At 39.9% G+C, this 130,468-nt stretch overlaps 3 protein-coding genes across 19 annotated transcripts; 2 read left to right on the top strand and 1 right to left on the bottom strand.

Moving 5' to 3' along the window:
* The first annotated feature begins 1,109 nt into the window (after positions 1-1,109).
* Positions 1,110-44,091, top strand: AP-2alpha (adaptor protein complex 2, subunit alpha). 5 transcript variants are annotated; one of them, XM_045726919.2, is made up of 20 exons: positions 1,110-1,266; positions 6,088-6,164; positions 8,791-9,002; positions 9,408-9,601; positions 11,525-11,756; positions 16,554-16,745; positions 17,201-17,268; positions 17,445-17,613; positions 20,249-20,386; positions 20,784-20,966; positions 21,370-21,501; positions 21,718-21,915; positions 22,099-22,269; positions 27,015-27,138; positions 29,500-29,614; positions 31,654-31,783; positions 32,363-32,501; positions 34,491-34,635; positions 36,353-36,569; positions 39,749-44,091. In XM_045726919.2, the coding sequence occupies exons 2-20, from the start codon at positions 6,101-6,103 to the stop codon at positions 39,824-39,826; spliced, it is 2,901 nt and encodes a 966-aa protein (XP_045582875.1). In that variant the 5' UTR covers positions 1,110-1,266; positions 6,088-6,100; the 3' UTR covers positions 39,827-44,091. The 5 variants fall into 5 exon arrangements, with proteins under 5 accessions (XP_045582875.1, XP_045582877.1, XP_045582878.1 ...); XM_045726921.2 differs by having other exon boundaries at positions 36,353-36,557; XM_045726922.2 differs by having other exon boundaries at positions 27,060-27,138.
* A 3,930-nt stretch (positions 44,092-48,021) lies between these two features.
* LOC123745853 (eukaryotic translation initiation factor 4H) lies at positions 48,022-71,913 on the bottom strand. Of its 4 annotated transcripts, none has more exons than XM_045726932.2 (8): positions 71,514-71,913; positions 68,888-69,065; positions 66,217-66,367; positions 65,100-65,222; positions 64,211-64,510; positions 58,104-58,169; positions 55,907-56,088; positions 48,022-49,132 (listed from the first exon to the last, which is right to left on the bottom strand). In XM_045726932.2, exons 1-7 carry the CDS (start codon positions 71,528-71,530, stop codon positions 55,940-55,942), a joined length of 984 nt encoding a protein of 327 aa, XP_045582888.1. In that variant the 5' UTR covers positions 71,531-71,913; the 3' UTR covers positions 48,022-49,132; positions 55,907-55,939. The 4 variants fall into 4 exon arrangements, with proteins under 4 accessions (XP_045582888.1, XP_045582889.1, XP_069173662.1 ...); XM_069317561.1 differs by lacking the exon at positions 48,022-49,132 and adding an exon at positions 52,799-55,711; XM_045726933.2 differs by lacking the exon at positions 58,104-58,169 and having other exon boundaries at positions 71,514-71,775.
* Positions 71,914-72,104: 191 nt separating this feature from the next.
* Positions 72,105-99,570, top strand: LOC123745852 (uncharacterized). 10 transcript variants are annotated; one of them, XM_069317560.1, is made up of 14 exons: positions 72,110-72,197; positions 74,267-74,435; positions 74,672-74,848; positions 75,844-75,955; positions 77,022-77,095; positions 77,372-77,611; positions 81,679-81,870; positions 86,093-86,302; positions 86,638-86,719; positions 86,885-87,059; positions 87,864-89,166; positions 90,650-90,924; positions 96,590-96,820; positions 98,429-99,570. In XM_069317560.1, the coding sequence occupies exons 8-14, from the start codon at positions 86,152-86,154 to the stop codon at positions 98,732-98,734; spliced, it is 2,523 nt and encodes an 840-aa protein (XP_069173661.1). In that variant the 5' UTR covers positions 72,110-72,197; positions 74,267-74,435; positions 74,672-74,848; positions 75,844-75,955; positions 77,022-77,095; positions 77,372-77,611; positions 81,679-81,870; positions 86,093-86,151; the 3' UTR covers positions 98,735-99,570. The 10 variants fall into 10 exon arrangements, with proteins under 10 accessions (XP_069173655.1, XP_069173661.1, XP_069173657.1 ...); XM_069317556.1 differs by having other exon boundaries at positions 81,679-81,776; XM_069317559.1 differs by having other exon boundaries at positions 81,679-81,776; positions 90,650-90,864; positions 96,593-96,820.
* Positions 99,571-130,468: the final 30,898 nt, after the last annotated feature.

The following is a 130,468-nucleotide window of genomic DNA, read 5'->3' on the forward strand; positions in this document are numbered from 1 at the left end:
GCACCCGCGGCGTTCCCCATTATATATACTACTGTACTGATTCCGTATATCCCTTTTTATACATAATATATATGCACTAACACATTTATACTAAAGATTATACTCATGCAACATCATACACTTCCATAATAAACGTAAGTGGTTTCTACGTAATATAGATTCAAAAACACATTAACAAACAAGTCAGGTTTAATTGCTGTATTCATTACAGCTTCCAGTTTATAATTAGTCATGGGTCAATATGGGTCAACGTAGCGAGGTAATGTGGTTGTCAGGTTCAGATATGGATGATGAAACACGCTCTATGATTATCATGCAACCCAACAGGAAACAGGAAATATTTCGCCAAGTTTAATTGATTTGCCGGCATTGCAACACATATATGTATGAAGGTGTGGAAGATTAAAGCCTGCCAAACTCTTGGTGGAGACCTAGATAAGCTTAATACACACACACACACACACACACACATACACGAATCAGGTAAATATTTCTTATATTTACCTGAAGAACACGAATCTTCTAAATATTTCTTATATTTTTTCTTCACTGTCGAGGGAAGTTGAAAAATTAGCTCTCCAAAGTTCACTTTCACAATTTATTATGGTTTACATAAATTGTGAAAAAGAACTTTGATGTATTAATTAGCTATTGCACGTAATTACAGAAAGTTATTTCACTTTTCAAGAATCATATTTTAATGGATATGATGTACACGTCATATATAAGCCTTCGATTATGTTAAAACAAAATACGCGATAATTACAATTTAAGTACAAATCTCAATGAAAGAATAATAAAGAGTGTACATAATACCAGGACACATTGACTGTGACTCTAGCAACAATATATACACCCAAAACATAGTTTAATGTTGATGTATAGGCAAAAGTTGGTGTTAAGATTTTAAAGAAACGCCCACTTTGCCGGCCCCATTTTCTTTGAAGCTTATTGATTCTCCTTTACACCCCATAGAAAACCCATTAATGCTAATCTAGGGGTCATTAGTATCATATATGAATTAATCAAGAGCAGGGTATATATTGGAAAGGCGGGAGGGAGGAGAAAGAGAGGGAAAAACAGCGAGGGAAGGAAGACATATTAGGCGAGAGGGTTGGGGCGGCTGCCGCTAGATGGCTCCAGCGGCTCCCAAGTGGGTGGTGAACGGTGCAAATGGCGTGGATGCGGTAGTCGGCGGAAAACTCATCCCATTTCCCCCCTGCTTGCACGCTTTCAGCTATTGCTTTTCCCCAAGAGACCGTTGTGGTGAGTTAAAGGCTGCGGAGAGTGTGAAGTAACCGAGGGGTGGAGAGGAGAGACAGGGAGGATAGATGCGGGTTGGCCGTGGCCCCCGGATGGGTCCCGAGTTTGACAGGTCACCGCTGTTATTGGTTAGTGTGGTGGTGGTGGTTAGTGTGGTGGTTAGTGTGGTGGTGGGGGGTGTTGGGTGGTAGCGGGGCCCCGAGGCACGTCCTTTGGGAGGAGGGGGAAAGATAGAGGGGATCTTGGGAGCAGTTGGTTGGGGGAAAGTGGGATAGTATTGATGATTGTTGTGGTGTTGACCAGGTGGACTGAGTCATCCTGTGGTGATGATTGTTGCGAGGTGGTGATGAAGTCGACTATGGGGTGTGGGGATGAGGTTGAGCAGGGGGTATGGACCATAGGGAGGTTGAGAGGGAAGGGGCTGCTGCCCCCCCCTCACATTATTAGGGTGGGGGGCCCCACTGTTGACTAGTCCAGGGTACCTGAATTGTACCTGGGTGGGATTCTGGGGTTTCTTGTACTCCCCGGCCTGGCTTGGGGAATAGAGGAGAGTTTTCCAGGCTTGACTGAACAGTGTAGTGTTCTCTGGGCCGAGGCTTGCCAAATGTGAGACTCTCATCTTGTCCTCTGCTGTTGGATATCATTTGCCAGTGTTCACTTATAATTCTGTATTGAACATGCATGTTAAGTTAATAGTGCCATATATCATTGAAATGAATTAGTTGGACAAGTAGCTGGAAACTGTGATTAGTTTAAATAACCAAATGACAAGTATAGTATGAGATTGGTTGTTAAGGAGAATTTAAAGTAGTTTATTTGGTGGTACATTCAGGATAACATTCAAAATGCTAGAGGAATTTGTATTCAATGCTTGCTTTTTAATGTTTTTTTAAGTGCTAATTACTATTGTTCCTCAATGTTACGTTACATCCTCGGCTTTCTTATGGCAATTATCCTCCGAGACGGTTAATGGTAGTGTTGTTCGTGGAGTGCCATTGAAAATCTGTTGCAGGAAAGCATGAAAACTGATTCTTCTATATTTGGACTAGGTTGTACTAAATGTTAAACCCATTTAGGAGGGCGGGAATTATTAAAAATTCGTATGGTGCTTTGCCGTCCACAATAAATTAGATACTGTACATGAAATCTTGTTTTCATTTGAGGGAGAGACAACATGGGCCATCCAATCCCACACTGCTATACAGTACTGCACATGACCGAACATAACCTAATCTAATGATGCATCTGCCCTGAAAATATAAGATTTCATCTATGGTATATGGCACAGTAGACCTTCAGTTGGCTGTATTGTTTATATACAGCTGTCTTTGAAGTATTGTACACCAATTGACCAAACCACACATTAGAAGGTGAAGGGACGACGATGTTTCGGTCCGTCCTGGACCATTCTCAAGTCTCGCAATCAATTTGAGAATGGTCCAGGACGGATCGAAACGTCGTCGTCCCTTCACTTTCTAGTGTGTGGTTTGGTCAACATATTTCAGCCACGTTATTGCGACTCCTCGTCTGCGTACACCAAATTGTTTAATAAGGGAATATTTAAAAAAAAAATAAGGGGTTACCTTACGATATTTCGGTGCTTAACATCTCCGTGGCCTGGTTCACAACCTAGTCTCCTGGTTGCTGGACTGGTGAAACAGGCTGTTGGATGCGACTGCTCGCAGCCTGACGTATGAGTCACAGCCTGGTTGATCAGGTATTCCTGATTAGGGGGGAATGATTTTATGATGTTGAATCAAGGTAAACCGTGTCAAATATGGTATGATGGAACTCAAACCAGCAAACCCATTTGGACCGATATTACACTATTCGTAGACTGGACTGAACATTTGTAAAAAAAAGAACTTTTGCATTGATTTTCCATTGTTACTGGAAAGGACGCCTTTTAAAGGTTATCGAGGTCCCCCTAAGGCCATTGACTGACCCTATCTTGAGGTCATTTTGAGAAGATTTCGGGGCTTAGCATCCCCGCGGCCCGGTCCTCAACCAGGCCTCCTTTTTGTTATACTTCCCCAGGAAGCAGCCCGTAGCAGCTGTCTAACTCCCTGGTACCTATTTACTGCTAGGTAACGGACATCAGGGTGAAAGAAACTGCCCATTTGTTTCCGCCTCCACCGGGGATTGAACGCAGAACCTCATGACTACGAATCCGAGTATCAAGGTTCAAGAATGTATCAAGGTAGCCTCCCTCTAATTCATCCTACAACAGTTGGCAGATACATGGTTTACCAATTTACTGCAAAAGTGAGCAGACATATCGCCTATTGATTCCAAAGATCAACATCCCTGCGGCTCGGTCTCTGACCAGGCCTCCTGGTTACTGGTCTGATCAACGAGGCTGTTCGATGCAGCTGCTTGCAGGCTGATGTACGGGTCACAGCCTGGTTGATCGGGTATCCTTTGAAGGTGCTTGTTGAGTTCTCTTTTAAGTACTGCGAGAGGTCGGCCAGTTATGCTCTGTATGTATAGGTGAAGTGTTGAAAAGTCCTTGGCCTTTGATGTTGATACAGTAGTTCTCTCTCGGCATGACTGTTGCCCCTCTGCTTTTCAGTGGGGCTATTTTGCACATCCTGCCATGCCTTTTGATCTTGGGTGGTTTTATTTGTGTGCATATTTGGAAGCAGTCCTTATAATATTTTCCAAGTGTAAATTATGTATCTTTCCTACCCGTGCTCTAGGGAATACATATTTAACATTTTTAAGCAGTTCCAGTAATTTAGACGTTTTATTGAGTGGATTCTAGTGGTAAAAGATCTTTGCATACTCTTCAGGTCAGCATTTTCTCTTGCTTTGAATGGTGCTGTTAATGTGCAACAATATTTCTCTCTAGAGAGCACTAATGTCTTAAAAGTATCATCATTGGCATGGCACAGTATTTTCAAAATACTATATAGCACAGACTACTTAAAACAGTATTCTGATGCTCTCTAATGTTTATATGTTCCAAGGTTGCTCTAATGTGAGTTTGTGTGTGTAATCCAAGGCTGCTCTATTTGCCTAGAGCAACCTTGGAATGTGTATACAGTACTGTATATACAGTATACTCGAGTAACTTTGGAACATATAAATGTTAGAGAGCACAAAGGGCATGTGGGCCCCAGTTTGAGAACCTTTGGATTAGAGGATGAATCTTGAACATTGTATAAAAGAAAGGTTAGAGAAATGTGATACTGGTAATACCTATGGATTATTTTTTGACCATGGGAACCCTACAGTTAGTCAGCAGTTAGAAATGGCTCAAGTGCCGACAGATTTTTCTCTTACTGGAGGGGAGGTTTACAAAGTGCAAGTACAGTACTGTATTCTATAAAGTAAGGCCTTTCTAACAATGCCAGAAGGAAATTGGTCTGCTGAATGTAGAAGTATAGCAATTTTGTATACTGTATGGGAAATATACATTAATCTTTTTTTCCCCTTTTGTGAAACCAATATTTTATAAGGAAAGCAACTGAGTTTCAGTAGTGCTATTAATATTCCAAAATGTTCCAGTATTATTGTTGTTAATACTTAAGAAAATTGTAGCTTTCTTAATGTCCTCTTTCATGTTGGTGGCTGGAAGGTAATTGTGCAATAGTGTGTTGTATTACTGTATCATGCAACAGGCTCAAGGGGTGTTTGCCCTTTCTGGCCAAGTTGCAACAATCTCGCATCTGTTGACTCTTTCATCTTGCAGTTTTACTAAATACAATTTTGAAGTATTAATTTTTTTCGGTGACATTTAGGAATTTACATTTTCTTTCAGTTGGCTGTTGGTACTGTACTGTTCTGTTGATCTTCAATTATTTTTACCCCCAAAAATTATCATAAATTTTCTTTTAGATTTTTATTTCATTTTATTCTGTTGACATTTTTAATCATGGTTGCAATACTTGGTAATTGATGGATTTATTCTAGTTGAGAACTAAAATAATAATAAACTAAGGCAAATTGTCATCTTTATCAGTCTTGAAAGGGTTGGCATAAGACTAGTACAGTATAAACATAAGGCATAAGCGCAAAGACATGTACTTAAAATGCACTTGCCTGTTTATCAGCCAGTCTCTGTGGTGTGGTAATGGTGTTGAGGGTATATATATATATTTCTCTTATTACAGCCTTCATAATTGTTATTTTATGAAATGTGTGGAGTTCATGGTTGTAGAGTACAGTGAAGAAATTGTTTTAATAATTATACTGTAATTCATTGGGTTGGGGAAAGAAAGCCTGTTTGTATGTGTGTACTTTAGGCCTGTATTCAGGTTCCCCCCCCCCCCCCCCAAGAATGAACTACTTAATTCCCAATGAACAAATCCACAAGGGCCGTGACGAGGATTTGAACCTATGTCTGAGAGCATCCCAGACGCTCGTTAATTGACTGAGCTACTGACATGGTAAGAGTTGAAACCCCTTATGCCCTTGCGGATTTGTTCATTTGATGCATCACGCTATTGTGATTTCTGTGTGTACTTAATCCCCGCCCAAGGATGCAACCCTACACCAGTTGCCTAACTCCTGGGGTTACCTATTTACTGCTAGGTGTACAGAGGCATTAAGTGAAGGAAACATGTCAAACCATTTCTGTCTTGCTTGGGAATCAAACCCTGGATCCCCAATTGCGAGTTGAGAACAAAGCCAACTGTGCTAAGAGACCCCATCTTAATGTTATTGGCTTGTGTTTAATGTGTGCTTGAACCAAACGAGTGCTAATGAACTGTTTGCTCACCCATGGGTATTTATTACCCTTAACCAATGTCATCAACTTTTCAACTGTTTATATATGATCTTCACTATACAATATTTTTACTTGTTCAAATGCCGTTTCAGACCCACATCAACAATGCCAGCCGTGCGAGGAGATGGGATGCGAGGCCTTGCGGTCTTCATATCAGATATAAGAAATTGTAAGTACAGTACAGGCATAATTGTATTATTTTACATCAAGTGTGGTTACACACACAAATCAAACATTTAAATGGGGTACACTTGAAGTTCAAGGCATTTTTAAAGTCTATATTTTACCTTTGACAGTTGAATGGTTTCCCAAGCAATTAATTTCATGCAATATTTTAAGTACAGTAATAAAAACTTAGGAGTAATATAATGACTAACACTCAAGTCTTATAATTACCTAAGAATAGTTACAGAATGAAAGCTACGCTCATGGTGTCCCGTCTTCCTAGTACTGTCATATGATGCTTTGAAACTACTGATGGTTTTGGCATCCACCACCACCTTACTTTTAACTTGTTTCGACCATCTATCACTGTTTGCAAAATAGAACTTTGTGATATTTGTTCAACAGCTTCGTTTCCTTAGCTCTGGTCTATGACCTTTTGTTCTTGAAGATGCAGGTTTCAGGAATTCTCCTTTGTCAATTTTATCATATGGTCTGGGAAGGATGTGCATGATTGTTTGAATTTTATAATTAGTATAATAATTCATTGAGTTGGGCGACAGGAAGCTAAAGTTTATTTACAAGTTAGGCTTATATCAAGGTCCACCCTCAAACCCAAAGGTCAGATTACTGACCCTGCCCAGGATGCAACCCCGCAAGAAGGTGACTTAACTCCCGAGTACTGTACCTACTTACTTGCAAGGTGAATATAGGCATTGGGTGAAAGGAAATGTGCCCAACCATTTGTCCCACCTGGGATTTGACCCTGGAATTCTTGATTGTGTGTGGAGAACAAACCCGACTGTATTTTCCAGTCCCATTTTTTTTTAATTAGAAAAAATAATGAACTACAGTAATAATTATTTTTTAATTAGTGTTGGACTAGGGTATAAAAGTTAATTTTCTCAGTAAGGGGTACATACTACTTGGGTATATGGGGCTTGGTAATTATTTATAATAAATTTTAACTTTTTTTAATTGAGCACACTTAAAATATGTTGTATATAAACATGTTAAGAAAGCTCTCTCTCTCTCAGTTGAATTATAAAAGACATTATGTAAAACAGGTGAATTTGCAGCTATTGTAAAGTATGTAACAGATCTTGGTAGAGGAGAACAGAAAGGGCTGACAACAGTGTAGAGAAACTTCCAAAACAAATGTAAATTTTATTTGTAGGTGAAGTTTCACCTATAAGGGAGATTTGAAAAAAAGCTTGTACAGTCAAAATATTTAGAGATCAAATTTACTCTAGTTTGTTAAAGTTGCGGATGTTAATTGAGTATAACACGTTGGCTGTTTAATATATGCTGTCAGTGTGTGTGTGTGATCATTGAAACATCACGTATAGTATTATGGAAAACAATGACAAACAGCTTTTCATTTTTGTATTTATTGAGGATTTGGTCAAGATTTTGGTTGTAAATTAATTTTTCCAATTCAAATGAGAATACCCATTTGCAGATGCTGTTTATCTTTGGGTATTTGTAAAGTGACATGTGAAACCTTTGAACTGTGCACCACTATTTGGAGTATACATTTGTCAAAATATAAAAAGTGACTTGATAATTTCATCATGTTATTCCATACTTATGGGAGACCATTTCCTTCCAAGGTTCCCTAAATTATGCCACTATTCAAGTATATTTCTATTCAAGTACACAATAAAAATGATAGCAAAATTTAAATTCTTTGGCTTTTGGAAGGTCTTGTAAGTAGAAATGGGTATGCCTACTACCTTGGACTTAGTCCAGCTTTGGGAATGCAAATGTAAAAATACTGTACAATACTTTGCTTTGTGAATGTTCAAAATACATATTGGTGGTTCTTGTATATTGGCAATCTACTTGTGTGTTGCAGGGAAGGAATTTGTAAATATTTTGGAGATTTTTCATGTATATGGTATGATTGATATACTGTACCAATATTTTGGGCACACACAATTATCCAATTTAGATTCAGATTGAGGCTGGAAAAATGTCAAGTTATATGACAAATTGGCTAATGAGTCACTTGATGATTTCACATCATATAACTTCCCATTGTTGGGGACAGAAAGCCCATTGTCTTATCATGGTCACCCTACACCTATGACCGACCACCTTCAGGTTGCAACCAACAGCAATTGCCTAACTCCTGGATGCCTGTTTAATGCTAAGTGTAAGAAAATCTGCTCAAATGACTTCTCCTGCATAGGCATCAAACTTGTAATTGTTAGCAAAGCATGCTGACCACTGCAAATGCTTAATAAGAAAAATACAAACTATAGTGCCTATATAAATATAGTGCCATAATTTAAGGAATCTTAGAAGGAAATGGTCTCATTTCCATTTGAGAATCATAGGATATAATTATCAAGTGACTTTATATTTTCACAATGTGCATAATGTGTACACTATTATGATTTTACACAAATGCAGATGGGGGTATCCAGTAACTTGTTAACCCTATTGTTGCACACAATCAACGGTGTAAATAACGGTATAATTAATTGGGTACTTTGTAGTTTTATTTCTCTAGTTAAATTGAACGAATACTGTATCTTGAAATATATTCTTAATGTAGCATGCGAGTTCTTATTTCATTTTTTCTCTCTCTCGTCTCAAGAAACTACACTATTCTGTATAATTTTCAGGTAAAAGCAAGGAAGCAGAAGTAAAACGTATCAACAAAGAACTTGCGAACATTCGGTCCAAGTTCAAAGGTGACAAGACACTAGATGGTTACCAGAAGAAAAAGTATGTGTGTAAGCTGCTCTTCATCTTCCTGCTTGGCCATGACATTGACTTTGGCCACATGGAAGCAGTTAATCTTCTGTCTTCCAATAAATACACAGAGAAACAGATTGTAAGTCTTGGATTCATATCGCAAATATTTGATTCATAGCAGTTTTTTGTACTTACGATTATTTCCTTGATGTATTGTGAATACCAGGTTTTGAAATGGTTTATTTTATAGCTAAGCCAATATCATAACATTGTAAAAACATATATTTTTCAATAGAGTATTGGACTTTTCACACATAAGACGCTGTATTGTTAACACTTGACATGGTTATTATTTTACATAGGCTATAATGCACTGATTATGTAAATATTAATTACTGTATCTTTGTTTGCCTTATCAGCCATTGATAATTACAAAAGTCCTATCCCAGGCATATTAAAATGTTATCTTTGCTTGTATATGGCATATTTTTTATAAGATACAGTGGTATACAATAGTAATCAAGGTTTTGTTCTCATTCTCTAGGGTTATTTATTCATATCAGTGCTGGTGAACACAAACAGCGATCTCATAAAGCTGATTGTCCAGAGCATCAAGAACGACCTTGGCTCGCGTAATCCAGTACATGTTAACCTGGCCCTGCAGTGTATTGCAAACATTGGCTCGAAGGAGATGGCAGATGCGTTTGGCTCGGACATTCCAAAATTACTGGTATCAGGGTAAGTTGATGGCACTTTTGTGTTAACGGCTGTTTCTTAGCCTGTATTTCTTATAAATGCTGGTGGAATATAGGGATTCTGCAGGCGGTGAGAAAAGTCTCCAAAAGTGTTAAGAATCCACAGATGCCACAACTCCATTTGTTGCCATTAATTTAGCAGTAATTGGGAACCTAGATAGGTTGATCCTGTTTTCTTGGAAAAACAAATGAGGTTTTAAATGTTTTGGTGCGATAAGTGGGAATGCCTGTTTCATGAAAAGGTATCCTACAGTATGATGGGTAAGTTTTACCAAAGACTTATAAATAATAGTTTCAATATCTTGTAACATTTGTGCAGACATCTTTCCTTTTATAACAGGAATTTGGGCCTGGTAGCTACTCTTGTTTGGCTGAGAGAGAGAATAAAGTGTTGTTCACTTCAGAAATATGTAGTATACCCGTCAGTACACTAATATCTTTTCTCAGTTCAAGACTGTCTCCATTATAAGTGTTATTATGATTATTGGAAATATGAGGAAAGTATTGTTTTCATGTTGAAACTGGAGTTTCACACTATTCCCACATGCTTTCGGGCTCTGTCAGTCATTAGTTCTACCTCGTTTGTTTTTGTTTTTTCACATTCAGTATTTTCCCAGCCACTTTGATCAGTGCAGCAATAGCCTTGCTTCTTGTAGGTCGGTGTTTGATCCCCGATGGTTCAAGTTGTTGGGAATGGTTCCTTCTCACCATTTTATAACAGATCCTTGTCCTCATATCACTTCCAAATGCTATAAAGCCATACTTAGGCTGAACGGTAGAGTGACGGTCTCGCTTCATGCAGGGCGACGTTCAATCTCCGACTGTCCAAGTGGTTTAGCACCATTCCTTTCCCCTGTCCCATCCCAAATCGTAATCCTGATCTCTTAACAGTGCTATATAGTCGTAATGACTTGGCACTTTCCCTTGATAACTCCCTTCCTCCCTCCCTCTTCATAATTACCTTACCTTGTACAGTATTTATAAAGTTATTGTCTTGTGAACAGTTAAAGTACCAAATGTTCAAAACAGCCTGGTATTGAATATTTGGACCATATTTTCTATTAGAAAATAGAAATCGCTGGTAATTTTCAAACAATGTTTGGTAAAATGATTAAAATCAAATTAAAATTGTTAAGCCCTATTTACACTTATGGCCAAAGTGTTAAAAGGGGCTGTGGTAGGAGACAGGAAATGCCCAGCCTGCAAACATAAATTCAAATTTTTTTCTTGTACTCTCTATATTAAAAAAAAATATATATTTATATATTGTAATGAAGTATATATATATTTTATCATTTGAAGACTTTACCAAGACAAAATTCCCCCACTCAATAGTGCACAATTAGATTTATATGAAGGCCGGCTATAATGTTAAGGGATAAAGTAATAAAGCATGTGTGTACATTATTTGTGTGTGAATTGAGGTTCCCGTCAAGTTGGTCTGCGATAAGGTTGTGCAGAAGCTTCAGTTATTCCTCATGATTTACGATAGGAAGGAGGATGGTAAAACAGGTGACCTACAAAGGTCATCTATTGTCTGGGATTAGAAAACTATTGAGTTTGAGGTCACTTTATATACTATACAGCCAACGAATACCTGAGGAAATGACTTAAAAGTTCACTAACTTTTAATCGTGTATTTATTTATGGATAGATGACCAGAGGCATAATGTAAGGAAATGTGCCCTTATGTTTTGCCCTGGCTGGGAATTTAACTCTGGATCTATTAGTCTTCCCTTTCCCCTGCACACAGTTTAAAATGAGACAAATTTTGTACGAAAGGAAGAAGTCTTTGAGGGGTATACCAACAGTTTTCCTAATTGGAATTTGTCATCAGTCTAGGTTCAGTAGGAAGGAACTTATGCTTCAGGCAGTCCACATAATATGAACCATTTTGATTTTACAGTGAAACGATGGATGTAGTGAAACAATCTGCCGCTCTCTGCCTTTTGCGTTTGTTTCGAACAACTCAAGAAATTATTCCTGGTGGAGAATGGACATCTCGTATCATTCACCTGCTCAATGATCAACACATGGGTGTGGTGACGGCAGCATGCTCTCTTATTGAAGCCTTAGTTAAGAAAAATCCAGATGAATATAAGGGTTGTGTATCTCTTGCAGTTTCTAGACTTTCCAGAGTAAGTGTTTCCTAAGGCTACAAATACTTTAAATATATTTTATATGGGTAATTGTGACTTGGTTATATAGTACTGTATAATTGCAAAAATGTAAATAAATAAATACTGTATATAAATAATAATAAATACACACTCGCATACTAATTCATAGTGATGTGGAATTAAGGGTCGTTATGTATGAAAAAGGGTCACTTATTATTCGATAGATTGATATAGCGTTTTCTTGATAAGCCTTGTGACGGTATTTGAGATGGTTATGGTGAAGAGGGAGAAAGTGCTTTAATCTAAGCAAGTATTGATTTAGACATGTTTTAGAAAATTAATGTTGATTAATGTGTTGTTTACTGAACCACACAAACATTTTTTAACTGGGGAGTTGTGATCTTTTGCTAGTGTATTTAGATATTTCTTGAACATGGATATTCTACTGCTTGCTGAGGCAGTTATCTGCTGTAAATTACAAAAATCTGTGTGTCAGGCAAGAAGGCATGGCACTGGCACCATGAGGGATATGCTATCCTGTATCCCTGTATGATTGTATAAAGATGCTAAGGTATCACCAAAGTGTCACTATTCTAGAAAAACAAAACTATACTGTAATGCCAAGCTTAAACCCTACAGTCCATAGTGACATCACATGCATCTTCAGAATGGGTTTCTGGAAAAAGCCATATGCAAACAAATTTATAAATTCCAGGGGTTTATTGGCTCTACTGGCAATAATTGAAGTTCTGGTGGAGCTGTTCTGTGTGTGTGTGAATTGGAACTTACCCAGATAGTACTATTCTAACCCATAATACAAAAGTGATAATATTTATAGTATCTGTTGGTTGAACGTACAAAAATTTAACTGTTGCATCTTGAAAGTTCACGCTTTGCACTATTAATTTTGTAGAGGGCACAAGAAAAGCAACAATTCTTAACTTTCTTCGGCCTAGTACACTGCATGTATGTACTAAATTATACCTAAGATAGGTATAATAATAAGTGGAGCCGGTCGGCCGAGCGGACAGGGCACTGGACTTGTGGTCCTGGGTTCGATCCCAGGCGCCGGCGAGAAACAATGGGCAGAGTTTTTCACCCTATGCCCCTGTTACCTAGCAGTAAAATAGGTACCTGGGTGTTAGTCAGCTGTCACGGGCTGCTTCCTGGGGGTGGAGGCCTGGTCGAGGACCGGGCCGCGGGGACACTAAAAAGCCCTGAAATCATCTCGAGATAACCTCAAGATAAGATGGCAAATATTAGGTCTTGGCAGGGTAGGTTAGGTTGAATGGTTACTGTTCCACTATTTTGGCATGCCATTTAGTTTTCTTATAGTACAAAACATAAACATTAGTAATATACTACTAGTACATTGAACCAATAGTTGCTGTATTTTCCGAAAATTAATACTGTACTATCATATTCGGAGAATAGGTTACCTCTTCATAATATAGCCAAATACAGTACAGTAAAGGTATGTTTTACAGTACTGTAGGTATATCGATGAATAAATATCCTTCAGTGGAATGGGGATAAGTTTGGCTTAATGAGGGTACCAGTCATGTGGGTCTGAAAATGGCCAAGATAAGATCTCTCTAATAAATATAAAGTGAATTGGCTTCCCACAATACTGTATAACATTTTTTAGATAAGACTTGGGGTTTCAGCATGGCTAAGTTAAAAGCCTCTAAAAAGATATGATAAATATTTGCATAATGAAATTTGGCCCATATCTCCTTAAATACTGGTTTTAAGTTAATTAAAAAGTGTGATGAAGTAATTTGGGTCATGGGAAAATCAAGTTTTCTTATTTTGAAAAACAATGTATGATTTTTGATGACTAGACCACACACTAGAAGGTGAAGGGACGACGACGTTTCGGTCCGTCCTGGACCATTCTCAAGTCGATTGTCTTGAATGGTCCAGGACGGACCGAAACGTCGTCGTCCCCTTCACCTTCTAGTGTGTGGTCTGGTCAACATACTTTAGCCACGTTATTGTGACTCATCGCCTGCAATGTATGATTTGTTTTAATTTAGAGTTTCTTGTAGTATTGTTCACCAGGTTAGGTAAAGCTTTACCTTTGGATAATATGGTTGGGCTTTCACAGGGGATGAGGGTGAAATGTCAGTTTAATTAGGTTCTGGTAGATATCATATGATAGGTTGGAATTAATAACTAATAACCCATTGAGCATGCAAAATAGATGGTATCAGTGCTCTCCTTTAATGTTGCTTAGAATACATTTTTAAGGAACTTCATAGATGAATAGAGTTGGAGCCATCAAGCACACATGTATTTAGAACAAAATTCTATGGTTGGTTTTTCATACGAGTCTACTGTTTTTACTCACCATTATGCATTGACAGTTGAAAAGCCTTTATTGGCAGGTCTATGGGGAAAGTACAGAGTAGGGTGAAAAACTGTACAATCAGGTTTTACTTGCTATTCGCTGTCATGTGAGGAGTTTAAATCAAAACTTTGTGTAATTGAACATGGGGAAAAGTGCAAAAATTCAATGTTTTATCATGTTTTTTTAAGCTCTAAATGCATCATGTATACAGTATATTGTGCAAAAAAAATCACAGATCTCTTCTATCATGTTCTATAAGAATATTCTAAATATTTTGGTGATAAACAACAAATACACTAAACTCCGACTTGTAATAGATTCGGTCTAATCCATATGTACAGTACTGTACTAGAAAACAAGTTTGTGCACATTTTGTTAGCAAAATCACATGAAAATGTTTTCAAGTACTTTACCGACTCTCTTTATGAAGCTTTTTGACCTCAAATTAAATTTCAGAAAATGCATGGGCTTGCTCCTTTGAAAGACTCTTGTTATTCCATTAAAGCAATACTAGTCATTATACTGGAACAAACTCATGTTGCATCTGCATATCCTGTATACAGATTTCCATTATAGTGATAGTCCAGTGTACAGTAAAAAATGTGCAAACTATGTATACAACCAAGCTAAGGTTGTAGCAGTTGGGTCTGGTACTAGTACTGTATTCCATATATGTAAGGGTAGCCCATTGTATCATGTGCTCCTGATTTGTGTTAATCACTGCATTGGTATGATTGGGGAGAAAACTACACAAGGCTTTATTCGGTCTCCTTAAAGAAGAAACGTTTCCAAAATACAGTAGCAGTTAATTGGTTTAGTAAAGGCTTGTAGGAGCAGAGTACTGTATGATAAATTCCTGGAAGAATATGTGCAGTAGTGCATAGAGATTAGGTACACTGTACTGTTACAGGCAAGAAGTACTTAACACTTTCGCGCTTTAGATTAGAGATAACTCGTCGCCGTTTTTTTTTCTTAAGATTCCGCATAACAGCCTACTTTTCTCGTCCATCGAAAAAATATTTCTATAAATTCCATTTTTTAACCGAAATGGATGGGGATACTTTTGTTTTGTAGAGAATTTATTTGCGAATTTTTTAGTACCAGAATGAATATTATATCATATAAACTTCTATGTTTGGGGGTGTGGCGAGCGTGTGGCAGTGGGTTCCCTTTAGCCGTTGATATATCCAACACGTGGGAAATATTTGTATGTGTTATGTATATGTCTGTGTAGGGAATTTTACTGCGATCACTGTCATACAAATTATAAAATGTTTCAACAAGTATAAACATGACAAACATCAAACGAACGAAAACAATGCGTTCGTTTCTGCCGCGAACGCATACTGAGCGACGTGGTTCTATATTTGGCGCTTCTCTTACACATGCTTTGTACAAATGTTATACAGTTCATCTTATAGAAAATTTTATTGCGAACACATTGGTATAAAAAAGAAATACGTACATAGAAAAGTAGGGTCAGGAAACGTATAAACTTTCCAAGCATGATTTCCCCCCTGTGTTTTCGCTAGTGCGCTCGCGGCTAACTACTCTCCACTTCACACACTCTTGCGGGTGGGCAATTACCTATATTAAACATTCATATGCATATGTCCGTGTAGAGAATTTTATTGTGATTCCAATGATACCAAAATTAGCGATGTAGGACAACTGTAGGCTTCGCAACCATTAAGAGAGTGGAAACATTTTGTTGCTGTTTGGCGCTCTCGGCGAGTGATCTGCATAGTTTTTTATTTGGTGTTGATACTCCTTATGCTTGGGTGGCATTTTATAGGTATGCTCTTATAGACAATTTCATTGTGAACACAGTGATACCAAATTTAAATACGTGCACCTTCAATTATTGTCAGGACAGTCAAAAGAGTGTACACTTTTTCGGTCTTACCGCGTAGGCGCGAGAAGTGCCGAAAGCATCTGGGGTATTGTTTTTTTTTGAGCGCCGAGAGCGCGAAAGTGTTAATTAGCCTCTCGGGTTGGGTAGCCTTGACCCTGTGTGGTCGTCAAGCATCCAGATGTTGGGTTAATTGACAGGAGAATAAACTTCATTTAGCAATACATGTATTTGTTCCCATTTCTGTTTTTATCCGCATATGAAATTTTGCGGTCTAGACATGCTTAATTAACGTTAAATGAGTTATACGTGAGGTTGAGGCAAAGACCACAGTAGGAAGAGTATTGTAAAGATGAGTTAATGAACAGTAGATGAATACTGTAGTCACTAAGGTGTGTGGAGGTGAAATTCTTACACGAACTGCAAATTATTTCAAACCTTTTGGGCAGTGAAAGTCATTGACTTTTGACAAATTCATTTTAGACTGATTAAATTATATTTTCTGCATCTTCCTGTTTGCTTTCTTGTTGGCAAGAAAAGTCGTGTGATTAATTAATAAGCAAAAGTATCCCAAATAAACATTTACTATATTTACAACTCTTTACTGCAGATAGTAACAGCAAGCTACACAGATTTGCAAGATTATACGTACTACTTTGTTCCTGCCCCTTGGTTATCAGTGAAGCTTCTCCGGCTCCTCCAGCACTATCCACCACCAGAAGACCCAGGAGTTCGGGGTCGACTCAATGAATGCCTTGACACCATCCTCAATAAAGCTCAGGAACCACCCAAGTCTAAAAAAGTAAGAGAATAGATAGGAGAGATCATTTTCATTGGGGATCCTTGTTCATTTATGAGTTCTGTAGAGAGAATACCGTCTTGCACCTTACAGTAAACATGACCTATCTTTGTTTTTTGGCCACTTCCATTTCACCTGAAAACCATTTCATGTGGTGCCTGATTATCCATTACTTATTTTAAGTTTTAAAATACTTTAGGAATGGTTTTGTTTGAAAGACAAAATTGCATAAAGTAAATATGGCTATTAGATTAGGGTTGTATAAAACCAAATTGATTGCTATGTTTCAATGTATTTTACAGCAGGCATGTCAAACATACGGCCCATAGGTTGCATGTAGGCCCTTTGCAAGCACACAACATACGCACATATAACATATGTACTGCTAAATAAAAACAAACTATCCCCACAAAACTTAACCTCTACAAGTTTAGAATGTGCTGCTCTTATTTTCTCAGGTTCAACACTCCAATGCAAAGAATGCTGTGCTCTTTGAAGCTATAAGTATTATTATTCACTCAGACAGGTAAGCGTTTTAATCAAATATACTGTTTATTCAATATAATTAAATATCCATCACCTGACATTACTAAGAACTCTCCAACATCAAGGTCTACTCTACTGTACATATATTGGAATTTAGATTATGCAAATTTTACTCAATTTGTTTAGACTTGCTTAATTCTTTTTTTACATTAACAGTGAGCCAAACTTACTGGTGCGAGCTTGTAATCAGTTGGGTCAATTTCTCTCTCATCGTGAGACTAATCTTCGGTACCTTGCTCTGGAGACCATGTGTCTTCTGGCCACCTCTGAGTTCTCCCATGAAGCTGTCAAGAAACACCAAGAAACTGTCATCAATGCTCTCAAGGTAAGAATATTCGACTGACACATTTAGACGTGCATCTTCCATGTGATCATAAGCTTTACATTATTATTTTAAGGTGATATATGATGTACAGGGTAGCTGTATTTACAAACATTTTGAAGTGTTATATACATTAAACTAAAGTTTAATGTCTTTCCATTTAATTATTTCTAATACAAACTTTAACATTCTGTACATCAGTAAGAACAAATGTTTTTTTTAAGTAAACATAAAAATGCACATAAGGCACATTCTTAATTTTTTTCCAATCATGCAAAAGGAAGTAGCAGGTTAAAGGAGACTAAATACAATACAGGTATATTAAAAAAATGGAGGGGGATTTAAATTGTGTACGATTTGCTATACTGTACTACAATGTCTGGATGCTTGTGATGGTATTATAGACAGTGACTGGATGTATAAGAAAAAAACACTACATATTTGAAATAATTGAAATTTAAGCAGTTGTTTGAAGGATCAGTGGACCTACTGGAGCCTTTGGTGACTTCCCAATTATTCGTGCAGTTGAGATTTTCAGGTGTCAGGTTGCTGTGTATTAAGGTTCTATTGGTGTTAATATACAGTAGTGTGTAGCTCTACTGTCAAGTTGAATACATAGAGTATTGTAATATTAAAGAATTTGAAAAAATTGGGCATTAGATATACACATGGGGAGCTGGTCGGCCAAGCGGACAGCACGCGGGACTTGTGATCCTGTGGTCCTTGGTTCGATCCCAGGCACCGGCGAGAAACAATGGGCAGAGTTTCTTTAACCCTATGCCCCTGTTACCTAGCAGTAAATTAGGTACCTGGGTATTAGTCAGCTGTACACAGGCTGCTTCCTGGGGGTGGAGGCCTGGTCGAGGACTGGGCCGCGGGGACACTAAAAGCAGCCCCGAAATCATCTCAAGATAACCTCAAGATACGGTATTTAAGAAAGCTCCTGTTTCTGTTGAACAGGCAACTGCCCCCTAAGGCAAGATTCTGCTAGTCTCTTAGACAGTAAAATAGTCTTAAAACAAGTCGGTATTCCATTCTAGCACTGTAGAGATCTTCTTGAATTGAGATTAAATCCAATCTGGAATGACTTAAAGGTCCATTCAGGATGAACACACAATACATTCCAAACACTATTTTGCATAGAACTGGCAAGTAACTCACAGTACTGTAATTTGTTGTTTGGCTGTGTACTTGGATGACTGCCAGGTGACAGCAAAGACATGTAAACAGGGTTTCTCTAACTTGGTCCACCTCATATTATAGCTGACACAAACCTATAAAGCACAGCATAAGTAGGAAAGGCAGGGTGGCATTGGAAACAACAGTGTTTTCAGCTAAAAAAAAAGAGGGCTTATATTATACATTGAGTCCAAATTTTCAGCTGCACCACTTTGTTGCTGTCTTAGTCAAGAGTTGGGCTAGAAGGCTAGAAACTACAATAAACACATGAGACTACTCATCTGTGCTGCACAGAGTGGTACCTGGTGGAGCTACTGTACAAAGAACTAGAAAGGTCTAGGCAGCTTTGCTAGAGCAGCCCAATAAGGTGTGGTGGTGTTGGACTCTAGCTGTTGAGCAATGACGTGCCAAGTGAGAAAATTTATTAGAAAAGGAATAGACACAAAGGTACCTATTACTAATGCTTTTGGAGCACAAGACATGACTAGAAAGTCTGCCAGACTGCCAGATATTTCTGACAAGAGGATGCGGCTCGGTTTTGGTGACATCACTTGTTCTTTGTAAAGATGGGTGGTAGATTCCTTCTAGAAACTAGTCTCAATGAAGATAATTAGAGTTACTGGAAATGTTGATGTTACCTCCAAAGGATACCTGATCAACCAGGCTGTGACTCATACGTCAGGCTGCGAGTAGCCGCGTCCAACAGCCTGGTTGATCAGTCCAGCAACCAGGAGGCCTGGACGACGACCGGGCCGCGGGGACGCTAAGCCCCGGAAGCACCTCAAGGTAACCAAGGTATACCAATGTCCAGTCTGCTGTGTGAGGAATGTGACAGGTAAAGGGGATGCGTTGGGGTATCTGGAGAGCAGGGTTGGAAATCAGGACTGACCCAGTCACGAGGAAACTTAAGATCGTATAACCAATAGAGATCACCTGCTTGAAATGAATTGGCATTAATGGGCTTTGCAGGACAAAGTCCTCCACTGGTTGTGGTTCAGATGCAGTGCCCATGGTTTGCAACCATGGAACAGAGCCACATTTACAGGTAGCTTGTGGTTCCTCACTTTTTTTCTAAAATTGAGATGGTGCAGAATCCACAGTTCAGTTTAAAGGCATTTTCTGATTTATGCATTAGTACCTTGGTTTGTTTTATTTTATTGTGTAAAGGAAGAGTTAAGTGATTAGTGTTTAAAATGTCTTGAAGTGTACTAAAGGTGTTGACATTTCTGCAATTTTCTATAAAGCATGTATTTATACACTTGTTGCATATTAAGTTGTGTATTTTCCATTGAATGAGGAGGAAACCATTGTGTGCAGTTTGTGTAATGTTATCCGTACATGATTTTCAGAAATGATGAGGAAAATATTTATTTTATTGTATTCTTATTTTACATGCAATTGCTTGTACGTACAGTAATACAAGCTATACAGTAAGAGTTATTTTTTCTCGTCTTTCCAGACAGAGCGAGATGTAAGTGTACGTCAAAGAGCTGTGGATCTGCTATATGCCATGTGTGACAGAAGCAATGCTGAAGAGATTGTGCAAGAAATGCTCAACTATTTAGAAACTGCAGATTATTCTATTCGTGAAGAGATGGTATGTGTTTCTAGCTTCAGTGTATCTAAAACTTTTTTTTTTTTCTTTTTGCACACTGATTAGTTTTGGCTAGAGAACCACTTCTGATTTGACAGTTCATACAAAAAATACTCAATATTCACTGAATTATTTTAGTGGACTAAATGTAAATTTTGTGTTAATGTGGCAGCTGTTGATTGGAATTGTTTTCACATTTAGTGGAACTTCCTCTAAATGCTGGAAGATCACAGCAGTTTTTTCCTTCAACTAGTTCCTAACACATTGAAACTTTCTTCCCAATACAACATTCTTATTTATTTTAAAATATATTTTGGAAAAATATATGCAGTACTGTATATGTAATTTGTTATTGTTCAAATTGTTACAAATTTGTTATAAGGATGTTAACATTTCTTAGGTGCTAAAAGTGGCCATCCTGGCGGAGAAGTATGCCCAGGACTACACGTGGTATGTTGACGTCATTCTGAACCTCATTCGTATTGCGGGTGACTACGTATCGGAGGAAGTGTGGTACCGTGTCATACAGATAGTCGTCAATAGAGAGGATGTCCAAGGTTATGCTGCGAAGACTGTTTTTGAGGTAAGTGTAAATTGCTTTCACTTTGGAACTACAAAATGATATGTTAGTGAAATAATAACTGTACACCTTTGTATTCTTTTCATTCAAACCTCTGCATGTGTTTATTAATCTTGGTTATTACTGGTATCTTGGAATAATTGATCTAGAGATCTCGAATATAGATTTCCATTTATTAGGAATGGTATTCTAATGGTATCTAGTTTACATATTTTGTTAGATATTATCTATTCATGGTGATGGATGAATGAGATGAGACAGGATGATGTGTGAGAGATGGAGGCAAGAATAATTTAAAAAGCCCTACATAAGGTGCTGCTGCATGGTAGGCTCACTATTGTTGTGAATTTCTGGATGCTGTGAATATATTCCATAAACAGAATCTGATTGTTGTATTTGTTTACAGGCATTGCAAGCTCCAGCCTGTCACGAAAACATGGTCAAAGTTGGGGGTTACATCTTAGGTGAATTTGGCAATTTGATTGCTGGTGATTCTAGATCTGCCCCAGCTGTTCAGTTCCAGCTTCTACACTCTAAGGTAAAGCTCAAGACATACCTTGAGATGTTTTCGGGGCTTAGCGTCCCCGCGGCCCGGTCGTCGACCAGGCCTCCAAGGCATTGTGACTGTGACTAATAATTTGTTACCTCACTTGGTTATTGTTACAAAAAAAAGTACAATATGACTACTGCTTTATTATTTTCAATGTTATTTTGCCTAGTGCTGTTTTTTTTCATTACATTTCTTTTATTACAGTATCACCTATGTTCTGCAGCAACCCGTGCTCTACTACTCACAACGTACATAAAGTTCATCAACCTTTTCCCAGAGATCAAGTCACAAATTCAAGATGTTCTTAAGTCAAATTCTAACCTAAGGTCATCTGATGCAGAGTTGCAGCAGAGAGCATCAGAATACCTCCATCTTTCTGTGACCACCACCACTGATGTTTTGGTAAAGCATCGTCATCAGACTCTTATGAACTTATAATTTTACATCCAATAATAATTTAATATTCAAAAGTACTTTTAGAATGTTCAGTACTGTACTGTAGGTTATGGTAAATATCTTGAAAGGTATACTTAAATTTGCTACTTTGCTAAATCGCTTGACTATAAACTGCTCATTAACTCTCAGGCCACAGTATTAGAAGAGATGCCACCATTCACTGAAAAGGAGTCATCCATCTTGGCAGTATTGAAGAAGAAAAGTGGTCGGATGTCGGCTCAAGAGGCTCAGAGAGAAGCTCGGGTGCAGGCGCGGGAAGGTAATGCAGCACCAGGAACTGAAAAAGCCCAAAATGCTCAGGTACATTCTTATGACATATTTCACTATGCAGAGATTTTGAGATTTTTTTTATACATAAATTTATTTCAAATAGAAAAGTTAAGTTTATGGGGTGAAGAGTTCCACTTAACTACCCATAAGTTTTAGTACCTTGAGGAATACACTACAAATATGTGAACTAGTTGTAATGAAGGTAGAATCTCGACTGCTTAGGGTTTTTGAGAATTTCTGATTTTTCAGTAATTTTTTTTTGTACTGGAGCACAGCTGACTTGGTGTCAGCCTTGATACTTTATATATTTAAGATACATGCTCAATTGGTAAGTTGATTGATCACTACATATTTCTGTACTCCATAGCAAGAGCCATAGAACTGCATGATAAGATGTTGAACAAGTGTAACTATTTTCAGGCAGTTATTTGTCTGGCTTTCTATGAAAATTTGTTTATGGCAACTTAAAGCTGTTATTTCATAGCTTTTTTTGGGGCTGTATAAATATGGCTAACTAGCTTGCTTAAAAATTAGTCACTAAGACTAATTTTGTGATAGCTCGGCTAAGACGTTTGGAACTCGAGAACACTTCAATACTGTGTACAGTACTTTTTTGACAAAGTACTAACCCCAAGATAAGAGCGTATGTCATATGACATATTTTGCTAAAAATTTAAGGACATTGGATTTTGCTTATAATTCTTGATAATTATCAAAATTTGATGCCTCTAGATATTATTACCTAAGAAAATGATAAATTTGTGCTGTACTGTTTTCATTATATAATGATATAGATTATTGGTGTATGCAAATTTTAATTAAAATACAATTAAACTGATATTAAGTGAAGACCTACACAAATGTTTAACTTTGGTATGTTGAACAACTATAATGCATAAATATTATCAGTTTCTGGAAGGGTCCCCTCAGTTGTTCGTAGGGTTAAGCTGTGGTCCAGCCAAGCATTAGGCACAAGCACCAGGCCTCCGAGACCCACATTTACCTACCGGGAGCCAGGATCAAAATTTGCCTCTTTATAAATCGTGGTGCTTTTAGTGACGATCTGTCCGAAAACAAGGAAAACTTTCTCGACTAGCATAGCAAAACTAGCAACTGATTAAAGAAAATTAGGTACAATCAGGCACAAGCAGAGAACACTATATAAACATCAGAGCTCCACGGTTGTTCAACATCCTCCCAGCAAGCATAAGAAATATTGCCGGAACAACTGTGGACATCTTCGAGAGAAAACTAGATAATTTTCTCCAAGGAGTGCCTGACCAACCGGGCTGTGGTGGATATGTGGGCCTGCGGGCCGCTGCAAGCAACAGCCCAGTGAACCAAACTCTCACTAGTCAAACCTGGCCTCGGGCTGGGCTTGGGGAGTGGAAGAACTCCCAGAACCCCATCAAGCAGGTACCTGAAGGTAAAGTTGCAGAGGATTATTGTTGTTGTGTAGATACTGTAATTGTGATGCTCCTATCTGCTATCAAGTGGCAGCCCAGTCCATCCTGGGTTTCTGTCAGCCAGCCCCCCTCTCTCAAGTAAATACTGTAGCATCACATCATACAAGACAGTGTGTATGATGCATTCCCAGCTGGACAAACCAAGCAGCAATGACAAATAAATTCTCTTGGATTGTCATTTACTTTTGGCCAAAAAACAGTGGAGAAAGTTGAAGGCAAAGAAATCCATGATCTGGCTTGAAAACATAAAACATCTCTTCTCTCATTGGGAGTGTAGTTTCCCAGCCTAATAGCCAGAGCCAGAAGAAAAGCTGCCTTAAATAAGTGGCATCGACCAAGGAAGAAACCTGAAAGCAAGAAGATTAAGTAGGCTCGAGAAAAGTGAGAGCCTACTTCCTTCACCTACTTTGTAGGTGAAGGAAGGTATGGTAAAGACAGGTGGATGGGCTTGCCTCAAAGACCTGGTGTATTGGGTGTAAGGAGTGTGGTAACAGATAAGCTCATGGAGCTCCTGGGGGCCCCACCAGAGACTTGCATTCAATGCTTGAATTTTTTGTTATCCTCGGCTTTATAATACGATGCTTCAAATTTTATAAAATAAGACACAATTGTAGTATTGTGGCATCCTGCAGTCATGGGAGACACAATTGCTAATCTTTATTACTCGTCTTCAGTTAAAGTTTTTGTTCAACTTTTGGGGTGCCATGTTCCTTGTACAGTGTTTAATTTTTTTAATAAATTTAAGCTTTCCACTTGCTAATGGGACTTCAGGAGTGCTAAGTGAATATTGTGTGTTCCTTTTATATATTCTGGGTTCATTACCTGATTGATCTATACCTAAATCTTGGTTTATTTTGTATAATTTATAATTGTTTTCCTTAAAATTTATTGGGGGTTCATTTTTTTCTTGATGTCTTGCCTGAAATTATGTTGCCAAGTAAAGGGGTTAGTAATAAATGGTGCAAATTATTTTATTATTATTACACACATTTTTCTTGCCTCTTTGGGTTTCCTGCTTAAATCTCCAGTGTTTCTCATACCAGAATTAGTTACTGTATATTATCAACAACTGGTATCATGGTTTTCCCTGTGACTTCTTTCTTCAGGTGTTTATCTTTATTTTCTTTTTATACTGTACAGTATTTATAAGAAAATGTATTTCTTACATTTTCTTATTAATACATAGCCTTGTATATTTAAGGCCATATATTTAATGGTCCATCTTGTCTAAGTCTTTCCAAAACAGCAGTATGGATTTTTTTTTTTTTTTTTTTTTTTTTTTTTTTTTTTTTTTTTTTATGTTATGTTATGATTTGAGCCCAACAGACTAGATTTAAGGGAAGAGGTTCTTACATACTTTTACATACTGCATATTACATCCGCTCTAAAGAAGTTTATTATTGAATGTTCTTAACTGAATTGTGTACTGAAATGGGAGATGATATTTGCAATGTTTGCGAATAAAGGTTATGATAATATTAATTAATATTATAATATTAATAAAGATTATGATAGCAGTCTCCGTGGTGTAGTGGTAAGACACTCGCCTGGCGTTCCGCGAGCGCTATGTCATGGGTTCGTATCCTGGCCGGGGAGGATTTACTGGGCGCAATTCCTTAACTGTAGCCTCTGTTTAACGCAACAGTAAAGTGTGTACTTGGATGAAAAAACGATTCTTCGCGGCAGGGGATCGTATTCCAGGGACCATAGGATTAAGGACTTGCCCGAAACGCTACGCGTACTAGTGGCTGTACAAGAATGTAACAACTCTTGTATATATCTCAAAAAAATAATTCAGGTGACTCGTGATTGTCTGTAGCTCCTGTCCTGACCTCATTTATGGTGCTCTCTTATTACTTAAAATAGCCACTGCAAATATAAAATTCCATTCAGGACATCACTTTACAGTTTTTCACTTCCCAGAGTGTGTGTATTTTTGAAGGTTAGCACCCTCCCCCCTCACACCAACTTTAAAAACATGGTTTCCTGGCATGGGTGATGATTAGGAAACTCTATTTTATATTTCTATGTGCATATACATCATGCTTAAAGTGGGTGTCTTCATTTCTTTAATCACTGCTTTGTGTTTCAAATTATGTGGGCTATATTGTGCGCGCATGCTAACTCGTTTTGCTTGGGCAAGGTGTTTACTGTATGTCCTTGTCTTTACCAGTGGTGTGAGGAAAATAATAAAGGACACTAGTTACCAGCTTATTATATCACTCTTTATCATTGCCATTTGTTTGAATGTGACTGGATTTTAAGTATGGGCTCTAGTGTGAATATCGGCTATTCCTGTCGTATTGAGTCGACTCGAGGCTCCTCAAGATTAAAATTAGGAACGTAGGTGAAGGCTGTGTGAGATCAGGTGTGTGGGAGAGGGTTAGTTTGGGCGAGACTGAGGATATGGTTGATGGGGTCTGTGGATAGTTGAGTAATAGGTCAGTCAGTGACTGGTTGGGTTATTGGGCTGGGGATGGTAGGGCAGGATGTTGGGCAAGTGTATGTGGACCCGTTAAGTTTTTTGTAAATTTGAATTTACTACATAATTTTTTACCTACAAGGTAGGAAGCCACATGAAGCTAGGGTTGAGATTAATAAAGTTGTTTAAATTACAGTAAAAGAAGAATGATAAATTATTATATTAAATATGAATCTAGTTTTAATGTTTGCAGTACTGTATATTCTCTCTGTGCTTAAGTGGTGTTACAGTAAACTTCAGTTTTTTCAGAGATTTTTTGTGGTGTAAATAATAGAGAACATTAACTCGATACTTTTATTTTTTATCACTTAAAGTATTTGGTACCTATAATTGAGTTTATCTTTTTAAATTGCAATAAATTTATAATATCGAATTTCATAATTAATCATAATAAAGCTGTTTTATTGTGTAAAAGAACCTGAATATTTTACATGAAGACATTGTTTACTTAATTTGTATTGTACAGGATATTTATGAACTTTAAGATTTGACTACAGTACAGATGGTATTTATTCTAGAACACATCCCATCTTTCTCATAAGTTCCCTTAATCACTCGTTACTGCTCAGTTTCGTACTGAGGCTCAAGAAATGCATCCTCGTGCATTGACTGTTTACTGTATTTACTATACAGTATTCCAAATTTCTATATATTTTGTGCTACCACTCCTGCTGTACAAAATTTGTGTGCATTGCTTAATCTTTGTGCTTGTACATATGTGTAAGTTTATCTTTATTTCACGTACAGCTTTTTTACTTGTTTAAGAATTTTTTATTTATTTATAGCTGTTCTGTTATTCCTCATTTTGGCTTGCTTCTGTATGGTAGCTCAAGACGAAACCATCTTCCAATGCAGCCTTTCCAATTCCTCAGCTGAACAATTCTACGTCTGCGGACCTGTTGGGTCTTTCGACGCCTCCAGCCACTCAGAACAATACACAGAGCAACACAGGTTAGTGAAGTTTTGTTCATTAAGTATTAAGTTTCATGAAATAGCTATACAAAATAATTGCAGCCAAGTTATGTCAAAAGTTAAGCATCAATGCATGGTGGCTGAGGGAGATTTTCATCTTACATTTCAATTGCCATCCAAACAACATTCGAATGTTGAACCTCAGGGTTCAACAGGGCTATAGTGCTTATAGCTCTTACATTATTTGTTTTGTACTTTTCTTAAGTTTACAGCATGACCAAGTTGTATGTTGCTTCGGAGATATCTTTGACACATCACTTCTGTTGAAATGCCCAGTTATTGTATTTCATTGAATTGTTCCACTACCTTGGACTGATGCTGTCACTAGTTTTCCAGTCTCTTCTTCACACGCTTTACATGAGTGCCATAACACGAGTATATAAATAATTTGAACAGGAGAGAGACCTCTTGATGCCTTTTATAAGGCTCGGTAGCAGTATTTTAATCATACGTGGAAGAAATGTCCTTGTTTGAATTTCATGCAAATTAAGGGAGGGTTCTTATGTTGTTTGTACCCAAGCTTCAGACATCGTTTTTCTTAGTTTTCCTTCAAGGGAATAGCCAAAACAAGGAGGTTGTGACACTTGCCCCATATTTAATTTTCTTTCGTTTTCTGTGACATTGGTCGTCTTATTTCAGATTCTAAGGAGAAATAAAAATGTCCACAAAGTATGTGTCTGGGCTGAAGGACAATTTAGTGTTGATAGAAGTTAAGGGAAAATGTAGATTATTATTTATAAGGATATTTAAGAGTGCATTAATGCATCTTGTTATACAGGTATGTTTATATATTGTCATGTATATTGATGATGATATTTTCAAACCTGGAGCACATTATTTTACTGTGCAGCCATGTGCAAGGTGCAATAAAGATGCCACCTACAGTAAGGGGCCTCCTTTGTTTGCAAGGGCATTTGCCCGAGAGTCATGACCCAATATCACTCTTTGACAACTTCCAACTGCATCAGTCATAAGGAAACTGTTGCTTTGTCTATTATATTCAATGCTTGTTGATCTCGCTAGTAATACCCAGAGATCTACCCCATTGGTCAAAGGGAGCCGGTCGGCCGAGCGGACAGCACACTGGACTTGTGATCCTGTGGTCCCGGGTTCGATCCCGGGTGCCGGCGAGAAACAATGTGCAGAGTTTTTCACCCTATGCCCCTGTTACCTAGCAGTAAAATAGGTACCTGGGTGTTAGTCAGCTGTCACGGCCTGCTTCCTGGGGGTGGAGGCCTGGTCGAGGACCAGGCCGCGGGGACACTAAAGCCCCAAAATCATCTCAAGATAGCCTCAAGAATACTGGTGTCTGAACTTCTTGAGTAGGGGCCAACAGCTGGATACCTGAAACAATAAGGATTTTCTAGCATAGCTGAGATATATTAATCCATATGACAGCCTGGGGAAAATTGACCCTTTCACTGGAGTGAAGTCATTTTGTTACACATTTACAGCATTGTAGATCTTTGATGTAAAACAGTATTGTATTATTTTTTTCTGATTCAAGGTTATATTGATTTTTGATCATCTTGTATAAAATTACCTCCGATTCTCCACCTTTCAAGACTGAATCATTTGTTTCCTCAAACAGGGTTTATGAGATTTGTTGTCTGTGGTATCATCTTATTGTCAAACACGTTAAATGTCCCACTAGCCTTTCTCAAATATAGTGACCAAATCTCTGGAATATTCCAGGATAGCCTCTACAGTACTAATGAATGGTAGAGAAGGAGGACTTTCTTGTATTACAAAGTCTTTTTAGGGAAGCCTTGTATTTTTTATTGATTTTATGATGCTCGCTTACTAGTCAGTATCACTCGCAGATTTCAATGTTTAATTTTATTAGCTTTAGTGCTGATCCAATAGCTTGCACTTTTTTTTTCTTTTCCAATATGTATTACTATATACATTGATCATCATTATAACTGATCTATCATTGTTCAGACAAGATATGTAATATGCTTTAGTCTTCTAGCAGTTTACAGGGCACCTGCTAAAGCTCTATAAATTGGGGAACTTTAAAACTTGTATCAGAGTGTAACTTTACTCACAATTGTTCTACATTGTTGCCAATAATTTAAAAACACACAGATGAAACTCTCCCACTCATGGTGAACTTTTGTTAAAATTTTCTGATATTATATCACTGTATTGTATTATTCAAGAAAGAGGCACTTTTAGAATAAAGCATCGTAAACCAAAAAGTTTCATTATAAATTAAACACTGTTTAAGTTTCCAAAAATTTAGTTGTTCAATTCTGACTAACTTTTGAATCTTGAATTAGCACTTGATAAATTTGTCATAAAATGATCAGAAGAAAACAACAATGTACCCAATAGGTGTGCTTGTGGACGTGTTGGGAGATCTGTATGGGAGTGGAGGCACCAACACGCACAATGGCACCTCTACCCCGTCTTCACTATCGATGTCAGGTGCTACAGACAACATTAAGAAGTGAGTAATAGACTAACACTTGTAAATGCTGTGATGTATGGCATTTATATGTCACAGGGTTAAAAGTCTTGGGAGTGTCTGATAGAAAATCAAAGATTAGCCTTTGAGGTGTGAAAGGAGTTTGCTGAAAATTGGTTTAGTCTCCTAATATAAACTATTGAAAGAGAAATGCAGTTATAACATTATATGAGAAATGGTGGGAATAGACTGATGTCACAATGTGGTTGTGGCATCAATTGGAGCCTCCGCATTCTTCCTGTGGACTCGGTCGAGCTCCAAGTTCAATAACTTTTGTCTTGTCATAGCCAGGAGTGTTAAGGCAAGCATCTGGGAGTCACTAGAATGCTGGTTTAAATCCCCACATGGCTTCAAATGATTTTCTCATTGATATACAGTATCATGCCATTATGATTTGTGTGTGTTCTAAGGGAAAGTGTCATGTTGGAAGCAGTCTTACTCAATGAAGACTGGCATATTGAAACAATTTGAAGGGGCTTTGGTAAGAAGTGGCTACTTTATGAAAATGGGGTTCAAAATAAAATAATTACAATTTTTTTTTTTTTTTTAATAAGTGATTAAGGAAGTGAACCTAATAAATTTACTATACACTCAGGTTACATGTTTATGACAATCTCATGGGCACTGGAACAGGCAGAAGTAATTTTCTTGGACCTACTAAGGTTTAGGTGATCCCTTGATCAGAGACATTTGACAATACAGCATTACCTGGTTGTTAAACGATTTGGTGAGGTCATTTTCCAGGGAACATAGGATTAAGGACTTGCCCGAAATGCTATGCGTGCTAGTGGCTGTACAAGAATGTAAGAACTGTTGTACAGTATATATAAATAAATAAAAATAAAGTTTATTTTATGCCTAAATTAACACTAATGTAATGGAAATTTTGTTATTGGTTATCAAAAATTGTTGTTTGTGATTAGATGTATAGGATTGGAATGGTATTTTAATGAAAATGGTGGAGTGGAGATTGAAGGAGTAAAAGGGTTTGTATGATAATTACCCATGTGTAATTACCTAGTGTAGCTGCAGGATGAGCCATGCTCGTGGTGTCCTGTCTTATCAGTACAAGTATTGTCATACGACTCTTTGAAACTACTGACAGTTTGGCCTCCAGTGAGAGTCTAAAGGAGAAATTTCTACTTTGCCCAGCCCTCAAAGGGGATTTCCCAGGAAGGAGTGTCAGGGCTATTGATATATATATAGTGAATTGGTTCATTTCTGCTCAAATGTGTGTTGGTTAACACAAATCAGTTACCATAAAATCTCACACATTCCCTCTGGGGACATTACTTGATATGGTTCATGTGTGGTAACCCTCAGTACATGCAGATAGCGCTGAAAAGCTTCATTTCCTCTCCTTAGCCCCTTGATTTTTGTCCGTGATTAACTTTAAAAGTCACTACAGTATTGTAATTTACTTGTAGACTGCCTAGCTCCACATTGAAATTACCTTGCAATTTGAAATAATTGCACAACTGCAGTGATTGCACAACTGCCTCCAAAGGATACTTGATCAACCAGGCTGTGACTCGTACGTCAGGCTGCGAGCAGCCGCGTCCAACAGCCTGGTTGATCAGTCCGGCAACCAGGAGGCCTGGTCGACGACCGGGCCGCGGGGACGCTAAGCCCCGGAAGCGCCTCAAGGTAACCTCAAGGTATTACTATACAAGTCTCTTGTATTAGACTATGAAAAGCACTTAAAAATTCCATGAAATTGCTCTGGATCACGTGCTATTAATTCAGGAAAAGTAAACATTGGTGGTAAACAGCAAGGACCAGCCATAGTGTGCACTGCGTGACATTGACTGGGAAGATATAGGTAGTTTGTAATTTATGGTTTTGATTGTTCAGATTATGAGTCCTTGCACAACCCCACTTTTTTTTTTTTCATTAATTTTTAATTTTGAATACATAATTTGTCAAAGTCAAAGGGCTACACATGTAGGGCCCAATGCACAGAATGAAACATTTCACTTTTTCTTTCCAGTAGTATCATAATATTGTTTCTTTTCTTGCAGATTTGTTTGTAAAAACAATGGTGTTTTATATGAAAATGACATAATCCAAATAGGAATAAAGTCTGAATTTCGACAGAATCTTGGGAGGATAGGAGTTTTCTATGGCAACAAAACTTCCATGCCTTTGCAGGTGAGGTATTGATGTAGATAGCCGAGTGAAAGTTTAAAGTGTGTAATTTTATTAACATGTTTAATACAAAATTGTGAGATTCGAACAATAAATTATATTTATTACCATAGGGGCATATAGTACCTTAAATGATAAGGTTTTCCAGTGCTGTTTTTGCAGCGTTGCATCAGTCACGTAGTATATGTTCTGCATGCTGTGTCGCTCAACGCAGGGGTGCCAGATTTGAGTTGCCAAAAGTCGTGAGCTGAAGAACTAAATGTCACAAACTTTACAATAAAAGTAGCCAAATATTTTTTTTCCAATTGATTCGCTTTTCAGAATAAACAGCCCAGCTTATTTTAACTGTCACCGAAAAAGTAGTAAGTGGCGACATACATAGCTGACTTTTTAATTGAATACAATTATCATAATTGGTAACCCAATTGGGCTACTAGTAGCCCAATCTGGCATCCCTGTGTTGCTGTGACATTTAGTGTTCCATTTAAAACCCTGGTAATGTACTAGCTCTTATTAATGTTGTTTAACTAGAGGTGTTCTTATATTTGTAAAGGTTCTCAATGTTTAAATTGTGTTTTGTAGGCCTTCAATCCCACAGTGTCAGTGGGTCCAGTTCAACAGGGAAAGGTTACGGTGCAAGTTAAACCAGTCGAGCCCTCCATTGATGCTGGAGCGCAAGTTCAGCAGCTTGTTAACTGTGAATGTATTGAGGACTTCAATGGTAAGTGTTTGAAAGGAAATTGACTATAGTAACCTTGTGATAAAATATTAGATGTTATACTGTACTGGTACAGTTATAACAGTATTGTGTTGCTCAGAAAATTGAGTTTATATGAACTTTTGTATTTTGTATGCTTTAAAACATCAGAGAAACTGTAAGCAGTTATATCTTCCCTGATGTTTGATTTGAGGCTCAGGTGAGTGAAGATTAAGGCTGCATTTACTATCATGATGAAATTGGTGTTTAGGTGTCGTGTGCATTTTATTATGTACTAGGTTCTGTTTGGAAGACTAATTTTGTCGTGCCATTATATTGGAGTATTCCCTGTTTCTAAACAGGATCTGGCATAATGTACTGCTGTGCAATTTTTTTATGCTAAAGTGTAGCTAATGTTTTCACATGACTGACTCGGCATTCTCCCATTTTCTAGCCTCTCTTTTGTTCACCGTATCAAGAATGTTTTTTCTCTTGGTAATTGCTGTTATCTCGTTATCCCACCAAGCAGTTCCACTTATTCTCTGACCAGATTGTGAACTCGGCTCACATCCTTTCATTCTTAACATTTCTTGTATTCATCATACTGTATATAGCACTGGTTTATTTGTTCATAGCCTTTCTGTAAGATCATTATCAGTTCTCCTTTGCACGAATCTTCCATTTTTACTCTGCATTTATTAATTTTGCTTCTAATTATGAATTCCCATTAATAATAGTCTTGCACAGCAGCAACATGTGCTTGATCATTAACAAACAGGCCACATGGTATTGAACTGGACACTTTTGACATTCACATGCATAATAAGAAGTTGACTCCAGTCACTCTGTATCTCTGCAAAGAATATACATAAATGTGTGTAATATGCACAGAGTACTTTTGAGCTAAGCAAAGCAATGTGTAACTAGATTGTTTTCAGGAAGGTTGTCTATTTCCCAGATGGGGGCTCTAATATGGACGTTGGAATAACTGTTCATTTGACTTGCAACACTTAACTTTTTTGTCCTCATCCCTAAGGGCATGGAGAAACTATTTTCTTCAGACCTCAAACCTTTATTTTGGATGTGTAATATGGAAGTTAGCCAATTTTAGAACCACTGGTGACTTTGACAATGTTATCTTGATCTTCATAATGCTGTCTAATATACTAGACCTGACATAGGTCTGAGTACATCTGCATTGGCTGAGTGCCCAAGAGAGAGATGCTGCTGATGTTTTACTTGGTCCTATTTTGATTTTCAAACTCGATGAATTTTTGTGTGAAACTACACAAGCCAATAAGAAACTGTGTTCTCAATGAATGACTTTGCACACTTATAGACCTGTCTAGCAGCTGTGCTTCTGCATTGTTGCTTTAAGATAAGTATGGGTTTCTTGCTTCCCTAGGAATACCCATTCATTTAAAAAGTCGGCTATGTGACATCAGTACCAGCCATGGCTTTGTCATCTTGTGTACATTGTTTCCACATGGGCCCTGTCACCCTTAACAGGTTTAATGTAACTTATTACTATTAAGGAATCTACCAATTAACACAATAGGTAGTTTTAGGAGGTACGTTTTACCGGTAAAGGGGTTGGTTATGCAATTGCACTCGATTTTAATCGCCTCTCCTAAGTAATAGATGGTGGTAATAATTATCATATGAATTTTATTATTTTTAGGTTATGTATTAGATCTTTTATTCTTCCATTGTAATTTGTTTTTGGGGCTCCATTGCTACACATTATATCATCCCTCTGTCTATTTCAACTGTACTATTCAGATCAAACATTACAGTTCAATCGGTAACTCTTTGTTAAATCTTAGCTCATTATTTCAAATCAGTATCAGTGCAACATTGGTATCATATCAGATTCAACACATGAGGAATGTACATGGGTTATCCAAGACTAATTGGTCTGCTACAAAAATAAATTTGTTAAAGATCATTGATAGACTTGTAAAATTTAAGCATTATTATTTGTCAAATTTAAACAATGAAGTTTATCCACAGGTCTGCCTGATTTGACAGTTGGCTTCACGTATGGCAATGTTCCGCAACGCCTAGCGCTACATTTACCACTCTCATGCAACAAGTTCTTTGAGCCAACAGATATGAACGGAGAGTCCTTCTTCGCTCGTTGGAAGAACCTGAGTGGGTAAGTTAAGAAGTCGGTAATTAAGTTTTGGTGTCGGTTTGTTAAGCTAGTCTTCTTGCCCTTCATTTCTTATGTAATCATCAAGTGTGACGATGAAATAATTGTCTAGTGCAGTGGTTCTCAACCTGCGGGTCATGACCCTTTGGGGGTCTTTTGAGTATTAGAAAAGAGGGCTATTCCCAAAAAGTTGGGCACCTCTGGACTCATTATGATTGTCATTAACACAAACAAAAATCTTCATTTAATGTTTTGAATAGCACTGTAGCCCGTAAGGATCCAATAGCTCTAGTTTTGGACACTTACTGATTACTGCATTTCAGCAGTTTAATAACTCCAAATTCCTGCATTGATCAGTAAAAACATGCAATTGGAAATCACCAAGAGAGACTGCATGTATTCCACAAGTACATACAGTATGTTAATGCGATACACATAATGAAAGTTTTGAAAAATGTGTTCCCAATATATTTAACATCCAGGTATATGTCTTGAGAATAACTTGCACATGGGCCTATGAACAGCGACGCTGGATTAGAGTGTGGATGAACATCTGAAGTGGTTTTATTAAACTTCAATTGCCACTTGTGATCTTGACTATATTATAAGCATACTACACATGGTTATGGTAATGACACCTTAAAACATGGATCATACGGCCACCAACATAATCATGATGAACCGTTCAATTTTAATACCTGTAAAAGTATTCAAGATTGTTAATACTGTATTAGGCAGTGAACAAAATACCTGGTATTCAAATAGAGTATGATCCAGCATTTGAGCACCTTCATCACTAAGAAATATTACGTGACTCCAAGTATAGGTGACCTAATACTGGCATATAATGTAGTTGAATAGCATAAGGTGTTTAGCAGTGGTTTATTAAATTCCTGTTTTCACCCATAATCGGGGTTATATTGTAAACGTAAAAGGGTAATCATATTGCAGTGTAACTGTGTGATGCAAGTAAATTTGGGTGGAGTAATGCACGTTCAGTGTACATTAGTGTTATTTATGGAATGCTGCCTCTTGATTTGTACCATAACTTTTGTATTTAAATTACTGTAATTAGATTTTAGTTGACCAAAATGTTCAATAACTTTCCTGCATCTAGAGTGTTAAAAGAAAGTGGGGTGATTCTTTCATAACTCAATAAATATGGTGGAATCCTTATTAAATATTGTATCCCACACCCAGGTGCTAGCAAGATCATGATGAATCAAAACTCCCCAATACAAGTGTGGTGACTTAGCCAGCGACAACCTCAAAACCCTCAATGCTTACTAGGCTGCTGCTTGAGTTTTTTTTTTTTTTGAGATATATACAAGAGTTGTTACATTCTTGTTACATTCTTGTTGTTACATTCTTGTACTCAAAACCCTGCTGCGGCAGTTTTGTTTAGTTTTCATCAAAACTTTACACATTAAATAGGCTTGTGGAGTAATAAGAACTTCAATGTTTATTTTCTTTAAGCCTGAGTTAGTTTTTATAAAAAACTGTACTCACCTAGTTGTGCTTGCAGGGGAGGGGGGGAGTGAGCTCTGGCTCTTTGGTTCTGCCTCTCAACTGTCAATCAACTGGTGTACAGATTCCTGAGCCTACTGGGCTCTTATCATATTTACATTTGAAACAGTATATGGAGTCAGCCTCCACCACATCACTGCCTAATGCATTCCACCTGTTAACTACTGACACTGTATATCCTATTCTACTACAGGCCTCTCCAAGAGGCACAAAAGATCTTCAAAGCATCTGGGCCAATGGAAACTGCTTCCATCAAGACTAAGCTATTGGGTTTTGGAATGCAGCTACTGGAGGGCATTGATCCAAACCCTGAAAACTTTGTTTGTGCGGCAATAATCCACACACGCACACAACAAATTGGCTGCCTATTGCGTCTCGAGCCCAACCGCCAAGCCGAGGTCAGTTTTACCGTATGTACCTTAACGTTTAAAGTTCTAGTAAATAGTTTTTTATATTTTTATTATATTGTGAGTGTGTGTGTGTATGTTGTCTAGCTCCTGGGAACAGCCATCTTAAGGAGTAGTCATGATGGCAGCATATTAGCAATCCTGTCTTCTGCATGTACTCTGTGCTAGCTATATGATCTTGTGAGATGGTCATAATATTTACCATTTTTTGTTTATTTTCAGGATGTTGGTTGTCGACCCCAACTTTGCTCTCTTATATTGAACTTCACACCTTTAAATATAATTTCTAATCTTGTCAGTCATAATTCAAGCCATAATCACTCCTTATAATAACTTTTTAAACTTCTCCTAGCAGTAAATAGATACATGGGAGTTAGACTTGCTTCCTGGGGGTGTGTAACAAAAGGGGAGGCCTGGTCGAGGACCGGGCCACGGAGACGTTAAGCCCTGAAATCATCTCTCTAACCTCAAGATAACACAGTATTAGGTAGTCTAGGTTGGGTTACCTTGCATGTATCTTTTATACATGTAAGGTATAAATGCTACATGTCCCTCTCTCCCACCACCACTACTGGCAGCCCTCCCACCACTACTCTCCAACATTCTGTGCCCCCCACCACACACCTATCCACTCCTACAGGTTCTCAGTTTGTCCAGTGGTCTATTTTTTACCACTACCTCAACCAATACCCTACATGACTAACGCTGCATAACTGTAGGATGACTTTCTCTCACATTTAATCCACTGTAGTTTAATGTAAATATTTTTGTTACAAAAAATGTTGACTTATACTAGCTCTTTATAATGTATTCGTGCCATAAAAATTAATTAAAAATTACCTGAGCAAAGTACTTTTGTTTCCTGAGGCAAGGTCCTCTGGTTTGATGGACAGGATTATGCTTCTTCAGGGCAAATCAGTAATCTGCAACAGGGAACATTTTACACTCCAGTTCTACTAAATCATTCTGGTAGTAAGAAGAGAAACTAGGAAAATTAACAATCCAGCCCTGTCAGGAGAGCAGTATTTAAATGCCACTCAATTTTTTTGTTCTCATGGCTTCTACTATATGTTCTTGCACCTAACTTGCCCTTTCCTGCATACATGGGTTCCTCCTCTTTTGTTTATATATTTTTCTGCAATCTTCACAGAAAACAAATTCAGATATTTTAATCTTATTTCCTTATCTAAAATCTCCCTTAACCATCACATGTATAACTCATCAATATACCTTCCTTGGTATGCCCAACAAGCTCAATGTTGTTAAAATATCTGTATCCTTGTATATCCATAATACCTTTGCTCTTGTACAAAGGTGCTACTTCTAGTTTTCTCCAGTCATGTAGCAAATGTTTTCATCAAGTGGACACGTTTTATGTATCTCTACTGTGCGTGTGTACTGATATTTCAATTGCTCCAGACAGTTTTTTTTAATCTTAGATGTGCCTGCTTGTCTAGATCCTTTTTATTGTTATTAATCATTATATATACAGTACTAAGTACCTGTATTACATAAACAAAAGCTATTATTGGGATCATTATTAATTGTAATTGTGTACTATACATGTATTTTATTGGCAAATCTTTATTATGGTCTACAGTCCAGGGTAATCTCAACTCTGTGGCAGGTGGAGCTATGATGGCGATGGCTTGTATCCTGGGGCAGACGAGTCAGGTCTATATTGGAGGGAGTTGTACATTTGTTATGGTATTTAAAGTTCTTGACTAGTGTGGTAATCAACTGTTCATTGTTATGAAGTAGTGTTGGGGCTTTTTACAGCTCCTACAGCTGTCAACTGGAAGCAACATCTGTTATCAGTTTGAGAGATTTTGACTGCTTGGGATGCTGCAAGAGCTTGGATTCTAGTTTCTAAGTGGTTCCAAATTTGTCACTAGGTATACATTTTTAGTTTTATCAGTTTTGGTATACTTGTGATGCTACTCATTTGCTCTGTTATGTATAGCTTCCAAGATTTGATTCTTTTGGAGAGAGAGACCAGGCAAGGGGGCTGCATAGTCTACAATGGATCAGATTGCATGAGTAAAATGTTTTGAGAATGCTGTTTGGCACCAATTTTTTTCCAGATATAACTGCCATTAACTTTAGCCTGTGGGTTATTTTTTCCTACACATATCTTATTTACTTGTCAAAGGTTCTTGTCAATCATATTACTAGATATTTGTAGTCTGCTACCCATTCCAGTGCTACATTTTTGTATGGTGAGATGCTTTTGTGGGTCAGATCTTGCATAATACATGTCTTTTGATTTTTCGGTTGATATTTTAAATCCTAATTCTGTACCAACTGTACCCTATTTTGTCGAACCTGTTGTGCTTCAAGGGCATGAGCGCCACCTGCTGTGCGGGCTAGGCCATTGGTGTAGCTAATGGGATTCGTATATAGTGGCAGCCTGATCATGATGATCTTTCCCATCAAGATGGTGAATAGACTTATTCTGAGAACACCGCCTTGCAGTGTGCCAATTTCTAGTCTTGGATGGGGGGAAGTGTGCTTGGAATAGTTTTTTTTTTACTGTTATTTTAATTAATGGGGTGAGCGTGCACCCGGCTAAGTAAATTAACTCTTGCCCCATTTCCAATCAGCAAGTGCAGGATGGCATGAGGGGCTTGCTAACTCCAAAGCTTTTTCTAAGAACCTTCGCATTTCGGTGTCCAAGAACGTTTGCAAGGCATTTGGATGTTTCGATACTGTCCCTGAATCCCAGTATATTTGGAGGCAATAGACTAATTTTCAATTTGAATCTGTTGAGAATCATTCTTTATACTTTCTTGGCTGTGCAGAATGAAAGTGAAAGAGGACTGATGCTATGAGTTTTGGGATATACAGTAACCCTGGAATTGAGGGTTGACTTTGTTGAAAATAGTTTGTGTGTGATTGGGCTGAATAATATTTTTTCTTACTGTTCTGTACATTGACATTTTAACATAAGAGATTAGTAGGAATAAAATTTATAATGGAACTATTGTTCATTTTCTTTTCTTTTTTCTAGCATAAAAAGTGATCTAAATTTTGGGCTAGTTGCATGTTCAAATTTTTTGTAAAGTGAACACCTAAATAATTTACAAAAGGTAGTTATTGTTAAATAATGTTATGTTGATCTGTATTGTATTTTTTGTTTAAGTAATCTTATTTGGCAAAATGAATTTACTTGTGTCTTTCAGATGTATCGGCTAACGATCCGTGCCAGTAAAGAATCCACGGCACAGATTTTGGCAGACTTGTTAGCTGAGCAGTTTTAACCCCAAGAGATCCATTTCATGATAGCTCACAAATTCCATCTACAGAAAAACTTTGTGCAAAATGACCTGCGATGGTAACAGTGGTGAAAGTATCACTGATGCTAGTGAATTAGTGTCAATGACTTGGGATGCAGCAACATCGAAATGCCAGGCAGTCTTTTGTCGTGGCAGCAACCTGTCGGCTTGGTGAAATGTTTGTCGAGATGGTTATAGCAGCTCTGAGCCAAGGCAAGTGAATGGTTTACCAAGAGTGAATAATTTTGGCATAATACCAGAAAATAATGCCAGATGCTTTAAAGTGTCATCAGGTATTCCCCAGTGATGCTTTTAGTCATTTTTGTTATTCTAGTTATGTAATTGACTGACATCATTAGGCAATCATATGTACCAGGGCTCTTCTTATATTAGTTACTATTTGACAAATGAAGGTATTTTTAAGTTTATAATTGCTGCATTGTTTAAGTGCTGTTGGCGATGAATTCATTTCATGGATTAAAACTTCTCTGAAATTGTCAGCCTGAATTTCTCATGCGTGATTGTTTAAAAGTTTTGTCACTTCTGGTGTGCCAATAGCTGTATTAAGGTTACTGGTTAATCAAGACTCCAGTTAGTAATAGGATTAGAGGCCAGCATGAGGATATTTGTGAAACCCAGTCACAGTTACAAGTTGTAGTGTGTAGATATTAGCAGTGATGAATGTGTGTATGCGTGTATAGCGGGTGAGGGGGGGGGGAGGTATAGGGAAGAAGTTGATGTGACTTGGTGCGAATATCCTCTTGTCTGTTTGGTTTTGAATCCTGGTGGATAACATTGAATGCAGTATATTACTACTTTAATATTATCAAATTTCCAAACATTCAATTATGCATTTCTGATTAATATATTAGTTTTGACAATACCTTTCAAATTACTCATTGGCATTAACTTATTTGCTATAATGTAACCCCAAGTTACACTGGTCTTAGAGAAAGTGATACCTTGTTGATTACACAGTTTTGCACATTACTCGAGCTTGTCAATGATGGACTTGCCATTGCTTAATATTATTAAAATTGACAGTAGATCTTTAAGAAGAGTCTGGTGATATTTTGTGGCGGCAGAAGTGTTGTGATCGTCGGTGGTCAGTTCCAGCATCCTGTTCATAGTTGTAAAGAAACCCGTGTATCAGTAGCTCCATTCCTCGTGTGTGGATTCATTAATGTCAAATAATTGGAAATGCATGAAAGGAGGTGCAGAGATCATTATTGTATAGAGTTTATCCTAAAGTAGGTTATTACTGTAGACTTCATATCAAATTGTAATTATGAACTATTTTGGTTCTTATTGTGCATTATTGGGCAGCAAAGACATACTGTATTATATGAAGACACTGGTCAGAGGTATAGCTAGTAGTTGAGAGGTTGTCTGGGCCTTGAATCATGTGAAATATGTCTCCTCTTAATGTAAATGTTACTTTTCATATTTTCTCAGCTGCAGAGGCTTTTCTGAGCAATAGAGAGACTTTGCAAAGCCTTCAACTTCGACTTTTGAAATTATCCAGTGTTATACAGTACTTCGAATTTAAGAAGCTTTTTGCAAATTCTGTATCCAAGTGGAATGGATCTTGGGATCTTGGGCAAGCTCGAGCTCGAGGCCTTTCGTAGGCGTTAAATGAGTTCTCGTTTTCCTGATGGTTAACACAGTTGTTTGCCTTTAGTCAATACCGATGTGTGAGAAAGCTATGACAATGGTCATGAGGTGGCTGACAGTAAAATCTGCAAATGGGAAAATTATTCAAATAGCTCTATATTATTAAACTAGGGACAGGTTTTTGATCGAGTTTACTACTGGTAATATTTGAGCCATTCAGTCTTTACCTTGACCCTAATGAGTTGTCTGTATTTCTGATATACAATAATTCCTCCTCCATTGAAAGATTTTATTTTCGCACCATTGACTTTTTATTTGTAAAATGTAAAAACAGTTGTAGGCAAGAACCTTTTGTCATGAGCCAGGGATCTTGTTACTGTAAATGCTGCTAAGTTCTAATGGTGGTTCTTGATGTTAAGCTCATGAAAGTTCCTGTCACAAAGTTCGTGACAGCTGTAGTCAAACCAGTTCTAGGATAATAGAAATGACAATGAAAAGTAATTAAAAAATGTTTGATTTTTTTCTTGTCAAACGATTGTAAATTAAAAGTTTGGCCTTAGCCCATTCATGTCTAAATTTAAAAAAAATGTAAATAAAGTATTCGCATAAATTTAGTTAGTTACACATTTATCTATGTTACTTCTGTATATCAGAGGACTCATAAGGCTGTTTAACAAATGTAAAGCGTTACAGTAGATATATACCCGAGCTTTTCAACCATGTGTTGTTGATGCTCAGTACAGAACAAATTCATTACAAATGTCGGATCCTGTCTGTAAATGGGGAAATCTGTGAGCTGACTGATTGCGTCTTAGCAAATTTATTCATTAAATCTTGAAATGATCATCTCTGATAGATCTAGACTTATTTGTACACTTTTGGGATTATAAGATTAATTTAGTCAGTCTGAATTATAGTGAAAATATTGTTTTACTTCGTAATAATGCAAAAATTATTTTCAGGAAAGCTTTCATGCTCTACTACTTTGGTATTTATAAATATAGGTTGAAGTAGCTAAAAAATGTATAGTTTAACAGATTCTCAGCCTTGGATAGCATGGATGAGATTGCATGTTTGCAGTCTTGTCATCTTTTCAGGTAATATATAGAGCAGGTGGATTATCAGTGACAGAGATCCTAATTTTGATGTAAAGGAATTATGTCAATAATTTTGTATCTTCTAATTAAGGATTATATTTGTAACGAGCTGTGACCTTAACGTTATTGACTGCGTGTAAAGTTTTATTTGTTATGTTATTTATTTTTTATTTTTTTTTTTTAACATTATGAAAGGTAGAATCAGTGGCTTAATCAAGAGGATAATTACTGGGACCCAGTTCATTGTCAGGTATTGAATAGGAGATTGAGTTAACAGCACATTTTACCAAAATTGCATATTCCTGTTGTAGTGTAGCACCAGCCTAGTCAGCTGATTTCCTCCACCTTGCTGCATGTCTGCGTTTCTTGTCGGGGCATCATGCCCAGTAGGGTTTTATAACAGACTTTTTCTTAGACATTCCATTCAGACATGTAGCATTTGATTTATTTGCTTTATGATGTAGACTTCTGCTTCGTGGGATACTGAGAGCGAGCTTGTATATGCAGCACATTCACCAGCAGAACATTTATGACAAAATTGCTGTTATCTTGATTGCCTTATTAGTCAAGGCAATGAACCATTGGTAGTAACTGGTCTCTAATTAAAAGTTTATACTGTATAGGAACATCTCGCTTAAAACAACAAGTCTGTTGCGTAATAATGAGTCACACGTAATCTCAAGAGGTGGTTGATGAGTTGTTAATGAACTTGTTAAAAGTGTGTTGTATGGTATATTGTAGTGTAGGTGTGAGACAGTGGCATACATTACTCCAGTATGGTCTGCCTTGTAACATGTGACGTGGCAGTTGATGTTGATTGTATCATTTGCAACCAATCATAACTAACTGCCTGCACAAACCTATTGAGGAGCTTTATTTTGTTGGATAAATAAAAGTAAATAATGGCAATTAAGGTGTGTTCTGGGAGTGGTGATGCAGTGGATGGTACGAAACTGTAAATGTTACTACTGATTACTTTGAGGTACTGTATTAAGAATGCTCTTTTGGGTTCAAAAGAAGGTATGGGGGTAATTGAGAACATTGTTGTATTCACTGATCCTCCCAGAATGTTAAAAATTCGGCTCTGGTCAATATAAACATAAACAGGAAATGTTGAAGAATATGGTTTTTGAGAAAACCAAGGAAACGGTTCTGCACTATTTTGTTTTTTGGTATGATGTAGTTTTTATATTAGACATAATGGAATTAAGTAAATTTTGCTGATTAAAAACCAAACAAAAAGAAGTCCCAACAAATGGATTTGACTGGACACATGTGTTTGTGTGTGTGTGTACATGTATATATATTTACATATGCATGTGTATACACACTTGTATGCACATATTGACAAATTATGACATAATTTAATGCATTTAATAAACCGAATGGTAAAATAATAATGAAAAAAGGGTAACTTAGAGTTGGTACTGCTAACTTTACATGTGCAGAGTGTTCCCCTGAGGTTTCTTTCAGAGCCATGATGTGTTCCATATTGAAATCATTGTATGTAAGTGAATGGTAAATAAATGTGTATATTACCTTGCTTTGTCAAAATGCCTTTTATATAGTATGTGGCTTATAATTTCTCGTAAAGCATTTGGTTATTAGTTTTTTGTTGTGTGTTTGTCTTCACATACGCTACTTACCCATGAATATAATACCATTATCTTCTATTTCTAGATAGGTCTTCATTTGACTTCTGAGGAAAGAGTAGACGTAACATTAGTCAATAATCAACATGAAGACTAAACATCTTACAGGAGGTTTGCACACTTTGTTGAAGTCTGAGAGACTACAAGGGGGAAGGGGGCCAAGATGAGAGAGTTTTGGTTAAGAGGGCAAGTGCCAGAGCATCTTGATGAAATAATAGGATGAAGAACACCAGGTTTGTGAATTTTAGGGAGATGACAGATATGGAGAAGGTTCAGATAACACTGAAATGTTATTAAATGTGATTGAAGTGTCATGCAACAGTGTAGAGGAATGAAGTTAAGTCAGGCTAAAGTTTGTAGAATTTATCAGTAACAATTAGGAGTATGAAATGAGTGAGGATAATGCCTCCAAATGCATTAGACTTGACATACTGGGATTGATAGTGATAAAATAGTAATTTTCAGGATGCATAAAGAGTACTTTGAGGGTCATTTTATTTTAATGGAGAAAATGAGTAACCAGCACTCTGATTTCTTATACAGTAATAGAATACTGTATACACAGATATTTCAGTGAATTAAAAATCATGGTTTAAAACATTACTCAAAATTCAAGAGGGCTGAAAGCGATCACATTCAATTTTCCCTATGTAACATAACCCTCCCTCAGTAGGTGATGGCTTGACATGGGTGAGGGGCTTTTGTGCACCGCCCAGGGGTAGGAGGTGGGTGGCTCAGTACTGCCTTCTCTTGCCTGTTGTGGTGGTGCACAAGCGAAATGCGTCCCCATATGTTAGCCAGATATGGAGAACTGTACATTCCCTTTGTTCCTTCATCTAGGAGATGAGCCTAATTAATTAATTATGGGCTCCTAGAAGGCAACACATTTCTTTGATGAGGGCAGGTAAAACAGGAGGTTCAGTGCAGCCCACCTGAACCAACTGACTCGTCTGGTTAGCCCCACCTAGACATTGGGTCAAGTGAGCATTGTAGGGTTAGTACCTCTATTGGTCCCTGGGATACCATTTGGCCCTTTAATGGTGCCCTAAGTATACTATTGTAGGTTGAGGTTGCTTGCCCTCGTGGGCTCTTGGGTTGGGTGCAGGTGCTGGACAGTGAAGTCTTTGCTATTTTTCTTGATAACTTCTGACCTTATTTCTCACTCATGGGGTGGGCGACCAGGCCCTCGTGTCCAACAATGATGGAAGAACAGGCCCAGTAGCCCCAGACCAGACTGCCATTTCTGGGTAGGGAATACATAGCATTCATAAATATACTATTTTATATGTACTGTATTTAATTCTTGGTATTAGCTCACAGGGAGAGAGAGAATATCAGGAATGAGCTAGGGAACAATGATAAGGAAATCTGATTTGCCATGAAATGGAAAAGCTGTCTGTAAAGAGGGTGGGGAGGAAAACTGTTAGGGAAAAGCAGATTGAGTGTGAAAATTTACATGGAAGGATAGATTGAGCTGACGTGAGCATGTAAGTTAATGCCTTCTTTTGATAGTTACATAGTGAACATGGATGATGGTCTTATCTATCGCACCTATTTTCGTTGGGAGTACATAGCCTTACCGGTTTGGTGCCTTCTTTTGATAATTACTTACTTTCGTTGGGAGTTTGCCACTTTTCTGTTGGATATGGCGAGTCTAGCAGTGGGTGACATGGCACTAAATTACAATGTAGATTCAAATTATAGCTTATTTGTTTTTACAGTAAAAGCCCAGGAACATAGTCAACCTTATAAATTTATATGGAATACTATCAATGACCCCAATGAATAACCATGGAACTAAAGAACCTTATTAGAAATAAATTGGCATCGGTAGAATATATAAATTAAAAAGTGAAATATATCAAGAATATACACAAAAATTATTAAAAAAAGTAAAAACAAAACTGAATTCATTATAGCAGGTAGGCAAAAACCAACCCTAAAGGGTTCTTTGAGATATGCTGTATTGAAAACTAGGGAGAAGCCTGCCTTGACAATTAAGTATTCTAAGCACTTTACTGGAGAAAACGGTTACCAAGTAAGAAGTTATTAAACAAATTAAGGCCCAACAATGTCAGTTCAAGTCTCTGCCATGGTCCTTTAAAAATGTGAAGATAAGTTTGGTGAGCTCTAGACTTCCATATTTAGCAAATCATAATTCAAGCAGAGTATCATAATTGTTGTGAATATGTTGCCAATCTTCTAGAATGGTGAATTGATTGCTTTTGCATCAAAGTGATGCAAAAACCATTTGTATAACTCTTGAAAAATATAGCTTGATAAAGGATTCACAAAATGGCTATATCAAGGGCTACTCATGTTTAACAAAGTTACTCTATCTTTCCAGCACATTTGAAGTATGAGCCTGTACTGTAGTTGATAATGGAATGAATTGTGAACGTACCCTGGAGGTAATAACTTCAAAGCCACTTCATAATTAGTGCTATTATCTACTCCCTGGCCATGATTAGGTTAAAAAGGTCTGGTTGGAGAGCGGGCCGTTGATCCCCGGAACATCAACACAAGGTAGGTTAAGGATAATGTTAGGTTTGGTTAATATGGTGTATTATTCTCAAATGTAAAATATGAAATTAAAAACTATTTGAGTATCCCAACGATTTATAATACAGTACTATAAAATAATAACTATTGAATATTCACTAGTTAGGGCAAAAGTTTACTTGCCATTTTACAAGTGTATTATTGGAACCATAATATGCTTTCAATCACATATCTAGATATTTAACCAGATACATATTACAGAATGCGTACATACACTCATACATAAAGTAACTTAGATGGGTTTGAACAACAAAATCAGTTGAACGGATCCAGAAAACTCAAGTGTTTTAAAATCTAGATAGGCTTTTAGAATGGACAACAGATTGGTAGATGCAGTTTATTGCTGAAATATGTAGTTTGGAATTTAGTTATGTATAGTTACCAGGTATATAATTTCAACGTTGCTGGGCAATGTTGAAATTGCAAAAATCTGAATGCAACAAAATATTGGAATCATGATTATTATGCAGTAAATGTTTGAAATAAGGCAAATAAGATAATGGGGTTCATATCCAGAGGCATCAGCAATATAAAAATCTGTTCTTCAGCTTTCCCTTATCCTTGTTAGACCCCATATAGATTATGCGGTTGTTTTGGTGACCTTGCTATAAAAGACATGAATGCCTTGAATGGGTAGAACAGGATGACAAGGTTAATACCAATAATTAGGAACAGCTTATGTGAAGAAATTAAGAAAGCTTAATTTATATTCTCTAGAAAGGAGACGAGTAAGGAACGACATGATTTAAGCATGTAAATAGATCAATGGGTATTATAAAGATGGTATTAATTATGTTTCAAAATATATTAACACAATAGAACATGAAACAATGAGTAAAAATTTAACACATCAAAATTCCAAAACAGGCATGGGTATACTGAAGTGAGATCAGGGTTGTTAATTTATCTAACATATTACTGGGTAACAGGTGGGATATCTGCATTGTTTCAAGCATAGGTTGGACAAGTATTATACACGAGTGAGTTTTGTTTGCCAACCTGCTTCAGTCTTTCTAAATGAAGTCATGTTCAGTATAGTTGTACAGCATATAGACATTAGTCATTATTTGCTCTTGAGCAAGCTGTAGAAGTTAAGATAGCAGTTACTTAGTGGGTGCTACACAATCCTTCCAGCCTGGAACCACTTATCACTTTGATAGTGCCTTCTTTTGATAATTACTTACCACTTTGATAATTACTTTCCTAATGGATCTAGTAATTAAATAGGTGCAAAAAGGAGTTAATTAAAGTCCCATTTAGAAATTACTTAAATTTATTGTGATCTGAACAGACTCACCGAAGACAGTAATAATTAAGAACAAATCTTCCTTTGAATGGCAAACATACATACTTCCCTTGAATGGACACCGGATAAAAATACAGGACTAACAAAAAAAGCAACACATGAAAAAGAACCTAATGCCTTGCCAGCAAGTAATTTCTCAATTTCTCCATGCAAGTAACTGTGGATCTTGTGTAAAAAATTAGAACAAGAGTAACAACAAAAGTTGCCAAAGTTCCAACAGATCTATACTACATGTATTTATTTAACCTGCAGCATCAAAAATAAGTTCAGAGACCACAGTTATTGTTAAAACAAATGCCTTGGCAAAAACCAAGAAATGTCTGAGTAGTTTCACAACATTATATGGTCATAGTATAGTATAGTTTAATTGTATGTACTACAGGCCACTGTGCTGTAAGCCATTTTATCCTAGAAGCATAATACATTTAACAACCAATGTGGCTGGACAACATTGTGGCATGTGGTACTTATTCTGCGTACATAGCAGGGGGTTAAAAACGGGGCAAGTTGGCGGGAAATCTTAAGCAAGCTCGGTGGCTACCAAGGATTTGTATACACTTGGGTTCCCAAGGGCTGCTATCTGGAGCTTGTAATGTGTGAAAGTTTGATCACTTCAATGTGTAAGTTAATTTCACACATTTCATCATGACACAAAAAGGAGTGTCAAGTCTCTCAAAGCAATAAATGATAAATGCCTAAGAATTTTTGTAGTCTATTAACACACTCACAATAGGTTCAAATCACTGGCAAGTTCAATGTCACATTACACAAACCCACACAGTATATTAATATTATTTTTCCATGTTAATCTCAAGTTTAACACTGCAGTAAAAGCCAGTAAATATATTTTCACTTTAAAAAATTCATGTCAATCTTTGCCGCTGCTTGACCAAAACCATTGCTTCAGTAGTAGACGAGGATGAGGAGAAGGTAGGCCCAGGCTACCCTACAGTTGCAAGGCTGAGGAGGGAGGAGGCCATCATCCTCATATGTACAACATAGTGCAGGAATAAAAAGCCTCAACCAAAAAGTATGCAGGTCCATCTGTGCATAACACCATCTGGTAAAATAAAAGAATAAAATTGCCGTTTGATTTTTTAGGACATGCACAATATAATGCAAACATAAAATATAATCCATATAGTAAACATCAACATAGGCTTAATATAATCTATTAAAAGTACGGTTTTTAATATATATTGTTACTCCTGTGCCACAGTGCCAAGCCTTTGAAGATGATTTTCAAAGGCTTGGCATTTTCTTTTGATAATTAGCAATTTCCAAATACCCTGCATATCAATTTATTATAATACATATTTGATGCCTTGCTTCCTCTGAGACCTTAACATTCTTATAGAGGTCTCAAGTTAACACATCTGATGGCTCAACCATGTCCACATTAATATCTAACCATTAACTTTTATTCCATTTCAAACGCAAATACACTTTAAAGCATTTAATAGAACTAAGCCAATTTCACACATGCTCATCATTCTTCAGAGTTCTCCTCGCGTAACTACTTCGTAGTTCATAAATAAATGTACATCTTACAATTTCTTGCACAATCTCCACAAGCTGTCTCACTGCAAATATCTAAGCCTGCGAACATTCTTCAACCTTGTTTACCACTTGCCAGTCAATTTTTCCCCCTTTTTCCTTTCCAATCATCATCCTGCCATACACTTTACTATATACTGTACTGTATAACAGATACCACAGCTGACACCACGACACACACTTGTGTGATGCCACGTAGCAGACACCACAGTCTAAAAAACAAATGAAAACCCAGACATAATAGCACTCACAGAAACAAAGTTAATGAAAACCATGACAAATGCAGTGTTTCTGCAGGAATACTATGTAGTTAGGAAAGAAAGGGAAGGAAAAGGTGAGGGTGGAGTAGCTTTGCTGATAAGAAGAGACTGGAGTTTTGAAGAGATGGTTATCTAGGGCTGTGAAGATTTCAGTGACTACGTAACAGGTACCATAGCAATTGGGGGACAAAAACTTATAGTAGTACAGTAGTCATATATATACCCCCCCCCCCCCCCCACCAAATGACAGAAGACCCAGACAGGAATATGATAGAAACAACATGGCTACCATTAATATAAGAGGAGAGACCAGCTTCTGTCGCTAGCAGGAACAGGTCTAGACTACTATTTTTATTTTGGCGGGGATATTCCTGCATGGGCCTCAAGTCTCTGGCTGGCCCACTAAGTGTTGTTTTTGTTTTACTTAGGCGGTGTATGAGTATTTATGACTCGTATGGTTGCTTTAGTTAGATTTTGCCCCATGTGTCTTAACAACTTCTGCTCTATTCAATCTAAGTTGAAATCTTATTGGGTTTGTAACTGTGTACTGTGTTAAATAATGTTCCAGTGGTCTGTCGGGCATTTCTCCACACTGCTGACATTTCCTCTCATCATCTGGAACCTGTAAGCCTATTTCCCATGCACATGGGTAGCCAAGCCTGATGCGATGTAAGTGTTCTACTGCTTCCTTTCATCAAAATAAGTGGTTTATAGTTGGTTGAATTCTTGTACCAACTCGCAGATCCTGATGTTGCAGCTGCTAATATCCAGACTGCTAATCATGAGACTTCAACCACGGAAAGACAGATTGAGAGAACAGAGACCCACATGGAGGACCAGACACATGGAGAGCTAAGCTGTTGGATGTGGCAACAAGAAACTTTCTAAGCCAACACATCAAGGGACCAACAAGAATTAGAGAAGACAAACCAGCAATGCTTGATCTGATATTCACCCTGAATGAATCAGATATAAGGGAAGTTAAGTTGGAAGCCCCCTTGGGAATGAGTGATCACAGTATATTGATCTTTGAGTACCTGGTAGAGCTAGGAGTAATCTCCCCCCAAAAAGAACTAGAAAACAAGGGGCAGGCATATAAAAAGGGAAACTATGAGGTGATAAATCCTAAGAGAAGTACCATGGGACTCGGAACTAAGACCGTACAAGACATGATGGACTATGTCATCCAACAGTGTCAGGAGACAGTAAACAGGTTTATCCCAGCCCAAAAGAAAAAATGAGAAGCAAAAGAAAAATCCATGGTTTAACAGGGCATGTATTGAAGCAAAGGAAATGAACAAAAGGGTGTGGAGGAACTTCCAAAATAACAGAACAGAAAGCAGATATACCAGAGAGCCAGGAATGAGTGTCAATGTGAGAAGAGAAGCAGAGAGACAGTATGAAAATGATATAGCAAATAAAGCCAAGACTGAACCAAAACTGCTCCACAGCCACATCAGGAGGAAAACAACAATGAAAGAACAGGTGAGGACAGGTATACAGAATCACAAAGAGGTATGTGAAAAGCTCAAAAAGATTCCAGGAGGTATTCACAATAAAATGAAGTGAAGTCCTTGAGCTAGGAGTAACCAGAAAACCAGGAGGCCCTGGAAGGATTTGAAATTACCAGACGAGGTTAAAAGGCATCTGTTGGATCTAGAGGTGAGAAAGACTGTTGGTCCGGACAGAATCTCACCATGGGGTACTGAAAGAGTGCATGAGTACTTTGCTTGCCACTTTCCATGGTGTATAGTAGGTCACTGGAGACAGGAGACCCACCATAAATATGGAAGATGGCTAATATAGTCTCAGTATTCAAAAAGGGTGACAGGCAAGAGGCACTGAACTACAGGCCAGTGTTTAACTTGTATACCATGCACGGTGATGGAGATTGTGAGGAAAAAAACTAGTAGCACATCTGGAAAGGGACTTCCTGACACACCACCATGGTGTCAGGGATGGTAAATCTTGCCTCACAGGTTTAATAGAATTCTACGATCAAGTGACAAAAATTAAGCAAGAAAGAGAAGGCTGGGCAGACTGCATTTTCTTGAGCTGTTGGAAAGCCTTTGACACGGTACCCCACAAGAGACTGGTGCGTAAGTTGGAGAAACAGATAAGAGTAACTGGTAGGGTGCTCAGTGGATATGGGAGAACCTAATAGGAATATTTCTATTCTCTGGTAAGTTTACAAATAAAGTTTGCTTCTTACATTAAGCACCCATTGGTGGTGGGTGGGAACAACTAAGTACCATTTTATTTAGTCATTATAAATACAACAAAATAATAATAAAACAAACTCACCAATGAGCAGATACAGGTAAGCCAGTTGTAGAGAACTTGTACAGGTACTTGTACTCTTGAACTCACTGCTGCCAATTGTTTCATGCTTTACTTCACTCAACATTTATGTACTGTACTGTACTGTATTGTAAATTTATTCCAGCATAGTTTGTTGCACATTCATTAATGTATGCATCTTTTTTGTCTTGTTTAGAGCTAAATCTACATTGAACAGATTTCAAAAGATGGCCCTTTCCTTTCGCCACAATGCAACAGATGAGGTTGTGGTTATTGACTGGGTTTAAGATCGTATGGGCTACCCATCACAGTATGCAAAATGGAAAAAGCACTGAATAATGTTTGATAATTCGGTGGAATGACAAACAAAACTATTGATGTAAGCACCTCAGGCTCGTGTCTTGTCGATTCAATGTGTAATGCATGGTATCTGTATCAAGCTCAGGCCATTAGAGTGAAGTTCACTATTCTATAATTTTTTTATCTTTTTTTATTTATGTATATATCTAATTTTGATGTACAAACAGTAACGTTTAATGCATATGAAAATAAACGTGTGGGGTAGAAACCCTCAATGTACCGCCATAAGATGGACACACACACAACTCTTTAGATCACTGATAGTTTTTAATCAACTAAACATTTACATTTTAATAGGATTTATATCACACTGTAAAGTCCCCTAATTATGAGTACAATACAGTATATGCAATCATTTACAACACTGCTTGCAGGATCACCAAGCCTCACTCTCGCCAACACCATAGTTTGTCATTTTCTTCTTGTCACATGTAAGAGAAGCGATGGAGAATCAGGTGCTGGTCTTATAATCTAAGCTAGCCATAGTGGTATGTAAAACAAGAGAATGTACCAAACACTGATAAAAATCTACAGGGACATACACAGTATGTCAACCTATAATGACCAGATCTAACGTTTAGACAAAAATTATATGGGCGAGCATCATTTGTGATTGACAAGCAGGGATGGCTGCAGCTGGCCATTACCATGTCTGTCTCAAGCCATTAAATCCTATATAGTGTCATGGGCTCCCATCTTGGAGGAGAGTTGCAGGGAAAACAAGACATCACAGACATGGAGAAAGACAGATACACAATAATGCATTTGATATCAAATTTAGAAAAGCTGATAAATAACTTTTGTTATTTTTACAACAATATTTGGGAAAATAAAGTAACTGGATCTATATACATTCCTAGCAAAAATGCAAATGTGGGAGTTTATTTGTAACTAGTTCCCAAAGCTGCTGTCAGAGGGTTACTATATTTCAAAACTATACAGAACATCATATGATCCCCAAGGCACATGTACCAAATTTAAAAACAAAATAATGAGACATCAGTACAAGGAACTGAAAAGCAGAAGGAAGAACAGAGGGGCCAGAGTGGTGGCGGCAGCTGAGCAAAAGTGCATAATTCCTTCCTCTATTTAATCATTACATTACTTTTGACACCGATACTAGATTTCTGACCACATAACCCCCCTTCCTTCCCTATAACAAAACATAATACCCAGAGGCTTAAATTAATCTATAAATTAATGCTACTCAAGTTGATAAAGACTTAAGAGTAACTACACAGACAGCAAGGATCAACACAGCACACCTTGGCCCTAATTACCAAGGGCTAAGACAGCAAAGACTGCCAATTAAAAAACACTTTTTTCCTTCAAATTCAAAGAACACTTAACCTGGTAAAACATATCCTGGTACCAAGATATTTATGTATATATTCTAATTCATAATGACCCAAATTCATTGAAAATGGTCTATCTCAACTTGAAATGACGGGCCTACTTATTAAATACCTCCACTGGTGAGATAGATTAACCCATAAATTATAATGCTTTTCACGACTTACCAATGCAGGTACTACTTACCAAACTGTCGAGCAAACCCTTAAGCAACAACGCCTTTTCACTCTGACAACTGCCAGCTGTCAGTTTGAGCTTCTAGCATATACACTGTAACTTGGCACTCTGATTAGTTTTCAAATTACCACAAAATTGATGTCAGAAACATGACTGACACCAAGCATCTGCCACTTATACCAACTTACAAACTATCAGCTGTACATGCAAATGAAAGCATCCAGTGTCATAATAGGCCATATATAGGCTACAAACACTGAGAAGTGATCTTTTTGTGGGTATTATAGAAGCATTTATGACTGCTGTCTGGTATTATCTACCAAAATCTGGCTCAAGACGTGCACAAATTCCACTGTAGGTTTGTTTTTGGTGATCAGAAAAAACATAAAAAAAATATAAAATATTAATTTGGCATGGTTCCCATCTTCCTAATGGTTAATGTAAGCAAATCTGTTTACTATTTAAAATCAAACAAGTTTTGTAATAAGCAGCAGCTTATTAAGAAACAAGCAGCTCATAGTATAATCCTCAAGAGATCATAAGGTTAGTTACATGTAGTTAGTCCCTGTGAATGTTCATAAGGTAAGTTACATTGATTTTCACACAAGCTTCCTCATACCATTTACAAAAATCAATGCAGAAGAAATTACCTTTTTTACAATTTCCTCAATAAACAGCTTGCTCTCCAAGGATACATTTACAACACTTTGTTACACACTCATTGACGTCTACTCAAATCTACTTAATCTGTAGAACATGATTTATGTTCTTAAATTTATTTATTCATTAACATGGCTGCACACATGCTTGTGATATTGTACTTATTATTTTACACCAATTTCAGGATGGGGTTTCATTTTCATGATACACATTTCAAGTTGATACAAGTGCTCTTGTATTAGTTACTTGGAAACTAAGGTTTTCTTAGGGATTCACAGCCAATTTACTGAGCAATTTCTGCTATAACACAAGATACAAACTGGTATGAAACTAAACGTAGCCAGCTTCATACAACTGAACACCTTTAACCAAAAATTACAGTCAAGAACGAGAAGAAAACCGCATTTAAGTGGCTTATGTTAAATAATTTGATTTATGTTGTTTTTCACGTCACTGCAGCAACTCTTGATACGCCAAGTCATACCAGATGCTATAAACATTACCAAACAAAATAGCCATTTCCTTGTTCAGCAGTGTGCGCGCGCACTAATCCAGAAAAAATTTAAGCTGTATAATATCGGATAACTACAAACTAAACTGAAATTAGAAGAAGGTGCTCGTGCAATTTCCTACTTCAATTTCCTTGGTAGATATCAGCTATCATTACGTAATAAATATTTATTCATTGTGCTTTAGGGAAGAGAGGAGGGAAATGGGAATAAGAAGTGATTTCTCCTCCTTAATCTAAGGTGCATTATACTACAAATGCAAAGGTTGTCCTCATTCTTTACTTAATGGTGTCTAAGACAGTTTAATATCCAGTAGTACAAATTTAAGTCACCTCCTTAAACTCTGTAACAGCTAAATATACAACTTGGCAAATGTTCCTGACACCAGTGTTCCAAAGTTGACACTAGCATGAACTATTGTGTTACCCTGGACGACTCGCACGGCTTTTGTTCAGGGAAAACCTGAATAAAAGCAAGCACACACATTAAAGAGTGGAAATGTAACAAAATTTCTCTTCTAATTTACTAAACAGAAACTCTCACAACTACAGTATGTGTGATCAAAGGGGAAAAAAAATGAAAAAAAATCGAGTTCCAAATGTATTAGGTTTACAGACCCATTTCCACAAACTCGCTCAAGGTGCATTGACTGCTTACCTGCTACACATGGAATACAGAAACTATTTATGTTTATTCCTGTAAGTCATCTCTAGCTTTTTCCTCCCGAGGCTTTGCTCCGCCAAATATACTGCTTGTTTGCGATGTTTCAGCAATCTGATTTACAGGGTCCTTTTTAGTTCTTGGCAATAACTTCAGTCTTGGCCTCTGAGACAATTCCTCTGAAAAGATCAACATTTGTAAAATCATCTAAGCATTTACTCACTAAATCACCACAATCCAGTTTCCAACTTTAAATGGGTAGGGAGGAATCAGCCTAGTAGAAATAGGAGAGCAACATATAACTTATGGTATATGTTGCTTATATCATGTTGGAGTTAAATGAGCAAGATGCAATATCTTACTCATTTAATTAGCATATTGTTAAATCTGAAAAAAACATTTCCTACAAGTCATCTATGGTTCAATACCCCGTCCCTCCCCCCTTCTCTCTTTCCATAAAGAAATAATAATCTTAATAAATTTTTAACGAGTCTTTAGTAGGAGAAATCAAAATAAGATTATACGGTACACTTCTGCTGTTTATTTCACAAACTATAATTGCTTTCCCAAATTAGCGGTAAGTGCAAGGTTAAAGTATGAACTTAAATAATATAAGACCGAGAATCTCTTCTAGGACTACGAACAAGGCAATACTCGTTAAGTTTCACTATTCAATGTATTTCTAGATCACCAAGAATCTCCCCTTCCCATACGGGCAACCCCCCCCCCTCTCCCCTCATTTCACAGCAAAAGACATTCTACAAAATAATTGAATACATAAACATCATGTAAATATTTCAAGTCCAAGTAAATTTACTAGGGATGATGTCACGAGTTTCTTTATCAACGTAAGTTAATGCCGTCATCAATAAGTTACTTTTCTCCTTCTAAAATAATGACTTTAGTCTTGACAACATAGAAGCTCCAAGTCTGGTGACAGAGCATTTGATCTTAATGATTTAGTTATCTAAAATCTCAAGTTCATGACACGAAACATTATTTGATGGTGTTGTGGTACTATTCGGGAATAAAGATGAAGTCTCCATAGAGAAAACATATAAAAACATTAATTAACATGTACCAAAACATAATCATTAAGTAAAAATATAGCTAACCATTTGGCTCTGCTTTCACAATCCTATTAATTTGTTATTACTACCAGACACTGTCTAGTGACTGGAATCCCTTTCTTCCTGATTCCTATCCTCTGGTGTTTTGCCAACTAAATATGTAATTCTATTTTTGAAAGCCATACTGAACTTTCTTCAGTGATTTAATGTGTCCTTACAGCCAACAGATGAGCCATAAATCATGTACTGTACATGTTGACCAGACCACACACTAGAAGGTGAGGGGACGTCGACGTTTTGGTCCGTCCTGGACAATTCTCAAGTCAATTAACTTGACTTGAGAATGGTCCAGGACGGACCGAAACGTCGTCGTCCCTTCACCTTCTAGTGTGTGATCTGGTCAACATTCTTCAGCCACGTTATTGTGACTCATCGCCTGCATGTACTATACATCCACTACGTTAGCACACTAAAATCAACAACAGATCCAATAGTAGATTCAATTGTATACTGTGCAAGTATTAAAAAAACTGCTATTTCCATATGCTATACGAGTTAATGTTTGTATTTTTCAAAGAAATGCAAGAGTAGAAAAATATTTTTGTTTCCAGTTACTTGACTGACCATATTGTAGGCAGTACTAACTAAATGTTTTCCTCCAACTGTGTTTGATAACTAAGAGGGAGAGAGCGCAAAGCGAGAGAGAATACGAGTGAAAGAGAATGCCTGTGAGGTGTGTGTATCTTTTTTTGTTTTGGTACTGCGCACAATGAACAATGCTTATGTAGATCAATATTCTTGATTATCAAGTAGTTTATCTTGTTTCTTTCTTTAGATATTCAAGACTACTTCTGATATAATTCATTGTTCATTTGTTGAGCAGTATTGAACATTATAACTAAATAAAAATGTTTACTAGTATCAGGTGCCTGAACAAGACAGAATATATCAATATGGTACAGAACAGCCTGCATGGCCAAGCCAGATTACATCCCTGTAAATTAAAATAATAATAATATTAACAATAATACTAATAATAAAGCAAAAATTAAGTAAGTCTGATCCTAAAACGTTATGCGTTTCATTGTCAAGTGTAACAAGTCAGTAGTTTCCTAACAACCGACCAGCTGAGAGTGGTGGGGAGCCGGAGGGTGGGGGAGACTGCAACGCCGCTGACAACGAAACTCCCACTGGATAATGAAAAAGAAAAAAAACATTGTTATGAATGCAGTTTTTCTTTTCAATTCTATGTAGACTTCAAAGGATTTGTTTTGGGTGAATTGTGCTAACCTGTGTTTACATGGAGTAAAAATTAGTTGCTGGGCCCGTACTGTGCTTTCATACTTTCCAAAATTATAAACGCTGTCATACTTGCTCTTGCCATTATGAATCTATGCAGCTCCCACGATTTATGGTTCAAGCAAATTCTATTTCATTACTACTCAAAATGATTATGAATATTTCATTGCATTTCTGACTTTTTTCTAATCTTTGAACTTATCCTATTTTTGTCTTGGGGCTTTACCAGCCCTCCACTCCCAAGGAGTGCCGGACCAACCGGGCTGTGGTGGGTATGTGGGCCTGCGGTCATCTCCAAGCAACAGCCTAGTGGACCAAACTCTCACCTCACAAGTCAAGCTTGGCCTCGGACCGGGCTTGGGGAGTAGAAGAACTCTCGGAACCCCATCAACCAGGTAACCAGATATCCTTACAAACTGTAATGTCTTGGACACGGACACGATGAGTCCTCCCAGTCTCGTTTACCCTCTGATAAACTTATTACATTACATTTCTTGGAATTTAACTCCCATACCTGTAGCTTGTTCCCAATACATAGATCATCATAAATACAACAAATGGATTTTAGTAATAAACAATTTATTTAGTGATAGCTGTTTGATGCATTCTTGGCAAGGTCAGTCTCTGGCCTAGAAGAAATTCATCATTATGCAATTAATGATGAATATCAAAATATCAAACTTCCTGACCATAAATATTTAACAAAAATAAAATATTTCCTCACCCCATCCTGCCCCCACCCCTCCTCTCCCTTTCCTGCTCCATATCCTCCCACTTTCCTGCTCCATATCCTCCCACTTTCCTGCTCCATATCCTCCCACTTTCCTGCTCCATATCCTCCCACTTTCCTGCTCCATATCCTCCCACTTCTCAATGCTCTCACTTGGGCCTATCACCTATCAAACTGATTTCTCCTTTAATTGGCTTACTTCCTCTCTTCTGCAGGATTACTTAAACAAAAAAAAGAGACTTAATAACCAACTCCATAATTTTGTTAATTCCACTTTGGAAGGCAAATTCTGTCTACGTGTATAATTACATAAGTGTAGTTACAGGACAAGAGCTACACTGGTGGTATCTCGACTTGCCAGTACTCCTTGTCATATGACGCTTTGTGACGCATTTCTTAGTCTACTTACTTGTGGGGGGTTAGAAGCCCACGTCCTTCTATTTTCTGTCAACTGTACTCATTGAAAATCTAATCACGAAAAGCATTCAGATTATTTTTGTTTTTTCTCTCCAGTATAGATACTGGCACATAACTGAACAGCATGTTTTTTTCACTATTCTTGCCTCTTTGCTTGCATGCATGCATGCATACACACATACATAAACACAAATAAAAGTACTCCCACAGTGACTCGTTTCATCCATGTTATATCAATTGTACAGTACTCTGGTACGAATCCTCCTCCCACATTTTTCATACATTCCTCATATCTTGCATGCAGTGTCATTTCTAAATCCCTTTTCCTGCCATTTTCCTTCTCAGATTATGCCCTTTGTGTATCTAGCTGCTAAATATGCTAATCCTCTCTTTCAGTTTGATGTCTTTAATATTTTTGTGTCAGATATGTGTGGAAAATTATTCATTTACAGGATTTAGTGACCAGGACCTAGATTCTTCTTGAGGTTATCTTGAGATGATTTCGGGGCTTTTTAGTGTCCCCGCGGCCCGGTCCTCGACCAGGCCTCCACCCCCAGGAAGCAGCCCGTGACAGCTGACTAACACCCAGGTACCTATTTTACTGCTAGGTAACAGGGGCATAGGGTGAAAAACTCTGCCCATTGTTTCTCGCCGGCGTCCGGGATCGAACCCGAGACCACAGGATCACAAGTCCAGCCTGCTGTTCGCTCGGCCGACCAACTCCTACCATGCCTGTAACTTATCTAAGTTTCCACAGAGCCTCTAGTATTCGTCCTCACTCATCCTGATTCTCATCAACTTTGTTTCATCAACAAACACAAGAGCAACTCATCAACGGCATCATTTATGTACTGTATATAGTACAGTACTAGGAACAGCAAGTGTTCTAGCACCAATTCTTCTGGGACTCTACCAATTCCTATCTTGCTTTTCCACCCTTTTACCTGCTCACGAAGCTCCATGTATTTCTTCATAAGTATGTGTGCTACGAAGGTTCCTAAGTACCGGCTAAGAATGAGCCGAAGGGCGATTCAGAAAAGTATTCTTACAAAGATTTTTAAGTAGTTCACTTAGGTCTCGCTAGATGTCACTAGGCTTTTAGTTTGGCCAATCAGAGAAGGTAACATTTTTCATCTTACAGCTGTAGCCAATCACGACGCTGACATATACGAGCTTATCCGTGACCACTTGCTACTTATTTACGTCGAATTTTCTTATAAAATTAGTATATTTCAAAGGTAAGGTAATTATAAAAAAAAAGGCACCAAACCGGGAAGACTATATAGCACCATCAAGGAGCGAAATAATCAGAGGGCGCTAAATATCACCAAGAATGCCAATACGAGAACAGAAACGCATAAGGCGAATGATATCAAAAGTATCCGATTCACCACAAATTCTATCGAGGTACAAGAGACCGCGAGGGACGGTCGGAAAGCAAGACACGCTCACCCTGGAAGTCAGGACATTCAACAAGGATATGCACAACTGTAAGAGGGACAACACAATTTGGACAATAAGGAGCAGGACGGCGCTCCATTAAGTGACTGTGGGTTAAGCGAGTATGGCCAATCCGCAGCCTTGCTAAAGCAGTTTCCCACTGCCAGTTACGGTGGTAGGACGAAGGCCACGGGGACACACTACGTTTGAGAGTATGCAGCTTGTTACGGGACAAGAACAGCTAGCTTCCCTAGCGGCAACATCCGCACGCTCATTTAAAGAAACACCAATATGGCTGGAAACCCAGCAAAACTCTACTGATTTAAATTTACTAGAAATAAGAAACAGCCAATGTTGAATCTCTATGATCACCGGATGAACAGTATTAAAGGACCCTAGAGCCATGAGGGCACTACGAGAGTCAACTACAACCACAAAGGAGGAATGAGAATGAGAAAGCAAGAGATGGAGAACATAAAGAATAGCATAAAGTTCTGCTGTGAAGACGCTAGCCTTCAATGTTGAATCTCTATTATCACCGGATGAACAGTATTAAAGGACCCTAGAGCCATGAGGGCACTACGAGAGTCAACTACAACCACAAAGGAGGAATGAGAATGAGAAAGCAAGAGATGGAGAGCATAAAGAATAGCATAAAGTTCTGCTGTGAAGACGCTAGCCTCCGAAGGGAGGCGACACATATAAGTGCAGTCAGGAAAAACAGAGTAGCTCACACCGTCCGCAGACTTAGACCCATCGGTGAAGATGGAAATAGAATGGGAGTGGGAAGAAAAGTGCTCAAGGAAAAGGCATTTCAGAACCGTAGGAGTGGTAAAAGCTTTAGTGATGCGGATCAAGGACGTACAAAACTTTGGAGTTTTTAAACTCAAAACGTTACAATTCAATCGGAGACATTAATAAATTAGAGCACTATCTTTGTGGCAACTCCCAACTAACAGCTCGGGTGGAAGAGAACGCCCCGGACGCGTACTTTGTCAGCGCCTGAATCTTGCCAGACTTCCTCGTCCTATTGCGGCCAAAATACGTCACCTACGATTTTTTTTATCACTTTTCCCCGTGATCAGGAAACACATTAACAATCCAAGAAGAAATTCTTGCGCACAGCAGTATTGTCAGCTGTTAGCAGCAGCACTGCCTACATGTTAAATCTTATTCTAATGAAATCCCATTCAAACCTTAATCTTGCAGCTATTTTCAATATTTTTTTTTTCCTGACTTTGTTATATTTAATGTTCTGAAGGATTCTTTAAGTTACAAATAGAAGTTCTTATGTCTGTTAGATTTTGTATGTTGAATAGGAGGCCAAGAAGTGACGCCAAGCACACGGTCACTAGCCCTACCTGTGGTCACCAGTTCTCTCTGTATTGCTGTTCTAGTCTTCTTTCTGCCATCCCCATTCTCATAACTTTGCTCAACTTACTTGGTCTGAACTCTAAAATACAATTGTCTGACCACTCTTTCTGCCAAACTAGGCCCTCTTGCTGCATTTTGAAGTTAATAGCATGAGTACATTCTTATGAGCTTACTATTGTCTGTAAATAGTAATATGAATGAATATAGTTTCTTGGGCAGATATAGATCACAAACAATAGGCCAAATACAGATCCTTGTAAAACTCCATTTGCCACCTCACTCCATCCAGGCTCTGTATCTCTCACAATTACTATTTTCAATCCCATTTGGATATTTTGTACACAGTCCAGACCAGTTTCCCCTTATACTAGCTTCTTTCTCCATCTTTTATACTGGCCTTTTCTGTGGGAGTGTTAAAGGCCTTTTGATGAATAAGGAAGATACCCATTCTTTTCTTTTATCTAATTTTGGTTACTCGTTTCATCCCTGTTCATACCCGTACAGTACTTGGGTACAAATCATCTTCCAACATTTTTCATACGTTCTCTCTTCAAGATCTTGCATGCTATGTTCTTTCTAAACCCTTTTTCCTGCTATTTTGATTTCCGTCGACAGAATTCACTTAAGTTTATTAGGCACTTTTTATTTCCTGAACTGTGTACTGGTACAAGCGTGTGTGCATGCTTATCTATCTGTAGATAAGCATACAGATGCAGCTATACAACAAGATACACAAGCACAATTCACCCTAAATAAATCCTTTGAACTCTACATGTGTACAGGTATGTCGTCGTGTTAGGTAATACTCAAGGTGTAGTGGAGCCCACTGCTACATACACTGCCCTACTCCTCCACCATCCGCCAGCCACATTTACATAGTTTGTGAAGAGTGCCTCTTAATTTGTGCAACGTAACCAGAAACAAAAATAATTATCTTCGACTATACAGTAAATGGTAGTTTCAGGGGGGTATTATTAGCCTCTACAAATAAATATAACATTAGCAGTAGAAATCTAACACTGCCTATTAAATTTCATTTCTGCAGTGAATGCTCTAAAACATTCAAATAAGTGCAGGGATGTTTTGGCATACAAACAGCAATGTATTACTCACAACTTCAGAGATGTTATTGTGGTATAGGAATATATATGGCAACCAATCATGCACAACAGCAGGACCGTCTCTTTACCATAAGTATAGCATGAGTACATTCAGATGGTAAGGAAAATGCATCTTCCTTACCCCCTCCCTACTAAAGGCCAAGTATCTCCCTATCCAATGCAGTGAGAAGCAACATCCCAACGATCACTCTCGGCCAACTGTGCTTTATTTAATTGTTTTTTCGGCATTTGTAATACGTAGCACCTAGCCCTCTTGAAGTGTCGAGACAATAGTGGAAAACCACTTGGACAGAATAATTTGTTCTAGACATGTTCCTTTATACCCAATTGAAGTAATTTTGCTTATTTTTGTGCTTCAGTTAATATTATTTTCATTAGTGAAAATGAGAGCACACCTGCTTGTGCATATTTTATCTAAATAACTTGGGAAAAGCCTTGTTTAATATAAAAATTTATTAGATTGATTTGTGAGTTCAGAACACTGCATTCTGGTCGAGTGGGCGTTTCCTTGGTTATCTGGACCCCATTTCCATTGCACCAATTACCTATTGGATTGGAATTCTTTCATCGCATCTGATTTTCCACTCAGCTGAAATTCACTCGAATACGCTTTTTTAATAAAGGATTATACGGTACTTACAAAGCCTGTATAGAAATTTTACCAGTACTTTGTGAAATAGGAGTTATTTTGAGATCAACGCTTACATAGTTTGCATTTTGACATTTATTACAATAAATGTCAAGAAAATAAATAAATGTCTGGGCCTGGGTAAAACTAAATAAATAATAAAATAATGAGTACTAGATGTTAAACATCTATAAATAATGTTATAAATAAGATTAAATTTACCGGGATCTGGTTCCTTGAAGTCATCAAAGTTACGAGAGCGATCACTGTCTCGGCGGTCACGTCTCATATAGCCGCCTTCACCGGGGGCAGCAGCACCGCCTCGTCCAGGGCGATCCCCACTAGGTGGTCCGGGTGGCCCTCCACGACTTCTTCCACCGAAGCTTCCTCGATCACCCCCTCCTCGCTCGCCACCACCACGCTCTTCAAATCCACCATACCTACCACCTGTACCTGCAGGAAAACCTGCACGACCTCCACCTCCTCTTCCACCTCGGTCATCTTCCCTTCTATTAAAACGACCTGATTTAAAGAAACATAATACATTAAAATGTTGTAATTAAATAAATTCATCTGTTGATAATTCTAATCTATCTTTTTTTGCTATATTGAAACCTAACTTATCTTGCAATATTGAATTATGAAAGTATTCTTCTCCACACACATAATTACAATACACTACATAACAATTTATCAGAATGGGTTGTGAAGTGAGATACTGTGATGGAATGGGTTGTCAGATGAGGCTCTGTGATGCAATGGCTTGTGAGATGATAGTGTTGGAGAGACTGATGGAGTGGGTTGTGACACTCCCTATCTCTTCCTAAGACTTGTGTTTTACCTGTGTAATCACAGACTTTCTGCCTTTCTTAATCATGAAGATTAAAGTCACCACTGCATAAAATGAAGCATTATCAGATAAAATGAAATTTCAAGTGTTACACCATATACATAATCCAACACTTTGTGCATCATAACCATACTCTTATGGCACAAACGAGTAAAACCCTTTTGCAACATGATATAATCAAGCCTATATATAAATCCCAAAATACAATGTTTTTTAACAACTCACCATATCACTTTCATTAACTAACACACACGGACTTACCACCAAAGTCATCTGAAGCATCTCGTCTTCCTCGGAAATCATTCATGTCCCCACCTCGTCCACCGCCTCGTCCCCTGCCACGACCCCGATCAAATCCTCCTCCTCGCTCTCCACGCCGAGACTCTTCAAAATAAACACACACACATTTAAATGTTACCTACAACTGTAAGCAACTCAGAGCATTATGCCAATGCATTCTTTAAAAAATAGAAATTCAATATTGTATGCTGAAAAAAAATAACATCTAAATAAAAACTTTTCAGGATTAAATGTCTTATAAGCATCTTGTTGGGGATGAGAAGGGCATAACATGCACACCATTTCCCTCCCAAAAGAGGCTAACCGCAACTGAAAAGAATTTCTCGACAGCATAGTCAGCACTTTGTGCTCACTTCAACCTACGTGTCTTATCTTGCAACTAATTGTGCTGTTGCTTACTTAATCACTAAACTGGCAGAAATATTAATTTCATATAATTACTTATAAATCCACTCATTAACAATAATGTAATCAGAAAGAGACAATAATGTATTAATGTAATCAATAACTAAGATTTATTCCATTATACTCCGAGAGGATAGCTGCAAGCTCTGATTAACAAAGCTTTACAGTACTGTATTTCAGCTCGTCCTTTTTCTAAAGACAGAGCTCATCTAGTGACTACACAAGCTGGCCAGTTTACAAACACGCTGGGATTTTAAAGTCTTAATAAACATAACTTTTGGGCAGCAACACATTAAAAATCACTATAATATTTAATCAATATTTATGAAACAATAAGTCTGGCTAACATACTGAAAACTTTTGCTATTTATGTTTTTGTAAGATATGCACACTCTTTATATTAAAAAATTAGATTTGTATTATTTAATTGAGCTTTAGAGCCCTATTTTAATGGCAGGGACAACACTTTAAAAAATAACTCTCCCTATGCTTCTCAACACACAGTAAAATATATTAATAATACTTTGCACCTCAAACCATGCACTCATTTGGGGAAAAAAAAATGCCCTGCAGTTTAAGGGTTAATGTAACAATTAACAAGATAACAAAAATATGCACTACCTTAACTTTAACAGGGGGGCCAGGATGTACAGATGAATGATAAATTACTTACCAGCGATATCCACTCTAATGTTTTTGTCAATAAATAATGCTCCATCGAATGACAGTGAATCTTCTAAACTTTGAACATCTTCAAATTCCACATAGCAAAAACCTTTAAATTTCCCAGAGTCATTGTCGTGCACCAATCTAACCGAGCGAACCTGGAAAAATATTATACATTAAAAAGAGTCTTTGTACTATGTTAAAAACTTGATATATTTTAACTGTAGAAGATCAAGTGAGAAATCTCTGGCTCCCATGCTAAACATAGCTCACATTATATGCAACAAATATTCTAAAATGCAAAACTGCCTACCCCCCCCCCCTTTCTGTGAATATAGGCCTATATTAAAACGTGGGCATGTAGGAGGAGTAGTAGTATTTAGGAGGCTTTGACAGTGGTGTAGGTGTAGCAGTGGTAATGAGAGTTGGAGGATGTTGGTGTGCTTATGAGCAGTGTATGGTAGGGTGGGATGGTGCCTGTGGGAGCGAGGCTATCCCGAGATGGGGCTTATAGTGTCCCCGCGGCCCGGTCCTCGACCAGGCCTCCTTTTTGTTACACTCCCCCAGGAAGCAGCCTGTAGCAGCTGTAGGGGGTATACTCACCTAGTTTTGCTTGCATGGATTGTGCTTTGGCTCTTTGGTCCCACTTCTCAACTGTCAATCTACTAATGTACAGATTCCCAAGCTGTTCAAGCTCTATCATATCTACATTTAAAACTGTGTATGGAGTCAGCCTCCACCACATCACTTCCTAGTGCATTCCATTTACTAACTACTCTGACACTGAAGTTCTTTCTAATGTTTCTGTGACTCATTTGGGTACTCAGCTTCTACTTATGTCCCCTTGTGTGTGTATCACACATGATAAATGATCCATCCTTGTCTATCCTGTCAATTAAATTGAGAATTTTTCTATGTAGAGATCATGTCTCCCCGAACTCGTGTGTCTTCCAGTGACGTGAGGTGCAATTCACACAATCTCTCTTAATAACTCATGCCTCTTAGTTTTGGGACTAGCCTAGTGGCATACCTCTGAATTTATTTCAGCTTCGTCTTGTGCTTGACAAGGTACGGGCTCCATGCTGGGGCCGCATACTCCAGGATTGGCCTTACACACGTGATATACAAGGTTTTTGAAGGATTCAGAAGTGTGGGAGGAGAATGGAGTGGGGTGTAGGAGTAGAGAGGGGGGGAGTAAAGGGGGGGGGAGAACAAAGGGGTGTAGGTGTATGAGTGGTGGAGTATAGGGGTGTAGTACTATGGGGGGGAGGGGGGGGCATGGGAGTACACGGGGAGTTGTGGGAATACGAGGGAAGTTGTGAATGTACGGGAAAGGGGGGGGGGATAAATGGTAATGGTTTGGTTAATTTTTCTTCCCTTAACTGTATCTCTATGGCAGCATTTCTCAACCGGGGTTACACGAAACCCCATGGTAACCAGGGGTATCAGAAGAATGAGTAATAAGTAAACTAATTCTTATCATGTGCAAAATGTATTTTTGAGTAGTTTTTGTGTTTAATTTTCTCACTTAATTAGTATCAAGAGCAAAGGTTGAGAAACACTGCTCTATGAACTTTATTTCACATCAAATCTTTATCTAAATAGCAGAGTAAAAGTAAAACTTTTAATATGTTAAAATCTAAAAATAAACTGTTCAATATAATTAAGTCTTATAACATAATAGCAGGCAACAGTCCCCGCGGTGTAGTGTAAGACACTCGCCTGGCGTTTCGCGAGCGCTTTGCTCTGGGTACATATACTGGCCAGGGAAGGATTTACTGGGCATCAATCCTCAACTGTAGCCTCTGTTTACCCAACAATAAAATGGGTACATGATTGTTAAACAATTTTGAATGTCGTATTCCAAGGAATATTAGGATTAAGGACTTGCCTGAAATGCTATGCATGCTAGTGGTTGTACAAGAATGTAAGAACTCTCGTGTGTGTGTGCGTGAATACCAGGAGAAAGAGTAAGGTGGATGATGGGTCAATTACCTTGGGTGATCTGGGATGCCATCTGTTGGCAAATTGGTGATAATTAGGGTTAAGGTTGATCACCTGCAGCAACTATCAGCTGCCTCGTTTACCTCAATGCTCATTTATTTCTTACGACCAGTGGAGTATTTTGTTTTCCCTAACCTTTCTGGCAGGTTTCCTCAGTTATGGGTAGACCGCGTGGAGCCAGGTTCTCAGGAAGTCAGTACTGTATGTCTAATGTGGCCTGAACCAATTCTCAAGGATTACAATACCAGTGTGTAACCACTTCAGAATGACAGGCTTTCCCCAGAAAAATTATTTCTATGCCCAAGGGCCACATTATCCAATTTCATTAAGTTACTCTCTTTTTGCTCAACTTTTAAGCTTCAATTTGAGACAATGAGGGTTTTAAAATATTAAATAAAAACCTGTTGCAAACAAATGAGAAATAACATACCAAGATAGTGTTCCTCCTACCAGGGATAGGCTACCTGATTATATCAGGGAATTTAACTGTGTGTTTCAAAGAAAATACAGTATGAGGATTAAACATTACATATAATTCACAAAAAGATCCAGTGGATCTTCAAATCAATGATAAAACAACACAGTACTCTATTAGATACAGTATTAACATTCAGGTTAATCATAAATATAAATATATATATATATATATATATATATTTATTTATTTTGCTTACTCTTTGATCTTTAAATATGTGGTCGATATCCCCTTGGACAATGCCGGGTGGGAGGTTCCCGACAAAGGCCGTGTAGGGGGGCTCAGTTGGGAGAGGTTTCCGGGGTCGGCTTCCTCCATATCCTCGACCGCTATCATTGTAACGTCCTCCACCACCACCACCTCCACTCCCACGATAACTGTTCCCAGGAGAAACCCGTTTAATAATTTTATATGCCATGAAAATATTGTAACTACAATATATACCTTATTTAAAAATTATACTAAAACTATCTACAAACAGCTTTTATCTCCTAACTTTCTTGGAAAATAGACTAGACTTGGGTAGAATTCAAAATTTTATTACGGTAAATACTGTACCTATAGAACCATTTTATTCACCTCGGCAACAACTTTCATATTCTGAGTAACTTTCATGATGAAAGCAGTAGTGAATATTGAGCAGTTTATTATTATAAATTATAACATTCTGATGATGCTAAAACTCATCATCCATACTCAGTAAATGTTGGGGATGACGCTAAAATGCACCACTCATCTCAAAATTCTAGGATATCATTTTTTTATCGGAGAATGTGTTCTTGGGCCCACCCAAAGTATGTGGGAACTATCCAGATCCCTTCGGCCAACTATCAATTACTCAAGATGATGATTGCTCTGCTTTTGAGAATTTTCACTATTCTTTGCAAATTACCTATTGGAAAGGCATGACAGTTATGTTTTAATTTCTTTCCACAGTAACACACACACCAATAATGTGTCCACATTTCCATATGTTTTATTTTAATTTTGTAAAATAAATGAGAAATGTTGAGAAATATATTAGAAAGGTTTAGATGTTCATAAAATTTGCATATTTCGCAAAGTTATGAAAAACCTATTATCATATTGCATCTACATTCCAGCAAATTCATCAGACATTTTGACGCCAAATTTATAGTAATAACCCAAAATGAAAAAAAAATTGGCGAATATAAATTTTTTTTAGGTGTCACAGAGTGGGACCCTGAAATGCCGGGAGGATTTACGATTATGAATGTGCTGATGGGTCAGAACATTAAAAATGTTAAAAAGAACAATTTTTCTAAGGACACAGGAGAGTAAGGATTAATGTTATTAGAGTATGAGTAAATTTGGATATGATATGAGATGAGCAGTCTGATTCTGCATTTTTAAAAACAATAGAAATGATGTTGAAGACTCGACTTGTTAAGTTACATAACGAGCATTTACAGTACCTTCAAGATGGCCGAGTATAATGGAATAACTCAAGACTAAGAATAAAGCTTTCCATTTAGTTAATGTGTACACAATTTTACTTAATGGAATATTTTGTTTTCCAGAATGTTAACAGGCCTATGGTGTTTGCATGATGTACTCCATATCTTTGTCTAGTACATAGACCATATTCAGAATAAATTTATTTATTCAAGAGAAATGAAAGAATTGTCTGAATAATGAAATGCTACCTAGTCTAAGAATTGTGGATTTGTTAGATACAGGTCTAGGGAGACATTAGTCACTTCATACCTACGACAGTTTATCAACAATTTTAAAATCTACCAAACCCGAACTAACACAACCTAATGTAACAATATATATACAGCTTTAACAACTAGAAAATGAGCCTTATTTAAATATCTGTAATATTTGACCATACTCCCTATGGACTGTTGTGCTATTTGGATAACACTGGAAAAGAACTGGATAGTCACATAACTAGCATTGTGGTGCTGGTACATATCTGCCTACAGAACCCAATTTTATAATGTATCCATATTATGTATGGGTCCCAGTTGTCTCTATCCAACACACACAACCTTTAGGCTTGGTCAATTCATTATGTAGTTGATTCTCAAATTAATTTCCAAGAAATCACTGCATAGGTAAAAATGGGTAATACATGAATAAAGACATTAGTATGTTAGACAAGGGGTCATAATTTTAGATAAAGTATTTATCACCCAAAACTGACACCCCAAGACCTATAAAACACAAGTCTTAAAAGGTTAGCACACCCATAAAATTTTGAAGTGTGTGTACAGCAGTGTCATTTTGTCAACTGTATTTGTCAGTATATAACATTTTTTTAACCCACATTTACTGTCTTAATATATAGAGACCCTGAAATAAGTCATGTTAAAGATCTCTTATCAAAGTTCTTCTTAAAATCTCCAATAATTAAAGTAGTAACCCTGACCAGGAATGTTCCCTCCCAAAAATACTAAGTTACCCCTAAAATTGGCTAACATTTTTCTTAAAAAGAGCAATTGTTGTCCATATATTTCAAACAGTTTGTACACATACGACGTAAAAGCAGCCCAAAAGCTAGTTAGGCAAGTCTGAATGAAAATCTTCGAGCTAATAAACGAATTTTGAGATATCTAGTGATAAGAGCGTCTTGGCCCCGGGGGAGGGGAGCCTGCCTCGCCTCCCCCTTCACCTCACCTGCTCTCAACTACACATATATCCCACACAATGCTATGTCCAGCCCCTCGCCCTCGTCAAAATAACCACAAACACACCGCCATCAAAGCCACAAGAAACAGGACAAACGGTTCAAATACTCGAGCAAATATTTGTGTCAATCTGGAGGGTTTAGAGAGACGAAAACACACCGACCTTACATGTCATTGTCAGCCATTGTGGTGACTCCGTGAGCACTAACGCTGGTGCTGGCCAGTAGAGGAGACGCCACGCCACCTGGGAGCCGGGGTACAGCCTCTCACAGCCGGGTAAATGAGCCGCAGACTTCTGGAGGCCAAGAGGAATCACTGAGAACGATATGCGCCCACAGCCGACCACACGCCACTCTGCGAACTCTTCAACTTTTCACTCTTTTTTACAATGGAACCCTACCGGGTAAATAGGCTTTCAGGTGCCCCGGGTGCTTAGCGACGGGACTGATCACGCTTCGAGGGTAATAAGTAGCTCTCTGATTTAACACGCACTGGAATATTCAATCTTACCGGGAATACTGATCATCATAGAAACCTGCCATGTTGGTTTCAAGTGAATGACGCGGCGAGTGTGGTCGAGAAGAATGCGGCACCTCGCCATCTCTAGTCTCTCAACACATACTCCGTTTCCAACCTCCACGCCAATGTATAAAATTAAAATAGACATTTTATTGAGGAGATGTGCAAGTGGAAGTTATTCGTTGGGTACTTCAGGGGATGATATATGTAAACAAAGGTATCGAGCACTCTGGCCGAGATCCAGCATGGCGGCGTGAGGTTTGAGCGTTGGGAAGATGCTCTCCTTCCCGGCGAAATTTGTGGCTCTTCTTTTGATGTTCTGCCTTCTTGTTTGTAAGGATTCTTCATGCTCCAACATCTTTCTCGCATCAGATAGCATCGCAGCCATTGCAACTCTCAGCAGTGTTGTGAAATGAGCGAAAGTACGCCCCGAAAAAAAGTTGCATCATAGTCAACGTGATGTCAATTTCTACGGAGGCAAGAATGTTGATGTATAACTGATGTTCTATAGTTCTAACTTTTAAACAAGTAAATTGAAATCTGAAGAAATATTCTTAGATGTCTTAGGAAAACTGTCGACACAGCATAAAACCATGTCGCCACAATGTTTACAAATTATAACTAAAATACATCTCTTAGGAAATATTGAACAGAATTATACCCGATTTATTGCATATATTGAAGTATAACATTTATTATCTAAATTCCATATCACAGTCAAGTAGTCTTGGGCCTTGCATGAGCGTCTAAGAGTTCCTGCAGAAGCAACATGTAGAGACTAGTGAAAAAGACTAAGAAAACAATTTGCTTACTTCCACATATACTGAGTTAAATGCAATACAGCTACCTGAATTTCCCTGAAGGGTCTCTATTTCTCTAGTGACCTTGGTGAGAACAGGAAGCCGGCGGCTTGTCAAGGGTTCCCCTTTTGTCCTGAATTATTTTATTGAACTTGACCTTGAACTGTAGCAGTGGTTTTGCATTTACGGCTTCGGCGGGTAGGCGGTTCCATGGGTTTATATCTTTTTATGAAAAAAACCATCTCCTATTCTCTCCAACAATCTAACTTGTTGAACTTGAAAATGTTCCTTGTTTGTATTGCATCTGACATTTTAAAGAAGTGATCATTATTAGCCATTGATACACTGAAAAATACAAGAGGAGCAGTAATTTTGTTTAAAAACACTTGAAAACCCATCATTTAAAATATATACTGGGAATTATAATGTAGATTATTAATAACATAATGATATATATATATACAGAGCAAGTTTCAGAATCTCTTTTGCAGGAGTACCGTCTCATATTGTCTAATATGATAGACAAGGTAGCCGAAACTAGGACTAGGACTTGAACTAGGCCTTTGAAATCTTTTTGATAATTATTTACTTAGACCTTGGTATCTCAAGATCTTGTCAAAGTCACACTACAATAAGAACTTGATCTGACAAGAACAATCGCTGCAATCAAAGAGTTATGGTATGTTATGAAAATCCTTAGGAACAATGGGAGACCTTTGGCAAGCCGCTGGCTTCCTGTCCCCGTCGAAGCCACTCTAGGGAGATAGTGGCCCTCGGGTAAATTTAGGTACGGGTAGCACCAAACAATCAACCAGTATGAGTGACATTGTAATTGACAGTGATAGGCTGTGGGATATCACTACTTATGACAGATAATGAATCTCCCAATAGTCAGCACTCCATTTGTAAACTTAAAAAAGTAAAGAGCGTGAATACAGTAACACTGTACAACCCGTCCTCAGACCAAGTCCATTCTATCCAGCAGTTGACCCCAAATACGCATTCATCAATTTTAACACTGTTCATTCAAAACAATTGTTCTCAAATATAAATTAATATTATTAAATATTAGCATATTGTGCATATTTAGGCACTGATTAAGTTAGGTTAGGTGTTTAGGTTCTGTTGCCGATTATTTGTATTTGTAGTACGTGGGTGCATTTACAGCGTTGTACTTCGAAAACAAAAAAAATCGTCAGCGAAGCACTTGTTCCGGAAGTGTTTGGACGTCATCAGTTGTAGGTCGTGTGTAAATCGTTTTCATTCATAAACAGGGGGTTTGGCAGGAGCATGGAATGGATTCTGGGTCTTTGTTTAGAGGACGGGCTGCAACCTGGTTACCTGGTTGATGGGGTTCTGGGGTTCTTCTACTCCCCAAGCCCGGCCCGAGGCCAGACTTGACTTGTGAGAGTTTGGTCCACCAGGCTGTTGCTTGGAACGGCCCGCAGGCCCACATACCCACCACAGCCGTCCTAACACTAGGCTGTTTAAGGCAGTGGCCGTCCTCCCGAGACGCATTCATGAATTTTAATGTACTGTGTATTAAAAATTGATTTGTTCTCATATAAAAATTAATATTATTATACTTTCTACTTTCATGAGGAAAACGAAAATTGTCACTCAGCTTTAGAAATATCTTACGTTCAAGTTCAACCAATATAGACTACTGTAGTAAGGTGCAGAACATATCCACATTAAACTTGGCCCAGGGGTGATGCATGATATCCGGATATGATAACGACTAACCAGAAATGTAATACATTTTTTACAAGTAAGTATATATAACTATATAAATTGTATATTTATTTTAAAATTAATAACTTATTGACCATATGCAACCTCTATACGAATAAGTCGTTATATTTTTTTGTATAATACGATAGACATTGACATTAATATACAGTATAAATCGCTGCATTTTGGATTGCAATTTTATAGAAAACGCTTCAAGTTTGTAAAACTTGAATAGTTATGGTTTGCCTAACAATCGACGTATTTGTATTTCAGTGATGACAACGCCTGCTGCCACACTATAGGCCTACTACTCACGTCTGCATTTCCTGTTGCAACCTGTTCCCAGGCTAGGCTCATTCAAACGGCGATCAACCCCCCCCCCCCCCAATGACGCATTCTTCAGTTTTAGCGTACTATGTATTCAAAATTTTGCAATTGCTCCAACATAAGGTAATGTTACATTATGTGGGTAGGCTACACTATTAATGTGGGTACCATGTATTAGTAGTCATAATGTGGGTACCATATATTAGTAGTCATAATGTGGGTACCATATATTAGTAGTCATAATGTGGGTACCATATATTAGTAGTCATAATGCGTGTTCACCCTTCATATAGTAGTTATAATGTGTGTATCCCACACTATAGCATTCATAATGTAGGCACCCTATACAGTAGCCACACCCTCTCCATCACACCAGTGCTAAATAGCCCCGTCGATTCCAGCGCTTGGCCCCAGGCCAAGTTCTCATTCTCCCTCCCAGCCAAGGTCGCTAGATATAGCGTCCTCCAGTACCCGCATATCAAGCATGCTTCCATTATTACACCCTTGCCATCATTCATTTTTCAGAACCTTTTATCTTGTATAATGCATAAACTTATAATTTCTTGAAGATTGCATCTTAGGTGTTTCATATTTATAAGGACAGTCTTAAGTTTACTTTGGTCTGCTACTGTACTATTCTCCGAGTATTCTAATATATGGTAGATAAACTCCACATTTGTCTTCCTCATTAGACAAACACCTTATGACAGTCCGCAGTATTTTTATCCGTAATAAAACCAAAATGATTTTGGTCTTTTGGGTGGAAATTAATATGGAGCTGCCTCGTATGGACCAGTAGGCTTTCCACAGTTACTGTTGTTCCTAATATAATGTCATATATAATATGTTCTTCTATCCTTCCCAAAACAGTAAATTTGTCACTTTCAATGACAGCAGTGACAGTTCATCGTATATTATTACCTCACGTATTTGACACAAATATTGTGTCTAAATTCGCGAGGAAACTCGTCATTCTTTGATAAACTGAACAAAAAGTATGTGAGCTGGCAGATCAAGGCGTGTCAGTTTGTACGTTTGGTTGATGTAACACACATCTGTTACTATTTTGTTTTATTCTATTACAGGACATGTCTGGCTTTTGTTTTTTCTTCACACAGATGGGTCCAGGAGCAGACGCCTTCTGACTTCTGTTAGCAGGCTGAGAGTTTTCCGTTTCCATAGCCTATTAGTTTCCCCTGGAACGCGAGCCGCCAATCAGTTAAAAATCAGGTAGCCAATTACTGTTGGGTGAGCAGGGGCTGACTGTTAAGGATCGCTGCCCAGGAAAGGTTACAGGTGGGGGGTCTATGCATTAAACAAGGGCGTGACACAGCGATGTGCGCCTTACTTGATCATATTAAACTGCTGGATCTGGCCAGTAAGTAGATGGGTGACCCGAAGAATAGCTTCGCCCCTTGCTAGCAGTCTGGTATTTCCAAAGCACTCAAATACAACCTGGTAGATCATATTGAGTGGCATTCACATACACACCCCAGCCCGTTCTCTCAATTTGTCACTCCGTCAAAAATGCAACTGTTTTGCCTAACTAGAAACCTACTAAGCTAAGCCCCAAACCAACACAAGCCTATGTATTAAAATTGCATGCAGAGTGTGTAGCTGGAGGTATGGTATATTATATAATGCCTGCGAGAGAGTAAGATGATAATGACAGCTATTCTTGGTATACAGTGTAGCTAGCGTGTGATAGATACGCTGATAAAAGGTTACAATACTCCCGTGAAAGTCTTTCACACTCTCTCTATCATATTGTGATGGCAACACTCCCAACTCCTTGCGATACGCGCGTGCACTTACACCCAAACACTTACACACGCACCTTATCCCCCCCCCCTCCTCACACTCTTACACACCCCATATGCACCCACCCTTACACACACACCTACACATTCCCCCCTCCCCTATACAATTTTAAATTAAGAGCAACATTAAATTTCTATCGCATTGCATTATTCTAATCGGCTAAATTACCTCTCAATATGAATTATTATACATTCTTAATATTTCATAACATTTGGTGGCCTTACTAGGTGTCGTGCAAGTCTGTGGTAAAATAAGTGGTGTTATATTGCCATTATGTTAATTATTCTAATCTAACCTTCCTCATTTGGACGGCCTCATCAAATTATCAGTGAAAATTCAACTTAACTTATCAGTGTGTGAGTTACGCGCACCTGACAACTGCTGACAGTGTGTGTATATTCAGTAAAGCTGTCATTGAGTGTATTAAATAAAGCTGACAATGTAGGTATTTAAAAAAGTACTTTTTTTTTTTTAGTGTCGGCCTCCATCTGTAACTGAAACTTCTGCGCCTCCAACTCAAGACGCTTCAGTGCTGAATAAAACGACCAGGTAACCTGGGGCCAGATTCAAGAAGCAGTTACGCAAGCACTTACGAACCTGTACATCTTTTCTCAATCTTTGGCGGCTTTGTTTACAATTATTAAACAGTTAATGAGCTCCGAAGCACCAGGAGACTGTTTATATCAATAACAACAGTTAATTGGGAAGTTTTCATGCTTGTAAACTATTTAATAAATGTAACCAAAGCCGTCAAAGATTGAGGAAAGATGTACACGTTCGTAAGTGCTTGCGTAACTGCTTCGTGAATCTGGCCCGTGTCCTCAGACTATGCTCGCCAAAGCAGCGGCTAATTCTCAAGATGAATTCATTAAGTCTACAACCCGTCCACGTCATCAAGGACGAAATACTAGCTAATCCAGCCGCCAATTCCCTATTTATGAGTGAAAAACACTTCACACACAAGCGGACGATGAGTCACAATAAAGGGGTTGAAGATATGATGTCCAAACTACTCAATTAAGAAACGACGACGTTTTCACCAGTCCCAGACCATTATCAAGTCGTGTGAGTACCCATAAGTCATGATTTACATACCAATTAAAAATCTGAGTTCTCGTATGCGTATTGCTATAATTAAGAATTTAAGATGATGTATGACATTCTCATATGCAAATTAAGCAGTCTCTACAGCTTACTGACTAATCTGCATATGCTTATATTATTTACTTTAACCAACATTTCCATTCTCAAGATGCGAATATGGCGTTTCAATCTTAATTACTGTATGACTTGCTAGTATGTAAATTAACGTATGCAAATTATGATAGGTTACTTAAAGTAAGTTACGGCAAACTACTCCGTAGCATCAATAAACCTGATTGACTTCAGTAAAGCTAACAGGAATGCGAATTCAAATCAGTGTTCAATGAGAAAACTGATTAACTGCCGCAAAATGCAATACAGTATTGACTTCATCTCACTTATTTGGCATTTTCTGTTTCTCAGTATTTTGTAGGTGGTGTCATGGCGGGTCGCTTCGTTCCCCATAAGAGATACGCACCCGCCCTGAGCTAGTTAGTCGGGAAGCATCGGAGATTCTTGCATATAATTAACCTTTTCAGATGAAATAAAAAGAACCCGAGGCATTTTGTTGACATATATGAAATCTTGTAGAGTAACATTAGGCTATCGATATTTAATCCTTGAATATCCTAGTCTCCGGCCTGCTAGGGGTTAGGCAATGCCAATACTCGGTCAGCTGGTGTGTGTGTGTGTGGATTAGGCAACTTGCCAGTGTTTTAGGGAGGCTTTAGGTCAAGGAACAGATCAAGGTTGTCTGAGAGAGTGCGTTAAGATGCACTTGGTCTCATTTTGCCGTTCACCCTCTTGTCCATGTGCTCTTGTCTTCCTGATGGAGCCACAGTGTTGTCATCGAGTTGATTTTCTTATGTTGTCTTATTATTGATTATCAAGAATCTTATTAATCTCAAGAAATCATCTCAAGATGTTGTTATCTACATACTGTCGTCTCTATTGTCATCCATATATTGTTGTCTCTGTTATCATCCGTATATTATCGTCTCTGGTGTCATCCTTCTATAGTCTTTCATCGTCCGTACTCCACTTCCTGTTATGTACTCACGCACCTGTCGTTGTCCATCTGTTATCCTCCATACAGTGTCCCGTTGCTGTCAGTGGTTTGGTGTTGGGACTAAGACCTGTCAACCGCCGGGGGGTTGTAAAGGCCATTACAATACTTTGCTGACAAGTCAGCAAGGATTGATTGATTGTTGCCGCCGAAGGCGGCTAGTTTATTGTGCACCCCATACTCATCCTGTGAGCGGTAGCGCAAAAGCATTACATAGGGCACAAAAGGTCTTTATCAGACCCCATCTTAGATTATTACATAAGCAATTTCTTCTATCCTTCACACCTTATAGTTACAATGTCAGCTAGTTACAGAGAAAGTGCTATTTCAAGAGCTACATATTTACAGTAAGTCATCATACATTAATGGTAGGTCTTGTCGTTAATACATAATAGTTTGGCCAATGGGGATATTACAGAGTCATAGGGGAGCTTCTGTTTATTATTAGTCCTCACAATACACTACTTGTTTCTGAATCTCATATGTCGTTCATCTACTGGAAGCGAAATGTGGGTACAGTGCAAGGATTTCAGGTAATTTATCCATGGTAATAAGATAGGTTGCCATATCATACAGAGTGAGCTTAGATTTATCTCTAAAAGGCTCAATTTTACAACAATCCAAGATATAGTGTTCGAGTGTGTGTCCCTGTCTATGTCCACACACCTTACACTTTACTTCATCTAGATCCCTATACAAGCCGAACTGCCAGAGATACTTGTAGCCAAGTCTTATACGAGCTGTGACAACATCTGTTAGTCTACTGACTGTTACTTGCCCCATACACATGTTTTACTTCACACATTTCATTGTGATGAACAATGGACCTGCTAGTTCCAGTTTGCACTGTTCTACTTTCTTCAAATCCATCCAGGAGTTCTCGTCTAATGACACCTTTAAGGGACCTATTTGATAACTCAAGATTCCGTTCAATACTGTCTTTATTTACTGCAGCCTTAGCAAGGGCGTCAACTTTGTCATGTTCCTGCATGCCACTGTGAGCAAGGACGTTCTCAACTGTCCGGGATTAAAGTAAACTTTAAAGCCTGAATACCCCTAGAGGAAGGGGGAGGGTTACCTTTCGGTATACATATGTATCCCTAGTTATTTTGGTATACATATGTATCCCTAATTACTTGTATTAGTTAATATAAAAAGAGAAACACTTTTATTATGGATGGCAAATCTTTCAATGAAATTAACTATAAATTTTATATTTGAACTCAAGAATTATAGATAAAATACATTATTATTTGCCTCAAAAAATATTCTTCCAGCTGGAGATGAACAACAAAGTTTATTTCTCTAGATTATTTGTATAAACAGTACTACTGATTTTCTTATACGAGACGCCCTTGAGCTCCTCGAAACCATATACATGTCTGGCATTGTAAATTTTGTATCATATAAACAAAAATGGTTCACTCGGATTAACTGCAAATGAATAAGAGATTACAATGGGGCAGCGCCAGATATCAGCCTCCTACACTAGCGCCCAAAAGCATTGAACTCCGATAATAAATAACGGATGAAATATTATTGCCAATGATGAGAAGCGGGAAGGTCGGATCTGTAGCGGTCTATCGCTTCGGAAAGAATCCACTCTCGGCCACTCTCTCGGCAGGTGAGGACGTCTCTAGAGCTCCTCTGTAGGTGTTGGCAGGTGAGGACGTCTCTAGAGCTCCTCTGTAGGTGTTGGCAGGTGAGGACGTCTCTAGAGCTCCTCAGTAGGTGTTGGCAGGTGAGGACGTCTCTAGAGCTCCTCAGTAGGTGTCGGCAAGTGAGGACGTCTCTAGAGCTCCTCAGTAGGTGTTGGCAAGTGAGGACGTCTCTAGAGCTCCTCAGTAGGTGTTGGCAGGTGAGGACGTCTCTAGAGCTCCTCAGTAGGTGTTGGCAAGTGAGGACGTCTCTAGAGCTCCTCAGTAGGTGTCGGCAAGTGAGGACGTCTCTAGAGCTCCTCAGTAGGTGTCGGCGAGTGAGGACGTCTCTAGAGCTCCTCAGTAGGTGTTGGCAAGTGAGGACGTCTCTAGAGCTCCTCAGTAGGTGTCGGCAAGTGAGGACGTCTCTAGAGCTCCTCAGTAGGTGTTGGCAAGTGAGGACGTCTCTAGAGCTCCTCAGTAGGTGTCGGCAGGTGAGGACGACTAGAGGTCTCTCAATGGGTGTTGGCAGGTGAGGATTACGCTTGGAGAATAAGACAAATTCATAAAAGCGATAAACCTCTCACTGGAACGCTGCCAATGGGCCCGAGCAACGCTTCCAAATAGACTCAGTGGGTATGGTTATCCTTGTCTCCTGCTGGTAGTGAGTAAGTGGGGTCAGAGTTTACTGGGATTCAAATTAATACAAACAGATTCTCTGGGATAGCCTTATAGTGGCGAACTTTACCTAAAAATGCTGGACACAGCTCTCAGAAAATATATAACACTAGATGCGTAACTCTTCAAGCTCCTCATTCTGAGGATTTCTTATTAGCTGTTCTTCTGGGCGCTTAATAATTATGTTTCCCTTGACGTTATCGCCCATATCTTCACCGAGCACAGGCAGGACGAGACGTTTAGGTACGTTTCCTTTCACCTGATGCGTCTGTTTATCTTGCAGTAAATAGGTGCATAGGACTGAAAACTGGTGTGGACTGCAGGTGAATGGGAGACCACCAGTCATTAGGTAGAGGGGAAGGACTGGTAGATATACAGCAGTCAGAGACCGAATATGTATCTTGTACGTTGTATGAATCTAAATATATATCACAAGAAACAATTAAATAGGGGCACCGGGTCGACCCGGTGCCCCTATTCAATAAATATACAGATACAGTATACAATAAAATATAAATATAGATATCAACATTAATATAAAATTACAAATAATAGATAGAAAGTGCATTTATATCAGAAACTCCATAGCTCTGTAAACAAATACTTGTTTACACTGCTATGGAGCTCCAACTTGCTCCAAAGCTCCATCTTGCAAATCTTGTGAGCAGAATGTGTGGTTCGGGACCCCGGAGGCTGCAGATGATGACCGCCACAACACACCAGCTGCTGCTGCTCCTGCTGCTGGGAACGTTACTTCCTGTCCAGTGTAAGACGATCCTTCACCTCGCTCACTCTTCTCTTAGTGCAGCACCACTAGGCACCCTCTGGCCTGTACCTCAGTGTTGGACTCTGCTAAGGAGGTAGGATCTAAGACCTGAGAAAAGTATGCAATCCTCGACGCATCGTTTCTCTCTTTTTTTTTTTAACTTAACCTAACCTAACTTAATGTAACGCCACTTAAGCAACCTAACCCAATCTAACCTAACCCAACACAAACTAATCTAACGCAACCTAACATATTCAAACCCACCCCAGCCTAATTCAATCCAAACAACCTAACCTAACCCAACCTAATGTTAGCTAACCTGAATAAGAGATAAATGTTTATATATATATATATATATATATATATATATATATATATATATATATATATATATATATATATATATATATATATATATATATATATATAACATACAAATATATATCATCAAGAAGGGCCTCATCTCAGCTCAGTGCCCAGCAGAGAGAGAACCTCGCATCCTAGGGGACCAAAATCCGGATGACCCCGCACTTCGCCCTGATGGCATCACTATATACACTTGGAAAAGGGGCGGGCAAACAGTTGGTGTGGGACTACACATGTGTACCCACCCTGGCTGACACCTATGTACACTTCAGTGCTGATCAAGCAGGTGGGGCGGCCAATCACAGGGAAATAGCAAAATCAGTCAAATACAGGCGATTGGAAGGTCAATACACCTTTCTTCCCATAGTGTCTGAGAAGCATGGCCCCTGGGGCAAGAGTGCCTTGGGATTTCTCAAGGAATTGGGTTCCAGGCTCATTGACGTCACCAGAGACCCAAGGGCTGCCAGTTTCTTGTTTCAGCGTCTCAGTGTGGCGATCCAGGTGGGAAATGCCTGCTGCTTCCTCGGTTCCTGTCTGGAAGCGGAGTTTCAAAAGATCCATAACCTTTAAGCACTTTTTGTATCAACCCATGTATATCTTGTAACCATTAAATACATAATAAAGCAAAAAAAACACAAAAGGGAGGGGGTGGTAGGAGAAAAGCACACAGAAACTGTATTGGAGGGGACCTAAACATTCCCTCTAATGCGTTATGTGTGGTTTCCTCCGAGGGTAAGGGTCCCCTTCTTTCAGCCAGAGGTGATACTTCCCTATATATATATATATATATATATATATATATATATATATATATATATATATATATATATATATATATATATATATATATATATATATATATATATATATATTGTGTGTGTGTGTGTGTGTGTATGTGTGCAACAATAATATATAACACTGATCTATTAAAATGCAGAATAACAGGAATTGAAATGATAAGTAACAGCTGAAGTGCTTTCAGGTTGTTATCTTTAGGAGCTTGAAGATGCTGAACAGTGTATTACATTGTTGCTGGTGCAATAATGTAATACATCGGTGGAGGGGTAACAATACAATACATATGTTGCTGATGAAACAATACAATACATCTGTGGAGTGCAGCAATACATCTGAGGAGTGCAACAGGTCAATACACCTATGGAGTGCAACCGTACAATACACCCGTGAGTGCAACAATGTACTGGCTTCCGCATGACGGCTGGAGAATGTGATCAGGCTAGTCTGAGGTAATAGCCAAAGCTTGTGCCAGGGTCAATGGCACTCAGTCACTGGGTGCCAAGTACTGACTCACTCAGCTGGTGGTGGTTGTGTGGGGGAAGGGGAAAGGGGGCCATGATAGCAGGGAGGTGTGGTTCAAGTTCAAGTACGTTTATTGAGACTAAAATACATATCAAAGGGATAGAGTAGCTTAGGCTATTTCTACCCCCCTTCCTTTTCCTGAGGCGTCCTGAGCACCGCTCCTGTGCCAGGTAAGTCCACTACGGGCTCACCAAAGTCCATGCTACTTGGAACTTGTTCCGAGTAGCTGAATCTATAACAACAACAACCCGAGGCGTGGTTGTCTAGTGGTTGTTGTGGTGGTGGGTTGTGGTCCCAGGGTTGAACCGAGAGAGAAAAAAAAGAGGTCGTCCCACCGTTCCTTGACAACAAAGTCCTCGGAAGTCACTATTAGAAATTTTTTCTAAGCAGTCAGGAATGCCTGAAACGCTACCTGTGCAGCGAGCTTCAAATTAACATAGCAGTGTAATATGATTTGTGTAGCTGTGTAATATGAAGTAGAAGTTGCCAGAGGCCCCACTCCTAATCGATGGTAAAAAGATTGAGCGCAAGACATTTCGGAAATTACGGGCATTCTGCTCACTGGCAGTGATCAATATTAGACACTGTTAAAGACCCATTTTGTGATCATTATTCATATTCATCTTGAGTCTGCAGACGCTACATTTACAAATTGAGATTTCGTGCATTCTTCACATCAGGCAGCGAGCCAGCTTTGTGAGTTCCAAGATACGTGGTCGTACACTACTCACTCGTGGTCGTACACTACTCACTTGTGGTCGTACACTACTCACTCTTGTGGTAGAAGTTTGTGCTAATCCCTTCCGTTTGTGGTAATCAACATTCGTGTGGAAGTTATGCTGCACTATTTTGAATATAAAAACAATATTCCTTTCGAGATAGGCTATGTATTTCTGGCGAGTAAATTAGATTATTACAATATTTTCAAATAAATGCCTAGAAAAGTATTTTTGCAAAATTACGGCTCATTTGGACTCCCACTGATTATAATTTATTCAGTGAAGATTTTTGATTGGAATCAATTTTCGTGAATACATTATTTGTCATTACAGATTTCGTTATATTGATTTGATTTATGTATGAGTTACCGAGAGATATCGACAGAAATTGTCTTCATTATTATTCACGATAGTGAATTGTTATTAGTGTATTTCTGGCATATAGGGATAAGTGTATGGTTAATACGCCGAGTTTAGAGTGAAAGTAGCCTATTACTCGGTGCCTGGGTCGACCCCGAAAAGATTATGCCATGGGGGCTGATTCACGTTAAAGGGGGGGGGGGGGGCAATGGGGCCAGCCCTTCCAATCAGCCTATGACAGTCCCTCCAACCTATCACCTGTCTCCATGCAAAGTTGGGTGAGGCTATTCGCTCTCTGTTATTACAGCCTGGCTGTTATTGATGCTACGATATGACCCTAATTATACATATTGTTGCTGGGAGTTGGGGAACAGGGTGTTCATCTGTGATTTGGCTGCGTTTGCAATGTACAGTTAGATGTGAGTGTATTCTAGACCCCTGGCCTGTAGTCATGTTATTGTGTGGCGTAATAGTTTAATTTACAGCAGAACGAGCGTGTAATTCGCATGTCGTGTTCAGTCAGTTATACAACCAGTTTCTAATTACGTTAAGAAAATCTACCTCGTCGCTAGTGCATGCCGCTCACATCTTCTTTTGTTAGTCTGACTGTTTTTGCTTCCTCATTTACGTCTTTCGGTACCTGATATGACAGAAAGTCAGTTATTCACTCAGATTGCGAGTTAGGAAGATATATATATATATATATATATATATATATATATATATATATATATATATGTATGTATATATATATATATATATATATATATATATATATATATATATATATATATATATATATATATATATATATATATATATATATATATATATATATATATATATATTTATATATATAAAGAAAAGTATAATTTTTAGGAATGTACAGATTGTGGATGAGCTGGGACGGCTCTGATGATTCCTTCACAGTTGGGATAATTCAACCTATTTCGAGATATTTAACAACGGGCTAGTACTTAACATTCAGGTGTTCATTGACCCTTTACATTGGCCGGCTATACCACCCGATAGACAGAACTCCATCAAAAGTACTAAACACCATGCCTATTACGGTGACTCCAAACTGTGTATTTTGAAAGTGAGTGGCAGAAGAGTTGGACTTACATATACAGACCCCCTACGCTAGTCATGCTAAAGTCTTCAAGGAACCCTAGCCACGGAGAGGCAGCGCCTGACACAGCTCAGGCAAGCTAACTTGAGGAAGTTTTTATCAACAGTTCACTACCGCCCGCAGGATATAGGTAGCAGCTGCATAATAAATTAACTATACTAAAGCAGTTGTGAGCTATATAGCTCTATGCAGGCGATGAGTCACAATAACGTGGCTAAAGTATGGTCCAGGACGGACCGAAACGTCGTCGTCCCTTCACCTTCTAGTGTGTGGTCTGGTCAACAGCTATATAGCTCCTTGAGATATCGCATTAGGCAGTCGAATGTGTTCTAAACCATCATTACCCATCTTCATCTCATTCCTCACTCCTACCCACCTCTCCACCGCCCACATGTTACCTATACAACCTGTCCTTCCAGACGGGGAGAGCATCCAGGTGCTGGAGTTCCAGAAGGATGGAGTGGCGAGTCTGTCAACAATGGCGGTGTACAGAGGCAAGTTGGACCGGGCCTGGAGGATGGCCTCCCTGAGCCTCTGCTGCCGCTTCAAGCTCTTCTTCCTACACACCAGAGCCACCGTACTCCAGCTCGGGGACACAGTCGACGACCGAGGATTCCAGTTCAGGGCCGGTAGGACGACGTGTCAAGTCAGTCAGGCAGTTGAACAATGAGTAAACAGGCAATTCGCCAGATAGGTAGTTGAGGATATTGACAGTTAGCCAGAAAGAGAGTTGAGGAAACTGTCAATTAATTAGGCAAAAAACAAGGCTTTACAGGCTCATACAGCGAGTCAATAAGTCTGTACCAGTCAGTTATTCACTCAGATTGCGAGTTAGGAAGATATAATGAAAAATATAGTATTTCATTATTAATAAGTCAGAGTGAGAGACACAGGGATCAGATCAATACACTCTTAGAGCTGAGCCACACTAAAGTTAGGGTGATGACTGGAGTGGTCTCAACAGAGTTATGGCTGGACCGCGTGAGGATTGTCTTGGCCCACCGCTGGCAGTTCCAACTTCTCCACACCAAGCTCAGGACCTTCAGGTGCGTATCGTTCGGAATGAAAGCGCCCAATTCTTTGTTGATAATGTGCTTCTTGTTTGGTCTTTATGTGATCTTGTAGTGGCAACACAACAATCTCGTCTTCCGCTTCTCTAACCCCCCACCCACTCACCTACCCCTCACTCACTCTCACTCTCTCTCTCTCAGGTGGTACCAGCTGTGCCTCACCTACGACCACCTGGAGCACGCTTACAACACCTTCATGAACGGGGAGCTGGTCTACGAACTCACCTACAACGTGGAGGGTGAGATCTATGGCGACAACGCTCGGCTCGGCCAGGGGGACCTCCCTAGTGAGAGCTTCAGTGGCGCACTTTCCCAGGTAACTCGGCTGGCCTTCTTCCGGGTCGCGCAAACTGTTCTTGGCGGGGCGTGTGTACTCACCTATTTGTGCTTGCGAGGGTGGAGCTTTGGCTCTCTGGTCCCGCCTCTCAACTGTCAATCAACTGGTGTACAGATTTCTGAGCAGTGTGTGTGCGAGAGAGAGAGAGAGAGAGAGAGAGAGAGAGAGAGAGAGAGAGAGAGAGAGAGAGAGAGAGAGAGTGAGAGAGTGAGTGAGTGAGTGAGTGAGTGAGAGTTACTTAGTTCGATCCCATCGAACTACCTGAATACTTCCTGGTGGATACATGCTGTTCTTATATTATTGTGATGGTGAATGTCTGGGTTATCTCTTAAGACGTCCATACACGCTAAGCCTGCGTGTTGCTGGCTTGTCATAACATCAATTGATCACCAAAATCTGTACTAAAATCATTCACTCTAACCGTATGCAGATCAATAAAAACAAACTAATAAATAAATAAATTTAATCACGGTTTGAGATCATTTTGACTCACATTTGTATTATTTATAAAGAAATGGCTCATAGTTTTTATCAAAACTAATATTGAAATAAATTTGATACTCATCAACAATCATCCTCTGACTAGTTCGGTCATTATTAACCTGAAATATTGTGTTTAATTTAAAATGCCAATTCTGATTAAAGGAAACACATTTTCTCTTGATCTTATCAAATATTTTCACCGATTAGCATTGAAATATCTGTAATATATATGCTGCTTACCTCATTATACATAATCTTCGATCATTTTAACACGTTATTATTTCATGTTTACGTTCGCAGGTAAATATGTGGGACTCTGTACTGAGCAGGAACGCCATAGCTAGCATGGCTGCGTGTAAGAGCGATCTTCAGGGTAACTACATCTCCTGGGAGGCCGGGTGGGAACTTCATAACGTCACAGAGTACGACGCCTCTGTGGAGTCCTTCTGCCAGCCCAGTACATACACGAATTACTTTGGGTTCCCTGAATTGCCACAGGCTCACGCCTTTTATATATGTGAGGCATTGGGCTCTCATCTGCCTCTGCCAACCACAATGAAAGAGGTGACCTTCTGGTACAACCTTTCGTACCAAGTGTGGCCTCATCAGGACAACTTGACCTTGTGCAGTGACTTCCTGTGGTCTTCCATCACTGATGCCAACCACGACGGGACTTGGGTCACTCACTACGATAACGCCCTCGCTCCTACCGTGGCCTGGAAAGTTGGCGAGCCCAACGGCTTGGTCTATGAGAATTGCGCCGTGATTGAAAAACTCGGCTTGTCGGATATTGTCTGTGCCACGAGCAAATGGTGCGCGATATGTGAATTTTCTGATCTGCATGTCTTCACCTTGTTAGGTACTTGTGAGCTAGAAGAACACAACCTCAACTTCATCGCCTACCAGGAAGGTCTGGGAGATCTTTATTTCAAGGGATATGGAGCGTACCACATAAAGAAGGTGGAGGGAGAATGGTTGTGGATCAACGTGGTAGAGAACAAGACTCTGGCCAGACTAGACGTCGACGCGCCCTTCAACATGCCCATGGGCCGTCGGGTCTGGCACCTCGAGTCACCAGTGTGTAACCAACGAGAAGGTCCGCGGACCCTGGTGCTCACGCCTTGCGGACCGGACAGTTACTCTTGTGATGACGCCACCTGCATCCCTCACCAGAATCGATGCGACCAAAAATACGACTGTCTGGACCACAGTGATGAGGTCGCCTGTGAGATCATTGGAAAGCCTGAGGATTACAAGGAAGATATACCTCCACTGCCGGGCAGTGATAAAGTGGGCACGAGTCTACCAATAACTGTCAACGTGACAATCGAGTCCATCACCATCCATACCACCCAAATGACCATGCAAATGTCATACAAGATTCAGATGATTTGGTTTGACAATCGTGTCGTTTATCGTAACCTGAAGACTAACGAGACCTTCAACAAGGTGAATTACACGAGCATGTTGAGCCTCTGGTTACCGACCTTGAGGTTCGTCGGTACAGAGGGACATCGACACACGACGGTAGACCAAGAAGCCTCACTACACGTCCAGCGACTTCGCCCTCCGAACCGAAGGGACAACACCGTCCCCCGCGAAGGTAGAGTCCAGGCTCCTCTTAGTGTAACCTTTCCTTTTGTTTGCTGCCTTAGAAAATTCAGTTTCAAATGACTGGATATTAAATAATTGTTTTACAGACATTTTCAATCTAGAATTTCAGGCTATATTAAAATTTGACAATTAATTATAAACTAGCTGAGGCATCCAGTGTACAGGGACCACATCTTCACAACACAGTGTTGATCACAGTAACATATTCATTACTACTATGGCTAACCCTCCTGGAACCAGGCGTTCACCAAAAGCCAAATTTCCTGGTGTAGATAGACCTCACATGCACAGTGAACAACAGTGTTCACAGTCACACAAGTGTTCACAGTCATAACAGTGTACACGGTCACAACAAACGCAGTATCTTCTAGTGCACAGTTCTACGCACGATCACCATTATTGTAACATATTGAGACCAATAGTCCTGACTCCCCAGGGTTCCCACCAACATTGAAATTCGCGGGTTATGCAACCCGTCGTCAGGCTGTGTTCATTCCATCCAGCGGCCAACCCCAAAGACGCATTCATCAATTTTAACACGTTGCTTATTCAAAATAGGCATTTTCTCATATCAATTAACATTATATATTAGCACATTGAGTATATTTAGGTGTAGATTAGGTTAAGTGTTTAAGCTCTGTTGGTAATTATCTGTATATTGTATTTGTAGTACGTTAATGAAGCATTTACAGGCTCGCTGACAGAGGTCGTCAGCGAAACACTATTCGAGAAAAATTTTAACATAAGCTAAAAGTTTTACGTGAGTCGTTTTTATTCATAAATGGGCGGTTTGGCGGGTGTATGGGAAGGAAACTATCAGGAGAAAGCGCCAAGCCATTACGACTATATAGCACAGGGAAGGGGTCAGGATAAGGATTTGGGATAGGACGAGGGGGAAGGGAATGGTGTCCAACCACTTGGACGGTCGGGGATTGAACGCTGACCTGCATGAGGCGAGACCGTCGCTCTACCGTCCAGCCCAAGTGGTTGGGCGGTAGAGTTGGTGGGAATGGACTTTGTTTACGAGGACGGGCTGGATGAGGACAGGTTCCCATCCTCTTATAGAGTGCGTACTTCTTTTCCCATGTTCGAAGCTGTCCTCTCATAATGCTTCATTCACATATTGTAAATTACCAATAGAACCAAAAACACCTTACGTAATGTACCTTAGGCCTAACAATACACAAAAATTTTGTATATAATATAAATATATATGTATGAGAAAATGTATTGTTTTATATATTACAGAAAAAATTAAAGAACGCACATTTGTGGACGGCTTCAAATTAAACGAGAATACACTAAGAATCGTTGTTATATAGATAGTTTTTTTTATCGTCATTGATGACCTTATGTTACTTAAACTCAATTGCAAGTTAATACAGCACTGAAGATAATTATGACTGTAAATCACCTTATATATTTAAACCTCTATGGGTCTTGTTAATGAAAATTGTTGGTGCTTTTCGCAGTGGACCTGTTCTCTGGTGAGGAGAACTCTCTGATCCTCTCCAGGAAGTACACCACCGCCTTCACCTGTGACTTCGACCTGGTGCTCTACCCTTTCGACGTCCAGTACTGCGACATGCGCTTCCGAATGCTTTCCGGCTCCAAGGACTACCTCATTTTCGAGGAGGCGGCATCCTCCGCCACCTACCATGGCAGTACCCTGCTGCTGGAGTACGAGGTCTGTGGATACACATTTCCAGATGTTGTAGACACTTCTGAAGATAAGGATAATCAAGAAGTAAATATATTAAAGTTAAGCAGCTGAGTGAGAAACTGGTAGATATATATACGAAAGAAAGAGTTAATATTGTTCATGGAGAAAGACACTGTACGTATGAATCTTTTTGTCATGTGAGATGTATACAAGAAATGCTAAGTTCAGAACACCAAGGAAATGTGTGTGTGTGTATATGTGTAATTACCTAAGTGTAGTTACAGGATGAGAGCTACGCTCGTGGTGTCCCGTCTTCCCAGCACTCTTTGTCATATAACGCTTTGAAGCTACTGACGGTCTTGGCCTCCACCACCTTCTCACCTGTGTGTGTGTGTAATTACCTAAGTGTAATTACCTAAGTGTAGTTACAGGATGAGAGCTACGCTCGTGGTGTCCCGTCTTCCCAGCACTCTTTGTCATATAACGCTTTGAAACTACTGACGGTCTTGGCCTCCACCACCTTCTCACTTAACTTGTTCCAACCGTCTACCACTCTATTTGCGAAGGTGAATTTTCTTATATTTCTTCGGCATCTGTGTTTAGCTAGTTTAAATCTATGACCTCTTGTTCTTGAAATTCCAGGTCTCAGGAAGTCTTCCCTGTCGATTTTATCAATTCCTGTTACTATTTTGTATGTAGTGATCATATCACCTCTTTTTCTTCTGTCTTCTAGTTTTGGCATATTTAATGCTTCTAACCTCTCCTCGTAGCTCTTGCCCTTCAGTTCTGGGAGCCACTTAGTAGCATGTCTTTGCACCTTTTCCAGTTTGTTGATGTGCTTCTTAAGATATGGGCACCACACAACAGCTGCATATTCTAGCTTTGGCCTAACAAAAGTCATGAACAATTTCTTTAGTATATCGCCATCCATGTATTTAAATGCAATTCTGAAGTTAGAAAGCATAGCATAGGCTCCTTGCACAATATTCTTTATGTGGTCCTCAGGTGATAGTTTTCTATCTAGAACCACTCCTAGATCTCTTTCTTTATCAGAATTCTTTAAAGATTTCTCACATAATATATAGGTTGTGTGGGGTCTATGTTCTCCTATTCCACATTCCATAACATGACATTTATTAACATTAAATTCCATTTGCCAAGTGGTGCTCCATATACTTATTTTGTCCAGGTCTTTTTGAAGGGCATGACAGTCATCTAAATTTCTTATCCTTCCTATTATCTTAGCATCATCAGCAAACATGTTCATATAATTCTGTATACCAACTGGTAGATCATTTATGTACACAATAAACATCACTGGTGCAAGAACTGAACCCTGTGGTACTCCACTTGTGACATTTCTCCATTCTGATACATTGCCTCTGATTACTGCCCTCATTTTTCTATCAGTCAGAAAATTTTTCATCCATGATAGAAGCTTACCTGTCACCCCTCCAATATTTTCCAGTTTCCAGAACAACCTCTTATGTGGAACTCTGTCGAAAGCCTTTTTTAGGTCCAGATAGATGCAGTCAACCCAACCATCTCTTTCCTGTAATATCTCTGTGGCTCGATCATAGAAACTGAGTAAATTCGATACACAGGATCTTCCAGATCGAAAACCATACTGTCTGTCTGATATTATATCATTTCTCTCTAGGTGTTCTACCCATTTAGTTTTGATTAGTTTTTCCAATACTTTCACTATTACACTTGTCAATGATACAGGTCTATAATTGAGGGGGTCTTCCCTGCTGCCACTTTTGTAGATTGGAACTATGTTAGCCTGTTTCCACCCGTCTGCTACGATTCCTGTACACAGGGATGCCTGAAAGATCAGGTGAAGTGGAATGCTGAGCTCAGATGCACATTCTCTCAGAACCCATGGTGAAACGCCATCTGGGCCAGCTGCTTTGTTCTTACCGAGCTCCTTGAGCATTTTTTCCACTTCGTCTCTAGACACCTCTATGTGTTCTATGTTGTTCTCTGGAATTCTTATTGTATCTGGTTCCCTAAAGATTTCATTTTGTACAAACACACTTTGGAACTTTTCGTTTAGTGTTTCACACATTTCCTTTTCATCTTCCGTGAATCTATTTCCCATTTTCAACCTCTGAATATTATCCTTTACCTGCAATTTGTTGTTTATGAATTTATAGAATAGACCTGGTTCTGTTTTACATTTGTCCGCAATCCCTTTTTCAAAATTTCTTTCTGCCTCTCTCCTCACTGCCGTGTAGTTGTTTCTCGCATCTTTGTATCGCTGGTATGTTTGGGGGTTCGGCCTCTTCCTGTATTGATTCCATTTTTGTGTCTTTCGGTCTCTAGCCCTCTCGCAATTTCTATTGAACCAATCCTGTTTCCTAGTTCTGCATCTCTGTTTTGGTATAAATTTTTTTGTGCCTTTATCATATATTTCACAAAACTTGACATACATCTCATTCACTTCCTTGCCTAGCATCAAGTCTGTCCAATTATACTCACTAAAAAAATTTCTAAGGTCACCATAATGTCCTCTCCTGAAGTCTGGTTTTTCAACTGCTTCAACCTCCTTATTTTCTTCCAGCTTATAACGCATTGCATACTTTATTCCCAAAAAGACATGGTCACTTTTACCCAAGGGAGGAAGGTACTGAATGTCAAATATCTCTTCCTCCTTCCTGGTAAATATCAAATCTAGCATGGAGGGAACGTCCCCTTCCCTCATCCTCGTAGCTTGTTTAACATGTTGATACAAGAATGTTTCCAGGATGAGGTCTACAAATTTACAGGTCCAAAAATCTTCTGTTTTAGCTTCATATGCTTCCCAGTCTATGGATTTCAAGTTGAAGTCACCGACTATCAACAGTCGTGATCTATCGTTATCCGCTCTCGCTATAATCTCTCTCATTATTGTTATAAGACCTTCACGTTTACTATCTAGCTCCTCCTTTGACCATGTGCTGCTTGGCGGTGGACTATATGCATTTATCATCATTAGTTTATCATCCTCATAGCAGATCTCTAGTGCTATTATGTCAACTTCTTGTGGATTGGCAGTCATTATTTCCTTCACCTTTAGGTGTTCTTTTACCAGCACAGCAACGCCACCGCCTTTCCTAATTTTTCTGTCCCGTCTCCAAATTGAGTAGCCCCTCGGGAATATGACCTCATTTAAAATTACATCTTCAAGTTTTGTCTCCGTGAGTGCAACAATGTCTGGTGTCTGCAGCTGTATTACATCACTTAACTCCAGTATCTTCGATCTCACTCCATCTATGTTGGTGTATGCAATCTTCAGGAACTTGTTCCCCCTCTCCTTATTCTTCACTCCCCCTCTCTCTATTGATTTTGTTGGTTTGCCTTTATGTACCACTTTACTGGTTTGCCTACCCCTATCACTTTGTAGAAAAAAGAATTTATTTCTTCTTCATTCCTGCTCTCATTTAAATGTTTTGCCTCGGCGAGGTTCAGTTTCAGCTTCTCTCTATCTTCTTTTGAAAGATCTCGTCTTAATGACCACCCTTTCCCATCCTCATCCCTTTGCAATTTTCTAGCATTCCTTAGTACTTCTTCCATCTGTTTGGCACCGTTTAGGGTGATCCTCAAAGGTCGATCTTTCCCTTTTACGTACCTGCCTATTCTCCTGTAGTCGCACACATTCTCTCTGTTTGTAAGACCTTCCACGAGGCCAACAATTTTATCTACTACTTTAGCTTCTTCTACAGCTCTTTCTGACCTAGATGTTATCGCCTTTTCTTTGCAGCCAAAAATGATCAGGGACTTACTCCGATCAACTGTGTTTTGCACCAACTTCGGGTTAGATGCCAATTCTTTCCTCACTTCTAGCCTAATGTTTGTTTTATCTTGGTTGCTGCAGTGTTTGACTTCCTTTACTGCTTCTTCTATTTTTTCCTTCTCCTTGGCCACTTGTGCATAAGTGAGTTGCATATCTTTCTTGCACTGTTCTATTCCCTGTGTAACTTCCTCCATCTGTGCTGACAAAAGCTGTTTCTCCTGTTGAATTTCCTTGCCTAACCTATTGTAGTCATTTATGTTTAAATTTACTTTAACTTCTTCCAAAGCTATTTTTAAGAGTTTATTTTCTTCTTCCATGGCTTTGCAATTTGTTTCCAATTGATTCTTATCCTTGCGCAAGTCTTTCACTAAACCCTCAAGACATAAAACTTTGCTATTCAAATGGTCATTACTTTCTTTCAATTTACTAATTATTTCTACATGAGAGTTCACTATAGTATCTAAATTTACCAACTTGTTATGTAGACTACTAATATCAATGCTTTCTTCATTGAATCCCTCAAAATCAAGCTCTGTTTTGTTTTTCCCCTTGCCAGTGGCCATCTTGAATGTTCTTCTCTGCACTGTAAACACTAGGGCAACTTTTTCTCATCCGATTTTTCACTTCCCTTAGCACTTTCCTGTTATCTCACCTATTTTTCAAGAGCACTATACCTTTATGTTCTCTGGGACACCACTCACTACCATCAACCTGTACTACAATACTTAGGATTGTTGAAATATGCTGGAGCTCCTCTGCTGCAAGTGTTGACCCTAGGGGTGTCACCTTTTGAATTGTGTGTGTGTGTGTGTGTGTGTGTGTGTGTGTGTGTGTGTGTGTGTGTGTGTGGAGTTGGAGGCACTGGTAGATGAGTGAGAGGAAGTGTATGGTGGGGGCGAGGAGGTGACAACACCAATTGGTGACAGTAATAATATTATTCTGGATACAAGGTAAATAAGAGACAAAAGGAAGAAAATGGGAGTTTTGTGAGAGTAAATGTTATATGAAGAAATTATTTAACAAAAATAGAGAGCAAGTGGGGGAACAATAACAAAAAAATTAAAGAAATTCTCTCACAAAACATTTTTTTTAAAGAAGCAATGATGTACGACAGGAAGAATTATATGCAGATATATAGGAATATTAAGGACATACACGGAAGCATGCTATGTAACGAAGATGGCACTAGAAGCAGACGAAGAAAATGATGTTTAGAAAGTAATGAATGGACGTGATGAATGAGGTGCTAATGTGACCATGATAATATGTGATGGACTGAGGAGAGAACACGATAGTATGCCAGCTGACGTATCTACGGAATGGGTGAGTGTATCTGCCAGGAAGCTCAGGAACGTGGGGAAGATGCAAGTATTGATGTACAAGTTACGGAAAAAAACTCAGTTTGGAATGGATGTGGATAACATGGCAGAAGGCCCCCTGATAGTAGTAATGTGCCAAAGAGTTTGGTGAGATTGAACCTCTCTATACATAGTAGCAAACACAGCAAGAGAAGGAATTATTGAGGTTTTGTTCACTTTGTTCACAAAGTGTTGTGGGCAAAGTGAGTGGCAGAACACACGATTTTCCTGAGAAACTGATCAGTGATGAAGACGGTGGATGCCGTGGTAGAAGACAATGTGTAGACAAGATAATTGTCTTCAGACTGCTTGTAAATTGTTGGAGTGTGGTGGTGGTGGAGTTGGTGGGGCTGTTGGAGTGTGGTGGTGGTGGTGGTACTTGAGTTTTGTTGACGTGATCGGAACGGGCTGGTATAAGTACTGTATTTTGAGTGAAATAATGGATGGACGAATTTTATTTGTAATTATGATTTAATACCAAACTTTGTACTATTATATTCATGGTTTTCATTTTCTGCTGATGTCTCCCGCCACTATGGGAACGGGTTAATGAGTATGTAATTATGTCAAAAGCTAATTCATTTTTTGAAAGTTTATCTTTTTCTTTCTAAAGCAGATCAAGCAGCCAAAGCTTTTCTACGACAACAGTAAAGAGTTCAGTGAGATGCTGGTTGAGATCACACTCCACAGACGCGCCGGTTATGCCATCCTGAACATCTACACGCCCTCCTTGATCCTCCTAATGATCAGCTATGTCACTCTCTTCTTCCGTCCCCACGTCCTTGAGGCGCGCATCATGACCACCCTCACAGCCCTCCTGGTCTTGGCTACACTCTTCGCACAGGTGAGACACAGCTGTGAATATTCACACACCTGCCGGAACAACCGTGGACATCTTCAAGGGAAAACTGGACTGTTTTCTAAGAGAAGTTCCGGATCAGCCGGGCTGTGGTGGATATGTGGGCCTGCGGGCCGCTCCAAGCAGCAGCCTGGTGGACCAAACTCTCACAAGTCAAGCCTGGCCTCGGGCCGGGCTTGGGGAGTAGAAGAACTCCCAGAACCCCATCCAGCAGGTATCAACCAGATACCTGCTAAAATCAGCATCAGCAGGTGTGATTAATCCCCGGTGGGATTTAGCGCTAATAACAAACACAACTTTGAAAACGAATTATGTATAAGAAAATATGTGTATTTGTAACCGCGAATCTGGTCCTTCTCGGCTTCACTGCTCGTGGTTCATTAGCGATATGTTTCTTAATGTAGCGTTTATCATCAGCCTAACCAAGGTGTTGTAGTGTTGAGTTGAGTGCTGTGATTTGCGTCAGTGTCACGAACGAGGCTTAAATGTATGTATTTGTGTATGTAGGTTATTTTAGCACTTTTAAAAACACTACAATCACCTGTGGTTGATTGTTCAAATAATTCACTCAACTATATATATAACAGATCTCTAACGCTGTCCATGGAGGACCAAACAACATATATATATATATATATATATATATATATATATATATATATATATATATATATATATATATATATATATATATATATATATGTATATATATGTATATGTATGTATATGTATGTATGGCATTGTAATTGTATGGCCACGTCAATGGTAGGGGAAAAACCCACTCACTCTTCTCCAGATGTAAACAAAGGCTTGCTTGTATCTGTGGCAAGTGATTTTCACCTGATGATAATAATAATGAAATTTAAATGCATAAAATATTATCCCTGGGTTATATTACATTTACATGATACAGCATTGTAGTGAAGATGTTGGTATAATTCAAGTTCAAGTATGTTTATTGAGACGAAAGAAATACATCTCAAAGGGATAGAGTAACTTAGGCTATTTCTTGCCCCCTCTATTTCAAGTCCCTCAAGGGGCGCACAAATTCAGTGAGTACAAATAGACAAATCACAGTACAAGAATCCCATTTAATATTTGCAGGTTAATATAGTAAGCACCGTATATAAGTGTTACACTCTTGGGACAAAATTCTTGTAGCTCCTAAGTATACTGTCTATCATACCATTATCACACATCCAAACAATTTGATGTGGTACACTAATGGGTATAATGATATATAGCCTCGTCAAAGGGGCATATAGTCGTGTGAAAGACATGCTAAGTATATAATATTATATCCCACTGCTTAACAATTCCATTCCGTTGCACTGTGTACTTTCTCCCTTGTTCATAACTGATGTATATGTAACTTTATTCACCTACCCTCTACTTCACGCAGACCCATCGAGTAGGGTTGTTGAATTACGGAGCAAATTACCGGGTAACATAGACGTGGGTCCGATAGATTGTTTCAAGCGTAGGTTATACACATATACGAGTATGGGTGGATATAAATAGGATCTACCTCACGTGGGTCATAAGCTACTTCTGTAGTTTCCTTTGTTGTGTTTTTATCATTCTCATTCTCAGGCCTCTGAGACGCTGCCCAAGACGTCGTACGGCAAGATGGTGGACGTGTGGCTCCTCTTCTGCATCGTCATGAGCTTCATTATAATCATCTTCCACACCATGATTGACCAAAGCCTCAACAAAGCCGAAGTGTTCCCTCCTGCAGCGCCGACGAAGGTGTGCCCGCCTCTCGTCAACAGCCTCACTCCACCCGACACCACCAGCCTAACCGTCTCCTCCAAGAGCCTCATCCTTATCTCTCGCTCTAGCCTCATCGTCATCTTTGCTGTCTTCAATATTATCTATTGGTCGTATATATTTGGGTAATCTGCCAGTGTGTTCTCTCGATTTGTCACGCCGTAAGAAAGGCATCTGTTTGCTTAACCAGAAAGGTACAAACCCAAGCATCACACCTAACATAGAGAGCAATGCACGGAAAACGTCAGCTTTAAAGCTCTTCAAGTTATGATTAAAACGTCGTATTTTCATTGATTGGTCGATTCCGCTAAAAATGCGATGTATTAAGTGAGAGGACAGGTTGTTACGAGCTTATGGATTGAATAAGATATAAATGGTAAGGTTATTTGATTGTACGAAATGGTTGATATGTCTGAGGCTGGTACTTGTTTTAATTATTTCTTGATCTTTGAAGGCTTTCTATCTCCTATACTTTGTCTCGAGATTGTTATTTTCTAGCTGTTTGACTTTGTATCAAGCAAGAAGAGTCTTAAATGTTTGTGATGAGACTGTTATCAACGATGATAGCTTATTCAGATATATTAATAATAATATAATAATACTAATTTATTTGCAAGTAGGTACAATGAGTTGGTGAGATTACATAGGATTGATATTTTTACATTCATGAAAGCTACTAACATGTATAGTGTTTCTTGTGTTTGGGGCATATATATTCATATATGTTGTTGATGAACTGTAACTCTGTAGCCTAGTGGTGACTCGTGGTATAAATGTCATATATATATATACATTAATTTACAAAGGAAAGACTACATTACATAGAGTTTATATAATTATCAATAAGCAATGTTTCATATCACCACAGAGCATGAGCCTTAAACCCCAAATGTTATACAGTACTTTATCCTGCCTCTTTCTTGCATTTTATGTCAATATAAAACATTAAAAACCCTTTAAATCCACTCTAATTCTTGGTCCACATAATGCTTCATGAGTATCTTCAATCCAGTTTACAAAAACAACTTTTTGCTTACAAAAATAAAATATGCATATTCTCATTTTCAGTACATTGGTCACTTCTATTGTTGTTTCTAATGCTCAACATCAACAACCCATCATTAGTAGGGAGCGTCTCAAGAATATATCGATACAATCGAGGACGAAATATGGAGGGATAAGAGACCCAGATTGCTTCATTATTTCTTAATAGTACATTTTCTGCGAGAATAGGGAGGGGGGGGGTAAAGGGATGGAGGACAGCTTGAATGGTCCCCAAGCCTGTAAATCACTAATAACTCTTTAAGACGTTACCAGGATTCGAATCTCCGATATCAGGGCTCATTTCTGTGGTTCGAAGTTGTAATCACTGATGATCCAAGCTATTTTTTTAATTATTATATACAAGAGTTCTTGCAGTCTTGTAAAACCACTAGCACGCATAGTCTTACAGGCAGGTAATGATATATGAATAACATGCAGGCAATGACGCGCACAAATGAGTTCTATAATGAATATTCGTTTAGCTAAGGAAGTTCCAACACAACACTTGACAGTCTCCGTGGTGTAGTGGTAAGACACTCGCCTGGCGTTCCGCGAGCGCTATGTCATGGGTTCGTATCCTGGCCGGGGAGGATTTACTTGGCGCAATTCCTTAACTGTAGCCTCTGTTTAACGCAACAGTAAAATGTGTACTTGGATGAAAAAACGATTCTTCGCGGCAGGGGATCGTATTCCAGCGACCGTAGGATTAAGGACTTGCCCGAAACGCTACGCGTACTAGTGGCTGTACAAGAATGTAACAACTCTTGTATATATCTAAAAAAATAAAAAATAAAATAATAATAAAACTAAGTAATACAGTCGGGTTCGTTCTCGACTCATAATCAGGAATTCTGGGTTCAAATCCTGGGCTGAAATGTTTGGGCGCATTTCCTATCACCCAATGCGCCTCTCAATTTAATAGTAAACAGGAGTTTTTTTTTCAGTTAATTTGGGGTTGTATCCTGGGAGGAGGTAAAAAATTCGACTCTAGGGGCGACCTCGATATAAGCATAACACTTTGTCCCCCGAAACATGAATTATCATTACATTTATGTATTGTTTACAATAGTAATAGTCTACCATCTAAGAAACCGCCGAGATACGTTTTCTGTAAAAACGGTGGTAAAGAAAATGAAATATTTAAAGGTTAACTAATAAAAATCTACTAGTAATTGTTCTTACCAAAATTAAGTTCGTTTTGCCAGGAACTGGAAACCTGGTATATATATATATATATATATATATATATATATATATATATATATATATATATATATACTTTAAGCTTGTATCAAAGTGCATTGAAGGTCGAACTACTGACTCTTCCCAGCATACAACCACAGAACTGACTCCTGAACACCTAAGTTGTAAAAGGGAGTCCTGACGGCTGAGTTGACAGGGCTCGGTGTTCGTAGTCCTTAGGGTTCGGGTTCGATCCCCGGCGGAGGGGGAAACAAACGGGCAGTTTCTTTCACCCTGATGCACCTGTTCGCCTAGCAGTATATAGATACCTGGGAGTTAGACAGCTGCTACAGGCTGCGTCCTGGGGATGTGTGTGTGTGAAAATTTGTCTTTTTCAAATTTGAATTGAAAATTTTGAAAGAATTCAATTTGTCGACCAAATTGTATTTTTGCTGTTTTTCTGCCATGTTCCCCCCTTTTTTATTTTTATATTTTCTAAACACAATTTATACTTTAATCTCAATTAGTATTAAGTTTTAGTCTTTAGTGTTTTTCCTGCCCGAAACGCTTTGCGTAATAATGGCTTTAGGCATTGTATGTACTAGCTCTATCTATAAATCCATCAATATTTGTATCACACCTTGTATGTATGTACTTTACCTGAATAAACATTTGAATTTGAAAACTTAAGATTTAGGACTTGCCTGAAACGCTATGCGTGCTAGTGGCTGTACAAGAATGTAAGGACTCTTGTATAAATAAGTAAATAAAAAAACAAATAAATAAATTTGCTGCTAGGTGAACAGTGCATTAGGTGACAGGAAATGTGCCCAACCATTTCTGTCACCCCTGGAAATTGAACCTGGGATCCCCGATTATGAGTCGAGAACGAAGCCAACTGTACTTCATAAACAATTTAGTTTATACTTTTAATAATAAACTATTTAGTTAATAATTTTCGGGAAGGATACCTGTAAGGCGTAACAATGTCTACCTTGGCAGACAACGGTAACCTATCCTCAGATCAGGCTCGTCCAAGCGGCGACCGCACCCAAAACACATTCATCCATTTTAGCGACGAATGTATCTTAAAGAGTTTGACAGCCGCCTGGACGAGCCTAGCCTGAGGACAGGTTGGCGAATCGTGAGCAAACCGTTTTTCATTCATAAACTGGCGGTTTGGCGGCTGGTTCAGTGAGTATTTGGCCTTTGTTGATGAGGCCGGGGTGCAAGATGCCATTGGCTCCTCGGGGTTCACTTGTCTCTAGAACACTTTGTCTACTACTCAGCCCGTCCTCATAATCAAAGGACAAAAGTGATTCCATACACCCACCAAACCCCTTGTTTATGAATGAAAAACGATTTACACGACTCACAACTGATGACGTCCGAACACTTCCGGAACAAGTGCTTCGCTGACGACCTTTGTTCGAACCACAACGCTGTAAATGCTTCACCCACATATCAACTCATCCTCGACTCAAGTCCATTTCATCCAGCGGTCGACTCCACAGACGCATTCATAAATTTTAATATGCTGTTCATTCATAACGGGAATTTTCTCAAATATAAATAAATATTATAATATATTGTGTATATATAGGCATAGGTTAGGTTAGGTGTTTAGGTTCTGTTGGCGATTATTTGTATTTGTAATACGCAGGTGAAGCATTTACAGCGTTGTGGTTCGAACAAAATTCGTCAGCGAAGCACTTGTTCCAGAAGTGTTCGAATGAAATCAGTTGTGAGTCGTGTGTAAACCGAACCGTGTTTCATTCATAAATAGGGGGTTTGGCGGGTGCATGGAATCACTTTTGGGTCTTTGTTTGGAGGACGGGCTGCATGTACTAAAAATGTAAATAATCGCCAACATAACCTAAACACCTAACCTAACGCGACTCCTGGTTCAACCTTGACGACGAGCGGACGTCTGGACACCTGCTCCACCTGGGGGCCGCCGGCTCGCGATTTTGGATTTTTATACTGCAGTTTGGCGTTCCTATTCAACGGTCCGGATTGTTGCGACGCCTGCCTCACATATCGCCTTGGGTCACAGGATAGTTAGTAGATCTTGAATGTTTTTTTCTGGCTAGTTCTTCAGGCGGGGTGACGGTATCCGGCGCCGGCTTGGCCGAAGAGTGCCGGGAGTTAGTGGGCTCCAGGTGTGCCCTCAGACTTGGTGGGTGGCCGCCTACTGCTCTGCTGAAGAACACTGGATCACTTTTTGTGTTTTAGTTTGGGGACCTAGTTTTTAGTTTTACTTCCCAGTATGTGGGGTGAGGCCGGTGATTGCCTCCTTTGGGGCACCCCAATCATCTACCTGCCCATCTGTGTGTTTATTGGCCGCGAGACACATTTGTTTCCACCGACAGGTGCCATTCATTTCGGCCATTAGGCTTCGCAATTAACCCTTCACGGGTACGCCGGGACGCTCCGATCCCTCGATCGTCGTCACCCCTAAATCAACAACAGCAACACCTAATTTATCCTAACCAATGCCTAAAAATGCACAGTATGGTAATATATAATAATAATATTTATTTATATATGATAAAATTCTTATTTTGAATGAACAGTCATGTTAAAATTTAATAATGCGTTTTTGCGGTCAACCACTGGATGGATAGACTGAGGACGGGCTGCTATGCTCCTTGTTGTGGGGGTAAGTTGTTGTGGGCATATTAAGATAATTCTCTAGTTTCTATTCGTCGCCAAAACTTGATTAACATACTTTATATTGCCATTTAACTGTATCACCAGAGATATATTCTCGTTTGTTTAATATTGAAAAATAATATGATTGCTCTAGTTAGACGAGTTTATAAAACGATCAACATTAAAAAGATGTAAATTCTCGCCCGATGTTACCACCATAATTAGGCTCTTACCCCCTTTTTCATTTTTCGTTCGAGGTAGTGCTATAACATTATGCAGTACCTGATAGCTTAATAAATAATCAATGTTTAAATTCATAAGTAAGAATTGGAATTAATACGAAATTAATAATTTCGTTAACAATTAGTTTACACTTTGCCTGGCAACGCTGTCCTCAGTGGCGGGCGGCTGCCCCGAGGGTCAAGAGGGGGGCCGCCTCCCTGCTCGTCCAGTTTACATAGTGAAGACTGTTTATGTGACTCTGCTTTCTGACCTCGTATTATGGAGTGCTTGTTGCTCGAATATTGTCTACCAGCTGCCGTTATACACGAGAAGATATTGCCAGTCGGGCTGGGACGCGTTGACAGAACCGTCTACCGCCGAGGGCAAGTCGCTTTATCATTTCCACCATTGATGAAGAAAGGCCCCGTGACAGGTATACCGTCTTGTAAACTGTCTTGTAGACCGTCTGGCACCACGCATGGCGGAGCCTCAACCTCCACCAAGTTCAGGTAAGTGAATTACTCGCATATTTTACATTTTGGTGGTGACGCCATCCTTTTTCACTGATCCTAGTCGAATCAGAACACTCGAACACTCGATCGACTAGGATCAGGATCAGTCGATCCTGATCCTAGTCGAATCAGAACACTAGACCATTGGGTAATGTGGCAACATGACGCAGAACTTGAAGGTAATTATTACGTGAATAATGTATGTCTGTTCATGAATCGATAATTGTAATTCAGTGCACAACGGATTTTTTTGTAAAATAATCCGTGGCAGTATTAACCAGGAGTAAATAGTCGAGATTCTCCCCCTTTATGATATTGCTGAACAGCGAAGTTCACCATTTGTTCACCTTGTGTTCAGTATTCATTTTAATTTTATAATTATTTACTTGGTTATTGAAATAACGCTCCAAGGCTATTATATTCGATTAGGTCTTGGGCCTGTGCCCAATTGCACAGTGGGCAGCATGACTTGACTGTGAGGGAAGGGAGGGGAAGGGAAGGGGGAAGGGGATGGGGAAAGGGGAGAGAAAGGGGAAGGGGTGAGACTCGGGGGACACACAGCCTCCTGCAACACCTCGGCACAATGAATAAGTTGAAAATGGGGCCCTGAGCAGGCATATATGGTTATATCCTCCAGCAGGACCTGGATCCCCCCTTCTCTTACCACTCCCCCTGAACCTCCCCCCCTCCCCCTGGGCCTCAAACCCCTGGTTTAATGCGGCGAAAGATGTGGGGTTAAATTGGAGAAAAAGTTGTAGAAATGCTGAATACAGTGAAACAGTAGGCGTGCTGTCCGCCTTGCTGATACGACCAATGTTTGGCAGCTAAGCTAAGCTTGCTCTCTGTTGCCAGGTGGGTGTGAGAGAGGTTCTTCACGTGTATGTCAACATATGTGGGTGTTGATAGACGAAGGCTTCGTATATATATATCCCAATTCCATATATATAATGGACCAATGGAAAGATACGAACATGTTTTGCTGTTCGTATTTTTGAGTAATTGTTTGTTAACCCTTCCTCCAATCTTACATTTTCCCCCTTCTTGTTCCTCCTATCCTTCCGGTCCTCTTCCTCCACCACCACATCCAACACCCCCCTTACCCATCCCATCCCCGGGCCCTTAGCACCCTGTCCACCCCCCATCCCGGCATATTAGTGGCGTGTGACACGAGGATATTGAGTTACCCTGAGCCTGACTACCCAATAATTCCTTGTTGTTGACACTGCTCAAACACGGGCTTTGGCGAGAGGAGAGGAGAGGGGTAAGGGGAGGGGAATGGTGGTAGGAGAGAGGGTAAGGGGAAGGGAATAGTGGTAGGAGAGAGAGTAGGTAGCGAGGGGAGAGAATTGTGGAGGCTTGAAGAACGTTCAGGACAGGAGATTGAGAGGGATAATTATATTGGTTTATTTTCTGCCGTTATGTATTGGTCTCTGGTGTTAGGAAAACAGTATGTAGAGGTAGTGGTAGAAAGTTGACCAGACCACACACTAGAAGGTGAAGGGACGATGACGTTTCGGTCCGTCCTGGACCATTCTCAAGTCGATTGTCTTGAGAATGGTCCAGGACGAACCGAAACGTCGTCGTCCCTTCACCTTCTAGTGTGTAGTCTGGTCAACATACTTTAGCCACGTTATTGTGACTCATCGCCTGCATAGTGGTAGAAATGTGAATAGACTTTAAGGGGCGGGCGTAAGAGCTAATGGTTCCTATTCTCAAGCACATGTAGGCAAGAACACACAAGGAAAAACAGACAGATCTCATTATGTCTAAAACGAAGACAGGCGGAGTACAAAGGAAAGTTACTTAAATCCACACACTGTGTACGGAAATGTAAACAAGGGTTCACATTTGAACTATTTGGTTCACGTGAACCATTGACATTTGGGGTCCTTCTCTGGTATGCCCAGGTCCAAGTGTTACAATAACCGTCTTGTCCTTGTAACATTACCTTCTCTGAGAGCCATACTCACCCACGCCCTGCGTGAAGGACTTGCCGGTGACTATTTTATATGTTAAGATGTATAAACTTGTGTAACGAGGTTAATATTAGGCTATACTCATATCTTATGTATTTCGTTCAAACAAGATGGCAGCTGCTAGAGCTTTGACGTCATATCCATCGACACTGTTTAGCAGGACACGTGACCTGATAGTCAATTTGAGACTTTAAGTCGTGTGTCAGCCATACCTTTACTAGTACCACGCATCCTTTGTTTGGGGTCTCAGAGCGAGAGCGCTATACCATGATGATGCTCTGCGAATTTTGAACCTTTTCTGTTAAGCCTTTTGAACCTTTTCGGGAAAATTTTATATTAACCTTCCTCCTGTCTAACATTTTTCCCTTCTTAATTCCCTTGTCCTTCCAGTCCTTCTTGTAAACAGGACCAATTCAATTTTAGATCATAGGCTGCGTCATTTTGTATCGGGAGTTAGCCTAGGACCCAGTCCTATGGAGATTTGGTTGTCGATAAGAAGTATATTGTGCAGAGCTGGCAGGCGGGGAGTAGAGTGCTCTGCCACACAAGCATGACCTTTCTGGGGCAGCAGTCGATGCCAGACATTGTTAATGAGCCGTTTTATGGTCGCTTTTGGAATTCAACAGCAATTCAGACCGAGTGTGAAGGAGCTGCCTGGATTATTGGTTATTTACTTCATTCTCCAAGCCTGGCTGCCAGCTGTATGTGTGTGTGTGTGAGTACCAAGACATGAGGTCATTGAAATTGATTTGAAATTAGAATAAGTTTATTGAGGTATAAACACACACAAAGGGATGAGGTAGCTCAAGCTATTCTCACTCCGTTCAGTACAACGTGTTCATGTATATATATAGACACACATCACAAACGGTAAGCATAATACTGAACATTCTGAGTGATAAACTTGTATATTTCAAGAGGTCATAATTTGATAGAAGGCGTACCGTTTGTACTAATCAATAACTGGTGTGTCATTTATAATTCAATATTCTCTCTCTCTCTCTCTCTCTCTCTCTCTCTCTCTCTCTCTCTCTCTCTCTCTCTCTCTCTCTCTCTCTCTCTCTCTCTCTCTCTCTCTCTCTCTCTCTCTCTCTCTCATATATATATATATATATATATATATATATATATATATATATATATATATATATATATATATATATATATATATATACAAAATGGTTCATTGGGTTTGTGAGGCTACATAGCATAGTGATTACATTCTTGTAAAGCCACTAGTACGCGCAGCGTTTCGGGCAGAAACAATGTACAATGAACATGTACAATGGAACCCAGTCATTCACTGACGAGGAATCGTCTCATTATTACAAGTAAGCAACAGTCTGAGGAACTGCATTGGGATCTATCGGGGTATTTCCCCATTAATGAGGTGGAAAAGGTGAGGCTTTGGTTTATCTCCCGCCTTTCCATCAGCATGTGGTTGATTGACAGTGGAGAGGTGGGACCAAAGAGCCAGAGCTCAACCCCCGCAAGCACAACTAGATGAGTACAACCGATAGGTCCCAGGTTCTCGTGCAGGGCGAGATGTTTGGGCACGTTTACTTACACCCAATGCGTCTGTTTACCTTGCTGCTATAGTAGTAAATAGATTCCTAGGAGGCGGCGGCAACTTTTGTGGGGTGTCAGCCTCGGCTGTTGCCATCGTGGGGTCATCGTTAAATCGACAGTTGGGAAATAAAATTCAGTTGCCATAATGGAAAAAATTCAAATTCAAAATTTAAAATGTTTATTCAGGCAAAAGAAAGGGAACCACGCGCCTGTGTAAAAACTTGTTTGGTCTCTTAAGGTCAAGATGATGTTAGTTTCATTAATTGTGATATCCTTGTTATCCACAAAAAGGGGCATCATTACCACCCACAGGATGGGTATGGGGTCCACTACCATCCACAGGATGGGTATGGGGTCCACTACCATCCACAGGATGGGTATGGGGTCCACTACCACCCACAGGATGGGTATGGGGTCCACTACCACCCACAGGATGGGTATGGGGTCCACTACCATCCACAGGATGGGTATGGGGTCCACTACCACCCACAGGATGGGTATGGGGACCACTACCACCCACAGGATGGGTATGGGATCCACTACCACCCACAGGATGGGTATGGGGTCCACTACCACCCACAGGATGGGGTATGGGGTCCACTACCACCCACAGGATGGGTATGGGGTCCACTACCACCCACAGGATGGGTATGGGGTCCACTACCACCCACGGGATGGGTATGGGAGCCACTACCACCCACAGGATGGGTATGGGGTCCACTACCACCCACAGGATGGGGTATGGGGGTCCACTACCACCCACAGGATGGGTATGGGGTCCACTACCACCCACAGGATGGGTATGGGGTCCACTACCACCCACGGGATGGGTATGGGGTCCACTACCACCCACAGGATGGGTATGGGGTCCACTACCACCCACAGGATGGGTATGGGGTCCACTACCATCCACAGGATGGGGTATGGGGGTCCACTACCATCCACAGGATGGGTATGGGGTCCACTACCACCCACAGGATGGGGTATGGGGGTCCACTATCATCCACAGGATGGGGTATGGGGGTCCACTACCATCCACAGGATGGGTATGGGGTCCACTACCACCCACAGGATGGGGTATGGGGGTCCACTACCACCCACAGGATGGGTATGGGATCCACTACCACCCACAGGATGGGTATGGGGTCCACTACCACCCACAGGATGGGTATGGGGTCCACTACCACCCACAGGATGGGTATGGGATCCACTACCACCCATAGGATGGGTATGGGGTCCACTACCACCCACATGATGGGTATGGGGTCCACTACCACCCACATGATGGGTATGGGATCCACTACCACCCACAGGATGGGTATGGGATCCACTACCACCCACAGGATGGGTATGGGGTCCACTACCACCCACAGGATGGGTATGGGGTCCACTACTACCCACAGGATGGGTATGGGGTCCACTACCACCCACAGGATGGGTATGGGGTCCACTACCGCCCACAGGATGGGTATGGGATCCACTACCACCCACAGGATGGGTATGGGATCCACTACCACCCACAGGATGGGTATGGGATCCACTACCACTCACAGGATGGGTATGGGATCCACTACCACCCACAGGATGGGTATGGGGTCTACTACCACCCACAGGATGGGTATGGGGTCCACTACCATCCACAGGATGGGGTATGGGGGTCCACTACCATCCACAGGATGGGTATGGGGTCCACTACCACCCACAGGATGGGGTATGGGGGTCCACTACCATCCACAGGATGGGTATGTGCCCCACTACCACCCACAGGATGGGTATGGGATCCACTACCACCCACAGGATGGGTATGGGGGTCCACTACCACCCACAGGATGGGTATGGGGTCCACTACCACCCACATGATGGGTATGGGGTCCACTACCACCCACAGGATGGGTATGGGATCCACTACCACCCACAGGATGGGTATGGGGGTCCTCTACCACCCACTGGATGAGTATGGGGGTCCTCTACCACCCACAGGATGGCTATGGGGGTCCTCTACCACCCACAGGATGGGTATGGGAGTCCACTACCACCCACAGGATGGGTATGGGAGTCCACCACCACCCACAGGATGGGTATGGGAGTCCTCTACCACCCACAGGATGGGTATGGGAGTCCACTACCACCCACAGGATGGGCATGGGGTACATAATAAATGAACTAAACTCAATGAGCAATTTAACCTAACAAGAACTTTCAGCCCCAGTATATTATGACTTACTAGTTATAAAGCACACCCAGGTATAGCGTAGGCCTACTAAATTAAACCAAACCGAAGGATAGGTCTAATGTCACAACAGGTGATTTGTAAACTCCTTTGATGACCACGCAAAATGCCTCTTAACAATGCGTTAAGGAAAGTAGCGGAATTGGACAATGACACGAACCAAGAGCATAAAGTGGCACTAAGAAGTCGTTAAGAAACTGGTAGTTAAAGTTGAATGAAACCAAAATTAAAGACTAAAAGAATGAAGGTAATCATAGAGTCCGGGAAAGTCAGACGGGTGAGGGACTCCATAGAAAACGGCGCGTCTTGTACACAGGAGGGAGGGAGACTGAGAGACTGACTGAGAAAGGCGGGAGCGGAAGTTTGATCCTAGACCCAGAGGCTAGCAGGTGTTGGGAGGGGGAGGTGGGGGGGGGGGGGTCCAGGGATGGAGAAGGATAAAGTTGTAATTACTGCTGCTTGGGGCTCTGATTGGCTGCGGGAGAAAAACTTAGGAGAGGAAGGTTGAAGGAAGAACATCAAAGCGATATTGTTAAGTATTTTGGTATGAAAACATGTACAGACACACACACACACATAATATAATATACATATATATTATATATAAAGTAAAATAACGTGTACAAAAAAGGGGCCTCTTTTTCAACAAAGTTTTTTGAACAAAGTTTTTTGAAGGAACTGGGTTCTAAGCCAATTGAAACAACAAGAGACCCTAGAGCCGCCAATTTCCTCTTTCAGCGCCTTAGTGTGGCGATCCAGAGGGGAAATGCTCACTGCATCCATGGTTCCTGCCCGCCATCTGAGGAGCTGGAGGAGCTCTACAACTTGTGACAAGTAGCCTTGTACCTTGCATGTAACCAATGTTGAAACCCTTTTTGTGTAATGCCATTTTAATCAAATATTTATTTATTTATTTATTTATTTACATAGAAGAAGATACATTGGGTTTATGAGAGTACAGAGACGTGAAGTTTTACATTCTTGTAAAGCCAGCAGCACGTATAGCGTTTCGGGCAGAGGTAAATAAAGTGGAATATATATACATACATATACGAAAATATATAAGAAAATATCAGTGTTCAGTGAGGATCCACAAGGTCTTCTCTGAGTACTCTTTATTTTCTTCTAAGAGGCTATGGGTCCCTACATTTGCACCATAGGTGGTACCCTTTTCAGGTTAAAAAAAATATTTTATATATAATTAGAAAAAGAAGACAGCCAAGTTGCTCATAGAAAAACTATTCTGACACCAAACATAACCTCTTGAAAGAGACGAATGTCGTCTATGCCTTCACATGCCTACTTGGGGGCTGTTAGTCCATACCTGTCCCAATATATAGGCAAGACAACAACATTTCTTCCAAGGCGCCTAACATTGCACAAACAGCAAGGCCCCATTAAGGAACAGATCACCCTTGATAAATCCCCAAACAATCGACAGATACAACGACAATAAATTGAACATTGGGGAGGTATTACACCTCAGGCCAACTTAGCCTACTATATCAACAGTCAGCAGACACCAGATAGCTTTGCGGGCTCACCATAGCCCGTGCTACATGGACACTTCGTTCTGAGTAGCTGAATCTGAAACAACAACACCAGATACCAACCTGTCATCTTCGAGAACACGGTGAGTTTTAGTTAGTTTAGTTCATTTATTATGCACCCCATACCCATCTTGTGGGCGGTAGTGGAAAGGGTTACAGAGGCACATAATGGGCTCAGGGACTGAACCCCACAATTCATTTAGCTAAGCAAGTTGAAACATCTAACATACAGCCCTGGTCTTCATGGAGACATATGGGGATTGGTAATGTGTAATTACATATGTGGGCCAATAGGTCAATTGATAATTCATCTATTGGCTCACAAGTAAGGTGCTTCACAATCACCTCACCCAAGCTACATATCCCGCTACTTTAACACTTGTATCCACTTCAACTATGTACGGGCTCACCATAGCCCGTGCTACTTGGAACTTGTTCCAAGCAGCTGAATCTATAACAACAAACAACTTCAACTGTGCATCCACTTTAACAACAACAACAACAATGAACTGTGCCCTTGATACTGTTGACAAATGTCAATGAAACTCATCTCTTAGCGTCAGGTCATAATAACATTGTAAAATGAACTTTTGGAGAGTTAATATTTCAAGTTTCTTCTGAAGGGAAGAAAAACACGAGGAAAATATAGGAGATTCGTGCTGGAATCATTGATCTCACTCTGTCATATTCAGTAGCTTGTCTATAAGAAATACTGCTGCCACGGTATGCTAATATATAAAGGTGTGTGTGTGTGTGTGTATGTGTGTGTATGTGTGTGTGTGGGTGTGGGTGTGTGTGTGTATGTGTGTGTGTGGGTGTGGGTGTGTGTGTGTATATGTGTGTGTGTGTGTGGGTGTGTGTGTGTGTGTGTGTGTGTGTGGGTGTGTGTGTGTAGGGGGAGGGGATTAAAGTGAGAGCTTGGAAGTGCAGGACCAAACATTTTTCGCCACTAGAGTGGTTGTAGTTGGTGAGAGAGAGAGAGAGAGAGAGAGAGAGAGAGCGAGAGAGAGAGAGAGAGAGAGAGAGAGCGAGAGAGAGAGAGAGAGAGAGAGAGAGAGAGAGAGAGAGAGAGAGAGGTTAGGGGGACACAGATAGGAAGGGACACAGTAAGCAAACCCCCACACAATATGAAGCATCATACTGAGGCTACCAGAGCCAATATATCAATCGCCAAACCCTTGGGTAGTGTAGCGTGCGTGGTGAACCAGATACACAGTTTAGTGGATCATGTGGGCCTTTATGAGAGTGTAGAGAATATAATAAGATACAGGTGAAAGATCACCTGACGTAATTGGCTGCCAAAGCTCTATACTTGTTTTCAGGAGTTTATACTTGGATCAAAATATAAACAAGAGTATAGACGATATAATAAAGCAGCTTGGACTTCGTTAAGCTGGAATACGAGTGAATCGGTTTACATAGGACTTGCTGTATGTTCTGAATATATATCTGGAACGAAAAATAATATTTAACGCTAATGAAATGTGCTGAAGATTGTAGATAATAAGAATTATATTCGCCTATATCATATTTTTTGTGACTGATAATTCTCTAAAATAATTTGATTGTCAATTGTTTTTACGAAGCTTGTGCGCCATTTTTTACTTTAATGTTAACGAAAGTCATTTAAGTTTACAACTTTGTTTTCTCATACTCGTTAATTATAAGTAGTTTACGCCGCTTTCATTGATTAGTTCTAAGCAAGTCTAACTCACAAAATGGCGGCATTACGGTGCCATTAACCCAAACAAGGAAGACTTTGGCCTCGGAGTTTGTTCTGACCATTAGTCCTCTTCTCCGTCTATTTTTATCAGATGTTTTGATCCTCTTTTGTTTTGTGTTTGTCCGTCTGTCATCCTTGAAGGCACATAATTGTTATTGCGAGTTGGTCACTCCTGGGCCGCGAGGTCCGCCATGGGCGGTGAAGCCTAATGATATCAGTAACCTTTCCTCAAGATGTTGACGCTAACAACAGTTTTCATTGCTTGAAGAAAGCAATCAATAAGTAGAAAATATTGGTGATTCTCACCAAGTATTTCTCTCAAGTATGTTTATCGAGACACGAAAATACATCTCAAAGGGTGAAAGCTTAGTAGCTTAGGCTATTTCTACCGTCCTCTCTCTCTATCTCTCTCTCTCTCCCTCCCTCCCTCTCTCTCTCTCCCTCTCTCCACACACCCTGCCTCCCGGACCCTCCATTACCATTCATCTCATGCAAAATATAAAACTAATACAAAACCATCTGGCGCATGCAGTATTTAACTTATTAATTAAAAGTGGCGCCTTAAAATTCGCGACTGGCAAGAAGTTTGGTGCCGGCGAGCATAAAGCAGTCGCGGGCATAAACACGTTTTCTGGCTGAAAAAGAGGCACCTCTCGTTGGGTAATGAAATAACATTAAGATCTGCGCCGGTGTAGTTGTGAGTTAGAGCAAGGCGCTGTTTACCAGGCTTTTATGGTGGTGTTGATGCTTCAAGTGGGGTGTTGGTGTGTTTGGTGTAGTCTCTCTCTCTCTCTGTATCTCTCTGATTTTCTGTATCTCTGTCTCTCTCTGTATCTCTGTCTCTCTGTATCTCTGTCTCTCTCTGTATCTCTGTCTCTCTGTATCTCTGTCTCTCTGTTTCTCTCTCTCTCTCTCTCTCTCTCTCTCTCTCTCTCTCTCTCTCTCTCTCTCTCTCTGCCTGTGTGTCTGCCTCAGTCCCGTTTAATTCAGATTGCATCTCTTTGAACTGAGTTTATTGAAAAGATCTGTTAAACATATTTGTACTGTATTCTCGTGTATTTATTCCTGTAAATAGTAATAACTGTCAGTCTGCCGCCATTAACAGTCGTATAATGACTGTAATTGCCTGGAGTGAAGGTATTGTATTGTGAAGGTTGTCAAGATGTGGGGGGGGGGGGGGGCCGAGACGCCCCTGCACCTTGTGGGGGAAATTATTTTAATTACAAACTTTTAGTCGACTTTTTATTTTTTTAGAGAGAGAGCTGGGGTCAAGTTGGTTTTAAATTGTTAGGTGTATGTTAATGTAACAGATTGCGCGCGTGTCTGCACGAACTCACGCTTGCGCACGCGCACATGCATATCAGATGGTGGGGGGGGGAAAGAAGAGGGTGCACAATCAGTGTCAGTTATGGAAAGGAACTTCTTGACACAGCATATATATATATATATGGGCTGACACAAAAGACAAGGTGAAGGCGATGCACGAAGCCTACTGGACCTAACCTATTATAGGTATAGGTTAAGTAATAATTGTAATTACGAAGCAATAAGATGCTTATCTTAACATACTAAGAAGGTTAGGTAAGGTCGGTGTTTTCTATGAAGCTTTTCAAGGTAAACTAGTATGTTTAGTATGTCACATATGCACGTATTTAAGAAGTCAATATTGAGTGTAAGAAAGTGCGAGAACGGGTTGCATGGAGGTCTTGGCAACATAACCACGCAGCAGGAGCCACTCATCATGACTATACGACTGAACTACAAGCAACACCAGAGGACATGAGGCCCAGAGAAAAAGGGAGTATATTACAGAAAAGGAAATTACATGAAGAGTATCTAAGTAATGTGTAGTGGGAGGTTATCTTGAGGTTATCTTGAGATGATTTCAGGGCTTTTTAGTGTCCCCGCGGCCCGGTCCTCGACCAGGCCTCCACCCCCAGGAAGCAGCCCGTGACAGCTGACTAACACCCAGGTACCTATTTTACTGCTAGGTAACAGGGGCATGGGATGAAAGAAACTCTGCCCATTGTTTCTCACCGGCGCCTGGGATCGAACCCAGGACCACAGGATCACAAGTCCAGCGTGCTGTCCGCTCGGCCGACCGGCTCCCTCAAGAAGAAGAAGAACATGGAGGGAAGACGGTCCAGGAAATAATAAATCAAGTAGAATGAAGATGCAAAGAGGCTGAAGAGAGATTCAAACTAAGAATAAGGGTAAGAGGTTTGAGGGAATATAACAAACTATGGTTCAGTAGATAATCCCAAGAAGAACAAAGAACAAAGCAGGAAGAAGGAGAAGATATAGAGCAGAGAAGAGCACTGGTAACGGTACAACAGAGCTAGGAACGAATACACGAACATAAGAGTATCCAAAAATATCTATAAAATGAATTGACCAGACCACACACTAGAAGGTGAAGGGACGACGACGTTTCTGTCCGTCCTGGACCATTCCTAAGTCACAATCGACTTGTTGAATGGTCCAGGACGGACCGAAACGTCGTCGTCCCTTCACCTTCTAGTGTGTGGTCTGGTCACCATAAGAGACTACTACACAGTGTAATAGTCTCTACGGAGACTACTCTCTCTCTGTAGTAGAGAAGGGTAATGGATAAGGCAAGAGTTAGCGAGCCGTTGTGAAAGATGAGATGTTGGATTGGTGTAGGATAAGGAGAGTTCCTCAGGGATCGATGCTAGGACCCATTATATTTGTTAATGACCAAGTTATGGGGGATGATCGTAGATAATACAAGGTTAGTGAGAAGAGTCGAGACGGGTAAGGATTATAAAATACTCAAATATGATTGAGAAAAGTTGTAGAATTGGATATGGCTACTGAATTTCAACATCGGCAAGTGTAAGGTGATGAAAACGCGATCAGGTGACGGGCTGTGGAAGGGAACTACATTCATAATTTCTAAAATATACATAATATATTGATATATAAGAAGTCACTGCATCAGAGAGCTAACGGGTGAAAAGCCAGCTCCAAAAGTCATCGTGTATTTTAATTTTTTTTTAAGGCATGATAAAGCTACAACATTTTTGGGAAAAATCAATAAATTACAGCGTGGAAGAACGCCACAAAGTTTTCATGACAGATGTCAAACAAAATGTGGGTTCCATTAGTGTTAATACATTGGAGGTCGCTGGTATAAAAAAAACAGTTTTTTCCAGCATAAACAATCATGAACAATAAACTTTGGTGTTGTCAGCAACACTCACCAAACTAGAGCCCGCTAATGTTAGAATATACTATTGTCACAATCCCGTCCGTCAACACTAACAGGCGACAAAATTAACAGCTGGCCAAACTTTTGTTCTGGGTATCAACAAATGAGCTATAAATACTGACGGTTATTAATAAGTCTGGCAACTACGTCATAACACCCAACACAACACCATAAATTTACACAGACAAACAATAAAATAATGTTCCACGCCTCGGATAGAGATAGTGGCGGGGAGAAGGGTTGAGATGGAACAAGGTGAAGAACAGGTCTCTGTTCTCGACCTGTTATGGCGGGACAGGTCAGTCAACCCCGTCCTCAGAGATATGTCCATTCCATCCACCGGCCTGCCCCAAAGACGTATTCACCAATTTTAACACACTGTTCATTCAAAATAGGAATGATCTCAAATATAAATAAATGTTATAATATATTAGCATATTGTGCATATATAGGCATAGGTTAGGTTAGATGTTTAGGTTAGGTTAGGTGTTTAGGTTCTGTTGGCCATTATTTGTATTTGTAGTACGTGGGTGAAGCATTTACAGCGTTGTGGTTCGAAAAAAATTCGTCAGCAAATTGTTCCGGAAGTGTTCGAACTTCAACAGTTGTGAGTCGTGTGTAAACCGTTTTTCATTCATAAACAAACGGGTTGGCGGGTGGATGGAATGGACTTTTGGGTCTTTGTTTGGAGGACGGGCTGAGGGTCAGTACATGAGCCCTCAACACTGGCAAGGTGTGGCGTCCAGACTCACAACTCAATACCCTCATACTTGCTCGAAGAGAGCTTTGTTTACTTCCTAAGGTTGAAACGTTTCTCTCTAATATAACTTCACCCAAATATAAATTATTGCCAGCCGTACTAAAAAAAAAAACACCTACCGGTAACTTATTATACGCCTAACAATACGCACAATTTTAATATACATCATTAATCATTTATTTTTTGGGGAACACGTATTCTTTCTGACTACACAATGTTGAATGTGTCTGCGTCACGGTGTATGTCCCACACACACACACACACACACACACACACACACACACACACACACACACACACACACACACACACACACACACACACACACACACGCACACACACACAGGGACAGGGACAGGAGTCATTGCTGTAAACAACCGATGGCTGGAAAGGCGGGATCCAAGAGCCAATGCTCGATCCTGCAAGCACAAATAAGTGAGTACACACACACACACACACACACACACGCACACGCACACACACCCGCTGTGATATTAACGTACATCAGTATGCTTTCACTCTCACCATTTTTCCCAGTAAATTCAATTCAGAAATCAGAGAAGCAAATGATTATCTGCCGGAGAATAATGGGACGCCTCCCCCCCCCCTCCCTATCACACGGAATACATTACAGCGTCCAGGGCGACTCGCAGCCTCGCACGCTCCACGATATCACACAAAATCCACGATATCACGCAAAACATTACTCTCCGCTTATCACAAATTTGATTATTAGATATCACTTGGAGATAAGAGTGAGAGAGAGAGTGCGTGTGTGTGAGAGAGAGTGAGAGGGGGAGAGGGACCTCTGCCTGTAAATCTCCAAATAAAACTTTGACCGTAAATCATAGTTGTCAAACCACGAGGCTGAAACACCTTTTGTTTAAGGTGGGCACCTTTGTTTCCACCGGTGAGGGGACACGGGTAGGTGCAGTGGTGAGGGATGGAGAGAAAGGTGAGGGAAGAGGGGGAGGAGGAAATGGGAGGGGGAAGGGGTGTTGTGAGGTGTGAGGGGAGGAGAAGCATCAGTTTTCAAGACCGTCTTCAAGACTAGGAGTCTGGATCCAGATTCACGAAGGAGTTATGCAAGCACTTACGAACGTGTACATCTTTACTCAATCTTTGACGGCTTTGGTTACATTTATTAAACAGTTTGCAAGCATGAAAACTTCCCATTCAATTGTTGTTATTGTTATAAACAGCCTCCTGGTGCTTTGGAGCTCATTAACTGTTTAATAATTGTAAACAAAGCCGCCAAAGATTGAGAAAAGATGTACAGGTTCGTAAGTGCTTGCGTAACTGCTTCTTGAATCTGGCGCCTGGTTAGGTTCACCACTTAAATCTTAACAGAATTTACACAAGACTATGTAAAAGACCCATCAAACACTCAATGATAGCATACATAAATCTGTGTATCTATGTATTTACGTATGTAGCTTAGCCTAGCATTTTAAAAGCACTAGGATCACCTTCTGTGATTGTTTAATAAATCCCTGAACTGTATGTTTGACAAATCTCTCACCCTGTCCATGGAGGACAGAAGAAAATGTATATATGCTGGTTAGCATTGTAAATGTCTGGCCACGTCTGTGGTAGAAAAATAATAATAATAAAAAAACTTCCCCTGAGAGCAGTATTCTGGGTGTAGGTGTATTCAATATATATATATATATATATATATATATATATATATATATATATATATATATATATATATATATATATAATATATATATATATACCGTCGTACAACGAAATTAAAAGGTTGAAATCTGTACTATTGAATTGGACAAACCGGAAAACAATTTTTTACTTGTATATTGCAATATTATTCCTAGGGAAGGGCGGAACGCTTATAAGTACTCACTACGGGCTCACCATAGCCCGTGCTGCTTGGAACTTTTTGTTCCAAGTAGCGAATCTTTAACAAACATTATAAGTTAAAGTTATAATGAGATTATCATCCTTACTGACGACAGACATTGTATATTCAGTTCTTAAATACCATGTTCAGTACTAATAGGCTTCGAACAATACATAGTTACAATGATCACATCTTATAACTTGAATAAATAATAAACTATAATTTTGGGTAAGCAACTCGGTGATAAATGTAGAAAAGACTTGATGATTCAAGTCTGATCCTTATTCCTTATTGATGATCCTTATTCAATTGATGAATAAGGATTAATTGAATGTGAAAGGAGTCATTGTGTCTGCCACTATTGTGAAAAGTGTGTCATTTATTTTCATTATGACCAATGAATCATTTAATTTCTGATTCGTGATGTGGAATTCTTGCGAGAGCGTGTTTCTTCCACGAGAGAGTGAGGCTACACAGGTCACTGTGTAGAGGCCTCATTCACCTTGCTTGTTGTGGGTGACGCGATGCATCTCCAGCTCTGTGTTCTCGGAAAATAGGTAACTTTTAGTATAGGTCGTAGGTTAATGATTTATTAACGAGCCCGAAGGCTAAGATTACGTTATCAGTGATTTTATGAAGAGCTAGGACGCTAAAATTTTGCGTCATCAGTGATTCAATGAAGAGGCAGGACACTAAAATTGCGTCATCAGTGATTTAATGAAGAGCCAGGACGCTAAAATTGCGTCATCAGTGATTTTATGAAGAGCTAGGACGCTAAAATTTGCGTCATCAGTGATTTAATGAAGAGCTAGGACGCTAAAATTTTGCGTCATCAGTGATTTTATGAAGAGCTAGGACGCTAAAATTTGCGTCATCAGTGATTTAATGAAGAGCTAGGACGCTAAAATTGCGTCATCAGTGATTTAATGAAGAGCCAGGACGCTAAAATTGCGTCATCAATGATTCAACAAAGAGCCAGGACGCTAAAATTTGCGTCATCAGTGATTCAACAAAGAGCCAGGACGCTAAAATTGCGTCATCAGTGATTCAACAAAGAGCCAGGACGCTAAATTTGCGTCATCAATGAGTTAGTGAAGAGCCAGGACACTAAGATTGGATGATCACTAATCAACTTTCCAGTGTTCGGTCATGTCAGAGAGGATTATATCCATTAATTAATAATATCCATTACCTGTTTATCCTCCGTGTGTGTATCAGTTACCTGGCTCAGGCGTCGTCAACCATTTGCCCCCAAGCACCTACGAAACCTGTGCATCTTTTCTCAATCATGTTTTGAAGCCCGTCAATTGGTTTAACAAGTGTAAACAAAACTGACAAGATTAAGGAAAGATGTACGGGTTTCGTAGGAGGGTTGATGGTGTGTATGTGGGAATACACATATGTCATATACATCTCCCAACGGTACTGTAGGTGTGTATATCACTGAGCAAAGTGGGAGAGGAGAGAGAGAGAGAGAGGAGAGAGTGAGAGAGAGGAGAGAGTGAGAGAGGAGAGAGAGAGACGGAGGAGAGAGAGTGAGAGAGGAAAGAGAGAGAGAGGAAAGAGAGAGAGAGATAGGAAATAGAGAGAGAGAGAGAGAGAGGGAGGAGAGAAAAAAAGAGAGAAAGGAGAGAGGAAAGAGATTAAAATAACTGGATTTAACAGATTATTGACTTCACAATTAAAAAAATTCAATTATCCGTACCGAACATTTCCAAACAAAATGTGAGCAAGAGTTAATCCCACACGAGTTTCCCCTTAATATGGCGAATATTGACTTGAACCGTTCGTTAAAATGAGATAACTGGGATGGGTTAGGCCTCTTTAGCTGAGGACACGCTGTGTAGTACCAGAGATTTAGGCCTATGGGCCGAGAGGCCGGTTAGGTTAGGCTGCGGCGCTGGTCACAGTCCAAAATATATATATATTTTTTGTCCACACTGACTCTTGCTTTCCGTTGTGCGATAAGCTTAATGTTTGTTGCACAATCTTGCCTCTGGTATGTTTATAATCCGTTGATGTACAATGTATTGAATACACACACACACACACACACACGGCCTCGTAGCCTGGTGTAAGGGGCCTCGTAGCCTGGTGCAAGGGGCCTCGTAGCCTGGTGGATAGCGCGCAGGACTCGTAATTCTGTGGCGCGGGTTCGATTCCCGCACGAGGCAGAAACAAATGGGCAAAGTTTCTTTCACCCTAAGTGCCCCTGTTACCTAGCAGTAAATAGGTACCTGGGAGTTAGTCAGCTGTCACGGGCTGCTTCCTGGGGTGTGTGTGTGTGGTGTAGGGAAGGAAAAAAAAATAGTAGTTAGTAAGTTAGTAGTTAGTAAACAGTTGATTGACAGTTGAGAGGCGGGCCGAAAGAGCAAAGCTCAACCCCCGCAAAAACACAACTAGTAAACACACACACACACACACACACACACACACACACACACACACACACACACACACACACACACACACACACACACACACACACACACAAACAGTTGATTGACAGTTGAGAGGCGGGCCGAAAGAGCAAAGCTCAACCCCCGCAAGTACAACTAGGTGAATACATACACATACACAAAATTCTCAGGGTAATTGACAGGGTGGACAAAGACAAACTCTTTAACACTGGCGGGACACGAACAAGGGGACACAGGTGGAAACTGAGTACCCAAATGAGCCACAGGGACGTTAGAAAGAATTTTTCCAGTGTCAGAGTAGTTAACAGATGGAATGCACTAAGTTGTGATGTGGTGAAGGCTGACTCCATACACAGTTTCCAATGTAGATATGATAAAGAGCCCAGTAGGCTCAGGAACCTGTACACAAGTTGATTAATAGTTGAGAGGCGGGAACAAAGAGCTAGAGCTCAACCCCCGCAAGTACAATTAGGCGAGTACACACACACAAGAAGTTCTAGAATAAATCAAAACTGGACCGAAACTTCTGGACGACAACAAACACATTCTGCGTAATGAAAATGATGTAGGGGAGTGAGAGAAAGGCCCCGCGACTGTGCACAATGATAAGATCAGTTCCCGGGTAACACGAGGTCAATCTACGAGCCATCAGAAGCCTTATTCTATCACTACAGCGCCACCTAAACCCTGGTGACATCAGTGGCGTCCGCAAAGACGAGAAACTCAGAATGGCTTCCAGGAAACTAAGGATTTCTTTAGGTGGGCAAAATGTCACGAATAATAAGTGGGTTCTTTGACAAGACGATGGCTTCCTGTCCACGTAAAGGGCCACAAGACATAGCAGTCATTAGGTAAATGTAACATACTGGAAACTAATCCCACAGTATGTGCTACCTGCCGGTAGGGAGCCGGTCGGCCGAGCGGACAGCACACTGGACTTGTGATCCTGTGGTCCTGGGTTCGATCCCAGGCGCCGGCGAGAAACAATGGGCAGAGTTTCTTTCACCCTATGCCCCTGTTACCTAGCAGTAAAATAGGTACCTGGGTGTTAGTCAGCTGTCACGGGCTGCTTCCTGGGGGTGGAGGCCTGGTCGAGGACCGGGCCGCGGGGACACTAAAAAGCCCCGAAATCATCTCAAGATAACCTCAAGATAACCTGTCCTCAGGCTGGGCTCATCCAGGCCTCGGCGCAACGTCAGTTTTAACGTAATGCGTTAACGTAATGCGTAATGTTTTAACGCATTAAGACCGATACGTCAGTTTTAACGTAATGCTTATTAAAAATATATTCCTCTCAGATATAAGGTAATACGTCACACTAGAATGTTCTCAACAGTTAGGCCAAACTTCGATTAGGTAGTTAGGTTGTGTTAGCCATTATTGGTAGTTGCAGTACATGAGTGAAGCATCTAAAAGGTGGGATTCGAGCAGAGGACGTGAACGAAGCACTGCTCGAGAAGAGTCTTCACACGTCATCAGTCGCGGGGGCGTGTGCAAGGGGGGTGGGAGGAGGGGGAGGGTTGTCATTCGTAAACACTGGATTTAATGTCTGGATTAATGAACATTTAGCCCTTGTTGATGAGGCGGAGTGGTGTACGTGTAGGCAGTGCTACAAGTCTTGGCTCCGCACTGTTGGGTTCGCCAGTTACAGCCCCACTTTTGTGCCAGGTAAGTCCACTACGGGCTCACCATAGCCCGTGCTACTTGCAACTTTTTTCCGAGTAGCTGAATCTACAACAACAACAACATGTTGGGTTCGAACCTGCAAGGCAGACCTGAGCGAGAGAGAGAGGGAGAGGAGGAGAAAGAGGGAGTGAGAGTGAGTGAGAGTGAGTTGATCGACTTGAGAATGGTCCAGGACGGACCGAAACGTCGTCGTCCCTTCACCTTCTAGTGTGTGGTCTAGTCAACAGAGTGAGTTATTGAGTGAGTGAGAGAGAGGGGGAGTGAATGAGAGGGAGGGAGGGAGTGAGAGGGAAGTGAAAGGAAAGAGGGGATAGAGAGAGGGAGAGGAAGAGGAATGATTGGTTTAGATTTAGCTACTCAGAACGAAATGTCCATGTAGCACGGGCTATGGTGAGCCCGTGTGGAAGAGGGGAGGAAGAAGAGAGAGAAAGGGGAGAAAGAGCAGGAGAAAGAGAGAGGGAGAGAGGAAAAAAAGAGGTAGAAAAAGTTAACATAACACTGAAAACACGTTAGATATAAATATATAATATACAAACGAATATATAAGTTACTAACAAACAAAATAATGCCCAGTAAAATATTGACCAGGATATGCCTGCTGAATAATAAAAACAATAAAACAATTAAAAAAATAAGTAATAAAAGTCATAATAGTAGAATAGTGGAGTGATAGCAAGAGCCAGCGGACGATAGCCGTCCTGCCTGAGGTAATTGCCACGATATAAAGTTTATATTCAACAACGCTGACAAATACGGCCCATAATTGAGTTATCGTTCAAACGACAATGACGTTAAAAATGGGCAGTGAATATAGCGCTTATGACGTCACGTCTGCGAATAACGAATTTGGATGAGTGAAAATATTAGTGGTTGTAGAGAGGAGGGCGCGCGCTTACTGCCCTGGGGGGCGGGGGGGGGGGGGGTTAACTGGTTGTGGAGACCTAGTTCCTGTTCTTGGGGCCCGGTTTCTTGTAGGTAATGGTACATGTGTGTCTTTGGGAGTGTGTTCTACGCGTGGGTTGTATTATATTAACTTTGCTCTGGCGTAGGTTACCCACTTGTTGGTCTCCTAAATGTGTAGGTACACACACACACACACACACACACACACACACACAACTGGGTTGGAGGGATCCAAGAGTCAATGCTCGATCTTGGAGACACAACTAGGTGAGTACACACACACACACACACACACACACACACACACACACACACACACACACACACACACACACACACACACACATACACACACACACACACACACACACACACACACACACACACACACACATACACACACACACACATACACACACACACACACACACACACACACACACACACAACTGGGTTGGAGGGATCCAAGAGTCAATGCTCGATCTTGGAGACACAACTAGGTGAGTACACACACACACACACACACACACACACACACACACACACACACACACACACACATACACACACACACACACACACACACACACACACACACACACATACACACACACACACACACACACACACACACACACACACACACACACACACACACACACACACACACACACACACACACACACACACACACACACACACACACACACACACAGTTTACAAACCGATGAAGTCAATGTTTGTTCAATGATATGAATCCATATATTATGACCTTTTAGCTCTCATTATGGCTTGTATATTTTGTCCAGATTCATTCAAATGAAAGTTTTGTCTGGCATCCTTGTGCTCTCTCTCTCTCTCTCTCTCTCTCTCTCTCTCTCTCTCTCTCTCTCTCTCTCTCTCTCTCTCTCTCTCTCTCTCTCTCTCTCTCTCTCTCTCCCTGCATGATCCATCATCACTAGAGTGTCCTCATCTCCCACTTCTCTACCCAGACACAATCAACAATGCCACTTATCTTAAACAAGGTGCGGGGCCGGGTTTAACTGGACCGATGGCCCTCTCTGCTGCTGGCACCACAACCGGCCCCCAGAATGGCACTCCCTCCATGCCTCCAGAGTGGCACTCCCTCTCATGGTGACTCCTCACACACACACTTGAGGCAGAGACGAGCACAAAGGGTGAGGAATGATGCCGGCTACACTGCTGACGATGGTGGTGCAGGGAGCCGTGAGGCACAGATCAAGTCGACCTGTAAACATAGCGTGGATGGCCCGGTTGATGGATGGATGGATTACTTGATGAATGAACTGATGTAGGGATTGATGAGCAAGCAGGGAGTAACTGCACGGTGGAAATCCAGAGTGGTCTTTACGTTGTTTTAATATCCTATTTAATATTGAAGCAAAGTGTTTGGTTTGCAAAATTATTGAATGGCTGATGTATAATATACAGTGAGGAAGGCATTGTGTATACTGAAGATGGTTACAGTGATAATGGTCTTGTTTAGTGAAGACATTGCCTTCAATGCAGCATCATAGCCCATTGCCTCAGAAGGAAGTAAAGAGTATATATAAAGACAATCTTGTCGTTTGTCTCTGAATTCGTACAAGTGTTTACTTCTACCACTCCTCTTTAATGATATACTTCATTGTACAAGGCTATATGGTTACAAAACAGGAACTTTTCCTAGAACCTGTAGCTTTCTTCTAGCTCTTCGAATACTGGGCAGAAACGGAGAAAACAGTCGGTATTTCTCTATTTGGATCATCACTTTGAGACACTGGAAAAGGAAGCCCGCTGCTCTTGGGTAACGTTGTTTCGACGACTCTGGAAGCCAGCTCCTTGAGAAAGCTCCTTGCACACTGTTGCCACGGACCAAGAGTTTCAGATCCTATAAGAACAAAGTTGTACTAATGGCCTGTTTCCATGTTCTTCTTTGCAGACGAGGAGTCACAATAACGTGGCTGATAAATGTTGACCAGATCACACACTAGAAGGTGAAGGGACGATGACGTTTCGGTCCGTCCTGGACCATTCTCAAGTCGATTGTGGTCGATCGATCGAAACGTCGTCGTCCCTTCATTTTCTAGTGTGTGGTCTGGTCATCATGTACTTCTTTGATTTGGCTCTTTCCCTGTGGATGACAGCAGTTCGTGCTTGTCTAGCAGGGAGGGCAATGTATGTGGCTCTCAAGGTAGATACTAGAGTATAGGCAAACGTAGGTTGTCTGCCAATCGACCATGGGTGTAATTCCCTCTGGTCTACGAGCGGGGGCAGTAGAAGTATGCAAAATTAGAAGGCGAGGCTCTCTCCCTGCTGGACACTGGGTAGAGGCGAGGTTCTCTCCCTGCTGGACACTGGGTAGAGGCGAGGCTCTCTCCCTGCTGGACACTGGGCAGAGGCGAGGCTCTCTCCCTGCTGGACACTGGGTAGAGGCGAGGCTCTCCCTCTGCTGGACACTGGGCAAAGGCGAGGCTCCTCTTAATAATATCGGTGACACTGTCGTGTGCCTTGTGGGCCGTCCCTTGGGTTTTGCTCAGTGTAGGCCGTGCCGCACGTAATCATCTGCTTCTGCATCATCACAAATACTCTTATATTCATGTACTACAGTTGGCTTAGTTCTCGATCAGTCGGGGATCCCGGGTTCGATTCTTGGGCGAGACGAAAATGGTTGAGGGAGACAGGGAGAAAGAGAGGGAGGGAGAGACAGGGAGAAAGAGAGGGAGGGAGAGACAGGGAGAAAGAGAGGGAGGAAGAGACATCTGTTCAGCTTGCCTTAAAATGACTGACCCAATTTACTATGTTAGGTAAATTTTTCTGTGGCGTGCCTGACTCCGGCTCCCCCAGACTCTCCCCCTTCTCCTCTTCCTCCCTGCCGCTAACCTGCTGATGGAAAGTAAACACCAGCCAGCTAAGGACATGTTTGCGTCAAGGAACCCCCCGTGCCCACCACAACGCCACCACCCCCCCACACATATTTTCCCCAACCCCCTTCCCCCCCTAGCTAGTCTTCCGGTGGTGCAAGGGGGGTGGAGGGAGGGGTGTATTTAACCCATATCATTCTATAACACACACACCAGTTACAGCCTCGCTCCTGTGCTAGGTAAATCCACTTCGGGGCTCACCATAGCCCGTGCTACTTGGAACTTTTGGTTCCCAGTAGCGGAATCTATAACAACAACATATGACACACACATTCACAACAGTTGAGAGGCGGGTCTGGGATGATCCCATGAACAAGAGCAAGTTCATACAGATGATTACAAGAACACACAGATGACAACATCAAAATAACACTTAAATAACATCAATAACAACAACAAAATAACATCAATAACAACAACAAAATAACTTGCAATACCTTCACAAATAATAAATTTACATCCTGGACACTTAAAAAAAAAAAGATATCTAAATTTGTAAACTTTTTTGTAAACGAGAAAAGTTTGAGGTAAAAAAAATATAAGGAAAGAGAACAAAGAAATACAAAAGAACAGGGGATGTAGTGATTAAGAGATAAATGGTGGCACAATCCGGCTCCAAACTTGCCGGGTGGGGAGAGAACTGGAGGCGGGGGACGGGAGCCGGCTGGAATGGGAATAGTGGGTAAAATAGGGTTCTTCAGGGGTGAAATTGGTTGCCGAGGCACGGCTGCTCGGTGGACCGCCAGAGCTGCTTCCAGAGATGAACATTAATGTGTGTGTGTGTGTGTGTGTGTGTGTGTGTGTGTGTGTGTGTGTGTGTGTGTACTCACCTAATTGTGCTTGCGGGGGTTGAGCTCTGGCTCTTTGGTCCCGCCAAAGTCCCCGCTTTGGTCCCCGTGTGTGTGTGTGTGTGTGTGTGTGTGTGTGTGTGTGTGTGTGTGTGTGTGTGTGTGTGTGTGTGTGTGTGTGTGTGTTTGTGTGTGTTTGTGTGTGTGTGTGTGTGTACTCATCTATTTGTGCTTGCGGGGGTTGAGCTTTGGCTCTTTGGTCCCGCCTCTCAACCGTCAATCATGTGTGTGTGTGTGTGTGTGTGTATGTGTGTGTGTGTGTGTGTGTGTGTGAGTGAGTGTGTGTACTCATCTATTTGTCCTTGCGGGGGTTGAGCTCTGGGTCTTTGGTCCCGCCTCTCAACTGTCAATCAACTGGTGTACAGGTTCCTGAGCCTATTGGGCTCTATCATATCTACACTTGAAACTGTGTATGGAGTCAGCCTCTACCACATCACTTCCTAATGCATTCCATTTGTCAACCACTCTGACACTAAAAAAGTTCTTTCTAATATCTCTGTGGCTCATTTGGGCACTCAGTTTCCACCTGTGTATGTGTGTTTATACCTATTTGTATCTTGAGGATTGCGCTCTTAGCTCTTGGACCCCACTTTTCTAATCGTCGGTTATCCTATGTACTGATTCCTGATCTCTCTCTCTCTCTCTCTCTCTCTCTCTCTCTCTCTCTCTCTCTCTCTCTCTCTCTCTCTCTCTCTCTGTTCTTTTGGGTCTATATGCTCATCCATTCATATAACCGTACACTTTATGGGATTAAGGCTCAATTTAGGTGGGCATTCTTCTTTTTTTTTATCCTAGAGGGCGGGCTTCAGCTCTTGGGCTCCGGGTATGTCAGCGGCCACTTGTCATACCTACTCTGGAAGATATGACGTTCAGACTGCAGTCTTGAGAGTTTGTAAGTAATTCCAAATCTTTCGCTTCTATGGCATGCAAAACTGAAGATGGAGATAGACTGAAAATAACAGGTTGAGCCACTGTTTGATAGACTGAGTCAACTAACAGCCGGGACTGAGTCAACTAACAAATTAACTGATGGATAGACGGCTTTCTAGCCATCGTCAATTAATTAAGATTAGAACATAAACAGGAACGGAAGGGGGAGTGGAGAGGTAAGAGGAGAGAGAGAGGAAGGAGAGGTTATGGAGAGAGAGGGAGGGAGGGAAGAAGGGATAGGGAGGGATAGTGGGTAGAGGGGAGAGGAGGAGAGGGAGGGTGCATGAGGACAAGTGACGATATACAGACATTAAGGGGTGTAGTAACGAGGAATCCTGGCGTTATTGTGATACGATATTGGCGCCAGACACGAGTTGGGAGCCCAACTGTGACCTTCCTCAGTTCGAGCCCCTGCAACACCCATAAATCATGCTGGTGTGTGTCCACATATATATCTGCTTGAATGGGGAAGCTTCAGCTCCTGGACCCCTTCGTTTAGTCGCTGGTTGGCATATATCATCGCTGGCGACACTATTGCTTCCCCATTAGAATCTATTGCATTGATGCGAATGCTCTATCTCTATCGAATATTCTATTGCTCTATCTCTTCTCCATTCTATTGATATTGCTTCGTATCTAACCTGTGGATGGAGTTAGCCTCAAATGCATGCCCAATTAAGTCATTTCACTTAGTTAAGACACTTAACAACTTAAATGCTTACTTACATTCCACCGGCTTACTAGAGTTTCTAGCTTCCACTCCTGTCCTTTTTCTGTACGAGAGAGAAAGAGAGAGAGAGAGAGAGAGAGAGAGAGAGAGAGAGAGAGAGAGAGAGAGAGAGAGAGAGAGAGAGAGAGAGAGAGATGTATGTACTAGACAAGAAATAGAAAAAGAGAGGTGGGAGTGAATCCATTAGACAACCGGCGGTAAGGAAGGCGGGGCCCAAGAGCTAACAGCGGGATCTTGCAGCAAGAGTGAGGCACCACACACAGGCTCGTCGACCTGTTGTGGGCAGCGGTGGTTGGCTGCGTCCATTCTCCCTCCTCACAAATCATGGCGCCTCAGGCATTAATAATTCTGAGATTAATAGCCTGTCTATCCCACAAATTGTGAGGGATGGAGAGACGGAGAGACGGAGACACAGAGACACTGAGACACTGAGACACTGAGACTGAGACACAGAGACACAGAAGCACAGAGACACTGAGACACTGAGACACTGAGACACTGAGACACTGAGACACTGAGACACTGAGAGACACTGAGAGACACTGAGACACTGAGACACAGAGACACAGAGACACAGAGACACTGAGAGACAGGGAAACTGGAAGACTAAGAGACAGATAAAGTAATTAACATATATGAAACACCACTGGAGAAGGGAATACAAATACACCAGTACAAAGTCTTACATTCCCTGTCTCAGACTTTATCCTAAAACTTTGACCATTAAAACCAAAATTGGAGAGCTGACATGCAGTTCAGACTTCCATTTTCTTTAACAAGACTAAAACTAAATTATTTTTCGTTGCAGTCGAGTGTGCAAAGTACGATCATTATATATATATATATATATATATATATATATATATATATATATATATATATATATATATATATATATATATA

The sequence above is a fragment of the Procambarus clarkii genome, chromosome 88, assembly GCF_040958095.1.
Source record: "Procambarus clarkii isolate CNS0578487 chromosome 88, FALCON_Pclarkii_2.0, whole genome shotgun sequence".
Classification (NCBI taxonomy): domain Eukaryota; kingdom Metazoa; phylum Arthropoda; class Malacostraca; order Decapoda; family Cambaridae; genus Procambarus; species Procambarus clarkii.

What these genes read in the sequence shown, in the direction of transcription:
- LOC123745853 (XM_045726932.2), bottom strand. An exon ending in CTTCAAGGAACCAGATCCCG is followed by an intron (nt 58,170 to 64,210) that starts GTAAATTTAATC and finishes TTCATTATCCAG; the next exon opens with TGGGAGTTTCGTTGTCAGCG. An exon ending in CTCCCCACCACTCTCAGCTG is followed by an intron (nt 56,089 to 58,103) that starts GTCGGTTGTTAG and finishes TGATCTTTTCAG; the next exon opens with AGGAATTGTCTCAGAGGCCA.
- AP-2alpha (XM_045726919.2), top strand. Translation starts at nt 6,101, where the DNA reads ATGCCAGCCGTGCGAGGAGATGGGATGCGAGGCCTTGCGGTCTTCATA. An exon ending in CCAAAATTACTGGTATCAGG is followed by an intron (nt 9,602 to 11,524) that starts GTAAGTTGATGG and finishes TTGATTTTACAG; the next exon opens with TGAAACGATGGATGTAGTGA. An exon ending in AAACTTCCATGCCTTTGCAG is followed by an intron (nt 31,784 to 32,362) that starts GTGAGGTATTGA and finishes TGTGTTTTGTAG; the next exon opens with GCCTTCAATCCCACAGTGTC.
- LOC123745852 (XM_069317554.1), top strand. Translation starts at nt 81,680, where the DNA reads ATGTGTGGTTCGGGACCCCGGAGGCTGCAGATGATGACCGCCACAACA. An exon ending in AGGATTCCAGTTCAGGGCCG is followed by an intron (nt 86,303 to 86,884) that starts GTAGGACGACGT and finishes TCTCTCTCTCAG; the next exon opens with GTGGTACCAGCTGTGCCTCA. An exon ending in AAGATAAGGATAATCAAGAA is followed by an intron (nt 90,925 to 96,589) that starts GTAAATATATTA and finishes TTCTTTCTAAAG; the next exon opens with CAGATCAAGCAGCCAAAGCT.